Below are 109625 nucleotides of genomic sequence, written 5' to 3'. Positions count from 1 at the left end.
ACTTTCCCTGGAGCTGGAGCCCTGAATTCAGACTTCTATCTCCCTAGACTTTGAGAGAATAAACTTCTGTTTGTTAAAGCCATCCACTTGTGGTATTTCTGTTATAGCAGCACTAGATAACTAAGACAGTGATGAAAAACATTTGGAAATGGATAGTAATGATGGTTGCACAGTATGGTGAATGTAATTAATGTTACTGGATTATACACTTAAAAATGGCTAAAATGTCGAGTGTTTTGCTGTATATAATTCACCACTGTAAAATCTTGAAAAAGAGAGAGAGAAGAAACACAGAAGCAGAGATACAGAGATACAGAGGGAAGACTGGAGTGATGCCTCTGCAAGCCAAGAAACACCAAGGATTGCCGGTAGCCACCAGAAGCTAGGAAGAGGCAAGGAAGGATGTTCCTTTAGAGCTTTTAGAGAGAGCATGACCCTGCCAACACCCTGAATTGAGACAACTAGCCTTCAAAACCATAAGACAATAAGTTTCTGTTGTTTTAAGTCCCCCAGTTTGTGATACTTCATTACGGCTACCCAAGGAAACTAATACAAGGACATCTGTCTGTCTTATTTCTTACAACTGCATGTGAATTTACAATTACCTCAATAAAATTTTCCAATAAAAAAAATTGCAATGGTCCAACGTGTATTCTGGTTAGAGAAAATGAAAGTGGGCTGGGATCAACAAGTGTCTGTAGAAGACACAAGAGGAAGTACACGGTGACCCTTCTAGATTCATTGGCTTCTTGGATGAGAAAACAGCATGCTTATAGAGATAAACTACAGAAAATCCTTGAAAAACTGTATCAACAGAAGAAAAATGGCAAGAAAGCCTCAGTGGAGGCAGTGGACAGGTAATACACCTAAGAGAAAATCATGCCTGGTTTTGTAAGAACTGGTTGCTTTAAGAATAATATCCTATCTTAGTCATCTTTTTTTTTTAGTCATCTAGTGCTGCCATAACAGAAATACCACAAGTGGATGGCTTTAACAAAGAGAAGTTTATTCTCTCACAGTCAGGTAGGCTAGAAATTCGAATTTGGGGCGCTGGCCCCAGGAGAAGGCTTTCTGTCTCTGTCGACTTTGGAGGAAGGTCCTTGTCATCAGTCTTCCCTTGGTGGGCGGGGGTGGGGGGGTGGGAATCTCAGCGCAGAAGCCTCAGGCCATGGGAATTGGCCTCCACCCCCGCCCAACTGCCTGCACAGCTCTGAAATAGAGTAACGACTTAAATTGGGAAGTATATTTTTTCTTTAACTTCTAAATGCTTTCCTTTATGAAAATAAATCATGTTCACTATTTTTAAAATCCTACAAAGTGTAAAATTAGAAACAGCACTGCAATCCCAAATATAACTTTTTATTTTAATATTTCAATGTATATTAAAATAAAATGCATTTCCTCTTAGCCATGTTTCTGCGCCTAATTTTTAAAAACACACTCTGTTTGCTTAGCCATTACTATTTTGCGTCCTGCTTTTTTCACCTTCCATTGCATGAGGTTTCCCTCACAGTTTTACGTTTTTCAGTGACATTCTCAGTGGTCACGTTAAATCTCATGATAGGAACGTTCACTTTCCCTCGGGAATGTGCACCTTTGTGCAGAACGTTTACTCCACAAAACTTTTAAAAAATATATTCCAGAAGAGATTTTTTTTGGAACAATGTTAAAGACTAGGGACACACAACGGGCAGCGGATTGCTGTTATTTCCATAAGCCCTGGCCAACCAGGAGCCTTCTCGGCCTCCGTAGAGACGTGTTAACGTCACGCAGGCGGCGTTGCTGGTTCCCCCGGTGACGGTTGCCTGGGCAACGCGTGCTGGCGTCCGGAAGGGGTGATAGAGCCCCGACGGTCGTGGAACTGAGGAGTCGAGCAACCGCCGTAAGTGCCGCGGAGGGTAGCAGGGCCCAGGGCAGAGCCGGAGACGGGCTCTTGCAGCTGCCGGGGCCCCCGGTTGGCGTTGGAGCGCACACACGTTCTCCGGGGCGCGCTGCCTTTAGCAGGGCGCTCGCCGCGTGCCGGCCGATGAGCGAGGACGCCGCCCTTCTTTCTGTGAATCTTCACGCGCACTCGCTCCCTCCCCCCAACTCCAGAGGCAAACATTTTTCGCGCGGTACATGGGGTTTGCGAGGCGCTGAGGGTGGGTTGCCTGTCCAAAGTCACATAGGAAGTGGCAGAACTGGGGCTCGAACATAGATCTGCCTGTTCGGCGCTCTTTTCTGGTCTCTGGCATGGAGCCCACCTGCGGGAATTACTGGTGGCATCCATTCCCCCTTATTCCCCGCCTGAGGGCCAGTCCTCACAGCACTGGGGATTCGGAAGGGGGCTCCCCCTTAGGGCTGGTCCCCAACACAGCCAGGCATCCGCCTTCGCCATCTGAGTTTTCTAGAGCAGCCATAACAAAATACGACAAAGAGCGTGCCATTAAAAAACAGATATTTATTTTCTCACAGTTCTGGGGACTACAAGTCCGAATTCAGGAAGTCAGCAGGACTATGCTCTCTGTGAGCTCTAGGGGAGGGTCCTTCCTTGTCGCTGTCAGCTTGTGGTAGCCCCTGGTTTTCTTGGCGTTTTTTGGCTTTTAGATGAATTTTCACATGGTGTCTATCTCCCCTTCGTGTGACTCTAACTCCTTGTCTGTTCTCCCCTTTTATAAGACACACTCAGAAGGGATTAGGACCCATCCTACCCCAGGATGACCTCGTTAACTGATAATTTGCAAAGAAAAACCCTATTTTGCCAGATATGGTCACATTCACAGGTACACGAGTTAGGACTTTGACGTCACCTTTTTTGGGGGGGAGGAGTGGGGGCCACAATTCAGTCCACAACACCATCCCTGAATAGTTGCTGGAGCAGGCAGGTGGTGAGCCTTGTCCAACAGTGTACAAAGCACTGAGCTGGGCATCTCAGGCATGTCTCCCTCCACCTGGAAAACCCCAAGCTGTTGCTGGAAAGACTCTATGAGGACACAGTAAAAAAAACTGCAACAAAGAAAAATGGCAGGCTGTTGAGGGCAGGGCCTAGAGGGAAGAGGCCTCAGCCCTTCTTCACTGGCCTCTGTCCTCTCTGCCCACTTTTTGGGAGGATGCTCTCCCTTGCCTTACCCACAGGTCTCCTGGGTGGGTGCCACTCTCCCCACCCCACAGCTCGAAGTCCTTCGGGAGCCGAGAGTTCCTTCCATGAAGCCTTAGCCTTAATGTTTGAACCTCTCTGTGCCTCAGTTTCCACCATCTCAGCCAGAGCTGGTAAGAGGACCCAGGCCATGCCCCAGGGCACCTAATGTAGAAGGCACAGATATTAAGAGTGAATTTAGGAGATTATACCCTGCTAAGCAGTTGTTAGCGTTATTGTGGATAGCTGTTCACAGATAAAGCAGATAGTTACCAAGGACGGTTGGACTAAGGAAGGCCTGAATTCATTGATTGTTCCACAGATATTTACTGTGCATCTACTATGTGCCAGTCACTGCTACAGTTGCTGTAATACAGCTGTGAACAAAGTAGATAAGGACTGTGTACCTTCGGGTAGCTCACATACTAGTGTAAGAAGACAGATAAGAAATAGGTAAAATATACTGTCTATCAGATGGTGAAAGTTACTGGAGAGGAAAATTAATCCAGACAGGGGAGAGGAAATGCATAGGTGGGAGCTCACAGAGGGGCTGCAGTGTTAAATAAGGTAGTCATAAGAAGATAGCCTTTGAGTAAAGACCTGACCAAGGTCAGGGAAGGAGCTATGTGAAAATCTGAGGAAAAATGCTCCAGCAGAGGGAACAGCCATTGTGAGTTTGATGTGTTCTTGATAATGAAGAATAGGGTAGGAGAGGAACCATATTGTACTGCTGATTCATGTGTCCATCCTCATCTTTACCTGGTGTATCACCTCACCTTTATCTGCTCCTGGCCATTTCTCCTTCCCCACCCCCCACCCCCATTTCCCTCTTTCCTGCCACCTTCCCAGCCTTCTTCTCATTCTGCACCCTCTCTCCGCACTACTTTCTCCACACTCAAGGTGTCAGCCACTTGAGGCTCCAGCCCAGACCACCCTTCAGAGCCCCAGAGCCACCCAGCCAACTGCCTCCCAAGCATCTTTGTAGGGAAGACCCAAGGTGTCTCAAACCCAACAATCCAACACCAGGCTTACCTGCAGCCCAGGAAACTGCTCCTCTGCCTGAGCCCATCATTTTCCTAGTCACTCAAACCGAGACCCCTGGGGTCTCCCTAGATGTTCCCCTCTTCTCCTGTGCACACCTGCCTCTAGTCCCATCCATTTGATGCCAATTCCTATTCCCCCTCTACATCCCACGGCCACAGCTTGATTAAGACAGTATCCTTCTGGTAACATCCTCCCAAAGGAGCCTTGGTGGCACAATGGTTAACCACTCGGCTACTAACCAAAAGGTCACCAGTTTGAACCTACCAGCTGCTCCATGGGATAAAAGACCTAGCAATCTGCTCCTGTAAAGATTACAGCCTGGAAAACCTTATGAGGCAGTTCTACTCTGACATACAGGGTCACTATAAGTCAGAATTGACTCAGCAGCACACAACAACATCCTCCCCACTAGACCTCTTGCATCTGGCTTTACAAAATGTAAGTATGATCCTGTCTGCCCACTCTGATCATCCGCAGGGCTCTCAGGATAAAGCCCTTAGCTGGGGCTGACAAGACCCAAATTCCAGCCCCTCCCCAAATCTCTACCCAGTCTTCCCGCCATCCTGAACCTTTATCAGTTCCCCGTATTGAACACATTTTCTCTGCAAATGCTCTTCTTCTGATCAGCCCAGCTTGACCAAGGCAAGGTCATGGAAGCTTCATAGACAACATCCACAATCCCTGAGGGACAGAATTACTGGACTGAGGGCTGGGGACTATGGTCTCAGGGGATATCTAGTTCAACCTGCATAACATAGTTTATAAACAAAATGTTCTACATTCTACTTTGGTGAGTAGCATCTGGGGTCTTAAAAGCTTGTGAGTGGCCATCTAAGATACTCCACTGGTCCCAACCCTTTGGAGCAAGGGAGAATGAAGACTACCAAAGACACAAGGGAAAGATTAATCCAAAGGACTAATGGACCACAACTACCATAGCCTCTACCAGACTGAGTCCAGCACAACTAGATGTACCTGGCTACCACCACTGACTGCTCTGATGGGGATCACGATAGAAGGTCCCAGACAGAGCTGGAGAAAAATGTAGAACAAAATTCAGACTCACAGAAGACCAGATTTACTGGTCTGACAGAGACTAGAGGAACCCTGAGAGTATGGCCCCCGTAGACCCTTTTAACTCAATACTAAAGTCACTCCTGAGGTTCACCCTTCAACCAAAGATTGGACAGGCCCATAAAACAAACGATGATGCATGTAGCTCAGCCAGTTAAAAAAAAACAGCCAGTTATATGAGACTAAATGGGCATACCAGCCCAGGGGCAAGGATGAGAAGGCAGGAGGAGGCAGGAAAGCTGGACAAATGGAAATGGGGAACCCAAGGTCGAGAGGGGGAGGGCGTTGACACATCACAGGGTTGGTGACCAGTGTCAGAGAACAATATGTGTATTGATTATTTAATGAGAAACTTAATTGTTCTGTAAACCTTTATCTAAAGCTCAATTAAAAAAAAAAAATCTCTTCCCCTGGCTGGAGTGCCCTCAGCCCCCTCTCAGGAACCCTCCCTTCCTTCACCCAGCCTAATTCCTTCAGTATTCAGCCTCAGGCTGCCTCAGGTACCTGTGCTCTCTTCTGCAGCTCTTTCCCCTGCCAGCCTCTCACAGCACTTAATCCCTCATTTTCAACCCCAAGTGCACAGTAGACTCACCTAGGAAGCTTGAAAGATAGGCAAGTGCCCAGGCCACAGGCCACACCAGTTAAATCTCTGCACACTGCACAGCACATGCTAACACTCGGGGGGCTGAGTTGGACCATAGGTGTCTTGCCTGTGAAGGCATGACTCTGTCTCCCAGAGGCTTGACTGGGCTAAGGACACAACATTTCATATGATAAAATGTAGTAGGAGCTAAACTGAGTGTTTGTGTGCCAGGCACTGCGTTACCCACTTTTCATGCATTATCTTATTTAATCCTCACAGCCACTCCATGAAGTACATAGTGGTTATCATCCTATTTTACAGATGAAGGGAACTGAAGCACAAAGAGATTAATTAGCCCAGGACACAGTATATGTCCAAGAAATGTCGGCTTCTTAGTGAGCCAAGTGCAAGTTGGAAGTGGAAAAGGGCAAAGGCTTTACAAGTTACTGTGTTCATTCATTCATTCATTCACTTATTCATTCTTCATGTCATTCTTGAACACCTGCTATATTCATTCAATGACAATTAATTGTACAAATACTAACTGAAGGGCTATTCTGGGCAAGACGCTGAGGATTAAAAGATGATTAAGACCCTTGCCCATAAGAGCCCTTTTTGTAAAGGGAAGGAATATAAATAAAATCATAGATAATTATAATAAAGTGAAGTAAGTTTAGTGATCAAGGGAAGCCAGGGGATTCTGGGAGTCTATAGAGTGCCCAGAGGGGAATCCTAAAGGCAGAATGGGAGTTAGTAGGGAGGAGAAGGACTGAGGTAGGGAAGCCTGGGGAGAAAGGCATCCCAGGCAGGAGGAGTAGCCGGGGTAAGTGTTCTGAGATGCCTGCAGGCTTGATCCTTAACAGGGGTCACAAACCCAGAGCCTGCAGGACCGGGTGGGGATGGAAGTGGATGAGTCCAGCAGGTGTAAGAGGAAGAAGAATGTTTACGCGCGATGGTAACGGGCAGCTGGCATGCTGGCTACAGCACCTGGCAGTGGTGGGGACAGTGGTTGAGTGGAACGAACATACCCTGCCCAGGGAGGACTTCCTCTGCCCAGCAGCTGCTCACCGTGTGGTGCTATAGGTCCAGCATTGCCAGATCTGCCAACTTTTAGAAAAGAAGCTGGAGATCTGGATTTAATTGAAATCTACAGATCTTTGCATATTTGCAACAGATTCAAACCTTAACAAAGCATCCCGTGAGCCTCAAACAAAAAAGTCTTCGGAATGGATGTGCAGCCCTTAGGCCAGCAGGAGCACCCTCCATGGGTCCTGGCAAGGTCACACAGAAGCAGGGACCGCTTCGATCTGGTTTTAGACAGGTCCCCAGATGGTTGTGTTCAGTATGGATTAGAGGAACAAAGATGAGACCCAGGGAGCTGGGGTGGGAAGCAAATACCCAGAGAAATGAAAAGGCAGTGGGGGGATACTGGGGTGAACCCAGTGTCACCCTGAGATCCAGAGTGAGGAGATGAGGCACAGAGGAGGTGGCCTTGTGATACTAGGCAGTGGGCGCGGAGGCGAGACGCAGCCGCGTTGTGGGACGTGGACACTGTGGGCCCAGCAGCCAGGGAAGGACTTCTGCTGGTGGGTCACAGCATCGTTGTGGGGGGCAAGAAGGGTCTGCATGTGGGCAAGGAAGAGGAGGAAGGGAGTCCTCAAGAGAGACCAACAGGAAGGGAAAAAATAATAACAGATTTTGTTTCTAGCAATTTACAGTCGGCAAAGCGTTTTCACACCCTCTTTGCATTTGCCCCTCACGGCACTCTGTAGCCTCCATATCATCGTCTTCTCTGTTTACTGAAGATGGGACTGAGGCCCAGAGAGGCTCACCCAGCCAGGAGAGAACCAAGTCCACCCTTGGCCCCAGGTGCTCTCTCAGCTCAGGTTGGGCTACTTGAATGGCAGCCTGGACCAGCCACATCTACCACCTGACCCTACTCTGACCAATGACACTAGCATCCCTGGGCACAGGACCCAGGCATAGCGCCCTAAAAGCCCCCCAGGTGATTCCAGCGCACAGCAAGGGTGAAAACCATTGTTTAACATGATGCTCACAGCCTCCAGGTTGCTTTCCTGACTCACTGGTGACCCAGCATGGTTATAAATAGCTCCTCCTTTCAATTCTACTCTGTCCGTAGAGTCGGAATCAACTTGACTGCAGTGGGTTTGGTTCCACTCTCCAGGGTGACCCAGTTTGGGCAATGAAGTATATGGTCATCCCTTCTTATAATCTACAGGGTGTCCAAAAAGCTGGGAAACATAGGATAATCTTTTTTAGGTGAAATTCACAGAACAGAAAATTAACCATTTCCAAGTGAAGAACTCAGTGGCTTTCAGTGCATTCGCAGTGTTGTGCAGCTGTTACCAGGGTAAGGTTCTTGCCTCTCACTGGTCGAGAATGAGCAAGTAAGGCGCGTAGAGTTTTCCACACGAGCAAAGCCCTGTTGAAGAGGCTTGCGAGCAGGGATGAGGAGGGCCTACAGCAATGCTTACCCTCGTCTCACAGAGCAAAAGATGGGCCTGAGTTTTTAAAAGTTCTTGGGCAGGTGGGGGCGGGGGGGCAGGGGTAGTAAGATCCATGTTTATTCATAGACACAGGCGGGGATATGTTAACTATGGTGCATATGCAGCAGCTTTCCAAGATGGCTCCTGCCCTGGAGGCCTCTGGGATTCGTAGCAGGACTTATTATGGGGTGTTACGCCTGGGCAGCCTCTTGCTCCCCAGGTTCGATTCCCCGGCTGGGGCTGCAGGCCTTCACTGCCCCTGGTGGAAGGTCACACAGCTGTCACAGGTGGATGTTCTGCGCATGTCTCTGGAGCTGGTTTTCTCCAGCTTCTTCTGAAAGGCAACTTTAAAGAAGTTTGCGGGCTATTTTTAGATACCCTGCCCCATTGTTCTGGGCAGTGGCTTTGTTTCTGTGCCCTGGCCCATTTCTTGTTACTTTGTTTGCAGATTTGGGGGCCCCTCTGTTCCCTGTCTCACTAGGTCTCTAGCGTTCCACACCCAACCCCCTATTACCTCCCTGATAAAAAAAAAAAAAAAAATAGTCTATTTCTCTTTTACTTGCTTCTCCTCTAACCACACCAGGCTCTTTCCTATTCCTCAAACGGGCACCCTCCGATCTCAGGGACTTTGCTCCCTGTCCTAAAACCACCACCTCTGTCTACACTCAAATGTTTTCATCACCCCACAGGAAACTCCATAGCCATTTAGTGGTTGCTCCCCATTTCCCCTTTCTCCAGCCCCTGGCAACCACCAATCTATATTCTGTCTCTCAGGATTTTACCTATCCTGAATATTTCATATAAATGAAATCATACAGTATGGGATCGTTTGTATCTGGGTGTTTTAACTCAGCATCATGTTTTCGAGGTTCATCCACAGTGTAGCTTGGAATCAGTACTTCATTCTTGTTTATGGTTGTATGATGTCCCATTGTATGTACACACCACAATTTGTTTATTCATTTACCCACTGATGGACCTGGGGATTGTTTCCATGTTTTGGTCATTGTGAATAGCGCTGCTGTGAACATTTATGTAAATGTATTTGTTCGAGTACCAGTTTTTCATTTCTTTTGGGTATATAGGTACCAGCAGAGTTGCTGGGTCATATTATAATTCTATGTCTATCTTTTTGAGGAACTGCCAAATGGTCATCCACTGTGGCCGACCCATTTTATGTATCTACTAGCCATGGACAAGGGTACCAATTTCTCTACATCCTCACCGACACTTGCTTTATTTCTTGTGTCCCTGATGATAGCCATCCTAGTGGGTGTGAAGAACTCTGACGGTTCCATAAGAATGAGACAAACACAATTTTTAAATAGGCAATAAACGTGAACAGACACTTCACAAAAAAAGATGTACAAATGACCAATAAGCACATGAAAAGATGCTCAACATAATGAGTCATCAAGGAAATGCAAATTAAAACCACAATGAGATACTGTTACTTAGCCACCAGAACCAAAACCAAACCCACTGCCGCTGAGTCTATATAGGACCCTATATAGGATGCCATAGGATAGGGTAGGACTGCCCCACAGGGTTTCCAAGGGTGTAATCTTTATGGAAGCCTACTACCACATCTTTCTCCCATGGGGCCACTGTTTTTGAACTGCCAACTCTTTGGTTAGCAGCTGTGCACTTAACTACTGTGCCACCAGGGCTCCTTCATACCCATAAGAATGGCTAAAATTTAGGCTGACCATACCAAGAGTTAGCAAGGATGTAGAGCAACTGGAACATTCGTGAATCGCGTGTCCAATGAATTGCGTGTAGGAATGTTAAATGGTACAGCCACTCTGAAAACAATTTTGTTGTTGTTGGGCATTGAGTGGATTCTGACTCATGGTGACGCCATGTGACAGTAGAATTGTCCCATAGGGTTTCCTAGGCTGCCATGTTTATGGGAGCCTGTCTTAGTCCTCCAGTGTTGCTATAACAGAAATACCACAAGTGGATGGCTTTAACAAAGAGAAGTTTATTCTTTCACAGCCCAGTAGGCTAGAAGTTCTAATTCTGGGCGCCGGCTCCAGGGAAGGGCTTTCTCTCTTTTGGCTCTGGAGGAGGGTCCTTGTCATCAGTCTTCCCTTGGTCTGGGAGCATCTCAGTGCAGGAACCTCGTGTTCAAAGGATGTTCTCTGCTCCTGGCGCTGCTTTCTTGGTGGTATGAGGTCCCCATGTCTCTCTGCTCGCTTCTGTTTTTTTAATATCTCAAAAGAGATTGGCTTAGGACACTATCTAATGTTGTAGACATCATCAGTATGACTGCTGCTAATCCATCTTATTACATCGTAGTGATAGGATTAACAACATATAGGAAAATCACAGAAAATGATGGACAATCCGATAAAATTGTGGACAGTCACACAATACTAATCATGGCCCAGCTAAGTTGAAAGATGTTTGGGGGGGACACAATTGAATCCATGACAGAACCAATTGCCTAGTTACATGAAATTCTAAAAAAGTCAAAACTACAGTGACTGAAAGTAGATCAGAGGTTGCCTGGGATTTGGTTGGCAGGAAAATTGACTGTAAAGGGATAAAAAGGAACTTTTGGGGGTTGTGGAAGTGTTCTATATCATGATGGTGGTAGTAGTTCACACAGGCATATGCATTTGCCAAAACTCATTTGTACACATAAAATCGGTGTATTTTATTGTATGTAAGTTATATTTTCAATACAGATGGTTAAAAAGAAAATAGACAAAACCTATCTTCAATGGTGGAGGTCAGAATAATGGTTACTTTGGAGGACAGTTAACTGGAGGGGGCAAAAGGTAGCCTGCTCAGAGACTAGTGCTGCCCTATACCTTAATCTGGGTGGTCACCACAGGGCTGTCTACCTATGTAAAAATTCATTGAGCTGTACACTCAGCATTTATGCACTTTATGTAAATTATACCTCAGCTTAAAAAGGAAAAAAAATCAATGATGCCTGGGCCCCATTCCTAGAAATTGAGATTTAATTGGTCTGGCGATGGGCCCAGGCATTCTTACTTTTTAGGAGCTCCTAGGCAATTCTGGTGTTCAGCCAGGGTGAGAGCCACTGTAAGGGATAGGAAAGAGTCAAATGTTGAGGCTGAATGATGGGAGTTTTTCTGATGCCACTTGCAGTCTGGTGGCACGTTCAGGGCTGGGGGAGAATGCTCAGTTCAGCTTTGGCTTTCAAGGGATTGGAGGTGAAGGTGGGGCTTCTGAGCTTCCACATGGACATGCATACGAAGTTAAGCAGGAAACCTCAGGGTTGGGGTCTTTAGACAGGGCTGGATATGTGCTTGGAAGCCCTCATGATGTAGTGGTTAAAAGCTGCGGCTGCTAACCAAAAGGTCGGCAGTTTGAATCTGCCAGGCACTCCTTGGAAACTCTATGGGGCAGTTCTACTCTGTTCTATTATAGGGTCGCTATGAGTCGGAATCGACTCGACGGCAGTGGGTTTGTTTTTGTTTTTTTTTTTTTTTGGTTTGGATATGCGCTGAGCACTCCTGGGAAATGGGTACTTTGTGGAATTTGCATGAGCTCAAGCTGCCTTTTTGACTCCTAGGGCAAGATGGCAGCAGATACAGGCTCACAGGACACCTTGCGGCTCCAGTTCAAGATGCTGCAGGAGATGCAGCAGAAAAGGCTACAGAAGCAGATGGAGAAAAGAAAGGAGAAAGAACTGAGTCTCCAAAGCAAAGACAATGACCAAGAAGAGCTACTAGAGATCTCTGACAAATTCAGTCTCCTCCACACAGGGGAGCAACACTCAAAAGACAGCTTTGAGAAGAGGTAAAATTTGAACTCTCCCTGGGGCACTGCAGTAAGGTGGGGAAAGGGAGGGAGAGATGATTGCTGACTTCCTTCAGCAATTGGGTTAACTAGATGTGTGTTTATATGTTGAGACATAGAGCTTGTTATTGAAGACTCATATCCAATGGAATGTCACATAATTTGATGTGAAATGTATTTATAAACCATTTAGAGTCAAACAGAAAATTTGAAACTCATTAAGGTATTATTCATTCACTTGAATTTCTTTTGCAGTCTCTCTCATGAAAACTGTACTTGAGTTTCTGAGGAGCTGGTTGGCTGACTCTGCTGACTCATTGTGACCATTGCTCCAAATCTCATCTGGGATCATTCTCCCATGCCAATGTCCCTTTCCTGACACATAACACATAACACGTAAACACATCCTGTCCTAAAGAAGCTCTTGGTAAATTCCTTGCTTTTTTACAGTTGGTGAAAAGTTTGAGGGAGTCCAGAATTTTCTCTGTTTGCTCTAAATTTGACAATGTTACACAGATGCATATGGATTTCTACTGGTTATTAGAAGCAGGAATCTGTTTTGATACAAAATTCCCTAAAGTCAAAAGTTAACTGACCCTTTTTTTTTTTTTTTTTGCTTCTAGTTTCACCCAGATTCTACTTTCTCCATCTTTAAATTCTGCTTTTTATGGTGCGAAATGGGACTAGTACTAGTAGTAGTAGTAGCATCAGAACCTGTCTAACTTCAGGGGGGATAATGCAAATCAAGATCAGCCCAATGCTGACCCCTATGAGGTGGAGGTCAGACCTACCTCCACCCTGCAACCTTTTTACCAATTCTAATACTAGCTGTCCCCACAGCACTTTCTACTTCTCTTCTGTGTTTGATATTTCATTGCAACGGCCACACAAAACTCACAGACCATACTTACAGTTAAGTGCTTTATTAAAGAAGTAACAGGGTACAAGTCCGGATCAGGATTAGGAAGCATGTTGGCTAAGTCTCCCTTCAGTGCAGGGCAGCTCTCTCAGCTCCTCTCAGCTGTGCAGGCCTCCTCTCAGTCCCCTGAGTAAAGGCCTGCTCTCAGCTCCCTCAGGACAGGCTTCTCTTGGCCCTGCTGTCTGGTATAGCTGTCTTCAGTATTACAGCTCTTGACCCATGTTACAGCTCTTTTAGGAAGTTCCTCACCTCCTCTCTCAGCTTCTCTCTTCCTTCTGCTTCTCTTCCTGCTTCTTTCTGTCTGAAAAACCTGTGGGGTTGGCTGTTTACATACACAACTCAGTTTCAAGGCATGGACTTGGGCCGCGAGCTGACTAATCCTGTCTCAGTAGGCTATAGACTCTTCATTTGCATAGTCTACTGACCAGTCCCTGCAAGGTGCACACCAATCACAGGGCAGCCTACAGCCCAGGACCAGGCAAAAAGTATCAAATCACAAATTGTTCGCAGTTTATCCAGGAAATGTCAATCAACCTGGACAAAAGTAACAAACCCTCTAGGATAGAAAACTAGGGCAAAGGTAAATCCTCAAGGATTAGGGGAAAAAAATCTCTCAAGCTGTTTTTTCAAAGACCAAGGCAGAAGGTACACAAAGGAAGCTATTTCACCACGTATGGTTTCCCAATTTTTTTTTAATATTCTAATAAAAAAAAAAAAGTTAATTGGGAAAGAAATAAAGATTTCTCGATAATTGAAAAATTCATTTTGCCTCCTAATCACTAGCTCTAAATTAACCCCAGACCCATTTCCAAATGATCTTTCTCCAAATCGGGGAAATGAATTGGTGGAGACTCAAGCCATTGCTAGGATAATAGTAATAGTAGTAATAATTACTATCACCTTGGGCCTATGGAGCCATGGTGGTGCAGTGGTTAAGCATTTGGCTGCTAACCAAAAGGTCAGCAGTTTGAATCCAGCAGCCTCTCCTTGGAAACCCCATGGGGCAGTTCTATGCTGTCTTATAGCATCACTATGAATTGGAATCGACTCAACAGCAACTTGGGTTTGGTTTGGGCCTATAATTTCTATCACTTATTTACTTCTTGTGCAACTGTCTCTATGGGGTCCTATGCTGTGTGTAACGATAAAAAAACGATAGAAGCGTTTAAAAGTTCTGGAAAGAGCCTTGCAGAACAATTTGTAACACACAAAACCAACCACCTGTTCTGATTTCCCCTTGGGTTTACCTGCGATCTAGAGGCTTCGCCTCAATTTAAGGCTTAGAAAATTCCTATTTGGTCTTTTAATACATACGTTTAAGACTGAATTTCCTTCTAAGTACTGCTTTAGCAACATCCCTCCAGTTTTGCTATATATTGCTTCTGCTGTCATGCAGTTGTAAGTACCTCATGATATACATTACTCTTTCTTCTTAACCCATAAGTAATTTAGAAGTGTGTGTGTGTGTGTGTGTGTGTGTGTGTGTTTTTAGTTCCAAACGTATGGTAGGTTTGGGGGTTTATTTATTTATTTTTGCTTTTAGTATTGATTTATAATTTTAATCAATTGCCATTAGAGAAAATGGTCCGTGTGATGTTTGCTGTTTGGAATTTGCCCAGACTGCCTTTGTAGCCTAAAATGTAATACGTTTTTATACATATTCCCTAGTTGCTTGAAAGGAGTATGAATTCTCTCAGCGGAGGGTTTTATATAGCTCTCTGATGAATGCAGCTGGTAAACAATGTTATTCAAACCCTCTTTCTCCTTTCTGTGTGTGGGTGTGCGCGCGCGTGCGCACGTGCACACAGGTGTACGCTCTTAATCACTCAGTTCTGAGAATGATGTGTTAAAATCTGCTCATTGACGTTAATTTCTCCTTCCTGTTTTGTACAGACCCATTCTTGTCCCCACCTAGTGTCCAATCCAGGCACAACAACCCTGGGCAGTAGAGGCCGGACCCCTGCCCGTGGGACCCTGTGAAGGGGCAGTTAACTCTGCCTTTGCCTTGTAGGGTGCTCGAAGATGAGATTGCACAGCTTCGAGATCAGCTCAGAGAAACAGCAGATGAGAATGGAAGATTGCATAAGCTGCTGAAAGAACGGGACTTTGAAATCAAACACCTCAAAAAGAAAATAGAAGAGGACAGATTTGCCTTCACAGGTAGTTATGACGGCCTGACCCATTTCCCTGCCCAAGAGTCCACGTGGCAGACGGACAGCAAATTCCAGAGGGCAGGTGCCCCAGAGTGAGTGCCAAGGGCCAGTTGTGATCAGGTTTGTCCAGATAGGTCCTGACAACAAGGGAGGGGTAGAAGGAGACAGAAGGCCCAGGGAGGCCCCCACACCAGGGAATGGGAGTGCAAGGAACCTCAGGGCAGCAGGCAAGCATCCAGGCAATGCTGGGGACCCAGCAGGGACCCATGACAAGGGTTCTCTGAGATGCTCACAACATGTTGGGTGGGCCAGCAGGATCCATTTCACCTTGGTGCTTGGCTCAGGCATTGTGTCATAAGGGTAAAGCCCCAGTAGAAGTGGACATTTACTCTACAGCACCTGCTGTTGTTGCTTCAGAGGGATGGACAGGGAGGTTGGCTGTTGCAGGAGGACTTCCTAGGCCCCAGCCACTCTCAGCAGGGTCTAGGCTGGACCTTGACCTTGTAAGTCTGGGCTGGACCTTGGTTCTTTCAGTGGGGACCTTGGCTTTATGGGCCTGAGATTGCCTTGGCCCTGCACACTGTACTAGATGTTGGCTCTGTGGCTATGTGCCAGACCTATGGTGTCTGGTGGTAACCTTGGCCCTGATTGGGCTCTTCTCTTTGTACTGTTGACCAGAACCAGAACCTCTGCTGAATTTGCATTTCTGTGACTGCTAAAGTAAACGATTTTCCCAGTGATCTTATAATGTCTATTTTTGCCCCACATCCCCTATTAAAGGAGCAAGAGAGCCAAGTGTGCCATCTCTGTGCTAAATAATGCCTGCCTCCCTCTAGATACCCCAGGACTCTAGACCATTCTGAGCCCCTTCTTTTAATACGTACTTATCCTCATCAGCAGACACGAGGGTGCCAAGGGCAGCCATTCCTTGTCACTCAGCTTGCTGCCTAGCAGCCTCAAGTCTGGACTGAGTTGATTTGAAAAGTGTCAGTGCTTTTGTTTTGCTATCCACCAGTTGTTACCCTTAGTCTTGTTCTGAGATGAATCAAGGTCATGTTGAAAAGTAAGTCTGAAAAAGGGAAACTACAGATGGGAAGAAAAATTTGGCTACAACATATCTGACAAAGATCTAATCTCGAAAATCTGTCAAATACTTCAACATCTCAACAACAAAAAGACAAATAACCCAATTGAAAAATAGGCGAAGGGTATAAACAGACACTTCACAAAGAAGACATTCAGGTAGCTAACAGACACATGAGGAAATGCTTGCGATTGTTATCCATTAGGGAAATGCATATCAAAACTACAATGAGATACCATGTTACCCCGACATGACTGGCGCTATTCAAAAAAATAGAAAATAACACATATTGGAAAGGTTGTGGGGTGATTGGAACTCTTATGCACTGCTGGTGGAAATATAAAATGGTACAACCACTATGGAGAATGATATGGCACCTCCTTAAAAAGCTAGAAACAGGAATACCGTATGATCCAGCAATCCCACTCCTAGTAACATATCCTAGGGAAATAAGAGCCGTCACACGCATAGATATATGCACGCCCATGTTAATTGCAACATTAGCCACAATGGTAAAAAGAAGGAAACAACCTAAGTGTCTATCAACAGATGAATGGATAAACAAATTATGGTACATACACAAAATGGAATATATGCAACAATAAAGAACAATGATGAATCTGGGAAACATCTCCCAAATGGATGAATCTGGAGGGCATTATGCTGAGTGAAATAAGTCAATCACAAAAGGGCAAAGACTGTATGAGACCACTATTATAAAAAACCAAGGGAAGGTTTACAAGCAGAAAAAAAAAACTTTCATGGTTACGAGGGAGTGGAGGGGTGACGAGGGGAAATCACTAAGTAGATAGTAGACCAGTGTCAACTTTGGTGAAGGGGAAGACAACACACAATATAAGGAAAGTTAGCACAACTTGACCAAGGCAAAGTCATAGAAGCTTCCTAGACACATCCAAACACCTTGAGGGACTGAGTTCCTGGGGCTGAGGGCTTGAGATGGTCTTAGGGGACATCTAGGTCAATTGGCGTAACATAGTCCAGAAGGAAGATATTCTACGTCCTACTTTGGGGAGTAGTGTCTGAGATCTTAAAATCTTGTGAGTGACCATCTAAGATGCGTCTGTTGGTCCCATCTCATCTGGAGCAAAGGAGAATGAAGAAAACCAAAGACACAAAGAAAATATTAATCCAGAGGACTAATGGACCACATGAATCACAGCCTTCCCTGGCCTAAGCCCAGAAGAACTAGGTGGTGCCTGGCTACCGCCGCTGACTGCTCCGACAGGGATCACAGTAGAAGGTTCCTGACAGAGCAGGAGAAAAATGTAGAACAAAATTCGAATTCATAAAAAAAAGACCTGACTTACTGGTCTGACAGAGACTGGAGGAAACCCAGAGACTGTGGCCCCCAGACACCCTGCAACTCAAAACTGAAGCTACTCCACAAGTCTGCTTTTTAGCCAAAGATTAGATGGTCCTATAAAACAAACAATAACACACACGTGGAACGTGCTTCTTAGTTCAACCAAGTGTATGAAACCAAATGGGCAACACGTGCCGAATAGCAAAGATGAGAAGCCAGGAAGGGACAGGAATACTGGGTGAATGTTGGCCAAAACTCTAGCTGAGCCCCAAGTCAGGCAGGCATTGAGGGGTAGAGGAGACTGCACCCTGCTCACCAGAAGGCACAGCAAAGTTCCAGGGCATAGGTGGTGGCTGTATCATCCTATCGCTGGGGATGGCTTGAAGAACTGGAGCAGTAAACCTGTCCCCACAGAATTAAAATGCTCCTTTCTGACTGCATTGTCTTAGAACATCCTGAATTTTCACTCACTGGAGATGGGTCTCGGCTCCTGGGCATGTGGCGACTCACCTGAGCCTCCACCCTTTTGAGCGCATTCACGCCAAGCAGCTGTAACTGCTAAAGCCTGGTGCTGTTGGTGACGTGGCATGAGTCTGACGAGCAGACCTGTGTGTTTAATTAACCTCACCATTTCCCTCATTTTAGGGACAGCCGGTGTGGCCGGGGATATGGTCGCCACCAAAATCGTCGAGCTGTCCAAAAAGAACCGGGTGCTGATGGCAGAGTCGGAGGGCGCGAAAACCAGAGTGAAGCAGCTGAGCAATCGTGTCCAGGAGCTGGAGCGGGACGTGAGGGGCCTTGTCCATTCCTGCCTCTGGAGGGGACTCTCAATGCCTAGGCCACTCCTCCAGAGATGGAGCCACATGTAGATACCTTGGGTGCTTCTGAAGGGTTGTGGACCAGTGCTTACAATGAGTTCCTGGGCCTTTGTCATGTTCTGAGAGGGGGAAGTGTGTCAGGAAGCAAGGGGGACACAGGTCACTGAGAGGCAACCTGGTTAAGGGCACGAACCTGGAGCCCGACTGTCTGTGTGTGAATCTCAGCTCTGCCACTGACTTTCTTTGTGACTTCGAGCAAATTATAAACTCTCTGTGCCTCAGTTTCCTCCTCTGTCACATGACAGTATTAGTAGTACTCACCTCAAGAGTTTGTGAGGATTAAAAGACCAGTACCTGGCACGTAGTAAGCACTGGATGAACGTTTGCTAAATAAATTAAGCAAATAAAAGCAAAGTTACTGTAATTGAGTGAACAGGGATCCTTGCTATCTTGAAGCTAGAGGCAGGAACAACCCCTCAGTCAGGGTTCCGCTGTTGTCCATCTTCTCCTTTTTGGGACCACCAGCCCTCCCAAGCTGATCACAAAGCCCTCTAGGCAAGGACACAGCCAAGTGGTCCATGGCCCTTAGGAATTAGAATGGAATCCACGTGCTGGAGGGAAAGTCTCCTCATATCGCTGAGGAGCAGAGGCTGGGAGACACTCAGAGGCTTTCTCAAGTCACACAGCCAGTGAGTGGTGGCACTGGATTGCAAATCAGTGCTTTGCCCTCCAAAACCCACCTTGTCATTATACTTGGCATAAAATTAGAGCTTCTTGATTCTGTAACAGATGTTTTGAGCACCATCTCAGGCCCTGGGGATGCTGTGAGGAACAAAATAGATATTTTAGCAAAATAGACAATTTGTCCCCTTCCTGGGGGACAGGCCAGCACCAATTTGTAATATAGTTGTAAACCGCGGCCGAGGAAAAGGAGAGCAGTGGGTGGGTGGGTTAAGGAAGTACCTCTCAGAAGAAGGCCCAGTGGGTCCCTGGAAGGTGGGGAGGGGCCTCCGTGCAGAGGGCCCAGCATAGAGTAGAGAAGAGGGCCTGAAAGGAGACCAGGGTGGCCAGGAGTGGAGCAAGTATGAGGTCAGAGAGCTGGGAGGGCCGGGTCATGCCAGGCCTTTGTGTAAAGAACAATCAGGAGATGATTAAAGGGTCAGTTGGTTGTATACCGCAGTCTCAGCCACGAGGCCATGAGCCTGTGTGGCAAGTTTCTGCGTGTCTCTGACCCTGTCTCCTGGTCTGTAACCTGACGTCTGTAATTCCTTTACTCTCTCAGGCTGTTTTCTAACTCCAGGAGACAGACTGTGGCTGCAGTGTTACCATTTATTAAGCATTCTCTGGAGCACGAGTGGGAGCTTTTAGTGAATCCTGGAGCCTCTCTTACCCTGTGGTTGGGGAGCGGGGCAGTGGATCAATTAACCCCTCTCCCATCGCAGAGCAGTGGGTGAAGGGGAATTCATCCACTCAGTCCTAAAGCGGGCTGAAAGGACAAACCACCAAGACCGCACACCCAGTGGCTCCAGACCACTTCACTTGGGCTGCACAATTTGCCAAGCAGAATTAAATACTAAGTGCAAGGATTTGCTTTTTCAGCTGCAGACAGCTGTGGCCAGGCTGCCAGCCCAGGGGGGAGCCGAAGCGGGAGCTAAGCCTCCGAGGACCCCGATGGGAGACAGAGCCTTGGTATGAATTCTCTTCTGTGATGGGGAGTCTGCCAAGGCAGCTGCCAGCCTGGGCCCCCCTCCTCCATACAGACGCAGTTGCCTCTGCCCTAGGGCTGCCCCCAACCCATGGCCCTGAGCCGTGTGCTTATTGTTCACCATTGCCATGTCCTCAGAGCAGAGGACCAGGGAACAGTGACGGAGCTGCTGGCTGAGGCCAAGGATGCCCAGGGGAGGCTAGGGAGGATCTAGCTCTGATTCAGTCCCCAAAGAGAGAGTGTGGGAGGGGCCTGAGGACCCTGTAATCCTAGAAGCTCAGGTCTAGGGGAGAAGGCCTAGTCCAGCTAGTGTCCTCTCAGCCAAGACTTCTCCTTACAGTATCCTCACAGGGAAGACACCCAGCCTCCACCTTACCCCAACGATGGGGAGCTCACTACCAGCTCAATATGATAAAGAGTCTTCCCTTTATGGAACTCAAAATCTACAGCATCAAATTGGTTATTTGGAATGGGGCTTGTTCCCTAGATTCCGTTTTACTAAACCAGTGGGTGAAGCCCAGGAAACAGGAATTGAAGCTCTGTGAAATGAAGCAATCTGACCCAGTGGACAGCCAGGCATGTGGAGCCCAAGCCAGGCAGATAAATAGCATCAGAGTCTCGAGAACATCCCAGGGGTTTCTTGGGGCAGCCAGGCCAGTTGGTGACACAGGGAACCCAGCCTCAGGTCTCCCAGATCAGTGTTTCTTTCCCAGCCCCATCTCCCCTGTTATCTACACTGCAGAATCAGGTAGCCTCACCGTCATCTTGATGAGAAAAATCAGCCCTCCATGTACAGGGATGGGCCTCTGTTTGGAGGTTTGAGTCCACCCAGGGGTCAGTCTGTTCCCTTAAGGTCCGTCCTGTGTAAACCAGTCTCATTCCTTGGGAGACAGTAGAGGGGGCCCTTCCGTGGGCAAAGGCTAGTCTGAATGTTCTCCGGGGCCTCTCCTGGCTCTGAGGGACACTGCTAAGATGCCCTGGTTTATTCCAGACCATTGAGTACCTCCATGTCCCTAGAGCTTCACTGGACAGGAGGCTGCTTGTTCAGTCACTTGTTGAGCCATGACATAGGGCATCAAAGACAGGGCCTCTGTCCACGGGCCTTCTGGTCTAGGAGGTGAGATAAGCAGACATATTGAAGGAAGGACGTGGCCAGGGCCTTCAGAGATAGCTCTGAGTTCAGCAAAGGGTACACACCCTCCATGTGAGGCAGCGGGAAGGCCGGACGGAGGAGGGATCCTTGAGGTAGGCCTTGCTGGAGAAGGATGGTGGGGCAGGACCTTCTACAGGGAACGGTGTAAGCAAAGGCACAGAGGCCAGGAAGCACTAAGTATTCCTGTCCAGTTTGCTTAACTGTCAGCTTGCAACCCAGGACCCATGAAGGGAAAAAGGGAACAAAAGCCAAAAAAGCTGAGATGGAGTCATAGAGGGAGGCCCTGAATCAAGCTGGAGCGGGAGTTTTGACCTGGTTCTGTGGCTGCAGGGACCCTGGGGTTTGTTATCGGGGAGTGGGTGATGGGCTACGAGTCTCAGCTCATCAGTGCAACATGTTTCTCTGGCAGCCTCTGATCAGAGGGAGAACAAAAGCAGTTTACCCTCCTTAGACCCACCAAGGCAGCCCGAGCCTGAGTCACACTCAGGCCTGTAGACTCACTACATTCCAACCCAGGTTCTAAAGCACATTCCAGAGAGGAGCTAAGCACCCTCCCTCAGCATGGGGCTCCAGCAGGCTATGGCATGAGAGGCATTGGCATTGCCCCCTGTGGACTGAAAATAGCCGGGGCAGTGGGAGGGGGGCATGTGTGCCCACACCCAGGTCCCCCCGAAGGCTGTGAGATTTCACTCTGGGCAGAAACATCTCTAAAATGGCTGGGAGGTAGGGTTGACCCAGCTGCTGGGTGCGGGGAGCAGGGGGAGACAGGCAGAGGGGAAGCAGCGATGGCTACTCCTGTACGTGGGCCCCAGCCATCTCGAGAACACCACATGGCCCTTGGCCCCCTTTGCCAGCTGCCCACTGAGCCTGGTTAGGCCACCCGGTGTGGCCCCTGTCAGAACCCGGCCCCAGACAGGACCCTTTGCATGCATCATCCCGTCAACCCTCATAGGTATCCTGGAGGTTAGTATTAAAAACCAGCAGCTGTCGAGTTGATTCTGATTCAGGGTGACCCCGTGTGTGTCAGAGTAGAACTGTGCTCCATAGGATTTTCAGTGGCTGATTTTTTGGAAAATAGATCTCGAGGACTTTCTTCCAAGGTGCTGTCTGGCTGCACTGAAACTTCAAACTTTGAGTTAGCAGCTGAGTGCATGGATCATTTACACCACCCAGGAACTCTGAGGCTGGTATTACATACGTTTATAGATGGGGAAACGGAGGCATGGTGAGGGGACCTCACTGGCCTGATGTCTTAGTCATCTAGTGCTGCTATAACAGAAATACCACAAGTGGATGGCTTTAACAAAGAGAAATTTATTTTCTCACACTCCAGAGGGCTAGAAAGCCAAATTCAGGGTTTCAGCCCCAGGAGAAGGCTTTTTTTCTCTGTTGGCTCTGGAGGAAGGTCTTTGTCATCAGTCTTCCCCGAGACTAGGAGCTTCTCGCACAGGAACCCCGGGTCCAAAGAATGCGCTCTGCTCCTGGCACTGCTCTCTGGGTGGTATGAGGCCTTCCACTCTCTGCTTGCTTCCCTTTCTTTTTATCTCTTGTAAGATAAAAGGTGGTGAAGGCCACACCCCAGGGAAACTCCCTTTATATTGGCTCAGGATGTGACCGGAGCAAGAGTGTTACATCCTACCTTAATCCTTTTAACCACAGGCGGAGATTATGATTTATAACACAAAGAAAAATCATAAAACGGAGGACAACCGCACATGGCCTAACCAAGTTGACACGTATTTTGGGGGGCACAATTCGGTCCATTACACCTGGGTTCTAAATCCAGGTCAAATCTGATCCAAGGATTGTGCCCCTCCCGCTGTCTGAGCAGACCAAAGAGATGCTGCAGGTCCCAGTATCCACATGGCAAGCTCATGCACTCCCACCGCTCTCAGCACCCCCAACTTGTCAGAGCCAGTGGGGCTTCCGGCACTGCACATCTTACAGGCTGGGATACTGCTTCCCAAAAAGTAGCACGTTAAACCAAAAAAAGAAGAAAACAAGCCCAGTGCCGTGGAGTCAATTCCGACTCACAGCGATCCTATAGGACAGAGTAGAACTGTCCCATAGAGTTTCCAAGGAGCATCTGGCAGATTCAAACTGCTGACCCTTGGGTTAGCAGCCATAGGACTTAACCACTACACCACCAGGGTTTCGAAAGCACATTAGCAGGGGGAAAAAGACCGGCAACAGTGAGAAGGAATGACAGGCAGCCAAACAGGGAAGAACACACAAAACGTACTAAAAAAAAAGATACACCTTTTTTTTTTTTTAATAAGTTCTCAGTTTGCAAAGCCCATTCACACTGGTTATCTTATTCAGCCTTGTGGTGGTGCTGTGAGGAAGCAGGAGAAGGAAGTACACCCACTCCTCACTTCTGGACTATCTTCCTATCCACGTTTCTCATTTATGACGATAGTAAACAATCTACTATCCTACTATTTTGTATATTAATGACATACATCCAGCAGTAATGAATGCTGAGGTGAGAGTAATGTTGGCTGTGATCGTTAAGGTTATGTGTCAACTTGGCTGGACCATGAGTTTCAGTGGTTTGGCAGTTATGAAATGATGTAGTCATCCTCCATTTTCATGTAATGCCGATTTTCACATAACAACTTGGTCTTTGAAACCTATCTGTGTCGATAAGTAAGGAGTGGGTATATTTTTACACCCATTCCACAGATGAGGAAACCAGAGCAGGATAGGGGTTCTGGACCATGTGTTCAGGTCTAGTTTCCTAGACCAGTGGTTTTCAGCTTGACCACCTAGGGCCCTTGGGGCCCATGAAATTTCCTGGACACCATCCACTGGGAGCTGCCTTTGACACTGGTATTCACATGAGACCTTGTTGACCACTGCTAAGGAAAAATCAGAAAGCCACTGCACTGCCCACCCTGCTTCCCGGAAGTCCACCCACCCAATTTGTGTTAGGGCAGTACCAGGTGGTCTCAGTACCACTGACTGGCAAGATGCTCAGCACACATTCCTGCTGTTTTGGTAGCATGAGGGTCAATGAGATGATAATTTCTGTTGTACTAGCAACAGGTGAAATTGGGAGAACCAGCAAGTGCAGGGAAAGAACCAGGGTTCTAATCCCACTTCTGTCACCCCTAAGGGCAAGTTACTTCATCTCTGGGCCTTATTTTCATCACATAAAAAAAAAAAAAATTTTTTTTTTAATTTTTATGGAAGGGGTTTGAACGGCCTGATTTGGAGGTCCCTTTAATGTCAAACTTCCGTGAGTTTGTGCCCAGGAACCTCTGTTAAGCACAGAGAAGTGGGCAACATCTTTGAGAAAAATTTACGTCCAAATGTAAATCAATAACATTTTTTTAAATGACATTGCTGAGTACCAACAGGCAGAGTTTTCATAATGGCTGCGGTTCTTCAAGCCACAGAAATGGAGTATTTGTGGGAGTAGACTGGGCCCTTATTTTTGTTTGGTGGGCAGCTGCCAGGAAAGGGAGGCCAAGGCCCAGCTGATTATTCCCTGGAGAGGGAAGCCCTGAGTTAGGATGATCAACGAGCTAGTTCCCTCTTTACTCTGAGTCAAGATGGATTTGGTGTGATGGTGGCCTCTGAGCACAGGAGAGTGAGCTCACCTTCGGGAAGTGTCTGGGAGATGTGGAGCCTACATGCCTCGTCCAGATGCTCCACCTCTGTGGCCTCTGCACATGGGCATGAGCGTGTGCATGTGTGTGTGTGCGCACAACACGGAGCAAAGAGCTCAGACCCCAGAGTTGGACTGCCAGGATTCAAATCCAGGCACTGCCCTTACCAGCCAGGTACCCCGAGCCAAACAGACAGCCTCCACCAGCCTCAGTTTTGCATCTGTACAGTAGGGCTAACAATGGAACTATTTCACAGGGGTTGGTGAGGATTAATGAGTTACTCCGTGCCAAGCACTTTAGCACAGGGTCTGGCGCATGCTTGGGTAAATGAGGGCTGTGATGATTATGACTGTTGAGGCAACAAGTGACTGCTGTCCCTCCTTCCCAACCAGCCTGAGAGCCCAGAGGTGAAGGCCCTGCAGGACAGGCTGACGGCTGCAAACCTGAAGATGAGCGACCTCCGCAATCAGGTCCAGGCCATGAAGCAGGAGCTCAGGGTAGCCCAAAAGGTAGCCCAGAAAGCATGGCTCAGGTCTTGTGTGGCCTAGGCTGGGCTTGGGGAGCATGCGGCCAGGACATTGGGTTCCATTCAGGAGCAGCAAGTGCTCGGCCAGGAGCATCTTACCGCATGCTCTGCTTCGCGCTCCAGGTCTGCTAACATCTTCCCACCAGCTCTTGGTGGACACCCATTTGGTGGGCAGGGCCGCTTGCTGCCCAGGGGGCCCTGAATGCGTGCCCAGAGGTACCCTCCCTGCTCTGGACCCTAAGTCAACACTGCCCCCCCCACCAGGCAGAGTCCTTTAAACCTTCTGTGTGCTACCCGCACCCCAGCAGGTCTCTCCTTAACAAGGTATGTTGGCCTTCTTCGGAGCCTGCTGGAACCTGCCTCCTGCCCTCTGCTGTGTGTCTGTGATATTAGAAAATGAATAGGTTGTTTGTTTATTAAAGGCCCCTTTCAAAGGCAAATGTTCAGACTTGGGATGCAGGCCCAGCTGGTTTGCTGTTTATTTTTATTTACATAGTGAATTCTCTGGCATTTGTCTTCCCTGCTGGAACCACTCAGACCAGCCAAGATTTCTGAAACAGTGCTCTATTGTGGAAACAAGCACCAGAGACTTGGTACACAGGATCAGGTTTCCGTGGCAGGCTCCAGGCCCATGTCACAAGCTATTTCTCAGAGCCTTAAGGTAGGACCTGAGTGGTGCCCTTCACCAGCTGCAAAGTTGGACCTTTCTGGAACCACCGCTTCCCCAATTGATGTTCCTCCTTGCTGCACCTTGCTGCACCCAGAGATGGCCACTTGAAGCGAGGCCCTGTGACGGTGTGCTTCCTGTAATCATCTACAATTACCTGGATTCTCCAGGGCTGGCAAATGGGTTCAGGAAGCAGGTGTTGATCGGCTTTGTGGTTCACTCATCCCAAGGATATAACAAGGGCAAGGGGCCCCATCTGGGCATTGTGGGCAGTCTCTCTGCTGCTCTAAGCACCGTCCAGGAAATGCCAGGGAGAATGGGTTTACTGCTTTCCCAGGGATCGGGGTAAACTGACCCTTGAATGCCATACACCGAAGCAGAGGGAGGCTGTGTGGGCAGAGGCAGGACCCTCTGGGGAGCCCCACGCACCTTGCATTACTACTGAACTGTATGCAGCATTAGGGGTCTGGTCACACTGAAGGCCTTTCTCCTGGTCACACTGAAGGCCTTGCCTCATTTCAGGTCTTGGCCAGTGAGGTTGGAGAAGACGTGAACATCCAGCACCTCCTGTCCACCCCTGGGACTTGGCGTGGTCGAGCTCAACAAATTCTTGTTTTGCAGAGCAAGGTGAGCGAGTCAGCAGACTCCTGGCCCTGAACAAAGGGTTTGAGATGCCCCAGAAAGACCCGCACTGACCCACCTGAAAGCCTTAAGCACAGGGACCCAAAAGAAGGTCTTTAGTACTGTAAAGCACGCTCCTAGGCTGCTGTTGTACATCTGCCTGACCAGCCTGATTTTAATTTGCTATTTAATGAACAAGCACTTACATAACAGCACACACGAGGCACTGCTCTTAGCGCTTCACAAATGCCAGCGCCTCTGGTTTGATTTATTTTACTCCAGACATATTTTTTCCTAGCTCATGTCAGTTTGCGTGACTGTTGGAATTGTAGGCTTTTTCCAAGCAGTTTGGTCCAGATGCTCCCAGTCTTTTGAAAGTTTAAATACCCAGTAAAAACTTAGCCTGCCTTCCTCTTCGTTTTCTGAACATTTTGGAGCATACCTAGAGCCAGACTGCTTGGATTCAAATCCCAGCCCTCTGCTCAGCAGCTGGGTAGCCTTGGGCAAGTTACTTCATCTCTCTGAGCCTCAGTTCTCTCATCTGTATGATGGGAGTGATGATAGTGGGGTGGTTGGAAGGACTGAATGACTCAGTGTGTGTCAGGGGCTCAGCACAGTGACATAGGTTCACTGTAGTTATTTTCCTTTTTGCCTTCAAACTGAGAAACACATGAATAGATGTGTGACTTCCAGTATTTGCCAAGAGTGTCCCCTTCATTCCCAGGGACTTGAGGGTCACAGTTCCTGGGTGGCTTTTACTCCTCAGGGTCTCCTATGGGCTCCTTGAAGCCAACATGAAGGGGGGAAAAAAACCTCTAAAAAGCTGTAATTGATGATGAGTGTGTGGCCTTAGGGTTCAAGAGACGTGAGTTTGAGTCTGGTCTCTGTCACGGTTCATAGCTTGTGACCTTGGGCAAATTACTTCATCTATCTATGCCTCAGCTTCCTGTCCTGTAAACGGAGATAATACCTTCCTTGCAGGGTTGTTGTAAAATTAAGTGAAGTAATACATGGAAAGTACCTGGCCATAGTAAGTACTCAACAAATTAGTTATTATTGTTACTGCTGTTAAGGTATATAAATAAAAAATTAAAATACTGTGTTAACACTTACATGAAGTTACCACACAAAGCCACACGAGGGCACTGGCATGTGCTTTCCAAGCAATGCTGCCTCGTTTGCCAGTGATGCTGGTGGATTTTGCCTCCTTTCCTGGCTCAAGTTTCCCCAACTTTGCTCCATCATTTGGTTGGGTCAACATGGGAACCAAGGTTAGAAGGGCCCTAGGAGTTATCTGCTTCAATCCCAGTCTGATGAAACCATGGATTTGTGGGATGATGTTTACCTGCCACATGCCCATATGTGCCAAGATCCATGCTGTCTTAGTCATCTAGTGCTGCCATAACAGATACCACATGTGGATGGCTTTAACAAAGAGAAATTTATTCTGTCCCCGTCTAGTAGGTTACAAGTCCAAATTCAGGGCGTCAGCTCCAGGGAAAGACTTTCTCTTTCTGTTGGCTCTGGAGGAAGGTCCTTGTCCTTAATCTTTCCTTGGTCAAGGAGCTTCTCAGGCGCAGGGACCCCGTGTCCAAAGGACGCGCTTTGTTCCTGGTGCTGCTTTCTTGGTGGTATGAGGTCCCCCACTCTCTGCTTGCCTCCCTTTCCTTTTATCTCTTGCGAGATAACAGGTGGTACAGGCCACACCCCTGGGAAACTCCCTTTGCTTTGGACCAGGGATGTGGCCTCGGTAAGGGTGGCATTACAATCCCACCCTAATCCTCTTTAACATAAAATTACAATCATAAAATGGAGGACAACCGCAGAATACTGGGAATCATGGCCTAACCAAGTTAATACACACATTTTGGGGGGGACATAATTCAATCCGTGACACATGCCAGGGGCTTCACCTGGGCCATCTAGGGGTTTCTCAAAGTTACCTAATCCTAGAGATAATCCATTGTTGTTGTTAGGTGCTGTCGAGTTGGTTCCGACTCATAGCAACCTTACACACAACAGAACAAAACTCTGCCCGGTCCTGCGCCATCCTTACAATCATCATTATGCTTGGGCTCGTTGTTGCAGCCACTGTGTCAGTCCACCTCATTGAGGGTCTTCCTCTTTTCCACTGACCCTGTACTCTGCCAAGCATGATGTCCTTCTCCAGGGACTGATCCCTCCTGACAACATGTCCAAAATATGTAAGACGCAGTCTCGCCATCCTTGCTTCTAAGGAGCATTCTGGCTGTACTTCTTCTAAGACAAATTTGCTCATTCTTTTGGCAGTCCATGGTATATTCAATATTCTTCACCAACACCACAGTTCAAAGGTGTCAGTTCTTCTTCAGTCTTGCTTATTCATTGTCCAGCTTTCACATGCATATGATGCGACTGAAAATACCATGGCTTGGGTCAAGTGCACCTGAGTCTTCAAGGTGACATCTTTGCTCTTCAATACTTTAAAGAGGTCCTTTGCAGCAGATTTACCCAATGCAGTGGGTCTTTTGATTTCGTGACTGCTGCTTCCATGGCTGTTGATTGTGGATCCAAGTAAAATGAAATCCTTGACAACTTCAATCTTTTCTCCATTTATCATGATGTTGCTCATTGGTCAAGTTGTGAAGGATTTTTGTTTTCTTTATGTTGAGGTGCAATCCATACTGAAGGCTGTGGTCTTTGATCTTCATTAGTAAGTGCTTCAAGTCCTCTTCACTTTCAGCAAGCAAGGTTGTGTCATCTGCATAACGCAGGTTGTTAACGAGTCTTCCTCCAATCCTGATGCCCCATTCTTCATATAGTCCAGCTTCTCAGATTATTTGCTCAGCATACAGATTGAATAGGTATGGTGAAAGAATACAGCCCTGACGCACACCTTTCCTGACTTTAAACCAATTAGTATCCCCTTGTTCCATAGCACTTGTTAAAAATACAGATTCCCTGGCCCTTCCCCTGGAGCTCTGATTTGTTGGTCTGGGGTGAGCCCCAAGATTTGTCATTTTAAGAAGTATCTTGGAGGATTCCCTGGCTCAGGCAAGTTTGGGATACCCTGCCTTATCTCACTGAATCCCCGTGACCACCTTATGTAGGGTGTACCCTTGGGCCCGTTTTATAGATGAGAGAACTGATATTCAGAGAAGTAACTTGTGCAGTCACATAGCCAGTGAGGCTTTGAGCCAGCCTCTCAGCTTCCAAATCCTGCCTTCCTCTGTGACATTTCCTACAGGTGACCAGGAACCTGTTGCCTCCTGATGAGCCCACCTAGTCTAAGGTGGTCCAGCTGTTAGAGAGTACTTCCTTGTACTGAGACGTTCTACCCTTTCCCTCACAGATTCCTGGAGGCCACAAGCCTGGCTCTCGGCCTCAAACGGTCCTTTAGAAGTAGGGTGATTTTTCTCATTTACCTTAAAATTTCTCTTTTCTAAGCTAAACCTCTCTGAGTCTCTTCCCTGTTTTACGCAAAATCCTAACTCAGATTCCTCCCTGTCTGTCCCTCGCATATGGGACTCCCATAACCACCTGTAACAGTGGTTTGATACTCAGTCTAGTGGGGTCTTCCATCACACCTCAGGGCAGCCCCTCTGTGGGGCAGAGTCTGTGACTGCAGACCTGTTACAGAATAATGAGATTTACCACCCTCAGGTTCGAGAGCTGGAGAAGCAATTGGGACAGACCCGGAGCCAATCTGCAGGAATAGCTGGTGATGAGCTGTCCGGCCATTCAGACCCAAGGAAGCTGTCAGCACAGGAGAAAAACCTGCTGAGAATCCGCCTCCTGGAAAGAGAAAAACAGGAAGGCTGGGAGGTAATGCGTGCCCGGCGAGGAGGTCAACTGGGCTGGTAGGAACCGAGATCATGACCACCCCTGCAAGGGCTCTGAGGTACAGGCGTCTGTCTTAGTTATCTAGTGCCGGTATAACAGAAACACTGCAAGTGGACGGCTTTAACAAATTTTTTTCTCTCATAGTTTAGGAGGCTAGAGCTCCTAATTCAGGGTGTCAGCTCCAGGAGTAGGCTTTCTCTCTCTGTCGGCTCTGGGGTAAGGTCCTTGTCCTCAATCTTCCCCTGGTCTAGGAGCTTCTCAGCACAGGAACCCCAGGTCCAAAGGACACACTCTACTCGTGGCTGTTCTTTGTTGGTGGTAATGATGTTCCCTCTCTCTCTGCTCGCCTCTTTCTTTTATATCTCAAAAGAGATTGACTCAAGACACAACTTAATCCTGTAGATTGTGTCTTTCCTCATGAACATAACTGCCCCTAATCCTCCCTCATTAACATCGTAGAAGTTAGGTTTTACAACACGTAGGATGGAGGACAACCATGCAGTACTGGGAATCATGGCCTAGCCAAGTTGACACATACTTTTGGGGGACATAGTTCAATCCATCACAGTGTCAGAAGCTCTGAGCCATCCTTGTAGGCAGGAGTCACTTGGGGCCGTGGTCACCTCTATGCATGGTCCTCGGGTTCCATTGATTCAGCTTGAGTTTTCTTACTGGGATCTCACCCCAGTGGACTTTGGGTGGCCCCATCCTTGGCTGTTTGGAGATATTGGACATTGTAAAGGGGAGAAGGAGAGGGTCACAGTCCCAGAGGTATAATATGGTTACCTGTTACTGTCAAACCCGTTCCAACTCATGGCGACCTTGTGTGTTATAGAGTAGAACTGCACCATAGATTTTTTTGGCTGTGATATTTATGGAAGCAGGTTGTCAGGCCTTTCTTCTGCAGTGTTGCTGGGTGGGTTTGAACCACCAACCATTTGGCTAGTAGTCGAGCACAAACCATTTGCACCACCGAGAGACTTAGTAATATGGTTAGATGGGGCTTAAAGGAGGAGAGCTCCATGGTGATGAGAGGTGGGTAGGATGGTATTGGCACCAACAGTTGTGTCTCACTAGCTATATCAAGAGTTTCAGAACCTAACTCTACCAGGCTTTAGCAACAAAGGAAATTTAAGAGCCGAAGTAGATGAACAGTCTAGAGGTGGCCTGACTTTAGACACAGATGGATTGAGGATTTGGGGGGACTTAGTCTCATTGCCATTTTCCCCTGGGTTGACTTCACTCTCTCCCGTGGAGACAATTACAACTTGTAATTCCAGCTTATACCTCCAGCCCAGCCCCACAGACAAAGGCCTTCTATTTCCTAGTAGTTGCAATAGAGTCCCAAAATTGAGTCTCACTGGCTTAGCTTGTGTCATGTGCCCATCCATGAGCCAGTCACTGTGGGTGAGGGTATGAGATGCTTTGATTGGCCAAACTTCTGATGTTAGCCCCTAGGTCTCCCCCAACCAAGGACTGAGAGTGGTGAATGGGGGCTTCCTCAAAAGTAGAAGAAGTGGGAGGAGGTGCTGGTAGACCAAACAACAGGCCACTTCAGTGGCCCTGGCAACGGACTTCCTAAAAGTAAGGACCTTACCTTTCCATTATGGGATTTCCATTTGTGAGTGCCAACTCAAGGCTAAGCCCTGTACTAGGATTATGTGACCATCACCACAGTGCACCCTCTACCACTACTAGACCATCAGGTGTGAGTAGGGGAACAGTGAGACTGGAGGGGTGGGTGGGGCTCAGTCACCTTGGACCTTATGCTGTGACCAGAGATTTTGACTTTTATCTTGAAGGAGGTGGACAGCCACCAGAAGGTTTTAAGTTGTAAAGGGACATGCTCAGATGTGCATTTTGGAAAAGTTGCATGGTCAGGCATGTGGATGGTGGGTTGGAGGAGGCATGGGAGCAGAAATAATAACTCACTAGAGGCATGACCGAGGACCTACACCAAAATAGGAGGACTGACAAAGAGGAGCCGGACATGTGTGACCTTGAAGGGCCAATGTTATGAGGCTCAGTGACTGAAGGGACATAGGAGGGTGAAGAGTAGGCAGAATTGTGGAGGACTTCCCGAGATTATAGCGGGTAAGTAGGTGAGACAGGAAGGGGATTAGGCTCAAGGGGAAATGGAAATGTTGGGTTTGAGGTGTAGCTACCTCAAACTTACACACACAGAGAACAGAATTATGTTGGAGTCATAGAACCAACTGTAAGCCACACGATGAGTGGAAGGAAATGATGTCCTGTGTGCCTTTCCTCTGTTAGGCACCCACTAGCACCTGGAATGCGGACATCATAAAACAGGTGAACAATGGCTGCCTCCCTGCAAAGAGCCAGAATAGCTTTTATTTGCTTGTGGTTCTATGGATTCATCATGTTTTACAGTTTTGCATTTCTGTAATTCACTTCATCCAGGATCTGAAAACACTTTTCCAGAGATAATTGCACCCTGAACGCAAGTCAGATTATATCACCCACTGCCCGAGACATTCCTCGGTGTCTTGATCTCGGCTCTGAGGATTATTTACTCAGACCTTGCCCTGACCTGCCCCTTCGCCCACTGTGCGCCAGCCACACTGGTTCCATCCCAGGGCCTCTGCTTCTACCCTTACCTCCTTCAGTCTCTGCTCAGATGTCACCTTTTCAGAGAGGCCTTCTCTGACCGCGCCCCTGCCTACTGTTCCCACTTTTAGCCTTATCATCATTTGATTTATCAAATAGGCATTGCTGTTGATTGTCTTCCCTGCTAGGATGTTTGCTCCCTGGAAACAAGGACCTTTGTTTTGTTCTATGCTGTATCCGGAGCACCTGTAGCAATGGCAAGCACACAGTAAGCCGTCAGGAGGTATTTGAGACTGAAGGAATGAATTACTGAGAGACTGCCAAAGGCATGAGAAGCACATGCATTTCCAGCTTGTAGCCCACCAAAGCAAGGCAGAGTCTAGGGTGATGTCCTGGATTGTGTGGGGGAAGTGAGAGAATGGAGTGGCGAGTGGAACCTTCTTCTCATTCTAGCTTTCAGTGTGGTGAGGTGCTTCAGCTTGAACCCAAGACTTTGTGCTGTTCGTGCTCAGGGAGTGGCAGAGGGTGGGGACAGCCATGCTCTCTGGAGGACACACACAGAGATGGCCAGTGGGTCTCCTCTTGTGTCCCAACTCTGGCAGAACAGGGGCAGCTGCCTGGAAGCCTGTGTCCTTGGGCTGCAGAGAAGAGTGCTGCCTTGCATTAGTGAGTCCATTGTGTGCGAGGGGAGGTTAGGAAGGCTGCAGGCCCACAGACAGCCCTGAGAGTCCTGGGCTGGAAGCCCTATGCTGGGAGTCTGCTGGCTTGTTCTGTGACCTTCAGCAGGTGTCTTTCCCTCTCTGGGCCTCACCAGTGACAGAAGTGGCCAAGGTCCCACTAAGCCCTGTTGCCCATGATTGTGTTTTCTGGTTACAGAAACTTGCGAGTGAGCGGGACACCCTCCAGAAAGAGCTCGAAGAGCTGAGAAAGAAATTTGAGGGTGTGAAATCTCGGAATAAGGTGCTGTCAAGCGAAGTAAAGACCCTCAGGAGTCAGATGGGCACCTTGGTGGAGAAGGGCAGGCATGACGATGAGCTGATCGATGCCCTCATGGTACGGCCCACCCACTCAGCTCACTGGGGCCCTCATGGTACAGCCCACCCACTCAGCTCATTGACTCCCTCATGGTATACAGCCCAGCCACTCAGGCAGGATGGAGCCCACCCTGCCCAGAGCACTGTGACCCAGCCCCCACCAGATGGACCTTCTCACTCTAAAATGCCACCTGTGCAACCTAGAAGCCCATTGCCTCCAGATGGGCCCCAGCACCAAAGCCCTGTCCCAGAATGGGAGCAGCTCAGAAAGGCTGCCTGCGACACTGGCTGTGCCAAACATGAGCCACTGGCCTTGCAAATCCCAACGGAGAAAGAAATGTGTGAGGAGGAAGGGGACAGGATTACATCTGTGCTGTTTTGCATCAAGGAATGGAAGGGACAGCTGAGGGGGCCAGTACAAATTATTGTCTGTGTGAGAGCAGTAACCTCCATGTAGAGAGCACCTCCTCTTTGGTCACTGGGAGGGTGGCTTATCATGGTTAAGCCCAAGACAACCCCTAGGGTCATCTATTATAATCTCATTTCACGGAGGGGAAACTAAGTCAGAGGACTCATCCAAGGCCGCACACCTGGGTTCAAACGTTGTTTATCTGACTGTAAAACCCCTGTTCAGTTAGGAAGGCCACACTGCTATTCCCACCCTACAGCCTACTGGGCTTTCCTCTCTGGGAACTTAGGCACCCCAGGGCTTTGGTATCTAAATTCCAAGTGGTGCCCTTTGCTGGGATGCTTGGGGGGCCAGTGCTGGCTCAGGCACCCACCTTAGTCGGTAAGAATTTCACAAGACAAAGCAGTGGGCAGGACACAAAAGATCAGAAATCTAGGCCTGGCCCTGCCCGTAGTTCTTTTTGTGGCCCTGGGCCAGTTACATCCCCTCTCAGCCACAGCTCCCCAGTTTTTAAACTAAAGGTGTGAGGAGGGTGTCCTCTGAGGTCCCTGTGTGCCCACCATTCTGGTTACTGAAGGTGGCATGATGGGAGCTGCTAACCAGCCCCAGCCTGCCATTGACCAGCTGTGTGCCCTTGTGTTCTCTAGCCCTCGGTTTCCACATCTGTGAGATGGGGACAACAGTCTCTGCCTGGCCCAAATCACTGACACAGTCCCTCTTCATTGGCTCCAGGCAGGAAGCCTCTGTTCTAGGAATCTCCTTGGAGGCATCCCCAGGGCGTGGGCCTCAGTCAGGTGCTGGAATCTCAGGCCTAGCGATCCCTGGCAAGGGCTCCATGCACTGCCTCCCAGTGTGGTCTCCCAGCAGAGTGGGATCAGGGTTTATTTCACACAGATATCCCTACCAGCTGAAGCAAACTGTTTTCTGCTGTCCTCAAGAGCCCCTTGGATGGCCTTCATGGCCCAAACTCAGGGAGGAGAAAGTTGAGGACAGGAGAAGGAAAGGTACAGGTGTTGTCCCCACCTGCCTGGTTGAAGCATCCTGGGCCCAGAGGGCAGGCAAGGTAGGGGTTCCTGCTGCCTCTCAAAGGAACAGTCAGTCCTCTGTCAGTTTCCTCTGGGAGCAGAGAGGGGGTGGGTGCTGGGGGTGAAGGGAGGCAGCCAGTCCTTGTCCTTCCTTCCCATGGCTGACCCACAGCCACCCTCCCCCTGACGCCCCAGGACCAGCTGAAGCAGCTACAGGAGATCCTGGGCAGTCTGAGTCTACAAGAGGAAAAGACAAGAGCGTCCCACCACCGCCTGGACCAGAAGCTCAACAGCGAGGCTCAGCGGAGCAGCAGCCTCGTCGCCCAGCTCCGGGCCATGGTGGCTGAGCGGGAGGCCAAGGTGCGGCAGCTGGAGTTGGAGATTGGGCAACTCAGTGTGCAGGTGAGTGGGGCACTGGCATTGGTACCCATTTTCAGCCCCTGGCAAGCCCATCCACCCTCTGGAGGAATCTCGACTCTTTTCACTTCTTTTTACCTGACTTAGCTCAAGCCACACCACGTCCTACCTGCCTCCACCTGACCCCCTAGCACATTCTGCATACAGTTTTCCTTTCTAAAATACAAACCTGATTATGTTCCTGCTCTGCTTAAAACCTGTTCATGGCTCCCCACGATCCTCTGCCTCATCAATTCCTCAAGGATCCAGGCTCCTTCCCGCTCTCTGGCTCCCATCCGCAGCTGTGGCCCTCATCCTCATGATCCAAGATGGTAGCTACAGCTCCGGCCATTACATTCACATTCCAGGCAACGGGATGACAGGTGGAAGGCCAAACTTCTCGTCAACCAGCTTCCAGGCATGTGACTAGTTCTTGCTGCCACCACTCCTGCATCTTCTCTTCATCCTTCCCTTCTCCCCACACTCTGGCCCATGGACGCCATTTAGCACCTCACGTGGGCTCTCTGTCCCCTGACTCCAGGTCTGCTCACATGCCTCAGAACGCTCCTTCCCCTTCCTCCCCCATGGCTTCTGCCTGGCCAGCTGCCCCTCAGCCTTTAGGGCTTACCTAGTCACGACCTCTTATGGGAAGTCCCAGGACCCCCACTGTATATGTTATGTGCCCCTCCTGGGCACTCTCCTAACTCCCTGTGCGTCCCCAAGCCAAACCTTTGTCATGCTGTGTAGTCGGTTTCCTGTTGCATCCCCTGAAGTCTCCTCGAGGGAGCATAGGCGGTGGCCCAGGACCAAGCACACAATAGATACTCAGTAAATGTTTATCCAGTGGTGAGCCCCTGAAAATATTTTGCCTTGCAGATGCTTTGAGGGCGTAGCTTGGGGCTGCTTAGAGTCAGACACCTTCAGCTCTCTATGGCTCCTTCCTGTGGTGGTGGTGGTGCTGGAGGGGCAGAGAAGGGTGTCACTGGTGGTCTCTGGAGGAAGGATTCCTTGACAGGCACTCAGGTCTCCCAGTGGAAGAGGAGCCCCACAGCCTCTGGCACCCTGGGAACTTGACTGGTACAGCCAGAGTTGTGTCAGAGAGCAGCCTTGCCCTTTGTTCTAGGGACCCGTGGTCTGGTCAGAGGTGTGGGAGCCCAGGAGCCCCTTGTCTCAGCCTCAGGTGGGGTGGGCTGGCCAACCTGGTTTGTCTTGCAGCCATCTGTCTCTGGAGGCCAGGGGAGCCTGGGACCACAGGATTGGCTGTGGTAGAGATACCTGAAGCCTGAGGCTGGAGGAGCCCGAAACATGGAGAAGGCCTGAGAGCAGAGCATGTGTGGTTATGAGTGGGGGTGTTATCTTGTAGTCCTCACCCTGCTTCCCGTTGCAGGCTCACTGGGAAGTGAAGTCTGAAGGGGCACAAGAACATTCCAGAATCTTCACCTCACTGCTGTCCTTGCTCTAGGTCCACAAGGGAGGACCAATCCTTACCTCAGAATTCATCAGCCAGTTGGCCAAGCATTACCCACCAGACAATTAGCATACATCGTAGGTTATCTCAGAATGGGTGGGGCTGGAGGGCATGCCAGGCTCTTTAGGGTTCACTTCAACTGTCTTCCCATCAATGGTGGGGGTCCTCTAATGTTCCGTCTTCAGCCAGGCACCACCAGGTATCCAGAAGATACCTAGGAGGGGCACGATTCAGGGAGAGGCCTAGGAAGCCCAGCCTCCACCCAAGGCTGCTGACCCTTGCTGAGGCCCTGCCAGCCTCTCTGGCTCCAGGTGCCTGGAAGGAAGCTGGCCTCAAGCTGTACCTAGCTAGCATTCATGAGGCTGCCAGAGAGGTAGGCCCCGAGGAGACGGGCAGCCTCTGACCTGCCTCGTATGGAGGGCTCCACCTCTCTTTGGGACCTGTATGTTGACCAGCTTCCTGGCTCAGTCACCATCCTCACACCATGTAGTTCCCTTTTTGAAAAGAGGCATTATTAGATGTCATTGTCATGCAAGCAGCAGCTCCACCAAACTGACCTCGTTTTTTCTCTCTTTAAAGAAGCCTCTTTCATACTCCCTGAAAGACCTGAAATCAAGCCAAGCCCCTTCCTGCCTTCTCCAGGCCTCAGAGCCAAAGCCCCAAGAATCAGACCCATGTCTATTCCCTGCAGTACCTTCGGAATAAAGGCATGGGCGAGGGGTCCAGTGGGCCTGAGGTCAGCCATGCCTCCGCCAAGGTCCTGGAGGAGCCAGGCCTGACCAAGTCCCCGGCCTCAGCAGGCGATCACGTTGGCAGGCTTGGATCTGCTCGGTAAGAAAAAAAGGAATGGTGGGGTTGGAAAGTAAATATTAATTATTCAGAAGAAAGGCTGCTTCCTGCCGTCTTTGATGGGAAGCCACGGAAACAATTTTAAGATGACTGTAGCTCTGGCTTTCCAATATGTGGGCCTCTCCTATTACGTAGCACTGCATCTGCAGGTGGGAGCCACTGAGGCCGAGATAGTATTGTGTGTTGGATTCACTCTCAGCTGGCCCCAAAACGTATCTGCTCCAAGGAATCTCAAAGAGACCTGGGTTTGATTGTCTGAGGCTCTGATGTCTCCTGGTTCTGTCTCATTCTGAGCAAGTTGGAGTTCTGGAAAGAAGGGTTGCAAATCCACACGGCTGCCCAGCCAGGGCTGCTGCGATGGCCGGTACTGGCTACTTGCTCAGTCTCCTGGGATCCCTGCTGGCCCCTGCTCCCCTCCCAGCTGAGCACATGCAGAGAAGTGAGGCCCAGTGGGGCCCAGCCTGCCTTGCCCTGGTGATGGGCCTCTTCCACCTTCACGCAGCTCTGTGACCAGCCTGGGCCACACGCTGGTGGAATCTGCTCTCACGCGGCCCTCTCTGCCCAGTCCTCATGGGCCCTCACCCAGGTATGGAACCCAGGACACTCAGACCCCCATGGCCCTTCCCACCCTTGGTTGCTCAGCCAACATTGACATCCCATTTAAAAGGAAGGGAAATGGAGGCCAGGCAAAATCCGGGGACTCTTCCAAGGTTACATAAGGACATGGAGGATTGGGAAGGTCCAATTTCTTGCCTGAGGTGGCAGAGCAAGCAGGTTTCAGGACTAGACCCTCAGCCCTGTGACTCCCAGGCCAGTGTTTCTTCCTAGTACCAGAGAGTTAACACAAGGAATCTTCCAGGGCCTGACTTCCAGCACCTTCCCTTGCCTTCTTTTCCATTGAGAATCAGTCTGTAGGGGGAAAGTTTCACATCATATGAGTTCTCACTCTAAGCGACTGATATCCCCTCAGCTCTCTGGCCCCTCTTTGTTGATAGAATCAAGCCTTAGGGCTTCAATAGGCCCTTTGTTCCTCCTGCCAGCTCACAGACAAAGGATGACTTTTTCCTGCCTCTTAGTCCCGTCTTGAGCCCTGCCCACTGTCCACTGGAGCCCTGCTCCTGCTGTCAGCCCCCTGAGGCAAGTCAGCCCAGGTTCCGGGCAAGGCCTCCGAGTGCCTCTAGCCCTGTGTTGGAACTGCTGTGTGACTCTGGGCAAGTAGGTTTTTCATCTGGGCTGCTGTCTCCCAAGGAGTGCCTACAGCACTCAGGTTGCTCAGGCACTATGGGCCAAAGCCACCCCTGTAGGTCATGAGGGGCCATAAGGGTACTTGGGGGAGAGTGAGCTGACTCTGAGCCACAGGGAGCATGCCACACCCCTGAGGGTGGGGAGGTCTCATCCCACCACCAAGGAGAACAGGCAGGCTCTGCCTCTGAGTTTTTAGTTACAAAAGAAACCACTCTCCAGTAGTGGGAGCCAGAAGGTAGACAAGATGACCCCTTCAGCTCCCTTCCAGGCCTATGTGGCTATGACTTTTGCCCTCCACAGGGATGGCAGGAACCAATGTGCTCCTTGGCTGCCCAGACTGACGATTCTCAAGCTTGTTCTTCCTCAGCGTGCAAACATTTACGGAACTACATGCAGGCCCTGCCCTCATGGAGCTTCCAGTCCCCTCCCCTCAGTGGCAGGGCAGGAGTGATCCCAGAGAGTGATCCCAGGGCTGCATGGTTTGAACCCATTCCCTTCTGCTGGGGTCTGAAGGGGCAGAAGCCCCTTCCCCCTGCTCCCCTTCCTCCCATTTGAGAATCCTGGAGGTGACTTGGAGCAGGGCTTTTCAAGTTGCAGCGTGCCCACAAATCACCTGGGCGCTCATTAAAGTGCAGGCCCTGACTCAAGAGGTCTGGGACAGAGGCCTTTTTCAGTAGCAAGGCCTTCAAGCATAGTCAGGAGTTAGAGCTTGGAAGGGTCTGCAGTCCCCAAGCCCGTTTCAACCAGCCCCTCAGTGTTCAGAGAGAGGACTAGGGTCCAGAGAGGGGAAGAGATCTGCCCAAGACCCCAGAGCAGGTTCGCCTCAGGACTAGGCCAAGATCCCAGGGCTTGTGTGCCCCCAACCCAACCCTTGGTCCACCACCCTCCTCTGAGGCCCTCCCTGTGACCTTCCATGCTGAGCGAGCAAGCCCAGGTCACCTGGCCCTCACTGGAAAAGGTGAAGGGCAAGGCAGAGAGCAGCTAAAGACTCAACCGTGGGCCCCGGGGCAGAGCTCACCTTCTGTCCTGGCCCCAGACAGCAGGTAGGGGGCTGGGAGGTGGGCCCAATGGGAAGGGGGAAGCAGTGATGGCCTGGTCAGGGCTGGAGAAAACTGACCTAGTCACAAAGCCAAGTTGTCCAGACTCCAGGAAAATGAGAAATACAGGAGGGCTAAGGCAAGTTGGCAGGGAGACAGGGACTGAGTCCACCTGGTATTGGGCAGGATGGCCAGGTCCCGGAGACCACACAGGTACCCAGGGCCTTTTCAGGCCCCCAAGAGCCAGCTTCCACAGCAGCTAGCCCCATGGGGATTGAGTGTTGGGGTGCCCATGCAGCTCTAGCCCTTGTAGCATCTAGCTTTGGAGCCAGCTAACTGCAGCCTTAGGGACTTAAGCAGGGCCAGGAAGAAGCCGGGGCGTGGAGGGGAGCCAATAGGGGCTGAGCTGGCATCTTTCTCTCTGGCTGTCTGTGAGGGCCCCTCAATTTCCTTCCAATCTCTCCCACCATTATAAGGGCCCCTGGTAAATGTATGTCTTCAAGCTACTCTTCAGATGACCTCTACTCCTTGTCCCCCACCCTGGTCCCCAGGTTCTCAGACACTCCAGAACAAAAGGGCTGGCAGGCGCAGGTGACAGAGTTCAAGGCCCTCTGGCAGGCCGCTGAGGTGGAGCGTGACCGGCTCACCGAGTTTGTCACTGTCCTACAGAAACGGTAACACATGGCACCCAGGGACACTCTCTCATGGGCCTGCATGGGATAGGGGTGGACAGCCTGGCACAAGGGCATCCTCCTTGCCCAGGGGCTGGGCCTCATCCAAGTCTGGGTCCACCTCACCTGAGAGCTTGGCTCCCACAGGGTTGGTCTAGTGTATTCCCAGTCATGACTTGTGTGCCCATCTAAGTGCCCCATAGCCTTGGGGCCCTGCATCATAGGGACAGCCCTATCCTCCATGTGCACAAGTTGGACTGTCACATGGCATGTGGACATGAGGTGGGAGTCTCAGGGAGAGACTCTCTGGAGTAGTTGAGTCAAATCAACCCACCATAATTAAAATCTAGGATGACTCTGGCATTCTGCTTGGTGCTGTTGGAGAGTTGGTGGGAAGAAGACATAGGTTAGACCTATGTCTGTAATTACAAAAAAACAAGAGAGCTGCTGACAGATGGGGTAGCTGAGACTTCTCTGGGCCTGAAGGCCAAGACAGTAGACCAGGCGGCACAGTTTTCTCCAGAGGGTCGTTGACAGACTTCCATTCAGATAAATCAGTACCCCTCACTCAAGTGACCCTTTTGGCAAGAATTGCTGCTGCCTGGTCAACACATGATCCAACTGTGTGGCCTCCGCACTGAAAAACACAAAGGACAGAACTGAGTGCCTGACAGGCCATATCGTGTATCAGCTAGAGCTCTTTGGTGGCAAACAACAGAAACCAATTCTGAACTAAATTAAGTAAAAGGGAGTTTTTTGGAAGGTGCTGGGTAGCTGGCAGACTCTAAGGTGCAGGGCAAGAGAGGAGCCCAAGAAGGTCCAAGGATCTCGGTAGCAGGATCTGGGGTAGTCTCTTCCAAGCCACTGGCATAGTGCAGGCCTAGTGGCTTTGTATTCTTATAGTGCAGGACCTTCCTTTCTCAGGGATCCTCTGTATGTATTCCCATCCCAGCCTTGCACAGGAGGAGGTCTTTCTGTGTATCATCCTCCTCTCCGGGACTCTACCCTACAAACCCAGCTGCCTCAGCCTCCCAGCCCCCAGTCTCATCTCCTCAGCCCACTGAGAGCACTGGGCTCGGCTTGAGTTCACTCTCCCTGTATTCCAGGCAAAAAGTGTCTCAAACAGAAAGCCAGGTCTAGGGTAGAACTCATGTTATTTGTTTTCCTTCTCTCAGGGATCACAGCTGCCTGTTGTCCAGTGTCTGAAAATGCTTTCTTGTATTGTATCCATTTTTCTAGTTCTTTTTTTATGATAGGGAGGCCTAATCTGGTCAGTCTGCCGTGGCAGAAACCACTCAGTGCGTCTCTTACAAAAAAGCATATACTAGTTGGAAACCCTAGTGACATAGTGGTTAAAGAGCTACGACTGCTAATCAGAAGGCTGGCGGTTTGAATCTACGAGGCGCTCCTTGGAAACTCTATAGGGCAGTTCTACTCTGTCCTATAGGGTTGCTATGAGTTGGAATTGACTTGACGGCAATGGGTTTTTTTGGAGTTGGCTTTGTTTTAAAATTTAACCTGGGAGTTTCTGTGTTTTAACAATAGAGTTTAACCCATTTTCTGTTATTGTAATATTTGGAGTATTTTGATTATCCTTCTGTTTTCCATTTACCATGGTTTTTCTTTGCTCCTTTTTCTCCATTTTTCATCCTGATAGTAGATTGATTGAGTTTTATTTCCTTTTTTCTATTATTAGTTTGGAAGTTATCCATTCTATCTCTATTGTTTCCGTGGTTACCCTTAACTTTTAACATTAAACTCAGCAAGTCTAAAACCAGTGAGTTTCTTTATCATCTTTCAAGCAATAGAATAAATTTAGAATGTTTTAATTCTGATTTTCTACTTGGTCTTCCATCACTGTTTCCTAATATTTATCTTTCACATTCTTTTTTAAATGCCCTGAAATTAAACCACCCAAATTCATTGTTCTTTTTTAAAAAATGGTTTATTCTTTACTCTTGCCAATATGTTTAATATTTTAAGCATTTTTTAAATTTTTTAAACATAGTTTTACTTATTTTGTTGTTGCTGTTGTTGAGGATATACACAGCAAAACATACACCAATTTAACAGTTTCTACAGGTACAATTTAGTGATGTTGAAATTTAAACGTTTTAAAATGTTTCAAAATCTCTTCACTCAAAGTTGCTTCTTGCGTCTCAGTCTTCCTTCTGGGTTTAGTTTCCTTTGGACAAAAGTACATCCTGTAGTTCGGTGAGGGTATGTAAATGATTAACTCTGAGTCTTTGTTCACTCTTAAATGTCTTTATTATGCTTTTCTCTTGAATGATAATTTAATTGCATGTAAAATTCTAGATACATGGATATTTTTTTCTCAGCATTTTAAGGCTATAATTCCATCATCCATCATTGCTAAGAAGAAATCTGTATCAATTTGTCATTTCTTTGTCAGTAATGTTCTTTCTCTCTGGATGCTTTTTCAGATATTTTGTTTGTCTTTGATGTTTTGAAATTTCTCTATGATGTGTTTGGATACAAACTTTCTTTTCTTTTTCCTGCTCAGGAATTAGTGTGTTTTTTCAATCCAGGAGCTTCAGTTCTGAAAACCGTTCAGCCATTTTCTCTCCTCCATTTTCTTTATTCTTTTCATCTAAAACTCCTCCTAGTCAGCATATGTTAGATCTTCTTATTCTTTCCACTGCAGTTCTTAGTCTCTTAATATTTTGGGCTGAATTCTAGATAATATCTTCAAATCTATGATCCAGCTCACAAGATCTCTTCAGTTGTACTTCCTCTGCCATGAAATGTACTTTAAGAACTGTATTTTTCATTTCTAATGTAAACCTCCTGTTCTCTTTCTTGTAGCATTTGTTCTTTCATTAAGATTTCTCGCTTTTATCTTTTTAATAAATATTAGACTTACTTAAAAACCAAATACTTAGTCCCTTTAAAATTGCTCTATCTTCCTCATTACTTAGGATCCGAAGTAATGCTCTTGACTCCCCTCATGGTGAATTATTTCCCTGTGTGGTTTATATTTTTGTGTTGTTTTTGTGAGCTTATCTTCAGCGGGGATTTTTTTTTTTTTTTTTTTCCTCTTAGGAGTCCTAAGGGGCCTGGGTTATGAAAGTGCTCCTACAGAGTGGCTCTGCTTTTGTTTCTGTGGAGCCTTTGGGGTTTCAGTGGTCTCTGATTAGTACTTTATGTTAATTTATTGGCTTAAAATTTCCTGAACACATGAGTGCTGCCCTTGTGCTTCAGTTTCTCATGCGTGGTTTTTTTCCCCCACACTTAAGGCCCTGGTAAACTATGAGCTTCCTTGCCACTTCCCTGGGCTCGTAGATGGATAGTTTTTAAACCTCAAATGAGGCATTCTTTAGAGGCTTCCAGATTTATGTAGAAGACTCACTTCCAGCTTGCTGCCTTGTAGGAGCCCAAGTTTATGTCTTCTGCCCCTCACATTGGCATTAAAACCCTTATTGAAAGTTTTATTAGCTTTTCTATTACAAAAGTAATACTTCAACCAAAACCAGACCCATTGCTGTTGAGTCAAATCTGACTCATAGCGACCTCTATAGACAGAATGGCACTCTCCCATAGGGTTTTGAAGGAGTGACTGGTGGATTTGAGCTGCTGATCTTTTGGTTAGCAGCCAAGTTCTTAACCACTGTGCCACCAGGGCTCCAATGTAATACTTAGTTATTGCAAAAAAGCTTCCTTTCCCAGCCCCCAATTCCTCATTCTTCACAGATAAGAACTGTTATCCAGTTTTTTTTCTTTGTACATTCAATTTATATACACATGTGCATACATTACATATACTATTAAAAAATGGACTCACACTAAACACATCTTTACATTTTTGGGGGTAGCGTTTCTGTATCATAAATTCCTAAAAGTGGAATTGATGAATCAAAGAATATATACATTTAAAATGTTCACAATAATGGCAAACTGCCCTTTTAAAATGAATCAGTTTACATTCTCACCAATAATGTGAACTACTGACCATTTCCGCATATCCTCACAGACACAGTTTTATCAGTCTTTAATATTTTTGCCAAACTAATTTAAAAAATTAATAGTTTGCTGCTTTAATGTGCTTTTGCTATGGCCTAAAGAGAATAAGCATATTTTTAATGTGCTCATAGCCTTTTATGTGTTCTTTTCTGTTAAATGCCTGTTCAGGTTGTTTTATATTTTTCTTTGATTTACAAGAGCACTTCGTACACTATGTATGTAATATTATGTGTTGTGCATATACTATATAATATTGTGTAGGTTTATCTTTGTAAAGATCGTGTATCATTGTAGTAAATTAATTTCTGGGTCTAAGGGACCTCCTCATCCGAGAATCCTTTGTCAGCATCCCCACAATTATAGTTTCTGTGAAAGCAACATTTTAAACATAAAAGCATTCACTAACGATCTGACTACTTAGTATTCTTCACACTGGCACTGGGTCAAGTTAATCAGACTCTTGCAAGTGTTTTAAATACAATGAAATTCAATTACAGAGTAAAAAGACAAATCTTTCGACATACTTGGAATTTCGTGAGGCTAGTTAGTTAGTACACATGACGTTGAAGAACTGTGAGAATCACACTCAAAGCCGTTGACAAATGAAGATCTAACAGAGTTAGACCAGTTAGTAATTGAGGAAGAGAAAATCAGTGTGGACAAAGACTGATCAAAAAAGAAATCTGAGTTTCAAAGGGTTTGAGAGGTCTTGAGTGGAGCTAGACATCCGTACAGGTCAGGCTAGAGGGGCAGCCTCCGCCCAGGCCACAGTGAAGAAGTGAGAAGGAACGGGCTTTGGGGTGTGTTTGGGGGAAAAGCTGCCGGGCCTGCTAATGGATTGGAAGCGGGAGGCGAGGAAGGAAGAGGAGGCAAGGGTGACTCCCAAGCTTTTTGACTGAGCAACTGCATGAGCGACAGTGACATTTTATCATGATGGGGAAGGCACGTTGGGGGAAGAACCTGAGAAATCAAAAGTTTGGTGGTTCCTAAATTTTGTGGGAATTCGTAAAACCCTTTATGATTTTATATGGTGTTTGCCGTTGATGTCTTTTATTATTTCCCGTTACAAAGTTAAACAAAATATAAGCATTACTGAAATACATAGCAGAGAAACGAAAGCCCCTTCCCCACAGATAAACTGGTCAATGATTCCTGCATATCCCTCTAACTTTGTTTTCCATTCATCAGCTGAGGTACCTTAGCATTAATATTTATCTGTTTTTGAATTTAAAAGGAGCCCTGGTGGCACAGTGTGATGGCACAGTGCTTAAGCGCTCTGCAGCTAACCAAAAGGTTGAAAGTTCAAAGCCACCGGCCACTCCATGTGAGAAAGATGTGGCAGTCTGCTTCCGTAAAGATTACAGCCATGGAAACCCTTTGAGGCAGTTCTACTCTGTCCTATAGTGTCGCTCTGAGTCAGAATCAACTCAACAGCAACGGGATTTTTAAATTTTTAATTTGTTATAAAATTTTTAAGTTGATCATACATTATGCATATTCTTCTGCTACTTATTTCACTTAGCAGTATATCGCAGACATTCTCTTCATATCAGTAGCATATTCTTTTTATGGTTACTTAGTACTTTATTGTGTGAATCCACTATTATTTATTTACCGTTCCTCTATTGATAGGTTATTGGTTTCTGATTTTAAAATATTTTATTGTGTTAAGATGTTTCCTTCCATTCTCGTTTGACTCTGACTTTTTTTTTTCAGTCAGAAATGGCTAATGATTTTACCAAAAGAATCACGTGGCTTTAACCCTAATGTTGAGTCTTATACCTCTAGTGTTGAATAAGCCTTGTGTTCCTTGAACAGTATTCTGCTGCAGTATTCTCTTCCAATTCCACTGCATTTTATTTTCTTTCTTTTTCCCTCTGTTTTTACTGTGATGGGCAGAATTCTAAGATGACCACCAAGATTTCCACCCCTTGGTGTCCGTGGCTTATATACTTCCCTTCCCTTGAGTGTGGGCAGAACCTGTAAATATAATAGGATAGCATTCTCATGATTACACTAATTGACATGACAAAAGAGATTTTGCAGATATATACAGTAAAACCTTCTAAAGCCAGAACCTGCGTAAGGTGGAAACCTGTCAGACAAGGAAAACTAAAAAATTTTCCACTAAGACGAGCAATAGAAAATATTAAGGCTGCACCCTGTCAAAGGCAGAAAACTTATAAAAGCCAAAAAACCAAACCCAGTACAGTCGAGTCGAAACTCATAAGACCTGGAAAAACAAGGCAGTCCCGTTGAGTTCTAGCTCTCATAGATTTCACTGTCCAAGGCTACTAATCAGATGACTTTGAGTTAATCAAAAGGGACATGACCTGAGTGGGCCTGACCAAACCACAAAAATCAAACCAAACCTTCTGCCATCTAGTTGATTTCGACTCGTCCTTTAAATCAGAATCTAGAGATCAGAGAGAACCCTGGTGGCATAGTTGTTAAGAGCTTGGCTGCCAACCAAAAGGTCGACAGTTTGAATCCACCAGCTGCTCCTTGGAACCTCTTTGGAGAGGTTCTCCTTGGTCCTACAGGGTTGCTATGAGTGGGAATCAACTCCACGGCCACAGGTTTTTAGAGGTCAGAGACAGAAGGCGTCAGAGAGTAGAAGCGGCAGAGACATTCCCCTGCAGCCCTTGAAGGAGCAAGTTGCCAATTTGTGGAGAGAGCCCCATGGTAGGGGTTGGTGGGCGGGCTCTAGGAGCTGCAACAGTTCCCAGCCAATGGCCAGCAAGGAAATGGGGACACTGTCCTACAACCACAAGGAACTGAACTCTGCCAGCAACCTGAATGAGCTTGGAAGAGGACTCCGAGCCTGGGATGACATAGCAGCCCCTTCTGACACTGTGATTTCGGTCGTATGAGACCCTGAGCAGAAAACCCAGCTAAGCCCAGTCTCGGCTTCTGCCCTAAAGGAACTGTGAGAAAATAAATATGTGTTGTTTTAAGCCACTAAGTTCACAGCAATGTGTTATGTGTCAATAGAAAATTAATACATTTGCTCTCCCACTACCTGTGAAATTGGATCTTTTAGAAACATATGAGAAGCTGTTGGTTTTTTCTATGTTGTGGAATAGTCTGATCAGTAAGAATGATCAGTTCCTGGGAGGTTAGATAGAACTTCCTTGAGAACCTGTCTTGGCCTGATATCTTTTTTGAAGGTACATCTTTGACAACCTTTTTTAAAGTTCAGGCCTTCTGTCTCTTCTTGAAATATTAATGTGTCCTTTTGGTTGCTTAGAGAATTAAATAAAATAATGCATGCACAGTGCCTTACTTAACACAGCACCTGGCTCATGGAAAGTACTCAAAAATTGCTAGCTGGGTTGTTGATATAAGATTTTCACCTATCCTGGAGTTCAGATATGTCACCAGCTGTGTCTAAGGGTGTCTGTTTTTGTAATCCTATCTGGTGCAGTGAGCCCTTTTGATCTGAAAACTTCAGGTCTTTCTGAGCTCAGGGAAAATTTCTTTTATCATTTTTCTCATTATTGCTTCTTTTCTGCATTTCCCATTCTTACTAGAGGTCCTGTTATTTGGAGGTTAGATTCTCTGATTCTGTCCTCCATGGCTCTTATCTTTTCACTAATAGTTGCCACTTCTTGGGTTATTTTTACTCTGTGTTCCAGGATAACTCCCCAGTTTGTTTTCAAGATCACTGATTTGATTTTCACCAGGGACCATTTCATTTTTCAGTACTTCTGATGAGTATTTAAGTTCGGAGATGTTTCTTCTTGTTTCTAAGAGCTCTTTCTCACTGTATTAGCTCTTCTACAATATTTTTCAAATCTTGTTGAGAAGTCACTGAAACATGTTTAAGCCTTCTCCCTCCTGCCTCCTCTGCTATATCCACGTCAACAGGTAACCTGGGCTGATTTTCCAGCCTGGACCCCTCTTTCAAGCAACTGATTCCCTTAAATGCCCAGCGGTTTGCCATCACCTATGTGTATTCTTACTGTACTGCTGGATCTGCCAGTCCTGGCCACAGGTGTAGTTTCCCTCAGCTTCACAGGGTTCTGACCTCTGGGCTCACTGGCAGCAGCAGGTGACTTCTGGGAAAAAGACTGCCCCTCACTGTCCACTGCCCCTCACTACACACCTAGAACAGTGCCTAGCATATGTGGGCAGTCAGGACATGTTTTGTGAGTGAATGAGTGAATGGATGATGGAGTGGTGTGACCTTCTTTCAGGATCAGGGCTTCATGAGGAAAAGTCACAGCCAAGACATAGTGAGGGTCATTCTGGATGAGAAATGCCAAGGCCAGGAGTATTTTAAAGGGGGCAGGAGGTGGATGGGTGAGGGTTAGCCTCAGCCTTGGGAAACACAATCAGATTTATGGATGGAAAGGATTTATCCTCCCATGCCCAGTGGGGGATGAGGCAGCCATGTGAGTCCCTACCTGAGGCAGATTTTTGAGGAGGCTGAGCAATGTGAGGCCCAGGTTGTTGGCTCCAAAGGCCACTGCTCAGTCACCCCCAATGGCTCCAGCCACTTTTCATCCAACATGCCAGGCAGGTGAGGATAGGCAAGGCCACATCTCATCCTGTACTGGCCTCTAACTGACAAATCACAGAAAGTCAGTGCCCCAGTCTTTTTATAAGCTTTTGTCAATAGAAATAAAAGATCGGAGCCTCCTCGTTACCATTCCAGGTAACAGGTGAAGCTGAAGTCTAATTCGGATGTCGCCACCAAGCCTGCTCCTTAACCCACCGCACCCCCAGTATCTGTTGAGCGTTCCCTTCTAGACCTTTGCTCCTGCATTTACAGGCATGAATAGGTGGGCATAGAAAATTTACTATTTAGTGAATTTTTTTTAACATAAACGGTATATTATATGTCTTTTTCACCAGTCCTATGACTCAGAGATCTATCCATGTTTGTATATATACAGATCTATCTACCCATTCTTTCTCATTGCTCTAGAGCAGTGCTCTGCAGACTGACCTTCTGCAGTGACGGAAATGTTCTGTGTCTGTGCCGTTCAAAACAGTAGCCACACGTGGCCCTTGAGCACTTGAAATGTGGCTAGTGTGACTGAAGGACTGAATGGTTAATTTTCATGAATAATCATTAATTCTCATTTAAATACCTACATGTAGATGTGAGGCTGGCAGCTACCATGCTGGCCAGCACAGCTCCATCATATTCCATAGTACAAGTTTGCTACCATTTTTTTTGTCTTTCCCCTGTTGATGGACCTTTTAGATTGTTTTAGCTTCTTTGGTTTAAAAATGAAGTTTCAAAGAATACGCTTCGACAGCCCTCTTTGGGCATGTATGTTTCTCTAGGGCCCTAAACCTTCCTTGCCAAGATTGTGTTGTTGTTGTGTGCTGTCGAATCAATTCTGACTCATAGCAACTGTATAGGACAGAGTAGCACTGCCCCATAGGGTTTCTAAGGACCGGCTGGTAGATTTTGGTTAGCAGCCTCAGCTTTTAACCACTTCACCACCAGGGCTGTATACTGTTCAAAACTGTTGCCATTCTGTATCTTTCTGGCCCATCACCAAGGTGGAAAGACCACTTACTGAGGCTGCCACCCTAATTTGCAGAGCCCTGGCCTTCTGGTTGAGCTGTAGTACCGCAGAAGCTGGAAACACCACACCCAGTCCCAGAGAGATTAAAACAAATCCTTGGTGTGAAATAACCACATAAAAAGGCCTTCAAGGCCCATGAATTTATGACAAGTACAGTATGTGGAAAATGAAACAATGGAGGAAAGGTGATCACTAACTCCAGGAAAAGCAGAAAATTACATATGAAAGGCAATCATTAGTGCACTGTGTATCTCCACTCTGAATAATTGGTCTAACGATGCAACCCTCTGTAGTAGGCAGAACTTTGACCCCCAGTGCCCTTCTCTCTCTGGTGTTACATCTATCAGTGCTTAGTATTACATGGCAGAAGGGACTTTGCAGATGTAATTATGGTTATGGACCTTAAAATAGGGCGATGATTGTGGATTATCCATATGGGTCCAATCTAATCCGCGGAGCCCTTAAAGGCAGAGAAATTTCTCCAGCTGGGGTCAGTCAGAGCGATGCTGCAGACAAGAGCAGAGAGTCTAAACATGAGAAGGACCTGCTGTTGCTGGTTTAGAAGACAGAGGTAGTCAGCTGGCCTTTAGAAGTTGGGAACGACCCAAACCGGCAACCAGCAAGGAAATGGAGGCCTCAGTCCGAAACTACCAAGAACTGAATTCTACCAACAACCTGAATGAGCCTAGCCACCAGTTGTCCCCCAAAGACTCCAGATAAGAGCCCAGGGGAGCCGACACTTTGATTTCAGCCTTGTGGAACCTGGAGCAAAGAAACCAACTGAAGTGCCAGACTCTTGACTTACAGACCTGTGAGATGATAGATCTGCTCTGTTCTAAGCCACTAAATTTATGGCAGTTTGTTACAGCAGCAGTAGAAAACTAATACACCACCTAATATTAATTCAGAAAAAAAAATGGTAATCTAACTACACTGAGAGATAGGGAGGTGACTGTGTTTTCAGGAGACAGTACTTTAAGAAAACTAAATTCTCATGTTACATGACAGGAAGTAAAAAAGATGCTATTTAAACCTTAGGAAAAATACCAGTATAAGCATCTATAGAAATCTGACGGTAAATATTCAAAGAAACAGCTAAAAGTGTTGGAAATGGTTGCTTCTGGAGAACAGGAGATAGACATGAGGAAGGGCTGCTGATTTTTTTCATCATAAGCCTTGGAGAGAATGATATGATTTTTAAATGCCTATTCCTGTGTCACTCCAATAAAAATTAAGAAAACTAAATCCCACCACCAGCAATGTTAAGAGTTGCCCACCTCGCTGAGCACCTGAGCAGGTGTGATGGGACCTGCCCGCGCTGCCAGGGGTGTGGCAGCTGCTCCTCTCTGATTCCCAGGGTGGAGGAGAGCAACAGCAAGCTTCTGGAGTCAGAGAGGAAGCTCCAGGAGGAGCGGCAGCGTGCTGTAGTGCTGGAGCAACACCTGGAGAAGATGCGCCTGGAGCCCGGGCGGGCGCCGGACTCGCAGAAAGCAGCCCCCAGGAGCAAAGCAGGTAGGGCTGGGGCAGGGACTCTAGGTGAGGTGGGGATGGGGCCAACCTTACTGCTGATGGCGGAGCCAACCTGCAGCACTGTTCAGCCCCACTGGTGAGAATGTGGGAAGCAGAGGCCTCCACCAGGGCGGCACTCTCCCTGCCCCAGTTGCTGGGTATCCTCTTTCCCTGGCCTCCTAGTCAGAACCAGGAGCCCAGCCCAGCTGCAAGCCCTTACCCCGTAGTGCCTCTGCTGACTGCCCTGAGCTACCACCTCCACTGCCATCCCTACCCTAGCCCTGAACCCACACTGTCCTGAGCCAACTGTACTCAGGGTTGGTTGTGGGGCAAAGTTGGTCTGCTGGGGAGACACACACAGCAGTGGCAGCAGTCAAGCTAAGTAGACCTCTCCATAGGTTCTGTAACGCAGGCTCCTTCTTGTGTCTGTGGCTCCACCACCCTCGATACTCAGCTCCTATGTCATAGTTTAAGATGGCTGCTCCACTTCCCCTACCAGCAGAGGGAAGGGGAGAAGGGAAGGAGACAACCCCTTCCTGTCCTTTTAAGGGTACGGCCCTCAAGTTGCAGGTGTTGCTCCTCCTCTCATCCCAATGCCCATATCCTTGTCCCCTGACCACATCCAGCTGCAGAAGGAAGCTGGGAAATGTTGTCTTAATCTAAAAGGCCTATTGCTCTAATACAGCAGTTTTCAAGATGTGGTTTCCAGACCAGCAGCATCAGCATCGTGTTGGGCTGGGGTGAGCTGGGGTTGTGGGATCCCAGAGCCAGAAGCCATTTCTGGGGTGGCTAACCCCCAGGGAAGAAGAACTTCCAGTGTGGAGGGGCTGGGCCTGTCTCCTTCTGACCTCCCTACCCCACCACCCTCCAGGTTCTGGGGTAGAGGTGCTACTGCCCCCACCGCACTGTCTCCCAGCATCCCCAGTAGTCCACCACTCCCTCCCCCAGCCAAGGACACTCGGAATCTTGTTCCCAGCACTCAGCCCAGACGAGGTCAGAATGTTTCAGAAGGACATGCCAGAAATGGGTCACCAGGGGCCTCTTGCTTACCCTTCTCTCACCAGCAGGGCCAGGCCATGATAGGACTTCCAGCAACTGCTGAGAGTCCAGGCTGGAGAAGGTCCCTGGGGCTCAACCCTACTGACCTGCCAGAAGTATTGTGTCTCCAAGCTTCGGGCCCACCTCCTGTCAGGCTCCCAACCAGGGAGGACTAAGCCACACAGTTTTCTGAGGGCTCCAGCAAGAATGCCCCTTTGGTCTTGCATGGACAGTAAGGGAGCAGCTGCCTGACAGTGTCCATGTGGTCCCTGCTACTGGCTGGCCTGTGACATGGACAGAGCACTGCCTCTTTGGGGAGCGTAGCAACCTCCAGCCTGTAAAATAAGGAGACCAGAATCTGGAATTCCATTCCAGTGGGGGAGATAGACAAGAAACAAGTAAACCAGTAAAAGACGTGATAGGTCACGTGGTGACTTGAAGCAGAAGCGGGGTGGGGGGAGGGTGTCAGAGGAAGCAGCTGTTATTTATGGGTTGGCCAGTGAAGACCTTACTGAGGAGCTGACACTGAGCAGAGATGGGGGCAGGGACGTGTCATGCAGATACCTGGGGGGAGAGCACCCAGCCTGAGGGAAGGGCAAGTGCAAAGGTGCTGCTGCCTTGGGAGCTTGGCTAGAGGCTTGGAGGAACAGCAACGAGACAGCCTGGCTGGAGTGGGGTGAGGGGAGGAGGAATGAGAGATTAGAGAAGTCATGGGCCACTGAGGCCCAGTTACTCAAGGCCCCGAAGTCAAAGTGTGAACTCATGAACTCACTCAGGCCTCACAAAGCTCTAGAGGCAAGAACTATTATCTGCATCTTATAGGTGAGAAAACTGGCTCAAAGGGGTTGCTGGGTTACCTGAGGCCACACAGCAGAGGGGATGAAAGCCAGGTCTGATGCCAGGCAAGCTCCCCTGGGGCCACACCACTCCTGAGAACCACACCACCTTGAGGCCCTTTTCTGCACAGAGAATTTCTGATGCTGTGATTTTGCCCAAGTTCCCCACGAGTTGGGCCTTGTCTTCTTTTTCTGAGTATCAGCCTAATGACTTCAGTTTCCCTTCTCATGTGGCTCTGTGGTCGCTGGCTGCCCGAGATCCCCTGCTTCCTAGTATGGAGCTGCTGACCCAGATGGGGGCTGGCAGAGGAGGAGGGGACCTAGTGGTGTGAGGGCATCAGATGTAGTGATGGCCTAGACTCGGGCCTACCACCAGGCCAGATCTCAGGCCTGCTGGCTTCTTTTGTTGGACACAAACTACCAGAAACTTGTAAGGCATAAAGATGGAGACAGTGATATGGGAAACCAACTTGGTCCAAAGCAGGCTGAGCCAGGGCTGTTGCAGAGGCCAAAGCCAGGGTCAGGGGAAAGCAGAGCGGGTATCAGGAAGGGCTTCTGGAGGGGGCAGCCCTCAGCCTGCACCTTGAAGGGAGTGAATGCTCAGCAAGAGGAGAAGCAGGAAGGGAAATCAGTCCAGGCAGTGGGAACACCCAGAGCAAACACGTGGAGGGGGTGTGGGCATCGGGAGAGGAGAGGGAGGTGGCTTCATCACAGAAAGTGGCTGCTACCCCTGCAGGTCCGCCAGCTTCTAACACCAAGCACAGCCCAAGTGTGAGCAACAGGAAGGACCCGTCCTTCGCCCAGCTCTCTGACGTGCCCATGGAATCCCAGATGGAGGAGCTAACCACCAGGTGCTCCCCTGCCCCGCCTTCCTGAAAGGGTGAAGTTGTTTGGGTGGAGGTGGTTTGATGAGTAGAAGGACGGTGTCGGCTTTGCACCTTCAACTTCTGTTTGCCCAGAAGGCAGATCCAGGGCTCTAGGCCTGCAATTCAGGGACTGGCCATCAGAGGGCACACAGGCCCAGCAGGACCCTGATGACGCCATGGTCCCAAGAGGTTAATTAGGCGTGGGTTGCTGAACCCACTTGTCTCAGTTAAGCCATTTAAGATCAAATGCAGTGATGGGAAAGGAAGGAGAAGGAACCTCTGCCAATTAATACTCTCCTTATGCAGCCAACGTTTGATGGGAGCTACTGGGTGTCAGGAAACCCTGGTGGTGTAGTGGTTAAGAGCTACAGCTGCTAAACAAAAGGTCGGCAGTTGAAATCTACCAGGCACTCCTTGGAAACCCTTCGGGGCAGTTCTACTCTGTCCTGTAGGGTTGCTATGAGTCGGAATCAACTTGACGGTAGTGGGTTTTTGGTAGGTTACTGGGTGCCAGGCCCAGGGCCGCGGGCAAGCCCCAGAGAGGACTCTTGCATGGCTATTGCCCCAAGGGTCCATGCTGGAAGCCCCATTCCCAGGGGCCCCTGTGTACACACAGCTGGGGCAATGCTGAGCCCTGTCTCCATGTGGTCCAGGCTGGCCATCCAGGTGGAAGAGAATGACATGCTGAAGGCTGCCCTGGGTAGTGCCCTGCGGGGGAAGGAGGAGGACTTCCGTGTGTACCACGAGACCCTGGACCAGGTGAAAGGGGTTTTTCTGCAGGCCCTGCGGCAGCAGAAGGCAGACAAGCACTAGCAGGGCGGCCCAAGTGTCAGCCTGGCCAGACTGGGCATCCTCAGGCCTTGAGAGGACAAAGCTCTGTGTGAGGACTCCAGCCACCCCAGGAAGCCAGCCCAAGGCAGCCAGCTCAGCCCCTCCTCCCAGAAGAGGCTCCCCAAGATAACCAAAGCCAAGAACACAGGCCAGGAGGGCAAAGGAGAAGCCCTGGTGGAGCCTGGAGATGAAGCCCTAGGCAGGCTTGGCTACAGAGAGGCCCAGCGGCCAGCTTGGCATCAGCAAGAGCTCTGGGACAGCCAGCCAGCTGTGCAAGGACAGAGGCAGTCCCTCCGGCAGGTGCTGACTGCCTTTGTCCTAGCTGGGGGCCCCTGCACCCCCACGTAGCTCCTCATACAGGAGAGCCCTCCGTGCTCTGGCCTGGGTGTATCCCCCTGGCCACCCAGCCCACCCTGCCCCCACACCAGGGCATGAGTGCCTCATGCATCCCTCACACCCCCCAAGGCTCCATCTGTGGCCACCCCCTGCCCCCCCTCCCACAGACCTGGGGTACCACCTCCTCATGCTCTCAGCCATGTCAGCCTCTCCCTCAGCAGCAGACCCTTGGACTTGTAATAATAATAATGATCTTCATAGTTGCCATAGCTCCTAGTGAGTGAGCATCTACTGTGGAAACCTGACCCCGTATCGTCCTTCCAACCATCCAGGGGATTGTCCCCCTATTTTAGGAATGAAGAAACTGAGGCTCACAGAAAGAAGCAGATGTAATATTTAACCCTGGCCTGCCTGACTCCAAAACCAGAGTCCTCCAGTCAAGCAGCTTGCCCAGGGCAGGAGAGTGCACCCACAGCTGGACAGCTCTGCCCCAGCCAGCTGCCCCAAAAGACACTGCCCTCTGCCTCCAGAATGCTGCAGCTGGTGGGTGCTGGTGGTGGCAGAGGTGGGACTATGCAGGAGCTTTGGGCAGGCAGGGTGGAGGGTTCCGTGCACCTCCCTCGCCCTGGGACAGGGACAAGCTGGGAGGGCTTGCTGCGGGAGGTGCAGGACCCCTCTGTGACTGCCACAGTGTCACCTCCAGTTAACTTTGGTTACAGCCATGGGGAAGAGGTGGCCCCAAGGACCCCAAACATCATGGCCACATGTGTGCAGACACAGGTCCTCACAGAAATGCAATGCACACACACTAGATTCAGGAGCACACATCTGTGCATATGTGCACATGTGCCCACAGACACCTGGCTGACTGGCCCCCATAGCACCGCCCACAGAAGCATGCACACACCTGCATACGCACCCACACACAGGGGAGCATGCACGTATGTGCAGACACACTCCCACACGTGAAGACACAGTCACTTGTGTCACCTGTATAGTGGCACACACAAATGCAAGTGCACCCAGGGACACACACTTGCATGCATGAGTACACACACATATCAGGGGGACACCGCCTCCCCCAGGGGAAGCCCAGCTGAGAGAAGACAGCCCTGGTCACAGGGTGTGAACAGGGGCCTGGGTAGATGCTTTCCCTACTCACCAGCTACGTAACCTTGGGCAAGTTTTTTTTAACCTTCCTGTGCCTCCATTGGAAAGCCTGGTGGCATAGTGGTTAAGTGCTACGGCTGTTAACCAAAGGGTCGGCAGTTCGAGTCCGCCAGGCACTCCTTGGAAACACTATGGGGTAGGTCTACTCTGTCCTATAGAGTTACTATAAGCTATGACTCGGGATCAACTCGACAGCACTGGGTTTGCTTGGTTTTTGTGCCTCCATGTCCTGAAGTGTAAAATGAGGACAATGATAGAACCCTCCCTCATAAGGCTGTTATAGGGTCAAAGAATAACTCAAAGACACTGAGAAAATCAATTTAACCATGTATGTCCCTTGTACAGAAGTGAACATACATGAATAGATTGATTTTACCCCACAAAAAATGGGATTTACATAAGAGGGGAGAAACACTGCAGACAATGGGGCACAGTAAATCTTGTTTGCCCATTTTTGGGTAAACTGATTAGCTGGGTCTTGCAGAGGTCAGTGTGGGCATGGTCCTTGCTCAGGCCAACTGTGGGTATAAAGACGACTGTTTCTGTTTATGAATTCTGCGGGCAACCTTGAGAGCCCAGCTGTGGAGCTTTGAGGCAGGCCCCTTGCCACATCTGCTGGCACCTGCCATCGGCACCCCCGGCTTAGGCCAGGTCTGCTCCATTCCCTCATCCAGGCTCTCTTCAGGCTTCAATGAGTTAGAGGTGCCAGATGCTTAGAGCAGTGCCTGGCACACAGCACTCAATAAATGACGGCTCTTAGTATTTCCTCTGTTAGTTCAATGAGTGCTCGTTGAGCAGCTTCCCTGCCCCAGGCACAGGAGTGCAAGGTGAGTCAGACACAGCCCCTGATCTCCAGGAACTCCCAGGCCAGCTGGGGAGACAGAGCCATCACAGGTCACCAACTACTCAGCCATCAGTCACCAGCCTCTCCAGGCTGTTCGGGGATGGGAGGCATATCTGCTTGCTTCCTTCTTTCAGGGAGCTCCTGGTCCAGTCTGAGGCGTGGGAAACAGGGCCATGAAGGGGCAGGAGGGGTGAGTGAAGGATGCAGTGACGGGCTGTGGCACCAGAGCCCCCCACCTTCCTCCCTGCGGCTCCCAGACTCCTTGTCCAGGGTGGGGAAGTGGAAGATGTCAGGAAGCCATCTGCCCATCACATCTCCCTGAGGTAGAGGGTGGTGGGAAGGAGAGGCCCAGGAGAGCCAGGGAGAAGAATTTTTAAGGGAAGGCAGGGTTGTCAAATGGGCCAAGGAGTGAGGCCCTGAGGGATCTAACCCAGGTGGGCCGAATGGGGAGTAGGGCAGCCTGTCTGTCCAGGTTAGTGCCCATGGCCCCTCCTGGGCAGTACCAGCTGCCCCTGAGCCCTGAGGTGATCTCCCTATACCTCAGGTAGGTGGGCAGCAGGCCGGCTGGACTTGCCTTTTACAGAGAAGAACACTGAGGTCCCTGCCCAGAGCCACAAGGTATGTGTGAAGGGGCAAGGACAAGGAGAGAGGCCAGGTGGTAAAGAGGCTTCAGGTGAGGACTCTTTGTGGCTGCACAGCAGGCAGGTGCTGCAGGCCTAGGTGCTCAGGTTCTGGCACTGACAGGTGAGACCCCGCTGAGCCGTGGCCGTGGCTCCTTATGGGGCCTCTGGGACACTGCAGCTGAGCTGGACAAGGTGACTCAGGCAGAGCCCCAAACACATTCTGCTGCCACTGGGCCCCTCCCTTTCTCCAGGAGCAGCTGGGGTGCTACTCTGGGTCCCCGACATTCAATGGGCAGAGCTGACCTCTTCTCCCTGCCTTCTTGCCCAGAGAGCTCACAGCCAGGAAGTCTCTGCCTGCTCACCCCATTCCAGAGGTGCAGCCTCCACACAGTCTCCTAAGTCCCTGCTCCCTGCATACACACATAACACACACAAACACACACAATACGTATACACCACACACCCAGACACCACAGAACACACACACAACTCATGAATGTACATCTGCCACAAACAACATACAATGCAAAACAGTCACAAAACACAATGATAAACACACACACACATAACACGTGAATATAAACCTGCCACAAACAACATGCAATACAAAACAAACAGTCACAAAACACAATGATAGACACACACAGAGAGGGTATTTTCCCTGCCTTTTTACTTCAAGCAACAAAAAACATGGAGAGGTGAACAACGATTTGGTGTCCCCGAGGCCGGAGAGAATCGGCCCCCTCCCCGCCATGTTTCTAGTGGCCCTTGTGGCTTGTGGGAAGTTGACCCCAGGTCCTTATGCTGGCCTCAGCCCAGTCACAGCTTCTTTCCTGCCCCTCCTTTTGTGGGCTGGCCACACCATGCCCCCTTCCCTCCCACCACCCCTCACACAGGGTAGAGCTGACTGTCTAGGCCCAGGTTCAAGGGGCCTCCCCTGTCCTCCACACCTCCTGCCATCCCCACAGGCCAAGCTCCCTGCCAGTCCCGCTGTGTGGGGCTCGCCTGGATGAGTGTGTGAGTCCCTGCCTTTCTGGGCCTCTGGAGGGCAGGGCACTGTGGGCCCTCACAGCCTCTTCATGAGCAGTTCATGGAGCCAAGCCCTTGTCAAGTAGTAAGCCCTTGGAAAACCACCACACCACCCCCACCAAAACCCAGTGAGATTAGGGCCAGCAGTATGTACATTTCACAAACGAGGGTCTGAGGCCCAGAGAAGTGAAGAGAATGGCCCAAATCACACCAACGGGGCAGAGCTGCGGCTCAAGGCAGTGGGCTAAATCTGCGCTTCTAACCCCGGGGCCACACCACCTGCCTGATTCCCTCCTCAGGCCTGAGCTGGCACCAGCTGGATGTCAGGCTGGCCCAGGCTGGTCTCGGGCAGCGTGGGTGTGGATGAGCAGGGTCCTCACCCTGCAGGGCAATCAGTTCCAGAGGCTCATAGGCCTGACCCAAAGGCTTAACCTCCTTGTGCATCAGTTCCTCTTCTACCACGGGTTGTGGTGACATGAAAAAGAATCCAGGTACAGCCTTAAAATCAGGCCTGGCTAGCATTATTATTTTATTCTGACCATCACTGAGTACCTTCAGGACTGCTCAGGTGTCTCCCCCTCCAGGAAGCCTCTTTAACCTCTGCAGTCTGGCTCAGGCCCCCTCACTGGTCTCCTCTAGCGACCTCCACCCCTGACTGCAGCACCCACTCTGCAGTAATCATCATTCACAGCTTCTCGGGGTCAGGGACCAGTGACCCTCACAGGTGAGCTCTGTGCTGACACCTCACCCAGATGCAACGTCTCTGGATTGAAAACCAGGCTCTGAGAAGCGGGTGTGTTTGGGCCGTCTCCAAGCAGTCGCTGATTCCACAAATATTTACTGGACAGCCGCTACATGCCAGGTTCTGCTCTGGGGACACAGCAGTGACAGCAGGAAGAAAGCTGCGGCCCACAGATGGCACAGGCTCACAGCTGGGGTCTGCGTGGATTGCAGGTCTCTGGGTTTGTGGTTGCTGCTTGTCCTGTCATGCGCATGTGTAGACATGTACCACAGGGTCACTATGTGGTGTGTTGTCTGGGGTCTCCTTGCTTCTTCCTCTGGGCCAGTGGTGTCTGCAGGTTTGGGAGGATGCCCATTGCCTAAGTACATCGTGGTGGTGTGGGCAAGGGAACCTCTCTCCTGCCTGCCCCTTGCTCAGGCACTGGAAGGACCCCTGCTGGGTGGGGAGCAGCCCTTTCCTCTCCCATCCTCAGCCAAGCCTATGGCTGTCGTCAGGGGGTCACCAGGGGCTCCAGGACCTGTCACTGATCATGGTCACACAGCTCCTATCCCCAGGTGCATACATGAACAGGTAGGTCTCTACAGGCATGGTACAAACAGCATGCCCAAAAGGGACAATCAGAGGTCCTCACCCCAAAGGGGACAATCAGAGGTTCTCACCCCAAAAGGGACAATCAGAGGCTCCTGACCTCTTAGGTGGGGTCATCAGGATACCCCTCCCCATTAGGTAGCCAGGGCTGAGGTCTTCTCTGCCCCTTTCCAGAGTATTGGCCCTGACTCTTCCCTCCCAGGAGACCCAGTTGGTTGGGGACATTCTTGTCTGCCTCCATCCTGCTGTCAAATGATGCCAGCCGCTCCAAGTGCCCACTCAAACTGTGCCAAGTGAGCCTGCTAGCATTCCTTCACCTGGATGACTCCTGTGAGACAAGGCTGGGGTATGAGGACCCCTCTCAGCCACATGCCTCATGACAGTTCCAATCCCATTAGGCAAGCCAGTCTTCCTCCAGGCACTATTGCCTTGCCAGCTAGACCTCTGGCTTAACGAGAAGGACCATGGCAGGGGCTAGACGATCTGCCCTGGGCAGCTCTTGGGAACTCACACGTCAAGACGGGAGCTGGGGTTCCCAGAGCCAAGATGTGAGTGTGTGTGCAAGTGTGGTGGGGTCAGGGCTCACAAGTCTGGTGAGGCTGGTAGGGCCACGGGGAAGGCTTCCTGGAAGAGGGAGTCCCGGGCAGCAGTGAGAGGGAGGCACAAGCTCTCTGGGGGCCAGGGGAGGCAGGTTGAGGTGAGGCTCAGGTGTCCCTGTCTGAGCCTATGCCACCGGCCACCCCTTCCCCCGCCCACCCCCACAGTCCTCTCTGTGGCTCCCTGTGGCCAGCAGCTCTGCAGCACTCGGCTCTGCTCCACAACGCTCAGCTCCGCTCTGGGAAGGCCACCTCCCCCCTGCCTTCCTCCTCCTCCCCCTCCTTCTCCGGCTGTCACCACTCACCACTCATAGCCTTGAAGGGGTGGGGACCCCAGGGCTGGACACACCCCACCGTGGCCCCAGAGCCCAGCTGGTCGGACAGACGCACGGTCGGACGCAGGACCTCAGAGCCCCGAGGTGGGCAGTGTGCCAGGGTCCCTCACGGCCTCCTCAAGGTCAGTGCCAGCTGGAGATGCAGCTACTCTGGGGCCCCTGAGACCTGTGGGGCCCATCTTAGGCCCCTCATCCAGACCACAGGCCCCAAAGTGGGCTTTACCCCAGGTGCACCTGAGCACCTGAGGCAACAGGACCCGGGGCAGGGGCACCCCTGTGTCTACAGGCCAGCCCAGGCCTGGGGGCGTCTATGGGAAGAGGCCCCAGGCCGGGGTCCAGCTCTGGCCCTGCCCACAGAGGCCACACCGGGGACACCCCGCACCGGCCATGGGGAGCTAAAATTGGAAAGTGGCGAGTGGGAGGCAGCTGACAAAGCTATTTCGCGGGCTCTTCACCGTGCTCTGGTTTCAAGCTCTTGCTCCATTAACCCGATCCCCGGGGCCTCTCTCCCCCCACTCGGCCCATGAGAAGGTGCCTCAGCCTTCTCAGCAGGAGTCAGGTCCAGCCAGCAGCCCCCCACCCCCTGGGCATGGAGGATTTTCCCTTATCTGAGACTGCGGAGGGGCTTGCTGAACACACCTGGTCCTGAGGGGAGGCAGACAGAAGCCTGCACCAGGCTCACTGCATGACCTTGACAGGTCCTTGCCCATCTCTGGTTCACGACCCTCCATCTGTATAATGGGGAGAATGCTGACTGGGGGGACCTAGGAGAGCTAGCTGCAGGGCAGGTGAAGGAGATCTGGGGGAGGCTCTAGGGTGGGAGCCACCGCCACACCAGCCACTTCTCAACCCAGGCCAAGAGGGGAGTCTGGATGATCCTCCCTTTAATTCAGGCCCTGACTCATGACAGTCTGTACCCACATGGCCCTTGGGAAAGCCCCAGGCCAGACCAGAGCAGGGTGGGAAGGGCATAGGTGCTAGCTGAAGCCCCAGGGATGGCCTGGCCTGGCAGGACTCCTGGGGATGAGCCAGGCCCTGGCAAGAGGGAGCTAGGCTCACCCTGGGCCTGATACCGATCAGCACCTTGGACAGCAGCCAGTGCCCTCCTTTGGTGCCCGCCTGGCCCTTCCTGGCCCCACACCTGCTATACCAGGGTGCCTGCTCAAATAGCACGGCCTCCGACCAGCATTCAAGACCTGAGTGCACAGGCACTGAGACAGTGGGCTGGTGCTGCCCCAGAAACAGGCAGGGACCAGGGACATGGTATTGCTGGGGCTCAGGGGTTTGTTGGGGGAATGGGGGTCAGTGAGAGCCTGGAGGCTGGGGCAGGACCTGGGGAAGTCACAGGGTCTCAGGGAAGGAAAGGCAGCTCAGGGAGTGGGGGTAGGTCAAAGGAGGGGCCTTAGGGGAGATGACTGAGGAGGATGGGGACCCTGGGGGCTGGGAACGTTACTGAGGTGATGCAGATAGGGTTTCTCCATATGAAGGTCATGGGGGCTTTGGCAGGAGTGGTTTTGGCAGAGGGTGGGGACCGGCCTGCCCAAAAGATATGAAGGAATAGATGCAGTGAGGAAGACAGGCTGAGAGTGGAGACTAGGCTTCTAAGGGGAGAGCTGGGAGCTAGAGGGGCATCTAGGATGGGGCACTGGGTGTTGGGGGTCCTGGAAGGAGTGGGGGACACAGGGGACATGGGAGGGGAGAACAATGCCACAAAGTACCCAAGGAGTAGGAGGGGCAGTCTCTCATCAGAGTGGGGCCTCCACCACCTCAACTGGGGACCATGAGGTGGGGCTTGGCAGGGCTGGCGGCTGCAGTGTCCTCACTAAACCTGTGTCCCCAGTCCCTTCCAGGCTATGGGCATCAAGACGGCATTGCCTGCGGCCGAGCTGGGCCTCTACTCCCTGGTGCTGAGTGGGGCCCTGGCTTACGCAGGCCGAGACCTCCTTGAGGCTTCACAAGGTAACTTCTGAGCCTTGTGGCAGAGAGTGGGGCCCTTCTTCCCTAGGGCCCTCAGGGTTCCATCAAGCAAGGCCAGAAACACACAGGCTCCAGACCCAGGGTGCTCCCCAGGCCCTGGTGGCCAGGTACAGTCACAGGGACATGATGCAGAGACACTGACAAAGACAGGGTGATGCTGCCTCGGCGACGAAGTCAGAGACCCAGACTCAGACACACAGGAACCCAGAGAGAAGCAGACAGGGACAGGGACATACCCAATACTCTCCCCTCAGGGTGGGGGCCAGTCATAGGGACTGGGGATGTGTGAAGGGGCCCCATCCCCTGAGGCCACACTCTGTTCTCAGATGGGTCCCGCAGGAAGGCCTTCCGGGAGTCTGTGAGGCCTGGCTGGGAGTACATTGGCCGGAAGATGGTAGGTCCCCCAGACCTGAAGAATGTCTCAGGGGCCCTGACCCTTGGTACATCTTCCCCATCCCACGCCTTTCCTCCACTCTTCCCTGTTTCTGAAGTTCCCATGTAACAGAGGGCAAAACTGAGGCTCACAGTGGGGAGAGTTTCTGCCTTGAGCTTCCGCACCTTCGGCATCTCCACTGGCCCCTCCTCAGTTAGGAGATGGGTCCTGTAAGTGGAGATGTACTTCAGCAGGGGCCTCCAACACCACCCTTCCCGGGAGCAAAACAATAATGGTGGAATGTCAGGCAACGTGCTCTGACTACACCAGGAGCTTTGAGGGGCAGGGCAGCCCACGTGGTGCCCCTCATTCCTCTCTATGCCTGGGCCCTTCCCTCACAGGGGAACAGAGGGACCTCCAGCCACTGTTGCCTCTTAATGCATAAGAAGAATGTGGGGGGCTGGGAAGGTACTGGGGCCCTGACCAGCCCAGGTGCCAGCCCATCCTGTCCCCTCCCCCACTTTAACCTGCCGGCCTCCTCCTGCGTGGGCCCACCTCAGGATGTGGCTGACTTCGAGTGGATGATGTGGTTCACTTCTTTCCGCAATGCCATCATCTTCGCCCTCACTGGACACGTGCTGTTTGCTAAACTCTGCACGATGGTAGCCCCCCAGGTGAGCTGGACCCAGACTACCCCAGCTGCCCCCTCCTCTACCTCCTTAGGCACAAGGGTTGGGGAAAATCCATGCTGGGTCCCAGCCCCGACTGAAGCTGTCTCCCTGTCCACAGCTCCGCTCCTGGATGTATGCTGTGTATGGGGTCCTGGCCGTGGTGGGTACGATGGGCCCTAGGTACATGCTGCTGTTGCTTGGCCACTGTGTGGGCCTCTATGTGGTTTCACTCTTGGGCCAGCCCTGGCTCTGTCTCGGCCTTGGCCTGGCCAGCCTTGCCTCCTTCAAGCTGGATCCTCTCATCTCCTGGCAGGTGTGCAATGGGCAAGACTGTGTGAGGGGTGTGGGGATGGGACCCCAAGCCTCTCACCTCATCCAAAGCCCTTGCCTCCCAAGTATCCCCAAGTGTTCCCCTTGCTTTCCCACTCATTTCCAAGCCCTTGACTACAGAGTACCCCTGGCCCACAAGGTGTTCACCTTCACCCCAGCAGGGAGGTGTCTGGCTCATTCTTTGCTCTATCCCAGCCATGAAATTGACGCTCAATGTCCAATGTTGACTGGTTCTGGAAGTGAGGAAGGGACAGGGCCAGGATGGGCCCCTGTGGGAAGCTGGGTAGGCTTCCCGGAGACAGGGGCACACTGGTGAGCTGGTGGCCTGTTCTCTCCCATCCAGAGCGGGTTTGTAACAGGCACTTTTGATCTTCAAGAGGTGCTGTTTCATGGGGGCAGTGGCTTCACGGTGCTGCGCTGCACCAGCTTTGCACTGGAGAGGTGTGCCCACCCTGACCGCCGCTATTCCCTAGCTGACCTGCTCAAGTACAATTTCTACCTGCCATTCTTCTTCTTCGGGCCCATCATGACCTTTGACCGCTTCCACGCCCAGGTGAGGGGTGCTCTGTGGGCTCCCAGGGCAGGACTAGGCCTCTCCTGTCTAGGGAGCTCCCAGAGTGAGGTCGGTTCTCCCACCTCAGATAGGACTCCCTGGGCAGGCTGTGTCCCCACACTCAGGCATGACTCCAGGAAGAAGCCCCTCCCTCCTCAACACAGGGATCACAGAGCATGGAGGTCCCCCTGCTGCTCAAATGGGGTTACCAAGAGAGGTCTGGGTGTGGGTCTCCCCTGGTAGCCTGAGAGCCCTCCTCAGACTCCAGGTAGCCTGTGTCTCTATCTATCCTCAGGCAGGAATCCCAGGATGTAGCCTGTCTCCCTTTACCCTCAGATCCCCAGGGAGATGGTGATCCCTCTCAGACAGGGCACCTCTGGCAGTGCTTGCCTCCCCCCTCAGACGCTCTGCTCCACACCTGCCCCCCCCCCAGGTGAGCCAGGTGGAACCGGTAAGGCCAGATGGCGAGCTATGGCGCATCCGGGCCCAGGCAGGCCTCAGCGTGGTGGCCATCATAACCGTGGACGTCTTCTTTCACTTCTTCTACATCCTCACCATCCCCAGTGACCTCAGGTTCGCCAACCGCCTCCCAGATGGTGCTCTCGGTGCGTGCACGCAGGGACGGGAACTGGGATCACCAACCCAGGAAGACCTTCCCTCTGTGCCCCCCTCAGCCTCACAGCTGGGGAAGCTGAGGCCCAGAGAGGACACAGTACCTAACCAAGGGTGGAGGATTTATTCCTTGAAATTCATGAGACTTGGAGTTAGCTTTGTCCCATGACAGGGGAGCCATATCTGACACACCCCGCCCCACTTCATGGAGGCCTCAGGCTGATTTCCACAACTTTGGAGGGGGATTTTGTGGGCCAGGCAGAGCTCAGCACCTCCCCCAGGAAGTGGTCTCTGTTGGGGCGGGCTTGGCCCAAAGACCACCCCCAGAACAAGGCAAGAGCGGTCACCAAGGGATGGGGCCTAGAGCCTCCCCAGGAAGTAGGGGGCGGGGGTCTCTGTAGGGGCTGGCCCAGCGCAAGAGCCTCCCCCAGGACCTGGGGAAAGCGTCTCCTTGGGGAAAGCAGACCTCAGAGCCTCCCTAGGGATTTAGAGGCCCACGGAGGGGAGGCCAGCGCGGCGACCCCCCTCCCGCCGCCCCCGTGGTGACCGCGCCCTTTCCCCAGCTGGCCTGGCCTACTCAAACCTGGTGTACGACTGGGTGAAGGCAGCTGTCCTATTTGGCGTCGTCAACACGGTGGCGCGCCTCGACCACCTGGACCCTCCCAAGCCTCCGAAGTGCATCACTGCGCTCTACGTCTTCGCAGAAACGTGAGTACCAGGCCCGGGGGCATGCCCCTGGGTCCCCGCCTTCCCATAGCCTGGTCCCATCACATCCAGGGAGGCTGGAGCCCGGCTGATTGCCACCTGTCTGCACTCCCTTCACAGGCACTTTGACCGTGGCATCAACGACTGGCTTTGCAAGTGAGTTGGGCAAGAGTTGAAATGAGGGGTGGGGTAGGGGGTGGCCACATCTATCCAACTAGGAGTCTAAGCAAGGCAGTACTGAGATTGAGCCACGTTTGTAAAGATCACCCCTAGGCCAGAGGAAGCAAGAAGGGCTGTGAGAGGGTCATGGCCGAAGTGGAGGTGAATGACATAGAGGCTTGGACTGGGGAGGGGGCCCTAAAAGTGGGAGAGAAGTGGTGGGAGTAGAGAGACACCCAGCAGGCAACGTGAACAGGGGTTGTCCATGGGTTGGGGAACTGAGAATGGGAAGAAGATGACTCCCAGATTCCTCTCCACAATCTGTGAGGATGGAAGTGTGTGGTTTCCAGAGATGGGTTTTAGAAATGTTTGAGATCTGAGAGACATAGAGGTTCATGGGCATGGTTGGGGCTGAAGGTCTGCAGTTCAGAGAAGGCTGGAGGACTCATGGAACTCTAAGCATCATGAGTGTGTGGGGGTGGTCTTTAGGCCATGGGAGTATATGAGTCCTGAAGATAGAAAGCAGAGCAAGAGGAGAGATGGGAAGGCCAAGACTGGGCCTGGAAGGATTCTGGTTGGGGGCAGAAGAAGGAGCCAGCAGAAGGGACTGAAAGGAGTGATCAGAGGAGCGGTAGAAAAGTCAAGACCGTGCTATACCCTGGAAGCCAAGGGAAGACCATCTTCCAGAAATGGTGGGGACAACTGGGTCAGATGTTGCTGAGGGTCAAGGAAGGTGGAGACTGAGCACTAGTGTTGGTGACGTGGAGGTTTCAGCCTTTCACTGGAGAGGCAGGGGCAGGCAAGGAGTGAAAGGAAACCCAGGAACTATATGGGAGTGTGTGGACAACTGTGTGGACACGTACAGCACTGTGATGCTCTTAGGAGGCTGGGGAGGGTCCAGGTGGTCGAGGCAAGCCACCGTGTTCATGACGCCAAATAGGACGCCCAGTGTGGATGACATGTTGGATGTTGGTGTGGAAAGATGAAGGATTCAACCTGAAGTCTTCGGCTTTTTCCATGAAGTAGGAGGCAAGGTCTTCAGCAAAGAGATGCAGGGTTGGAGGCATGGGGAAAAGCAGCGTCTGTGCCTCCCCTCCTCCCTGCTCTGCCTGGGTCCACTACCACACCACTCATGCACGAAGGAGAGCTATGGGTGGAACAGCTATTGCAGAGCATGGGGGAAGCTGACTAGAGAAACCTTGGCGTTGAGCAGCGAGGTGGGGTTGGGGGCAGTGAATTGATGGACTCCAGTATGTGAAGGCTCCCCCATTAGGGCTTTGCTGCTTGGAGGAAGATGAGGAGGAAGAAGTGAGGGATCAGGATTTTTAGGCTATTTATAATGATGACTCATGTGACATAAGCCTGTTAAGGAGGGCGATGATGATGGGAGGAGTTGCAAGATGGGAAAGGGGTCAGTGAGATTGAATAGATGGAGCTGGGGAGCCAGAAGGTCAGGAGGGACTGGGCAAAGAGTGAGAATTAGAAAGGAGTAAAGTGCAAGTGGTGACAAAGTCAGGGGTGTGGCTATGGAAACGGGTGGCTGGGGCGGTCAAGGACAGAGAAGCCAGTCACTCAACGGGTCTTCCACTGAATTCATCTAACAAATATTTATTGAGCACCTACTATGTGCCAGGCACTGTTCTAGGCACAGGGGATACAGCAGTGAACATGGCAAAGACCCTGAACTCATGGAACTTAGAGTCTAGTGGGGAGAAACAGACCGTAAACAAACACATAAATAAGATCATTTTAGAGAGTGGTAGTGTTATGAAGAAAATAAAACAGTATAATGGGATAGAGCCTACCTACAGGGTAGATACTTCTTTAGTTGGGGTTTGGGCAGGCCACTCCGAGTGGGTGACATTTGAGCTGACACTTGAGTGATGAGGAGATCTAGGAAAGAGAATTCCAGGTAGAAGGAACGACAAGTGCAAAGGCGTTGAGGCAGGACCCAGCTGTATATGTTTGAAGGACAGAAAAACCAATAAGGCCAGAGCATAGTGAATGGGACTCAGGGAGCCAGACTAGATGAGACCTTCTATCTATAGTGAGGGGGTTGAGTTTATTTTAATTGCAATGGGAAGCTATTGGAGGGTTTAAACACAGAGGTGATATGATCTGCGTTATATTGTCAGAAGATGCCTCTGGCTGCTGTGTGGAGAAGGGACTATAGGGGAGGGGCAAAGGCAGAAGAAAGGAGACCAACTTACAAGGCTCTTGCAATAGTCTATGTGAGAGCTATGGTTGCCTGGACTAGGGTGGTGGTAGTGGTGGTGGTGAGCAATGGTCAGGACTGAGTGGAGCCAATAGGATTTGCTGAATCAGATGTGGGCGGTGAGGGAATATGAGAATCCAAGATGGCACCAAGGCTTCTGCCCTGAGCGAATGAATGGATGGCGATGAGATGAGGGTGAAGCAGGTTTGGACAGGGATGGAGGAATAAGTGTTCAAGTGGAGATGTCTAGTAGCAGTCAGATATACTGCTAAAGACAAACTTGGGGTCATTATAGAGACAATATTTAGAGTCTTAGGTCTGGATGAGATCACCTGGGGAGTGAGTGAAGATCACTAGAGAAGATATGAAGTCTGCGGGCTGAGCCTTCCACATTTTGAAATCGGGCAGAGGAGGAAGAGCAGTCACCTGAGGGCAGGACTCTTCAGTGTACCCAGGGTGATAGGGTTGAGGAGGGCTGCTCTGTTGTGTATCTTCTGCCCATCTTGTACCTGTCCTTTCCCATACTGCCATCGGCCCCTTCTCCTGCCTTTCCTGCAGGTACGTGTACAACCACATTGGTGGGGAGCACTCTGCGGTGATCCCAGAGCTGGGGGCCACAGTGGCCACATTTGCCATCACCACTCTGTGGCTGGGGCCTTGTGAAATTGTCTACCTGTGGTCATTCCTTAACTGCTTTGGTCTCAACTTTGAACTCTGGGTGCAGATGCTGGCAGAGTGGAGGCCCCTAGCACGAATTGAGGTGAGCAGGGAAGGTCTGGGGCTGGGCTGGCTGGGTCACTGGAGGGGGCAACACTGCTACTCCCTAGAGTTGTCCAGCCACACTTGCCCCCCAGTCCAGAACTTTCTCACCACCACTTTCCTGGTTGTCAGGGCAATGACTCACCCTGTAGGAATCCTGCCCTCCCTACCCTCTGCCCTTGTGTTCTCTACCTATGAGCCACTTTTCTTGGCACGAACTGGAGCCCCAACAAGGGCAACTGTGGGGCGTGGGCCACCAGGGCGTGCCTGTGTTGGTCAGTCCTGCCTTTTCTCTGGACCTCAGTTTCCCTATTTTCAACAATGGGAGAGAGCTGGCCTGGGACTCCCAGAGACCCAGCATATCCCCAGGCCTGAGCAGCCATATAGGAAGGCCGCTGACCACTACGTCCTCTTTCCTCTGGGCTTCTTGTCCTGCTGCCGACGCTTCTGTGGATGGGCAGGCCTCACTGTCGGAGCAGATGTCCCGCAGGGTCCGGGCCCTCTTTGGGGCCATGAACTTCTGGGCCATCGTCATGTACAACCTTGTGAGCCTGAACAGCCTCGAGTTCATGCAGCTGGTTGCCCGGCGCCTGCTGCTCACAGGTGAGGGACAGGGATGGGGCGATGCAGAATGTGCCAGGCGTCAACCTTGAGGAACATGACCTTCTGAAATGTTCTCCCACCTCACCTCCCCCCAAGGACTCAGCAGGGTCCGTCAGGTGGGGAGAGGGCTGGGGCGAGAGCACAGTCACTGAGGAAGGGGTGCTGCCCCAGGCATTGATGTCCTGTCCCCAACACAGGGTTCCCCCAGACCACGCTGGCCATCCTGTTTGTCACCTACTGTGGTGTCCAGCTGGTGAAGGAGCGTGAGCGAACCCTGGCACTGGAGGAGGAGAAGCAGGACAAAGAGAAGCCAGAGTAGGTGGGAGGGGGAAGAGGGAAGGGTTCAGCTCAGCTACGCCTGAGACCTGACCAATAGAATAAAAGACTTTTCTACCACAGCGTGGCTGTTCCTTTCCCCTTCTCCCAGTGGTCCCAGGTACCTTGTCCATGCTGGATAAGGAGCTGGAGGTTCTGGGCCCCAGGGAGGGGAGTCAAGCTCTTGGAGCACACAGAGTCTAGAGTATAGAGACCACCGACCTTGGCAACCCAACAGCTGAACACTGAAGCCCCGAGTCTTCCAATCTCCTGGTACAGACGCTTTAAGCACCTCATTCCGGACCCTGAGCTGCTTGCTTAGAAGGCACTTTATTCTTCTTAAAGGAGACTTATCCACACTGCGAGGTGTGCTTGGTGGGGACATTCCCCATCTGACAGGCAAGGAGACTGGGTCCTATGGGGAACTTTACCCAGCACACACAGCCAGGCTGGGGCAGGGCCAGGACTCAGCACAGGGCACCCCCAGTGGTTCTGGTTCATAAACCAAGAAGGCCCAGTGGGGGATATGGAGACACTGGCGAGGCCTGGAAGTCTTCTCATCTCTGCCTGAAGGCTACCAGTGGGCAGCAGTTTTCTTTCCCTGGTCAAGTGGCCACTCAAGCACCATGATGGGGTCCAGGGGGGCTCTGGCCTCTTCCAGATTCGCCCCTGCATTCCCCTTGAGGCCAGGCCTGTGTGGCTGCAGGATGGGGGGTGCTTGGGGTGGGTGCTCTGAGCTGGTCACATCTTGGTCAGGCGCAGCACGTTGAGCCGCACAGGCAGGAAGGTGGCTCCTGCTGCATAGGCGATCTCCCGCAGGACTCCCTCCCACTTCTTTTCCTCCTCGTTGTACCTGGGAATGGGCGGAGGGGAAGGGTGGGGATGAGGAGCAGGGACAGGGAGCTTGGTCAGCTGAGTTTATCAGCGGAGAGGGCTGGCTGGGTGCACCCTTAGCCCCAGGCCTATCCCAGGAAGCTCTGCCCTTAGGGAATCCCATGCTCAAGGCCCATCCCCAAAGAACACTCACCCCACACTCCAGGAAGGCCCACGCTCCCCAGGAACAGCTACCTCTCAAGAATTCCCCCACTCCTCTAAGCCAATCTCCAGGAAGGTCTATATGCCTCACCCTGCATTCCTTCTTCTTGAGAATTTCCATTCTCAACATTCCAAGAAGTCCCCCCAAGTCTCACTCTCCCAGCAGCACTGTGCCCTGAGGCTGCCTGCAGCAATGGGGATAACTGAGATTCAGGGGGTGCCCCAGCTGGCCAAAACCTCTTCTCCCAGCCCCTATGAAGGACCAGCCATGAAAAGCAATGGCTTTGAGAAGCTGGGGTCCAGCTGCTTCCTAATACTGTCCTCAGCCCTCCCCTTCAGACCCATCATCCAGGAGGGAGAGAAGAAAGGCCTGGCTGCCTTTCCAGGGGGCCCCTTTTGCTACCTGGGCCCTGTTTCTGTGGATCTGTGCCCTAAGCTTGGGGTCAACTCCTGTGAAACTGTCAATGCTCTACAGCAGGGCGAGGTGCCACGTGTGCAAACTCAGACTTGCTAGCCAGACTAGAGAGAAATGGGCCTGAGTGGGGGGCACTTGCTGTTCCTTCCCCACAGGCCCACTGGAAGAGGGATCGGCCTTATCCCCAGGAGAGCTTGCCAAGTGCCTGGTGCCCAGCCAAGGTGCCTGGGCTGGGGGCACCTGCCTTGCTCACACTTCCCACCTTGCCTCCTTGGGGCCGGGCTCACCTCCAGATGTCATTGAGCTCTGTGGGGACCAGCTCCCCAGACTCAGTCTCCAGTGTGGCAAAGCCGCCGATGCCATAAAGGGTGCCCGCCAGGCTGACAAGGCTGAGGGAGCTGCGCTCCTGCGGGAAGGCCTCAAAGGGTGCCCACCTGGAGGGGAGGGAGTGAGGGAGTGCATCACAAAGGGGGCCACGGGTGACCCCAAGCTCAGTGACTCCCTGCCACCCCAGCGCTCACAGTTCCGCTGCACCCCTCTGAAGCTTGAATCCCAGGCTCTCTCCCAGACTCCCAGCACTGCCCTGTTTTCCATCCCTCTCAGAAATGCCTGCCTGCTGCCCCTGCCTGGGCCTCATAGCATGACAATCCGTTTCCTCCTGTCTTCATTCCTCCCCAACCTCCTGTCCCCCCTTTCCTTTGTTGTCCCCTTGTCTTTCTAGCCAACCTGCCCAGTGAAGTCCACTGTGAATCCCCCAGTGTCCCTCCTCCCCTGCACTAACTGCTGCTCACTAACTCACCACCCAGCCCCCAGCAGCCCCCAGGCTCAGAAGTCTCACCCCTCAGGGGCAACTTAAGCCCTTAGCCCCGTCACTGTGCTATGCCCTCTTCTCCCTTCACAGCCCAGGTGTCTTCACTCCCTGCAGCCAGAATCTCCCCTCCCTCATTTGGGCCTCATCCGCACCCTCCAAAACTGCTCTCACTGAAGTCTCTAGCCCCTGTGGGGCTTTGAAATACAGCATACTTCCCCCCACCCACCGCACGTCACCCCTCCAGCCACTCCTCAGACTCTGTCCCTCAGGACTTGGATCTTAGCTTCTCCCACTTACACCCTCTCTCCTGAGGGAGCTTGTCCCCTCCGTTTACTGTTGACCGCAGATCTCTCCCTCCAGCTCAGCCCTCTCCTGGGTTACGCACCTCTCTGCCCCAGGGGGCTCCCCCGGAACTGCCCCCCCAGCACCTCAATTCCACATCTCCTAGCTGGACCCTCACTTTTCCTAACCCCACTGGTTCTCCAATAAATGGCTTCCTCACCCCCACTCAGAAGCATCCTCGTCTCCCTCTCTCTCACCCCCAACACCTAATCATTCGCCAAGTCCTATCTCATCTTTCTCCTAAATTCTCACTACCCAGCGTGGTCCATGGAGCAGCAGCATCAGCATCGCCCGGGCACTTGTTAGAAGTACAGCCTCTCAGGCCCCATCCCAGATCTGCTGAACCAGAATCTGCATTTTAACAAGACTCCCAGAAGACTCAGGGGCACATTACAGTGTGAGAAGCCCTGGTCTAAGGCTTTCTCCCCTGCCCCCTCCCCACTGTGCCCTCAGCTCCCGGCCAGCATCACCTTTTGCTACGGCCACCCTTCTGGCCTCCCTGCCTCCTAGGAAGTCCCTAATCTGTTCTCTAAGTCAGCTGGCATGCAGGGTCTTAGGAAAACCCAGGTGGGAGCTTAAAATTCTTCACAGGCATTTCATTGCCCTCAGGATAGTCCCCTCAGTCCTGCTCATCACCTCTCCATCCCCAGCACCCACCAACCCCACTCCTCTTCAGCCATCACACTCCATCCAACCTGAGCAATGGCCTTGCCTCCAGTGTTGTTGTTAGGTGCCAACAAGTCAGTTCAACTCATCACAACCCTAGACCCTATGTATGTACAACAGAATGAAACAATGGACCCTACCTTTTTTCCTCTAAGTGCTTTGGCACCAACACTGCTTTGCCTGGGGCATCCTTCTTCCACTCACCTTCAGCCCTTTTACTAGCTGAGCCCTCCCAGTCTTCTCCTTCCTGGCTACCCAGAACATGGCAACTTCTGTCTTGTTCACCAATATGTCCCTATCACCAGGCCCATGCCCAGGTATGGTCCCTGAATGAGGAACCCCTTCCCCATCCCTGGAAGTCCCCTCTTGCAAAACACACTGGCCACAACCCTTGCCCCACCTTTGGGGGTAGACCCTTCCCCACCTCACTGCTGGTCAGAGGACAGGGATTATTGCTGCGGTGCAATGGCATCACTATGGCTTGTGTCACCCAGCGCAGTAACTCCTGGTGCCACCCCCCCATAGGCCTCCTCCCGTACCAGACCATACATAGTCCTTAGTAATATTTTTTGTACTAATGTTACTCGTAAATTGTAATTCCCGTAGCACTCCTTCTTTTCCTTCAATTACGACTTCATTCTCAAAAAAGTTATTAATATAGGTTCACAAATACTAATTACCACAACACTGTAGCTAAAACACCAGAAAATTGACAAAATCAGCGACTATAAAGACACTAGCAGCAGTGAAAACAACAGCAGGTGCTTATAGTCCAGTGAGTGGAAATCATGCGATTTGAAGCCTCCTGTAATTGGGTAATGACAGCTCTGACCAGAGCCCACTAAAACCCAAAAACCAAACCCGCTGCTGTGAAGTAGGTTCCGACTCATAGCAAACCTACAGGACAGAGGAGAACTGCCCCGTAGGGCTTCCAAGGAGCGGCTGGTGGATTTGAACGGCTGACTTTTTCGTTAACAGCCATAGCCCTTAACCACTACGCCACCAGCGTTTCCAGTAACCCCATAAAAAAACCCCATAGCAACCCTATATTAGAAAATTCAAAAGGTAAATTAGCATAGTTTTGGCCTTGTAGGTATATGGACACGTGTAAACTGGGCTTACAAAATATGTCCTTGCTGTAGTAACTAAACTACAGGGGTATTTCATAAAAAATAAAAAAATAAACTGATGAAACTGCACAAAAATTTTTCAGTCATTTTGGTGTCCATTCCCCCTGATAGTGTCACCTGGTGCGGTCTGCACCCTCGGCATCTCCCTAGTGATGCCACTACTGTGGCGACGTCCAAGCTCAACAGCTGAGACCCAAGATGGGGGCTGGCCCCCATCTGGGCAGACACAGAGAGGGCAACCACAGGCCCTAAGCCACATAGCACAGCACACAGCTATCCTGCCTTCCTGGGGTGGTGGGCGGGGCAGTGGCCATACTTGTTGTCTGCAATGTTGTACACCTCAGCGGAACTGGTCAGCCCAGTGTTGGTGACCCCAGCAGCTACAAAAATGCGACCATCATGGACCGCGGCCCCAAAGAGTGAGCGGGCAGTCTGCATGGGTGCCAGCTCCTTCCACTCGAACTTCTTGGGGTCATAGACGCACATCTTGTTCAGGCACTTCCTGTGGGAGGGGAGGAGGCAGTGAGTGAGTGGATGGAAGGGGAACAGAGCCGCCCCTCCCTCGGCCCAGTCACCCCTCCCTCCCAGCGCAGCCAGTCAAGCCGTGACAGCTCGGGGAGATTCTGTTTCTGCTCCGCCCGAACCTCACCTGTCGCTGCCTTTGCCACCAATGACGTAGACAAGGTCCATATGAGAGAGCACCGCGTGGCCGTACACGGCATAAGGCAGCGGGTCCGACTCGCCCCATTTGAACGACCTGGAGAAGACGGGAGAGGATGGAGTTGGGGCGAGCGCTCGGCTCAGACCGTGCGCTCAGAATCCGTCTCTCCTTTCATCCACCCATCCAACACATATTCCAGGTGCGTCCAATGCACTACAGGAAGTCCCCAGACCTCTCAGTTCCTCGCTCCAACCCCACCCCACCCCACCACCCAGGGCCATGGCCCCGCCCCCGCCCCAACCCCTGGGCGCTGGCTTCCCAGCCCCCACCCCCCCGTGTAGGACCAGCCCCCGGCCTCTGGTCTCCCGCCGACCTCCGCTTCTCGGCCCCAGGGCCCCGGCCCCGCCCCCAGCCCGCTCCCCGGCGGGTCCCCAGCCCGCCCCGCCCGCGCTCACAGCCGGTCGTAGCACATGACCGAGTCCAGGCTGAGCTCGCCCTCCTTTAGCTCTCGGCCGCCGACCACGTAGATGGAGTTGAGAGCCTCTCCCAGGCCGAAGAGGCAGCGCGGCAAGGGCAGCGGCGGCATCCCGAGCCACTCGGAGTCCAAGTGATCAAACTGTGGGCCGGGCCGGGCGTCCAATCAGCTACCGCCCTCACCACTCCAGCCCCAGCCCAGTCCCGCCTGCCACTCCGGGTCACAAAGGAGATCGGGACTTCAGGGAGGGCCAGCGCAGCCTGGAGGTGTCCTCCTCGCCACACAGTACCCCTCTTCCACTCCAGGCTAAGAGCAGGTGAGGCCTTCCTGGGGTGTGTGATGAGGTAGGTGCCCAGGGACCACCATTATAGCGATGTGATGGGGGCACCACAAGGTGGAGCTGAGGAGGGGGCTCTGGGACCCAGCTGTGGGCTGCGCCCTGGCACCGAGCTGCCCCTCCCCCCTCGAGCACCTGCGCAGGCCTCACTGAGCACACCACTCACCAGAGTCCTCATTGTTGTCTGTTCCTTGCTCACACCATCTCCCCTTTACCTGTCCTTCAGAAACACCACCATCCTCTCCATGTCTCTAAATTCCACCCAACTGACAAGGCTCAAACTGGTCTCCAGGAAACCATCCCAGCGCTCTGAGATTCCACAGTCACACCCCAACTTGAACTGGGCACTCTACTGGCCCTTCCTTTCCCCATCTGTACAATGGGAGGACTAAACAGGATGGTCCCTTTGGGACATCCTGTGTTCCAGGCTCCAGACCTAGGTCTCATGCAGACACTCTACCCAGGACCCCTGCGCTGGCCCTGCTCCCCCTCACTGTGCCTGACCCCAACCCATGTGCAGGGCCAGGGCCTCCAACCAGACGATCCCGGGGCTCACATCCTCCTGAAACCCTGACACCCAAAATAGTGCAGCTCAGTCAGCTGCTTCGGGCTCTCCCCAACCTTGAGGCAAGTAGCTGTCAGTCTCCCTGGTCTACATCTTATCCTAGAACCAGTGACATTCCCTGACAAGTAGACACAGTCCTCTCTTGGCGCCCAAGGCTGCCTCAGTGCCCAGATCCTGGCCCTGGCTGCCCCCTCCCAGGGCTGCCTGGCACCTGCAGAAAGTATGCGCTCATGGGGTCCTCTTTGCTGTCCTCGTTGTAGAAGATACCTCCGGCCACAAAGATCTGGTTCTCCTTGGTGACGAGGCTGACATGGTTCTTGGGGATCTGGGTGGAGAGGGAGGTACAGTAGCATTCGTTGGCGGCCGGGTCGTAGGCCACGGCGCCCTCCTCGCTGATCATAAATATGAGGTCCTGCAGGAACATGCCGAAGCGCAGGGTGTCGTTGAGGATCCCGGGGAGGATACGTTCGCCCTCCTCCTCGTCCTCCTTCTCGGCCTCGGGCTCGGCCTTGGCCTTGCCTATGCCCTTATCAGTCGCCTTGGCTCCGGCTCCCTCCTTCTCTTTCTTCTCCTTCTTCTTCTTGCGGAGCACGGTAATTCGGCCCTCGTGCGCATCCTTCACCATCTGCAACTTGCGCAGCAGTTCCGGCTGGGCGCGAACCAGCGGGTGGCGTTCCACGCGGCTTTCCAAGAAGGAGCGCGGGAGCAGGCGGCAGCGCACGCTCTCGAAGACGGTGGGCAGCGCGCGCTGGCGCTCAGCCTGAGTCTCCGCGTCGCCGCCGCCGGCCCACCGCATCACTGCCTCGAATACCGCTTCCTCCTTCTCCACGTTGAGGCCATCGCTGGAAATTATGGCGATGAGCTCGTCCGCCGAGAGGCCGAGGAAGTCGGCGTCGCGCGCCACGAGCGCGAAGCGGGCGCAGATGAAGTCGCGGGCGGCCACGGCGAGGCGCGCGCAGTCGAGCAGGAGGCCTAGGCGGAAGACTGCCAGGCAGTTGGCAAGACACAGGCGCTTCTGCAGGAAGGACACGCAGATGGTGAAGATGGACGGGATCTGGAAACGGTGCGCCGCGGCGAACAGCTCCTGCACACTCGCCTCGTCCAGCGCGATCTCCGACGTGTACAGGTAGTGCAGCACCTGGGCCATCACGTCGGGGGACACTTCTTCCAGGCGCAGCTCGCCCGAGGTCTCGGGCTCGGCCAGGAAGCGCGCCCGGAAGTAGGGGCTGCAGGCGGCCAGCACCAAGCGGTGGCACGGGAATTCGCGCTCGCCCGCCCGCACCACACAGTCCAGGAACTTGCCGTGGTCCAGCATGTCCTTGAGCCCGTCCTGCAGGAGTGTCTGCTGGTACAAGCGCTGTTCCTCGAACTGCTCCAGGCCCAGCGCCATGGTGGGTAGCCTAGGGTATGGCGACTGGGACGCGGGACTTCGGTGCTCCCCTGCCCTCCTACTGAGGCACTCTGGGTCTGCGCAGCTGTCTTCGATGGGCTATATATAGAGGCGGCCTAGGCCTGTAAGGCGAGTAGTCTGGCCTCCTGCGGATGACGTGGAGGGGACAGCTGGCCAGAGGCCCTCTCCCCCAGCAGCCTTGACTCAGTCCAGGGGACTCATGGGATGGGGTGGGGGTGGGGGTGGGGGTGGGGTGATGGTGGAGAGCGTCTGGACCCTCCACGCAAAGATGAGGGCCTCGCTGCTACATTTCTGAATAGAACGCAGTGAGGCCTTGACTCTGGATTCCTTAGTTGGGCAATACCCCTGGGTGGGATGGCGAGGGGAGGGACGGCAAGCTCTGACTTTCAGCTGAGGGAGGGGGAAGCATTGGAGCCCCTCTTCCAGGGTCTCTTTTCTTTCATGCCTTTCGGGCCTTTCTTCCTCTCTCTAGTTTATCCCATTCCAGCCACTTCTGGATACTGCTGTGAACTTGGCTATAGCATTCACCCTGTGGCGGCCTTGTTGCCCCCACCTTTAAAATGGGGAGAACTTTCCCCTTTCTGCCCCAGCTCTGAGCCCCTCCTCGAACTGCAAGGAACTATCTTAGGTAAACAAGGTCACCACTTTCCTGTGGGGTCTGGGGCAGGTCAGGTCTCCCTGTTGAGCCTCAGTTTCCCCTCATACACAATGAGGAGATGGGGAGTTGAGCTCTAAGGCCTCAGTTGGGCACTGCTGAGGTTCAGAAGCTCCGAGGTGTTGTGTTCCTGGGAGTATACGCTAACATTTTAAGGTGAGGGACATGCTAAAATATTGATTTCCTAGGATTCTAATATTCCAGGTGTTTCAAGCCCCCGAGTTTTAACATTCTAGGGGAGTGACATTCTGGATTCTAATGTTAAAAAAGTAACCTTCTTAAAAGTTTAATATTTGTAATATTCCAGGACTTTAGCTGTCTGTCCTCACTGGTCTTGGCTATACTGGGCATGGCCTGAGCCTGCCTGGGGAAGGGCCCTATGCCCAGTACAGAGAAGTTGGCACAGCCCTGCTTGGCCTCAGGGCCCTTGCTACGGTCTGAGGGGTCTGGGTTGAGACCCTGGACAGCCAGTCCTAGTCCCTACCCTGCCCTGGACTCCTGACACCCCCACCCCCCACACACACATCAGCCTCAGCCACCAAGATTAACTTGTTCCCCAAGTGCCAGAGGCTGCAGCTGCGGGTTAAATTTAGCCCCTGGGGCACCGGTGTGAACTGCTGTGAAGCACTCCCCCATCATTCCTGAGTCATTTGTTTATAGCCCCAGGCTTGGGGGGAGGGGGCTGGGGGAGAATGTAGGGCTGGGTCAGGACTGAGTCACCTCCCCTTTTGTGATCTCAGGATATCACTGCCTGTCCCTCCTTATCAGTTTCTTCACCTGTCGCTAGCTTACCCCACCAACAGGTCCCAAGGGGGCACAGCACCTGGGCAGGCCTTGGAGGTGTTCCTGACGATCTTGCCAAAGGGGCAAGGGCTCGCTCAGGAAGGGCAGGGGGTGAGCTCCCAGGTCAGCTCTGTGCCATCCCAGACTGCAGACATTTCCAGCAAGCACATCAGTGAAGAAACTAGGCTCTGAGAGGCTCAGCAATCTGGCCAAGTCACATAGCTGGCAAGTGGCTGAGCCAGGATTCAAACCAGGTCTGCCCACCTCCAAAACCATGGGAATCCTTCCCTACCTTGCTAAAATACTCACTATGAATTAACTAACCAATGTGTGTATGTATTGTATTCTCGTTTTACAAAGGCCAGGACAAAAGGTACTAACAATTAGTTTATATTTATCAAATGACTCAGCAAGGTATTTTTAGATTGTGATGAATCCCGTAGTGCTCACTCCCTACCAGGCATGCCACTAGAATATTTATATGTTGCTCATTCATTCATCGAGAACCTACTGTGCGCTGTTGTCAATGCTGGGGATTCAGCAGTGAACAAATCAGGCAGGAATTCCTAACTTCATGGAGCTTACGTTCTGGGGAAGGGGAGGAGACAGCAACAAATAAATAGTTATACAGGACGTCAGATGATAACTACTGTGGAGACAGGGAAGAGGGCATGGAAAGTGACAGGTATAGGATAGTAACAGTTTTAAATGGAATAGTCAGGATGGACTCACTGAGAAGGTCACCTTTAGGCAGGTTCAAGCCATGGGAGAGGAGGATTCCAGGCAGGGGGGAAGGGCATAAGCAAAGACCCTGAGGCAAGAGAGTGCCTGTCCTGTTCAGGGAACTGCAAGGAGCCCAGAGGGCTGCAGCAGTGAATGAGATAAGCAGGAGAAGATGAGGGCAGAGAGGTGAGTCTGGGGAATCATGTAGGGCCATGTGGGCCAGTGGAAGGACTTTGGTTTCTCCCCTGAATGAAACAGGGAGCCATTGTTTGTTTGCTTTAACTTTTTATTATGGAAAATTCAAACATACAGAAGTAGAGAGAGTAATGCGATGACCTTTGATGTACCCATCACCCACATCATCAAGTCAGGGCAAATCTTATTTCCTCTCTACCCCCACCCACTCTATTCATCACCCAGGGGAGATGCGCATAGGTACCCAGCTTTGTTGTTTTTGTTAGGTGCTGTCAAGTCCATTCTAGCTCATAGCAACTTTATGTATAACAGAACGAAATGTTGTTTGGTCTGTGCCAACCTCATAATAGGCGATATGTTCAAGCACGTTGTTGCAGCCACTGTCTCAATCCATCTTATTGAGGGTCTCCCTTGTTTTTGCTGGTCCTCTGCTTTACCAAGCATGATATCCCTCTCCAGCAGTTGGTCCCTTCTGATGGTATGTCCTAAGTAAATGAGACAAAATCTCACCATCCTTACTTCTAAGGAGCATCCTGGTTGTATTTCTTTTAAGAGTGATTTGTTCATTCTTCTGGCAGCCCATGGAATATTCAGTATTCTTTGTCAACATCACAGCTCAAATGCGTCAGTTCTTCTTCCGTCTTCTTTTGTTCCTTGTCCAGCTTTATTGCAGTACAATTGGCATGCAATAAACTGCATGTATTTAAAATGTACAGTTTGTTAAGTTTTGACATATGTATACACCCATGAAGTCACCACCACAATCAAGATAGAGAACATATCCATTATACATAAAAGTTTCCTTGTGCTCTTTTTTTTATCCTTCTCCACATCCCTCCCCGCCACCCCCTTCATCCAAGACAATCACTGATCTGCTTTCCATCACTATAATTTGTTTGCATTTTCTACTGTTTTATATAAACAGAATCATACACTGTGTACTCTCTTTTTTTTGGTCTGGCTTCTTTCACTCAACATAGTTATTTAAGCTTCATCCAGATCGTCTACTCATATTTTTAACTGATAGTTTCTGCCTTCATTAGGAGTCTTATCACATGGAAAGGGTCATTTAAGAGAAATACCATGCGAGGTTTTAGAGACAACTTGCACTCACCTTGCCGGGCTCAGGGAACACCTTACTGATGTACCAAGAAACCCAATAAAGTCCGCATCCCTCTTGCATGAGCAGGCCCCACTCTGGTGGAGAACCAGCATGCCAGCAAAGATGTAGGGTCTGGGCTATGACCTGGCCATTGAGTATTTACTTAAGTAGTCCTATTATATGTCCATATGTGGGAGACTGTTGTCACACTTGGAGGCCTCCAACATCTCTCAAATGGCCTTCCTATGTTTGGGGCAGTTCCTATATCAGTAGTGCCATTTCCCCAAGGTAAAAACCAGAGCTTTTTTTCCCAGCTTCCCTTGAAGCTGGAGACACAGACGTATGACTGAACTCCACCAATCCTGTTCAGTGATCCCAGACTTCAATTCAGAAGTGGAAGCAGGAGCATGTAGAATCTGTTTTGGTGAGACTGGCTGAGGGACAGCACTGTTAGAACCTCTGGAGTCCACTCCCCACTGTCCACTGTATGAGCTCCCTGGATTGAAGGGAGTCCCTCTGACATCACCAGGCAAGCCGAGCACCACCAGTAAAGGGAACTGACCAAGAGCTCTGCTAACAGTAAGTGACCAGGTGAAGTGTTCTTCTTCCACACCAGGTCTGAGACTCTCCTCCCCGACCAAAAGGCATTGGGTGGTCTGGCCTGGCCTGGTAACTCCCTCAAATAGCACCACCAGGGACTAGTGGAAGCCCCAGTGGCACCAGATAAAGCAAGCAGATGAAAATAACACTGCAGAGACTCTGAAAATTAAGTTGTCATTGGAATCACGGCCCACAAATGTAGGCTGCATGCTAAACCTCATCAGGGTGACTGCCTGCTAAAATGAAAGATTCAAAGTCTCATAACATAATGGACAAAATGTCTAGGATACAAAAAAAAATTACTGATCAAGAACCAGTAAAATCATAACTTGAATGAGGAAGGACAACCAACTGATGCCAACACCAAGATTAATCAGATGTTGGAATTATCTGGCAAGGATTTTAAAGAAGCTGACATAAAAATGCTTCAACAAGCAATTACAAATTCTTTTAAAACAAAAAATCTCAGCAAAGAAACAGAAGTTATAAAAAAGAATCAAATGGAAATAATCCAAACCCATTGCCATCGAGTCGATTCCAACTCATAGTGACCCTATAGGACAGAGTAGAACTGTCCCATAGGGTTTCCAAGGAGTGGCTGGTGGATTCAAACTGCCAACTTTTTTGGTTAGCAGCCGAGCTCCTAACTACTGGGCCACCAGGGCTCCAATGGAAATAATAGAACTGAAAAATACAGTAACAAAAACTCACTGGGTGGCCTCAATAGTAGAGTGGAGATGACAGAGAATAGAATCAGTGAACCTGAGGACAAATCAACAAAATTTCCCCCATCTGAACAACAGAGCAACAAATAGACTGAAGAATAAGAAGAAGAAGAAAAAAAAAAAGCCTTGAAGACTCATGGGGTAATAACAATAGACCCAATGTTTGTATCATTGGAGTCCCAGAAAGAGAGAAGAAAGAGAATGGAGCTGAAAGAATAATTGAAGAAATAATGGCTGAAAACATCCCAAATTTGGTGAAAGACACAAACGTATGGATTCAAGAAGTTGAGTGAGCCCCAAACAGTATAAACCTAAAGAAATCCATGCTAAGGCACATCATAATTAAACTTCTGAAAACTAAAGACAAATTAAGAAAAAAAAAATCTTGAAAACAGCCAGAGAGAAATAATACATTACCAATAAGGAAGCAGCAATTCAAATAACAGCAGATTTCTCATCTGAAACCATGGAGGCCAGAAGGAAGTGGCTCAATGTTTTTCAAGTGCTGAAAGAAAAACTGTCAACCACCAATTCTACATCAACAAAACTGCCTTTCAGGAATGAAGGAAAATAATCATTAAAAAAATCTACCAAAAAAAAAAAAAAAAACTAAGCAACTTTGAAGAATATAAGATCAACGAAAAAATCCAACTGCATTTCTGTCTACTAACAATGAATACGAAGAAATCAAAATGTAAAACCTAACACCACTTGCAATCACTCCAAAGCAAATAAAATTTTCCTGCAAACTTTAAAACGCTGATGAAAGAAATCATAGCAGACCCAAATAAATGGAGAGACATACTGTGTTTAAGGAGTGGGAGACTCAACATAGTAAAGATGTCAGTTCTTCCCAAATTGGCTTGTAGGTTTAATGCAATTTGTAACAAAATTCCCGAAAAGATTTCCATAGACATACAGACAAGCTTATTCTAAAATTTATATGGGAAAGAAGAATAGAGTGGGAGGACTCTTTTTACCCTATAGCTACAGTAATTAAGATTGTATGATAGTGGTGGAGGGATAGACACATAGATCAGTGGAACAGAATAGAGAATCAGAAACACAAGTATGCTCAACTGATTTTGACAAAGATGCAAAAGCAATTCAATAGAGGAAGGGCTGACTTTTCAACAAATGAAGGTGGAACAATTGGACATCCACAGGCAAAAAATAAACCTTGACCAAAACCTCCACCTTATATAAAAATAAAACTCAGAGTGGATCATGGACTTAAAATATAAAATTTAAAACAATAAAACTGTCAGAAAAAAAACAGGAGAGAATTTTCAGTATTGGTTGTTTGGTGCTATCAATTCAATTTTCAATTCATGATGACCCCACATGACAGAGTAGAACTGCCCCCGTAGAGCTTTCTAGGCTGTAATCTATACCAGAGCAAGTAACCAGGTCTTTCTCTTGTGGAATTGCTAGGTGGGTTCAAACCGCCAACCTTTCTGTTAGCAGCCAAGTGCTTAACCATTGTGACACCAAGGGCTTAGGGAAAGAGTTCTTAGACTTGACACAAAAAGCAGGATACAATAAAGGAAAAATTAATGATCTTTGATCATTTTTTAAAACAGAAACTTTTATTGAGATCATTGTAGATTCACACAGTAGTAAGAAGCAATATAGAGAGATCCAGCATATTCTTTACCCTATTTCTCCCAGTGGTAACACTTGTATTTGTACAGTCCACCATCCGTATCTGTGGCTTCCACATCCATGGATTCAACCAACCATGGATTGAAAATGTTCCAGAAAAAGACGTTATGTTGTTGCTGATGTGTACTATGTAGTTAGGCCTACGATGGTTGTGTCTGTACTAAACATGTACAGATTTTTTTCTTGTCATTATTCCCTAAACAATGTGGTATATCAACTGTTTACATAGTATTTACATTGTATTAGGTATTATAAGTAATCTAAAAATGATTTAAAGTATATGGGAGAATGTGTGCATCAGTTATATGGAAATTCTACGCCATTTTATATAAGGTGTTTGAGCATCCACATATTTTGGTATCTGTGGAGGTCCTGGAACCAATCCCCCACAGATAACAAGAGACAACTGTACTCATTTGAATGTGCGTTTGATTTAGTTATATACAATGTTATCACAAATATAAGTTCGTACATTCACCACCACAGTCAAGATACACATAGAGGATGGTTCCATCACCACAAGGATTCCTCTGTTGCCCTTTTATAAGTATACACAACTCTCTCCCACCACCACCAACCCTGTCCCTAACCACTGGCAACCACGAATTTGTTCTCCATTTCTAAAATGTTGTAGTTTCAGAAATGTTTCTGAAGTTTCTTCCATTCTCAAATCTCTTCATGGGACATGGTTTTAATTTTGTGCACACCAGGGCCCTCTTGCCACGTTGTTTACAGTTTATAACGGTGGCTAAGCGTCATTCCTGTGCAGCCACTTTGCAGTTGTGTGGGGATAACCAGCCTGTGGTCCTGGAAGCCCTGCTGTCCCCTGCATTACCAGGTCTTGGAGGAAGGGATTCTGTCAGGCCCGGCCATGGTTTTCCACACTCGCATAAACTTTTCCTCAGGAAGCCACTGGAGGATATGTCTTGCCAAAACAAGGGAGCCAACCAGGGTAAAGGAAGACACGGGATCCAGGGAAACAGAAGATCCATCAAGAAAATAGGCAAAGGTAATTCTCAGGAAGATGGTGTTAAAGATGGATTGAACTGTGTCCCCCCAAAATGTGCGTCAATTTGGCTAGGCCACAATTCCCAGTATTGTGTGGTTGTCTTCCATTTTGTGATGTGATATGATTACCCTACGTGTAGTAAATCCTAACCTCTATGATGTTAATGCGGCAGGATTAGAGGCAGTTATGCTAATGAGGCAGGACATAATCTACAGGATTAGATTGTATCTTGAGTCAATCTCTTTTGAGATATAAAGGAGAGAAGCAAGCAGAGAGGAGAGGGACCTCATTACCACTAAGCAAGAAGAGCCAGGAGCAGAGCACATCCTTTGGACCTAGGGCCCTTGCATTGAGAAGCTCCTAGACCAGGAGAAGATTGATGACAAGGATCTTCCCCAAGAGTCAACAGAGAGAGAAACCTTCCCCTAGAGCTGGCGCCCTGAATTTGGACTTATAGCCTCCTAAACTGTGAGAGAATAAATTCCTGCTTGTTAAAGCCATCCATTGCAATATTTCTGTTATAGCAGCATTAGATGACTAAGATGGAGAAGGGAAATCCCAGGATGAGAGTTGTGCAGATGCATAGAGAGAGATCAACCAGTCCAGATTTGAGTGAGGGTTCTGGGAGAGATGGCTCCAAGAGGAAACTGATGGACACCTGCTGTGTTTGCACCTATCAGAAGGAGAATTACATTTACTGCAAAGAGTTTGGCGATATAATAATGACAAGCATGTAGAAGCCTAGGTAAAAATTTTTTTAAAGAGACAAAAGGAAAAAAATATGCAAAAAAGGAAATGAAATCATATTCTATCGTATGACTTAGTTGAGAACAGTGTTTACATAGTCATAATATATACACTGAATATTAATTTAATCCAAAATTATAATATAGCTATACTGGGAGAAAGAGGGAAGTCATGTTGGTAGTGTTTGTGTGTGTGGTGGGGATGATAGAGAGAGAAATCAATAGATGATTATCAAAAGTGAAAAAATCAAATAGTGGTGTTTGTAGACATGAAAGTAAATACCAAAGAAAACCAACTGCTATGGGCAGTTGGAAGGGAGGAGGGGCGGGAGACTTAAGATTTTTCTTTAAAACCTTCCAGAAATATTTGGCGTCTTAAACTATGTCCAAGCTCTAATTTAAAAAAAACAGATTTTTTTCCCCAAGTGCTTCTATAAAAAACCAATGATATGTGGCTTTGGGCTAGAGCTAATAGGAAGCACTGGCCCAACCCATCACCCAGAAGCAGCTGGCTCGATGCAGAAGTGGGATTATCTATGGAAGAATCAATTATAGCACCAGCCCAGAGACTCCACCTTGCAAGGTTGGGGAGCCTTCTGTGACCAGTATGGACCTGGTACAGTTTCTTTCAGATCACCTGGGTCCCAGAACCTGGGTGGTGGAGTGGGAGGCGTTGGGAGTCTACCCTAGGCTAAGGCTCACTCACAGGACTTTTGCTTCCTATATCCAAGGGAGGACTTTTCATGGGGCCTCGATCATATTTCCATTCAGTCGGAAGCTGAGAATGCCACTTGACCATTTGATTTAGGGCTCCGTGCACCTGGAATAAGTCAAACGAGGGACTGGGGCCATTGATTCTGGCCTTCAGGAGAAATCTGGTTGCTGCCACACAGCAGGGGTAGGAAGCAGATGTCTGGAATCCAGGGTTAGCCTTTGGGGGGCAGTGGAGAAAGAGATACTTGCATCCAGCTCTCAGTATGGTTCCTGTTGCTCCTTATCAAGAGGTGAAAGATAAGTGGGTGACTAGAGCCACCCCATACAGGATCACCAGGGTCTCCTGTCTTTCAAGATTGCAGATTTGGGACACCCTTCCAAGTGAATTCCAGTGACTATCTAGGGTACAGGCTAAGGGCAGGAGGGATGTATACGGGGTGTGAAATCATCAGCATCATCTCTGACCTCACAACAGAGGCTTAATAAGGGCAGTAGCATCTTTCTGTATTTCCTTCCTTGCTGAGTCAGACATAAATCTAAACTAATTTTCTTTCCCCCCTCCCATTCCCTTCTATTTTATAAAGGATCAGATTGGTGATGGCTACATTTACAGCATAGTCCATAAGTTCAGAATGCCAACACAAGATCACAGCTGAACTAGACAAGGAGTGGCCATCACCTACGGATCCTGCAGTTAGTGATAAGAAATTATTTTGTCCCCTTTTGGGAAGAGGATGAATACATTCCTATTTGTATAAGGAAGGTTGTTAACTGAGAGCATTTTGTTGTTCCGTTGGAGATCCGAATGTGGAAAAGGATGTATGTTGTTACTGGTCAGTGAAGGGCGAGATGGTGGTGTGTATTTGCTACACTTTGTTGCCAGCCTGCGTGTTTGGACTGACTTTCTCTGACTGGTGAGTGAACTTCATTGTGAGTCCCACCTGTCCAAAGTAGAAAACATAACATAATTTCCCAGCCTCCCTTGCAGCTGGGATATAAACATGTGACCTCTATCTGCCGACTGGGCACATCCACCCAAGACTTTGATTTAGATGAGAGAAAATCAAGGATGCAGACACCACACAGACACTAGGTTTGTGAGGGTGGCAGAGGAGGGGTTTAACCTTTGAGGGGCAGTAGAGACAGAGCTTGTGTCAAGCTGTCAGCTCATTAAGGCCCAGCTAGGGTGGCAGTCACATCACTCCAAGGGCGAGTTTTACAGGGTGGTTTCCGTGTTTTTCCTGACTCTGTTACTCCAGAGCCCAAGGCTCTGGTTCTCTTGGAGATTTTTCATTAAATCATTTTCTGCTTAAATTAGCTAGAGGGGGCTGGCTCTGTTGTTTACAACCAATAATGCCAGTTTGCCATCTACCACCACACTCCCCTGAGTGGCACTGTGTGCTGAGTGGGGGGGACACAGAGGAGTCAAGCATGGGAAAGTGGCATTGTTCAGTGGCTAAAGAACATGGCTTTGGAATCACACAAACCTGAGTTCGAATCCTGACTCTTATCACTTGCTGGCCATGTGCAGCCCTCTTTATCTCTCTTGAACCTCAGCCTCCTCAGACCCTCAGCTACCTCAGAAGGTTATGCGGTGAGAGTTGACTGTCAAGTGTTCATAGTAATGAGACCTGTGGTCTTAGGACAGGGGTCCCAGGGTCCTAAGGGATCCCAGTTTAGATTTGGCCACAGGATTTCCCAGACCCTCTATCTCCAGCTGAAGCGGGGTAGGGGTGAGAAGAAGGCAAGTTCAAAGTGGGGTCCTACTCAACTGCTTTTCCTTCCTTGAGTTTGGTGGGAGGCAGGATGGATCCCAGCATCTTCCCGACTTCCCACAAGCCCCAATGCTGTCACCTGTGGACACTGGGGTGACTCATCTCAACTTCTATCCTGACAGAACTTTGGAGAGGCACTGCCCTTTTATCCTGTTGTTGACCCTCCAGGGACTTTAGAAACCAGCTCTGCAGGCTAGGTTCCCAGCAGCCTGGCCTCTGGAGGCTCTACAGGCCCAGGTAGAGAGGACAATATTGCTGCCCACCCGTATTTCCAATTTTCTCCTTCCAGGCACACAGTAGGCTTGCATTTCCACACCCTCCTTAAGTAAGGCATGGTCATAGAACTTGCTTTAGATAATGAAATATAAACAGAACTGGTATGTCACCGATATGTCCGTTCTCTCTTTCCTGGCTCTGGTGACTCTGGAGGCCTGTTTTGACGTGGAGTCATGAGATCAAAGCAGCCTGAATTCTGAGCCACCACGTGGAGAACGACTGCCCTGGGACGCCACCCAAAGCCTCAGAGTGTTGACCCACTGAGGCTCGGAAGTGGTTTGTCACTGCAGCATAACCAGCTGTCCTGACTCAGCCTCCAGCCGTGGCTCAGGGGAGCCACGTGATCAGGAGCAGGCCCATGGGCACCCCTAAGCAGGAAAGAAAGCCCAGCTTTCTCCCACAGGTCAGTGCTGCTCGGCCTGTGCTCTAGGATGTGAGGGGTTAGTGAACTGTTTGGTTCCAAAGACCAAAACTAGGGAAGGTGAGCGCTCCACCCTGTCATGTCGACCGTGGTGCATGCCCATCCACAGCTTGCAGCCACCTGCGGCCTCTGCCACACAGCCCTGCACAAGAAGTGCCGAGACACTCCTGAGTGTGAAGCTGGAAATATTGTGAGAACGAGGGGTGGGTGAGGGCCAGAGGGGAAAGGATGTGCAGAAACTAGCAGGAAGCAAGAGCAGAAGAGAACAGAAGCGCAGAGAGAAGCAGGGGTACCACAAGGGGCATGGGGAGCAGGCAGTCCCCCAGGTCTGTCAACGAGCCTCGTTTTTAGGGTGATCTGAGCAAGCAGTAGGTGCCTGACCTTTTCAGTCCAAGAAGCGAGACTGTACGGGAAGGCAGCTTCAGTACCCTCTGAGGCCACTTAGTCAGGCTCCTCCCCCCCCACCCCGTTGCGAGGTCCCAGCAGAGCCCTCTCTGTACCCACAGCAGCAGGAGCCTCATTGCTGGCATGCCTCCCAGGGCCTAGAATTCCATCCAGCACAGAGAGAGTGCTCAGATGGGATGTCTGGGTAAAGATGCCATCCCCAAGGTCCCAAGGAGAGCCACTGCTGCCTTCTTGGAGGCCACCACCTGTCTTCCACCTGAGCTTTTGTCCTCCCAGGGGCCCGTGTCAGTATTTCTGATAGCGGGTCCCTTCAGACCTCCCCGGCCTGTGAGCTCCCGAGGGAGCAACGAGCCCACTTGCACATCACAGCATCGCCAGTACTGGGCCTGTGAGTGGGAAAGGCTGGTCCCTGCTGTTTAGGTCATGCCTGCAGGGTCTCTGTGGGCACTGCCTTTGGGACCTTGGCCTTGCAGTTCCAGGACCTCTCCTGTGTCTGCCCCAGGACCTAGAACCAGTCGCAGTGCCCACCTCCTAACTCTGGTGTTCCCCAAGCCCATCCCAGCCTTCAGGGAGGAAGATGGCATCGGGGATGCTCCAGGCACAGATGCCCATGCAGCTTGTGTACTCAGCTGTTGGTATTGCTCTGGCCTGTCTTTGCAGTCAATAGTCAGGGTGGGCGGGCGGGCGGGCGGGCAGGCAGAGTGTAAAGAAGAGGCGGGGCCAAGGGACAGGAGTTGTATTGACTTTATTCCCCTTCGCTCTCCTCGATCACCCACCTGCGGTCCCCAGCTGTGGTCATGGGACTGGAGGCCTGCCTCATCTCTCCAGCCACTTGCCCCAGCTGGCCAAGGTCAAGGAGCACAGGGGAAGCTGGGGAGGGGGCAGGCCCGGGCTCCAGACCTGAGGTCTGGCCACACAGGATGAGCCACCCAGCCAGCAGAGGTACAACCCAGCAGGCCTCTTGTGGGAGGTGATGATCCTGACCCTCCCCCATACCCAACAGACCTGGGAACTCTTATGATGCCCCCAGTCCCCTCACTCCAACATCGAGGTGCTTGTTAATTTGTTTTCAAAATAAGAAAGGAAATGTAAAGATGGTAAAACAATCCCTATTCATACTGGCCCTGCTGAGGTTCAATTATTGCTTCAGACCCTTGTGGTTTGGCCAGAAAGGAGCTCCCATCTACACTGGGCCAAGGTGAGGAGAGCGTTTAGCACCAGGGACATAGGACTCCTGTCCCTGCTGGGATCGGGCTTCCCAGAAGAGACTGGCAGTACCACCTACAGCTACAATGACTCTTCTTCCCCGGTGCCCAGCCTGCTGTCTGGGGCCCTCTCCTGCACCCCAGAGGGGAAGGGTGCAAGAACAGGAAACCCTGTTCTCGAATAGCACTTCACCACCAGCTCCACCCCCACCATCTTCAATCTCTGCTCGCCAAGGTGTGGCGGCGAGACACATGAGTGGCTGGCCTGGCCAGGACCCCCCAGGTCTGCTCAGGCTGGAACCTGGTGCCAGTGATAGGGCCTGGGAACCCAGGGGGATCCAGGCCTACAGCCCACTGGGGAAGGTGGGCTGTTTTGGAAAAGCATGATCCAGCTCTGAAGAGCCACCAGGCGCTGGGACCAGAGGTCAGAAAAGCAGAAGGGGCAGGGGGAAGTGGGGAGAGGGAACCCTGGGATGTCACAGAAGCCCAGAGATCAAGGGTGCAGAGGAGGAACAGAGCAACAGTAAAGTGAGAACCTGGGAGACTTGCCCTGGCCTCGCAAGAGACTGGAACCTCAGCCTTGGAGTGTGTGTGTGCAGTTGGGAAGCCTTCCTTTCTCGGAAGGGCCCAGCCTAGCCTTCTCTTTTCGGAGGATGGCAGGGGCCCTGAGGGTGAGGTCTGTGGGCTCTGGCTTCTATCACTCCAGCTACAGCCCCAAATTCAGCCCAACAAGTGCAGGGCCCCAGCACAGGGAAACGCATGGCATAGCCCCTTCCAAGCCCAGAAAACCAGGTGGTGAGGGTTGGGTTATAAACCCTAAAATCACTCAGGCGCCTTGGCCTGCTCACATCTGTACAGAATAAAGTGCTTCGTTTATTGATGATTAAGATGTCTCCTGCCCCCGCCCTGGCGTCGCAGGCCTCACGAGGAAGTCAGAGGAGTTCCGATCCCCTCAGCTCTCGGGCTGACGAGACCCAGCCCCACTCCACCATCCTCCAGCAGCCCCCTTGGGCTCAGGCCCCATCCTACGCCAGCCACGCTGGGCAGGTGGTGGTGATGGTGGGGTAGTAGTGGGGGGTTAAGGTGCAAAAAGTATAACAAACAAAACCGTATAAACACAATAGGAGAGAGCTTAACTAGGAAACATGTAGCTTATGGAACCTTCCTCCCCATTTTAAAGGCAGGAATAAAGACGTTAAATGACAACAAAAAAGGTGTCCTATTAGTGCCCAGCCTCATGGGGGCAAGCACTGGGAACAGGCTGGGGCACCCTGGCAGCCCCCAGCCCCACCCCAGGGGCCCGAAGGTGCAGGCTCCCATCACTGCAGAAGCCCAGGAGGGACAAGGACGCTGGAGACCAACCAGGAGTGGCTTGTGTGCTGGGCCTAGGGTGAGGATGAGGCCCGGACTGGCCTCCGGGAGCAGAGACGGACACAGACACACATATCTCCTGGTGTGGGAGATATAGCCAGGGCAGCTGGTGAGGGACAGGGTGCCCATAAACAGCAGCCCTGCTCCTGCCCCACTGATAGCACCTTGAAACCCTAAACACCCAAGCCTGCTCCTAGGGTTGAGCCCACTTCAAAGGCCCCTGGGAGTCAGTGCTGTGGGAGCCAGCCTGATTGCCCAACCCAGGGCCTGGTCCACAGCACCCAGTGGCTTCTGGGGATGTCCTCCCCAGGACTCAGGGCCCTCAGGGAAGCCTGGCACAGGTTGGGGATCCCTGTGCCTGCCAGCAGGGGTGTGACTGGGGAGAGCAAGTCCCTGGGGTCCAGCCCCTGCCTGCCCCACTCCACACGTACAGAGCTGGGTCTGCGGTCTTTGTGCCTCATAACCCCCAACTCCAACACCCACACAGGTATCAGTTTCAAGCCCCTGCCTCGGTGTGGCAGACTGGGTCCACACCTCCTCCAAGGGGGGCCAGCTCCCCCAACTTCTCCCCAAGCCCTCAGCATGTGAGGCCAAGTTAGGGGGTGCAGGACAGGTGTGGAGGAGACACTGAAGCTGACCCAGGCTCAGCCTGGCCAACCTTTGCCAGCTCAGGCCTCCACAGAGTGACTGCCACGCCTGCTGCCCAGGGCCCACCCATCCTACTGCACCTGTGGCCACCAGCATCCCCTCACCTGGAGGGGAGCTGCTAACAGTTTCCTTTTTGTCCTTCACCGCTTCAAAAAAAGAAAAGCAAGGCTTCAAAGAGTCGCTGAAAGGGGAGCGCTCCGGAGGGAGGCACCCTCCACCAGCTCGGGGTCCCCAGCCTGCACACCTCCAGGGACAGGTGCTTCAAGTGAAGCATGACGGGCCGCCTCTGGAGGTGGGGCAAGGGAGCCCTCCCCCAGGAAGGAGGGGCACTGGGGTCCCTCCAGGAGTCTGTCCTGGGCTCAGGTCCCAGCTCTGCCCACGGGCCGGGCTCAGTCGGCTGGCTGGCCGCGCTTTGGCTGCGCAGTCTGGCAGTTAGTTGTTGGCGTTCATCCTCCCAGCGGCGGTGTTGGCGGTGGTGGGGAAGAGCGGGGGTGGGGGCGGCAGGTGGGGCGGGGGCGGCAGGGTCTGGGGGAGGCCCGGGAGCAGGGGCAGTGCGTGGGCGGGAGGCTGGGTGGGGGACAGGCCTGGGGCCGAGGGGGCGCCGTCACCGGCCAGAGGGTGGCTGACGCGGAAGCACTTCTCCTTGTGGGCCTTGAGCATGTTGGAGAAGCGGAAGCGCTGGCCGCAGACGTCGCAGGGGTACGGCTTCTCGCCGGTGTGCGTGCGCCGGTGCCGCTTCATGTTGGGCCGGCTGGTGAAGCTCTTGCCACAGATCTCGCAGATGTACGGCTTCTCCCCTGGGGGAACGGGCAACAGGGCCTCACTGCGGGGGGTCGCCATGGTGGGGCTCAGCCTCAGCACTCTCAGGCCCTCCCCACCCTCTAAGGGGCAGCCTCCCCCAACCCTGGGCAGCAAAGTGGATGGCACTGAGCCTCATACAGAAGGGTAAACTGAGGCCCAGAGCTGCGAAGGGGTCTGGCTAAGGCCATCGTGGGTACCCTGAGGCGGGATGGTCCGTAAGCCTGGGGTGGAGCCCTGCCCCAGGGCAGCCGCACCTGTGTGGGTCTTCATGTGCTCGTCGAAGTACTGCTTCATGTTGAAGTCCTTGCCACACCACTGGCACATGAACTGCTTGTGGCCAATGTGAATGCTCATGTGTGAACGCAGCTGGTACTTGTACTGGAAGCGCTCGCTGCAGTTCTGGGGGTGGAGCAGGTGGTGAAGGGAGCAGCCCTCGGACCACAGGGCAGGCCAGGTGCTCCTGGGGTTGGGCAGCGCAGGGGCAGGGGGAGAGGGGCCACAGCACACCTGGGTCCAGGTGGGGAGGGGCTGAGGACTCAGGAAGAGACTGCACAGCTGAGGGCGTCTTCATGCATAAGGCCTCTGGCCCCTTCACCCTCCCGTCATCAGAAGGCCTCCCCATCCCCTCCACAGCCCGAAGTCTCGGCCTTGCTCTTCCTCTCTCCAGAGATCCTGCCCCCACTACTCCACCCAGACACACCTCCCACCCTGAATGTGTAGGGAGTGGGTGAGGGCAGGGTAGGCCACCCGGAAGGGCAGAGGAGGATGGCAGAGGCCAGACGTCCAGAGGGGAAGCCCCCTTTCTGCACCTGTACTCTGTCTTCCCTAGGTCTCAAGTTTTTTAGCAGCTGCTGCCCTTGACCCCTGCCCCTCCCAGTGGCCCTGGGCAGGTGTAAAGAAGGGAACTCACCTCACATCTGAACGGCTTCTCCCCCGAGTGCTGCAGCGAGTGCACCTTGAGAGACATGCTGCGTTTGAAGGACTTCCCACAGGTCTCGCAGGTGAAGGGCATGTCCTTGGTGTGGGCTACGGGGCGGGCACCGGGCTGTCATGTCTTGGGGGGACCCCATAGCTCCTCCCAGGGGACCTCTGCCTAAGCACCCCCACACCTCCTGGGGTAGCCCCATGTGACTGACCTCCCCAGGGACCTGCCTCGTAGCCTCTGTCCCAGGACAGGTGGAGAATGAGGCCATCATTCCAGAGCATGGGCTGACCTGCCACCTGTGAGGCTGAGGTCTGGCCCAAGGACCCCAGGTGAGGCTCCCTCAGCTGAGGGTCTGCCGACAAGCCCCCTTCCCTCTGGGACCTAGGATTCCCTGTCTGCTCTAAGATCTGACTCATGCAAGTGCTGAGGGGCACCCTTGCTCTTAGCCTCTAGCCAAGGGAAACAGTCGGGGCCTCCTCACCCCCAAAGCTTCAGGGGATGATTGAAGGATCTCAGGTGGGACTGGTGGCCCAGCCACGGGTGTGTTAGTGCAGTACACACTGGCTCCCCAAGCGGCCTCTGGGCCTTGGGCTCCTCTTGTATAAAAAGGGGCTAATAATGGCATTGAAACCTCAAGGGTAGTCAGGCTTTATAGGGATGGCACTCATAAAGGCCCAGCCTCAGGCCCTAAACTCCAGAGGGAGTAAGCCAGAAGCCAGGGATAGATGAGAACCGAAACTCTTCAAGGACGATCTGGGAGGAGGCAATTGGAGACAGGCACCCCTTTCACCCTCACACCAAGCTCAGAGCTGGGGAACCCGAGCCCAGAGGGACCACTAGCCCTGAGTTACCCAGCAAATCCCTGACAGGGACAGATTACCCAATAAGCAAGGTAAGCACATGCTTAGTGTACTTACCGTGCCCAACACGTCATTTATTAGCATATATAGAGTTTTAAAGCTGAAGTTATAAATATTGTTGTTTACAAAACTTAGGACATAACTCTGTACATAATGCTATACAGTTAAAAAGTAACTTTATGGAATTCATTGCAATGGTCGACTTATTTGAGTTCCAAAAACTATTGGAAATATTAATGTTTACTTAACATGAAAAGTTGTAATATCTGTATCAAGTGAGTTTTGTTTCTTATTGTCTGTTGCGCGGGGGTTAAGAGCTCAGGCTGCTAACCAAAAGGGCAGCAGTTCGAATCCACCAGCTGCTCCTTGGAAACCCTATGGGGCAGTTCTACCCTGTCCTATAGGGTCCTATGAGTCGGAATTGACTCAACAACAACAGGTTGTATGGGACACAGTGCTTATCCTTACTCTGTAAATGCTAATAAATGATGTATTAGGCACAGTAAGCACACAAAGCATGTGGTTACCTTGCTTATTGGGTAATCTGTCCCTGCTGGCTAAACCTAGAACCTGGGTCTCAGCTGCCAGTCAGCTCCCAGGGTGGCCCCCCAGGACGCTCTAGTGGAGAAAGGAGGCAGGGCCTGGCCAGGGGCCCGATGTCACCTCAGCCACCATATGGCACTTTGAATGAGTAATTTCGGAAAAGGCATTCCTCCTCCTGGGTGGATACAACCCCATGGCAGAACACACAGCTGGTTAGCAGTGTGGCAGCTGGATACTGGTCCAGGCCATTGTACCTAATGTGCAACCTGCCCAACCGTCCATGGCAGCACTGCCCAGACCACACCTGCCACTGCAGCCAGCCTCCCCAGGCCTCCCAGCTGAGAGGGGCCTTCTCACCCCCTCACACTGCCTATGTCCTCATCAGGACAGAAAGTCCCTCCCAGCACACCTGGCAGGGGGTTCAGCTCAGGCCTCAGGCTCCCTCACCACCGGCCCACACTCACCGACCATGTGTTTGCGCACGTGGGCCATGGTGTAGAACTTCTTCTCGCAGATCTCACAGGAGAACTTCTTCTCTGCGTAGCCGTGCACGATCTTGTTGTGCTCATGGAGGGACCAGAGCTTCTTGAAAGCTTTGCCACAGGTCACACACTGTGGGGGGGAAGAGGACTTCAGGCTCTGTGTCCTGGACAAGGCTCTGCGCCTCAGTTTCCTCACCTGAAATGTGCTGGAGAGCTGTTGCTGTCCAATGACCAGCCAGATCTAATGTTTTGGGAGCTGAGAACGGTAACTTGTAGAACACTGACCACCCACCCAGAGGCCTGGGGTCCTCCTTCAGCCTTTGGAAGCCCAACTAGGGCCAGGGTCACTTCTTCCAAGAAGCATCTCCCACCTCCCGTCCTCATTTCAACAAGTCCATCTAAAGGCCTCTACAGAGACAGACAACTGGCACACAGTTCACAGAGAAGCCCTCTCAGGTGTGAGGTACCATAAAGCTGAGACATTCTCTCCATTGCCTCTCCCTGCTGGGGCCTATGCCCTGACACTATGGAGACCCCCAAGGGGACAGGTCCCAAAGGGACTGGCTGGGTGGGCCTGCAGGAGGACCAAGTTCCATCAGGCAATGGAGGGTCATGGGAACCTCAGGGACTACACTCCCCTTCCTCTCCCCTCCCCAGATCATGGTCCAGTGTTCCTGGTTGTCCCCTATCCCTATAGGACACCCCCGAAGGCTAGAGACCAGGCCAGGGTTCAGGCAGAAACTGTGTCAGGGTGCACAGGTCAGAAGGGAAACAAGCTTCTCTCCCCTTCAGGAGGCAGGATCAGGTGTGTGGCAGGTGGAGCGACAAAGGGCAGCCCAGCAGGCAGGCAAGTGGGAACAGGTGCACAAGGGTAGAACAGGTTACCAGGTAACCCTGAGGCAATGCTTTCTCCACAGGGCATGCAATTAGCAATTAGCTCAGGGAATTAGCACCCACCTACCTGACCCCCCATGTCTCCTGCACCAGAAAAAGTAAAACCTTTCCTGGGGAGCCTGGCTGGCCCTGTGCCGCCCCCACCCACCCCCACCCTGAGAGGCCAGACTGGCACAGACTCAGGCTGGCCAAGGCCTGGCAGCCAGCCTAGCTCCCTAGCTCAGCCCCAGCAGCCCCTGCTCCTCCCAAATTTCTCATCCCATGCCTTTTTCCCAGGTCCAGGCCTGCCTGCACCTCCAGAGAACTAACTGAAGGGCTTCCTCCTGCCCAGCTACCCCCTGCTCTACAGTGCCTTCGAGGGAAGTGGAAAATGGCGGCCCCTCTTGGCAAACCCCTCCTCCCTTCACAAGTGCTTTTGTGCAGTGCACAACCTATGAAACTATACATGGTGGCCCTGCTGGCCTTCTTGCAGCCCTGGGGATCTGCTAAAACACCGTCTGACTCATCCTTCCCCGGCGTTTGCTATCCTCCTGGCCTCCTCCCCTGCTCACATAAGTCTCTGCTCTCTTCTTCCCGAGTCTGTGCTCCAATCTGCCCTTCTTGCCAAGGGTCCTGTTCCAGTCCTCTCCATGTGCCAAAGCCCAGGTCTGTCTACCTCTCCCAGGAAGCCCTCCCAGATGCTCCAGCTCCCCCTGAGCTTCCACCACCCTGAAAGCCTAGGCTGGTTTGACTGTCAGGGGCTAAGTCTGGTCTCCACAGGCAGTGTGGGGCCCGCAAGGCCTGCCGACTGTGGCGGGGCAGTGGGTGGCTGGAGCCCATTTCCGGCCTAGCCCAGCCTGGATGTCTGTGTGACTTTGGCTGGCCACCTGCCCTGTCTTCCCTGTGACTCCGAGAGGCCCACCTGGATGTTGCGCTCACAGTCCGTCTGCCGGTGCAGCAGCAGCTCGCTCTCCAGCAGGAAGCGCTTGCCGCACTGGTCGCAGATCTGCATGCGGCTGTGGGTCACGTTCATGTGCTTCTCCAGGTACCAGCGGTTGTTGAAAACGCGCGGGCACTTCTGGCAAGGGTGGTGCTGCTTCTCCTCCAGCTTCACCTTGGCCCCCAGCCCATCAGCGGCAGGTGGCCCCCGGGCCGGTGCTGGGGCCGCTCCTGGGGGTGGCCTTGGCCGCTTCCCACCCTCCTCAGGCTCAGGGGTGCCCCGGCGCCGGGCATTCTCCCGGGACCGTGTGGCCATGCGACTATGGGAAGAGGGGTCCACCCGGCTGTCCTGGCGCCCCCCGAGCCCCGCCGGCACCTGCCGGCTTCCAGCCTCCCCCTCCTCAGAGCTCTCTTGATCCTGCTCACTGTGCCCTTCTTCCTCCTCCTCCTCCTCTTCCTCCTCGCTATGCTCTTCCTCCTCCTCCTGGTCTTCCTCCTCTCCTTGACTGCCACCCTCCTCTTCCTCCTCCTCCTCCTCCTCCTCCTCCTCCTCCCCTCCACTCCCGCCACCCTCCTCTTCCTCCTCCTCCTCTTCCTCCTCTTCCTCCTCCTCCTCCGAGTGTCTCTGCAGCCCGTCCTCCCGGCCGAGCACCATGGTGGCCGGGCTGGTTCCCACACCCGGCTTCCCCTCAGGCCCCGTGGACACATGCAGCGTCTGGTTGTTGAGGTTCACCTCCACGATGATCTGGGACTGCTCCCGGCGGCTGTAGGTCCCAGAGCCCCCGAGCTCTTCCTCCAGCTCCTCCCCACCCTCCAGCTTGCACAAGGGGGCCGGGGGCTCGACACTACCCTCCTTCTCCTCCTTGAAGAAGGGCTGTGCTGGCCCAATGGCAGAGGGCACTGTATCACCCGTGGCCCCTGCCCCGTCCTCCACACGCACCGAGTAAGGGTCAGGACCCTCGCGGGCATAGATCTTGGGCAGGCCCGGGGCGTCAGCCTCCTGCTTGATGTCACAGTAGTAAGGTGGTGCAGCCGGGGTACAACCAGTAGCCGCTTGGGCCAGGGCCACAGTGCCGGGGGCTGGGGGGCCAAGGGAGCGGGCATCCAGCAGCTCCTGGCAGGACGCGGCGATGTCGGCCATCTGCAGCAGCGAGGCAGCACTGAGCACCTCGTGGACGTTGGCTGCGTTGACCAGCAGCTTGGACGTGTAGATGAAGTTGAGGATCTGCTGCAGGCCACCTGGCGCCAGCGCCTCCAGGGAGAGCTCCACGCGCTGAAGCTGCTTGTTCTGGGTGAAGAGCGAGTGGAAGAACTGGCTGTAGGCGGCCAGCACACCCTTGTGTGCCGGGAAGACGCTACGTTGAGGCACCAGCACCAGGTCCACGTCGCACAGGTCAGGCTGGAAGAGGCGCTGCTCGTTCAAGCGGCCCATCAAGCAGGCAAAGTGCAGTGCCACGTCCTCCACCAGCGAGAACTCGGCCGCTGGTGAGTCGGTCGTCTTCTCAACCAGCAACTGTGGGGGTGGAGGGCACGGGAGAGAGTCAAGCCAGCTGGGCCCCTGCTGACCCCCTGCTGCCCACCCGTCCCCCAGCGGTGCCCACCATCAGGGGGCAGCCTGTCACTCCTGCTCCATGGGACAGAAGAAGAGCTGAAGTTCCAGCAAGGAAGTGGGGGAGCGGGAGCCAAGCCCTGTCAGCCTCCCCGCGGAGCTCAGACGCTGACCGGCACCTTTTGAGGCTGAAGATCAGCTCCTGGGCTAGTCAGCTAACTTTTCTGGGCCTCCAGCTCTTCCCCTGTGAAACGGGAAAAGTTATCCTGGGAAGGGAAAGGGACAAGAAAAGGAAGGCGGGGTTTGGGAAAGGAAGAGAAGAGATGAGAAGGCACCAGGGTAACCAACCATCCCGGTTTGCCCAGAACTGGGGGATTTCCCGGGATGTAGAACTTTCGGTGCTAAAACCAGGACAGTCCTGGACAAACCCGGACTAGCTGGTCACCCTAGAAGGGACCTGGGCATTCCTTCCGCATTTCTTGCATTCCCACAGTCTGCAGGCCCCACAGATTCTCTTCCACACACTCACATATACAGATGAAAAACAAGCACCTCAACAACAGAAGTCAGGCACACATACTCACAGCCTGGCCTCTGGCCTACTGCACCCCTCACCTCACCAACAGGCCTCAAGGCCTACACCCTGAGAGCTACAGAAGGAGAAAATTTTGTGAAGGAATCCAGACCCAGGGCCTGTGACGTGTCCCCACCCTGGTCCTGCTGCCCTGCCCAAGGAGGCCCTCATCATTTGTCCAGAGTTTGGAACGGTCACTTCCCCTCTCCTGCCCATGGCCACATGCCTGGCCCCGAGCAGCTCCCCCTCCCAGAGGGCGTTCTGAAGGGAACACAGCTGTGTTATCTGCTCACCAGGCTCAAAGGCAGGAGATCCCTGGGCCCCACCCTAGACCCTTTTTCCACTAGGGTTCTGGGATAGCTCCATCTTGGGGGCCACACCACTTGGGGCCTCTGGAGCTTTAGTGAGGCTCCTCAAAGTCCGATGGGTGAGAACATCTGGCCCTTGGGCCACATCTGGCCTCTGTGAATTGCTCAGAATAGGGCCAGCTCAATCACTCCAGCTCCGCCACAGCACCTCCCCAAAAGTGGGCCATGCAGACAGGCAGCCGGCCCAGTTCCCTGCAAGGGCCTAACAGCACATGTTTAATTACAATCTGCCAACTACCTGCTCAAGCCCGCTGCTTCCAGGTTCTGGTCCTCCTCAGGTGTTGCCCACCCAGATCTCAGCATCCTACACCTGAGGGTGCCTTGCCTCACTGCCATAAAGCCATTGGCCCCCACCCTGCCCCAGCACCTCCCTGGAAGCCCTGGGATGAAACCCCAGCTCTGGCCATCCACAGCTTACCCCCACATGCCATGGCAATCCTTCCATCACCCAGGCAGCAAGTGGGTGGGCTCAGACTGGGTGGTGGTGGTGAGTGGTGGTGGTGTCTAAGCTCACCACCTCGGTCAACTCACCAAGAATCCACCCTGGACCTCTGGATGAGCCTGACAAGCTAGCGGAGCAACCTGCTCCTAGACCTGCCCTGGGCCCCACCCTCCACACCTACAGTCAGGCCAGTGCCCACCCTGCGCTCCCAGATCCCAGTCTGGCCAGGCCTCTGGAGATGGACGGTATCTTCCTTGAGTTCTGCCACCACACCCCTCCTCCCAGCCCTCAGCCAAGAAAACACACATCTGCCCCTGTCTTCCAGGGTTGCTGGCCCTCCAGGCCTGGCCCATCTAATGGGGACGTGGCACCAGGCCCCTCCTATCTTCTTTCTCTGACTCATTCTGATTCATCTTCTGGGACTAACCTCTACTGAAAAGATGGAGAAACTGAGGCTAGAAGTGGGAGGGTCCCCCAGAGAACAGCAGCAGACTCACTCCTCTGGACCAGACACCACTCTATATGTGGCTAGATTTCTTAGCCTTTAATGACTAGTACAGCAGAAGGTGTCTGGGAACCCTCCCACCTGAGAGGGACCAGCTGTGCTTCCCCAGGCCCCTCCACTATCCCTGGTGATGCCCCAGCCTCTTCCCCAGTCACTGCCACCTACGGGTTGCTGAAGGGTCAGGGTTCAACTTGGGTTGTAACAGGGACTCCTTGGGGCCTCCAGAGGCAAGAAAATGGCAGGGGAAGTGATCTGGATAAAGGCTTGCCAAAACCAGGCCTGTCAGGGGAGCCCATTGCAGGCACCAGGGCCCTAGTCCACCTTCCTCCCCTTCATGGAACGCCCTCCAGTGCCCAATCTTTCCATCTGCAAATCCAGCTCCAGGGCCTACATGATGCCTGCCCCAGGGTCTCTGACCTCAGAGAGGCAGAAGGGGTTAACCTAAGGGACAGTTGCCCCAAAGACTCTATTCCTAAGACAGAACCCCAGGGCACACCAATACCATCCTTGGCCCTTCAGGGGTGAGGGAACCACGCGGCCAGGCACCCCGACTGAACTCCTGTGACAGGGTACACACATGCTATCCATGTCCATAACTGGCAGCCGTGCCCCAGGACACAGCTGCCTCTTTGCCTGGCCCCTCCTGGGCCATGCCCATCATCTATGCCAGCCTCCCCAGCCAGATGTGCCAGCTCCCTGCAGCTGTGGATGCCCCTCCCCATCTGGCTCTGCTGGCTACAGCTACACTCCCTCTCCCTCCCCCAGGGTTCTGGCCACCCCAGTCTAAGATGCAGGACCAAGGGGGTGGTCAGACACCCCTATTGCTAGGTGCTTTGTGCCTGCAAGCCCTCTCCCCCAAGCCAGGCTGGGGATGGCCAGTACTGGGGACAACTAGGACAGCTGCAGTCTTCTACACTTGAGGGGTATCCTGCCCCAATACTACAAAGCCAATGGCTCACCACCGTGCCTCAGCATCTCCCTGGAGGCCCCAGAATGAAACCCCGGGACCATCCATCCACACTCCACCTCCCATCCCACTACACCTATCCTTCCTTTGCCCCCGGCAGCAGTGGGTGGGCCCAGGTTGGGCTAGGGGCTCAAGCCCATGACCTCCAAGCTCCTCCTCTTGGGGAGGAGTTGTCTATGCCTGCCTCCCCTGCACTCATACGCCCCCCCCCACCTCGTCCTGGGAAACAGGCCCAGAGAGGGCGGGAGACCGGCCCAAGGTCACACAGGAGTTTGGACCGGAGATGCGGGCTGCCCCCCACCCTTGCCCGCGGTGCCCCAAAGCCCCAGGACGGCTCCAGCGCCCACGTGGCCCAAGGCCCGGGCGGGAATCCGACCCCCCCCCATCGCCCCCAATACCCAACCCGAGGGCGGCGCCATCCTGGGAGCAGAGAAGCGCCCCCCTCTGCCCGTGCCTAGTGAGACCTCAGCCTTCCGCGCTGGCACCCCCACCCCAGGAATTTAACCCCCTTTTCGTCGAGAGCCGCGCGATAGCGCCGCCTTCCTGGCCCGCGGGGACCCAAGAGATGGGGGCGGGGGAACCAGGGGAGGGGGAGGATCCCTCCACCCCGAGACCGCGAGTCGTGCGCTCCGGAGGGCAGAGCGGGCAGGTGGGCGGATAAGAGGGGGGACAGGCAGGGCCCTGCGTACCATGGTGCCGTGGCGCTCGGGGCTCACAGTATTTCTCGGGATCGCGCTGCCCCCGGCGGCCAGGCCGGGGCCGCTCCATGAAGCGCCGCGCTGGGGGCCGCCCCCGCGCAGGGCCCCGCGACCATGGCCCCCGGGGGCGCGGCCGGGCGGGCGGAGGCACAGGGCCGCGGCGAGTCCAGCCGCCGAGCAGCTGCGGCCCTAGAGCCTCGGGCGCGGCGGGCGGGGGGCGCGGGGCGCCGATTGGAGCCCGCGCGTCAGCTGGGGCCGCCGTCTGGACGCTTAAAGGGCCAGGCCGCCCTGCGTGCCGGCGGGGGGCGCGGACACGCGTGGCGTTCGCCACCCCAGTGCAACTCGCCTTGCTTCGGTTCCTGAGGCCCCCAGCCAATACCCCACTGCTCACGTCCGGGAGGATAGACCCCAGCCTCACCCTTCCGCGCTGAGCCCCTTTTCCCGCCGGGAAGTTCGTCCGGGAGTCTAACCTTGATGTCCTCCAGCTGCGCCACGGAGGCGGGCCGGGTTAGGAGGCGGCACAGAAATCAGGAAGCAGGGCACACCCGGCCCCCAACCCGCTGCAGAAAAAACTTCCACTTGTTCCCCTGACCCATGCTGAGGGACTGAACCCTGCACTCCATTCTCATTCACCACCTCCATTCCCACCCACCCTCCCAGCCCCCCATCCTGGGACCTGGGGGTGAGCCTGGGATTCCCAACTAGCTCCCCACCCAAGGGCTCAGGGTTCCTTCTGTTCAGTGCATCTAGGACTTGGCTGCCGTGGACCCATACCTACCTTGTGGCCTCCAAGCAGGAGATACAGGACCCCGGGGTACAGCTGCAGTGATCGGATCCTAAGATGACTGACCCTGGGCTAGGAAACAGCTAGCCCAAAGGAGTGGGGGCCAGAGGCCCCCGGCCCCATTGTGCCTGCCTAGCCTTGTGACCTGACCACTGCTGAGTGGCCTCCCCGCTAAGCCTCTGCTGGGGAGACGCCACCAGCCCTGCGGAATGCTGCTCTGGCATGGACGCCCGTGGGGGCAGGGGGCTGGCTGCACCGGCAGGAGGCTGCATAGGAACGTTGCCAGGCTGAGCCGGCAGCAGGGTGGGGACCAGGAGGCTCTGGACCTGCTAGGGCCCAGGTGGTGGTTGGGCCACCATTGAAGAGAGGCGGCGCCTGTGGGCCTCTCATGTGGCCCATATCATCACTCAGATGCCTTTCTGCCTCCAAGCCCCCAAGATCCATCCCACCCCACGTTGGCTCCTGCCCCATCCCGGCAGTACCATATAGAACCCTCTGCTCCTCCCTACATACATGCAAACCGTACTTACAAGGCCATGCCTAGCTGTACCAGCGTCCCCTGAGTATGCTGCCTCACTTGGGCCTGGCTCAGGGTGACTCGGCTCTGGGTGCCAGGAGAGAAAATGGAACAGAATTTGCGTCCCCTGCTAGGCACCATGGTGGAATCTGCTGGTCTAATCAGACACATTTCAAGGGTCTCCCTGAGGCTCCATAGGCCGAGGCAGGAAGACCCCCAAGACAGAACCATCCCAGAGCTACGGAGAACACGTCTCAGGCACAGAAATGACAGTCAACAAAGAGTGCCAAGAATAAGATGGAAGGCGAATAGCCAAATAGAGGAGAGAGACCCTGGTGGACAGACATGGGAACAGAGAAGGGGCACAGGCAGAGACATGGCAAGGCCCAAATGAGGAGCTGGGTCAGCTAGGGAGCTCCTGGTGGCTGCTGCAGGCACTCTGCACCTGCGAGGCCATGGCGGGTGCACAAGCAGCCGGCTCAGCTCCCAGAGGCCCTAGGCTGAGGCCAGGCCACACCGGACCTATGTGCTTCTGGCCAGTCACCTCAGGGCTGCCCTCTGCATCTTCTCCCTCCCAGTCTACTTCCTCATCTGACTGCATCAATGGGAGGTGGCAAGGGAGGGACTGTGTACCCACTGGTCAGATAAGGACACAGAGGCTCAGAGAACAGGTCAGAGAGCTGGGCACCAGTGTCAGAAGCCTGGGAAAGGAGAGGCTGGGAGAGAGCTGCCTCCCCCATGGGCTGGGAGGAGCTTGGCAGGGAGGGCTGCACAGGACACTCCCAGGCAGCTTCCGGGCCAAGGTTTGGCAGAGGGTGTGGCCAGCCTGACCAAGGTAGGCTGCTGGCCCTTTGGCATTGGCCTTAGCTGCAACAGCCAAGCCAGAGGAGGGGCTGGAGGCTGGGTGAGAATGAGGGGGAGTGTCTCTGCCTCCCTGAAGACCCCTGCTGCTCCCTTTTGCATCTCTGCCCTGTATCCCATCTGCTGAGGGAGCCCTGGGTTCTGTGAGATGCTGTTGGCAGCTGGGTCACTAGACCTGGCAGGAAGGAACTGTTAGAAGAGCTCAGTCTGGTAGGCCAAATGGGGCTGCTCAGAGCAGAGGCCTGTAAGTTGAGTCAGCACTAACTAGAGCAAGGAGGAAGAGGGAGGGCACTCCAGGCCAAGAGAACAGCACCTGCAAAGGAAAGCAGGAAAGGCTGGCACCTGCAGAGAACTGGAGGCAATTTGGTGTCCTGGAGTCAAGATTCTTTTCTGGTGGGAGTGGCTGGACAGAAATAAGCGGAACTGCTCTCCTGGCCATGGGAGGGAGCTGGGAAGAAGTCTCCCCGCCTCCGCCTCCGCCCCCCCCCCCCCCCCCGGGCTGGGTACTGGTCAAGCTTCATGTCAGCCTGGGCCAACATGGAAACTGAGACCCAAGAGGGGAGGGACATTCCTTGGGAGCTTCCCCTCAAGAGATCAGAGCAGACCTCCTGGAGGGGGTAGGGTGGGTCTGGGTCTTGGAGGATTACGGAGGGGGATCCCGGGTGCCCAGGTGAGCCCCTGCCCTGGCAGGAGTTTGTGGAGATGGGCTCACTTAGCAGAGCCGAGCTCTTATGAATCCTCCAGGCATTTGGGGCCAGGTGCTGGGAAGGTCAGCAAGGCCACGCCTCTGCCACTACAGGCCAGCACACTGGTTTCCTTGCAACCTCCCTAAGTATCTAGCCCTAAGTTTCTGCTCCATGACAAGGAGAGGCGCAGGCCCAGACTGTGCTCAGGGAGTCCCCAGGCTTGGTTGGGAAAACCAGGCTCACCCAGCGGAAGCTGGGATGAATATCCCAGGCCTCACGTTTATGCGTGTGCTGGTGGTGGTGGGGGCAGCAGCGCAAGGCTCAGCACATGGAGTACGCAGCTGTGTGTGGCTCAGATGGGGGAAGGAGGGAGGGTGGAGTGGGCAGTGCTACAGAACACAAGGTGTCCCTGACTGGCACAGGTCATGGGGCTGGCAGAGAGGTTCAAGCTACCCACTGGGGTGCTGACGCAGGGCCCTCCAGAGTGGGAGAGCATTGGTCGGCTGGGTGTGGGGTTTGGGGTGGAGGGAGTTGTTCCTTCCTTCTGCCTCAGCTGAGCTCTAATAGAATGCAGCTGCCCGGGATGGGACCTAATGCGAACCAGAGGGCTGCCCTGTTCCCTCACGCAGGATAAGCGTCATGGCCTTGGCATTCGAGGCCTCCTTGGCAGCTTCCAGGCCTCTCTCCTGCCTATTGGTTCAAGGGCTCTTGGGCCTCTCACTTGGGCCTCTCATCTGGCCCCCACAGGAACCCTGTGGAGCTCCTTCTCCCATGTTGAGGGAAGACTTAGGATCTCTGGGGCCCAGGAGCCCTAGGAAATGTCAGCAGGACTTGAACCCAGGCAGCCTGGCTCTGGCCCAAAGGTTCCATGCTATAAAGCAGTTGCTTAATAGAAGTCCATCTATTTCTTCAAAAAAGAAAAAAAAAAAAAAAAAAAGGCAAATTAGGCCAAAGGCACTGAGGTCAGTAGGGATCTTCCATGGGTTTTCTCTGGGAGTCTACCACCCTGGTGGTAGACTTTAGTTACAAGAGACACCTGGGTGACCCTGGGGCTGGTGATGGGCCAGCCCAGGCCCTCTGGGAGACAGGCTCATCTCCAGGTGTGGGCAGGGGATGAGCACCCCTGGTTCCCAGGTCTGGTTGCACCAGTCACAGGCACCGTCGCTCGGGGCTTATGAGCTGAGATGGGCAATCCCGGGACCATTAGCTCCCATTACAGATGAGCAGTCAGAGGCCCAGGGTCTGGTCTCAGGTCAGGGAACGCAGATGTTTGTCCTGAGACCTCCAGGTCACTCCTTTTGTCTTACCTGTTGTTCGCATGGCTCCAGGCTGGCTGCAGGGGCAGCACTCCCAGGCGGGCCTGGGTCCTGAGGGCTATGAAGCGCCTTCTGTGGAGCCGGAGCTACAGCCTGACGCCCACAGTCGGCAAAGAGTGGCTGGGGTCCAAGAGGCGGAAGTGCTTGCCCCTGGTCTCAAGCTTGGCACAGTCCCACCAGGCGTCTTCCGAGTCACAGGGAGGAGGAGCACCACCTCCACCTCGTTCTGAGCTCTTCGCACAGACCATTAACGCCCCCTGCCCTCTGTGTGTTCCATGGTGGTCTCTCCTTGCCCTTGTGCTCATCAGGCACTGGCTGGAGCCTCCGAGCCTGTGCTGAGGTGAGCAGCCGCTGTCTTCTTTTAAGATACTCAGCCCCTCTTACTGTGGCGGACTCACTCTCCCCAGATACCTCTCAACTCCAGAGAGGCTGCTGCCCTCCCAGCATCAAAGAACTTCTCCCTGCCAAGCCAGTCCCTCGTGGGACTTCAGGCTCTCACCTCTCACTACAGCAACAGAGGCAGTTCCTTCTTAAAACAGTCAGGGTATTTTGGGCATCTAAGCCTTGTCCTTTACACCTTGGGAAGTGGGGCTTTCTGGTCCCTCATGGCCACACTGGTCTGCAGAACTGGCTTCTCGCTCTAACACCAAGTAGAGCCTCCTTTCCCTTCCAAACAGTGATGCCCCGTCAGCAGTGCTCATGGCCTCTTGCCGGAG

General features: G+C 52.0%; 4 protein-coding genes across 15 annotated transcripts; 2 read left to right on the top strand and 2 right to left on the bottom strand.

Annotated features, from left to right (window-relative positions):
• The first annotated feature begins 1818 nt into the window (after positions 1 to 1818).
• CCDC13 (coiled-coil domain containing 13) lies at positions 1819 to 58759 on the top strand. 7 transcript variants are annotated; one of them, XR_007514506.1, is made up of 18 exons: positions 1819 to 1882; positions 11874 to 12100; positions 15031 to 15179; positions 18226 to 18368; positions 19998 to 20087; positions 25263 to 25379; positions 26586 to 26690; positions 30327 to 30488; positions 33954 to 34130; positions 35741 to 35947; positions 38101 to 38240; positions 38761 to 38844; positions 41092 to 41214; positions 52096 to 52250; positions 54858 to 54972; positions 55641 to 56118; positions 56508 to 56697; positions 58303 to 58325. XR_007514506.1 is itself a non-coding variant. In XM_049863458.1 (16 exons), exons 2-16 carry the CDS (start codon positions 11880 to 11882, stop codon positions 55798 to 55800), a joined length of 2148 nt encoding a protein of 715 aa, XP_049719415.1. In that variant the 5' UTR covers positions 1819 to 1882; positions 11874 to 11879; the 3' UTR covers positions 55801 to 56476. The 7 variants fall into 7 exon arrangements, 5 of the variants coding, with proteins under 5 accessions (XP_049719415.1, XP_049719417.1, XP_049719416.1 ...); XR_007514505.1 differs by having other exon boundaries at positions 56508 to 58759; XM_049863458.1 differs by lacking the exons at positions 56508 to 56697; positions 58303 to 58325 and having other exon boundaries at positions 55641 to 56476.
• Positions 58760 to 61141: 2382 nt separating this feature from the next.
• On the top strand, positions 61142 to 71418 carry HHATL (hedgehog acyltransferase like). Its single transcript, XM_049863465.1, has 13 exons — positions 61142 to 61698; positions 61915 to 62203; positions 63922 to 64040; positions 64385 to 64452; positions 64992 to 65105; positions 65221 to 65415; positions 65776 to 65985; positions 66419 to 66590; positions 67161 to 67305; positions 67423 to 67458; positions 70235 to 70436; positions 70897 to 71038; positions 71236 to 71418. The coding sequence occupies exons 3-13, from the start codon at positions 63935 to 63937 to the stop codon at positions 71355 to 71357; spliced, it is 1512 nt and encodes a 503-aa protein (XP_049719422.1). The 5' UTR covers positions 61142 to 61698; positions 61915 to 62203; positions 63922 to 63934; the 3' UTR covers positions 71358 to 71418.
• Positions 71419 to 71670: 252 nt separating this feature from the next.
• Positions 71671 to 79217, bottom strand: KLHL40 (kelch like family member 40). The gene is made up of 6 exons (XM_049863464.1): positions 78002 to 79217; positions 76869 to 77029; positions 76402 to 76509; positions 76069 to 76254; positions 73091 to 73237; positions 71671 to 72206 (listed from the first exon to the last, which is right to left on the bottom strand). The coding sequence occupies exons 1-6, from the start codon at positions 79178 to 79180 to the stop codon at positions 72095 to 72097; spliced, it is 1893 nt and encodes a 630-aa protein (XP_049719421.1). The 5' UTR covers positions 79181 to 79217; the 3' UTR covers positions 71671 to 72094.
• Positions 79218 to 91730: 12513 nt separating this feature from the next.
• Positions 91731 to 107267, bottom strand: ZBTB47 (zinc finger and BTB domain containing 47). 6 transcript variants are annotated; one of them, XM_049863454.1, is made up of 8 exons: positions 105524 to 105688; positions 105164 to 105305; positions 101244 to 101435; positions 99626 to 101155; positions 97813 to 97960; positions 95931 to 96046; positions 95275 to 95419; positions 91731 to 95016 (listed from the first exon to the last, which is right to left on the bottom strand). In XM_049863454.1, exons 3-8 carry the CDS (start codon positions 101244 to 101246, stop codon positions 94652 to 94654), a joined length of 2307 nt encoding a protein of 768 aa, XP_049719411.1. In that variant the 5' UTR covers positions 101247 to 101435; positions 105164 to 105305; positions 105524 to 105688; the 3' UTR covers positions 91731 to 94651. The 6 variants fall into 6 exon arrangements, with proteins under 6 accessions (XP_049719411.1, XP_049719412.1, XP_049719409.1 ...); XM_049863455.1 differs by lacking the exon at positions 101244 to 101435; XM_049863452.1 differs by lacking the exons at positions 105164 to 105305; positions 105524 to 105688 and adding an exon at positions 104737 to 105143.
• Between the last annotated feature and the right edge of the window lie 2358 nt (positions 107268 to 109625).

The sequence above is a fragment of the Elephas maximus genome, chromosome 20, assembly GCF_024166365.1.
Source record: "Elephas maximus indicus isolate mEleMax1 chromosome 20, mEleMax1 primary haplotype, whole genome shotgun sequence".
NCBI lineage: Eukaryota > Metazoa > Chordata > Mammalia > Proboscidea > Elephantidae > Elephas > Elephas maximus.
This window is presented reverse-complemented; position numbering and strand designations above follow the sequence as displayed.

Bases quoted from the DNA above. Each gene is read 5' to 3' on its own strand.
- KLHL40 (XM_049863464.1), bottom strand. From the start codon at position 79,180: ATGGCGCTGGGCCTGGAGCAGTTCGAGGAACAGCGCTTGTACCAGCAG. The intron at 77,030-78,001 runs GTGCCAGGCAGC...CCCGGCCCACAG, and splicing joins TGAGCGCATACTTTCTGCAG to TTTGATCACTTGGACTCCGA. The intron at 72,207-73,090 runs GTGAGCCCGGCC...GCCCATTCCCAG, and splicing joins GAGCTCAATGACATCTGGAG to GTACAACGAGGAGGAAAAGA.
- HHATL (XM_049863465.1), top strand. From the start codon at position 63,935: ATGGGCATCAAGACGGCATTGCCTGCGGCCGAGCTGGGCCTCTACTCC. The intron at 65,106-65,220 runs GTGAGCTGGACC...CCCTGTCCACAG, and splicing joins GCACGATGGTAGCCCCCCAG to CTCCGCTCCTGGATGTATGC. The intron at 70,437-70,896 runs GTGAGCAGGGAA...GTGGATGGGCAG, and splicing joins GGCCCCTAGCACGAATTGAG to GCCTCACTGTCGGAGCAGAT.
- CCDC13 (XM_049863458.1), top strand. From the start codon at position 11,880: ATGGCAGCAGATACAGGCTCACAGGACACCTTGCGGCTCCAGTTCAAG. The intron at 15,180-18,225 runs GTAGTTATGACG...CCCTCATTTTAG, and splicing joins GGACAGATTTGCCTTCACAG to GGACAGCCGGTGTGGCCGGG. The intron at 38,845-41,091 runs GTATGGAACCCA...CCTGGTCCCCAG, and splicing joins CCTCATGGGCCCTCACCCAG to GTTCTCAGACACTCCAGAAC.
- ZBTB47 (XM_049863454.1), bottom strand. The intron at 97,961-99,625 runs GTGGGCCTCTCG...TCCCCCCCACAG, and splicing joins ACTGTGAGCGCAACATCCAG to TGTGTGACCTGTGGCAAAGC. The intron at 96,047-97,812 runs GTGAGTGTGGGC...CCCGCCCCGTAG, and splicing joins CGTGCGCAAACACATGGTCG to CCCACACCAAGGACATGCCC.